General features: G+C 46.8%; 4 protein-coding genes and 1 long non-coding RNA gene across 8 annotated transcripts; 2 read left to right on the top strand and 3 right to left on the bottom strand.

Annotated features, from left to right (window-relative positions):
* Positions 1-1160: 1160 nt before the first annotated feature.
* SSTR3 (somatostatin receptor 3) lies at positions 1161-7996 on the bottom strand. The gene is made up of 2 exons (XM_015862528.2): positions 6273-7996; positions 1161-3240 (listed from the first exon to the last, which is right to left on the bottom strand). The coding sequence occupies exon 2, from the start codon at positions 3184-3186 to the stop codon at positions 1978-1980; it is 1209 nt and encodes a 402-aa protein (XP_015718014.1). The 5' UTR covers positions 3187-3240; positions 6273-7996; the 3' UTR covers positions 1161-1977.
* Positions 7997-9592: 1596 nt separating this feature from the next.
* On the bottom strand, positions 9593-17772 carry RAC2 (Rac family small GTPase 2). 2 transcript variants are annotated; one of them, XM_015862536.2, is made up of 7 exons: positions 17557-17765; positions 14972-15043; positions 14264-14381; positions 12856-12918; positions 11987-12146; positions 10629-10763; positions 9593-9849 (listed from the first exon to the last, which is right to left on the bottom strand). In XM_015862536.2, exons 1-6 carry the CDS (start codon positions 17589-17591, stop codon positions 10633-10635), a joined length of 579 nt encoding a protein of 192 aa, XP_015718022.1. In that variant the 5' UTR covers positions 17592-17765; the 3' UTR covers positions 9593-9849; positions 10629-10632. The 2 variants fall into 2 exon arrangements, with proteins under 2 accessions (XP_015718022.1, XP_015718023.1); XM_015862537.2 differs by lacking the exon at positions 9593-9849 and having other exon boundaries at positions 10703-10763; positions 11983-12146; positions 17557-17772.
* Positions 17773-26927: 9155 nt separating this feature from the next.
* Positions 26928-45132, top strand: CYTH4 (cytohesin 4). 3 transcript variants are annotated; one of them, XM_015862546.2, is made up of 13 exons: positions 26928-27248; positions 32154-32236; positions 34121-34221; positions 34466-34532; positions 38197-38315; positions 38694-38774; positions 39421-39533; positions 40111-40259; positions 41687-41798; positions 42318-42394; positions 42732-42803; positions 43592-43746; positions 44042-45132. In XM_015862546.2, exons 1-13 carry the CDS (start codon positions 27062-27064, stop codon positions 44112-44114), a joined length of 1389 nt encoding a protein of 462 aa, XP_015718032.1. In that variant the 5' UTR covers positions 26928-27061; the 3' UTR covers positions 44115-45132. The 3 variants fall into 3 exon arrangements, with proteins under 3 accessions (XP_015718032.1, XP_032300803.1, XP_032300804.1); XM_032444912.1 differs by lacking the exons at positions 41687-41798; positions 42318-42394; positions 42732-42803 and having other exon boundaries at positions 26929-27248; XM_032444913.1 differs by lacking the exons at positions 26928-27248; positions 32154-32236; positions 34121-34221; positions 34466-34532 and having other exon boundaries at positions 38207-38315; positions 39425-39533.
* An 8719-nt stretch (positions 45133-53851) lies between these two features.
* On the top strand, positions 53852-56497 carry LOC107313642. The gene is made up of 2 exons (XR_001555109.2): positions 53852-53941; positions 56226-56497. It is a non-coding gene; the product is annotated as an uncharacterized LOC107313642 (long non-coding RNA).
* Positions 56498-86493: 29996 nt separating this feature from the next.
* On the bottom strand, positions 86494-94864 carry ELFN2 (extracellular leucine rich repeat and fibronectin type III domain containing 2). Its single transcript, XM_015862555.2, has 2 exons — positions 91055-94864; positions 86494-87430 (listed from the first exon to the last, which is right to left on the bottom strand). Exon 1 carries the CDS (start codon positions 94436-94438, stop codon positions 92012-92014), a length of 2427 nt encoding a protein of 808 aa, XP_015718041.1. The 5' UTR covers positions 94439-94864; the 3' UTR covers positions 86494-87430; positions 91055-92011.
* Between the last annotated feature and the right edge of the window lie 27032 nt (positions 94865-121896).

The raw sequence follows: 121896 nt of genomic DNA, 5'->3' as shown, positions 1-121896 counted from the left end.
AAAGTAGCAGAAGATAGAAACTGGTTACCAATCTTGTTCTTGTCTGCATGAGTTGAGCCTACACTCCTCAGTATATGACTGCTCATGCTCAGGGGAGTGTGCTTTGTAAGAGGAGCTAAGCCAAAGTTTGGGACAAGCTGGGAGTTCAGCTTTGGCTCCTGAGGCTGAGCCTCCTGTCCTGCCCTGTCCATCCCTTCACATCACATGCCTTCTTTCAAATGTCCTGTGAGACACTCTATCACTCAACCAGCTCTTGTCAGTACCCCTACCTGGAGTCCATCCTCCAACAACTCCTGAGCTAAGGGAACATTATCTCTAAATTGTCTGTGGATGAAAGTGCCCACATACTGCCAAGGGCTCTGGTATGAGAATCTTCTTGGTGGCTGTAGCTTAGCAACGGCATTTATGGAGAAGCTCAAGGTGTGAGGACAGACATTGCCTGTAGGAATGAAGCCAAAGTGGTGGGAGAGACCTTCATCCTGCCCACCCTTGTGCATTGCTGATCTTCCACAGGCCCACTTACAGCTTCCTTCCAGCAACTGATGCACACTCATCCAACACTCACAGCAACACACACCCTCTCTCACTCTGACACAACTTGTCACATGCACACTCATTGCTATATATACTTGCACACTGACATTTAAACATCCCACAGTTGTATAAACATTCTTCCTCACCTGCATTTTTATACACTTATGCACACATAAACCTTTATCCGTACATATCTGTACGCACCCCACGTTCACACACAGGACAGCATCAGTGCCAAACCCCTGTGCATTCCCCTCCAACACTGACTCCTCAATCCTTGATCCTGTTCAGCCATTTTCACACATGTACAGTCCATTGATCAAATTTTTACATACAGCCACTTTCATATATTTGCAGGCACATCATTTCCTCTCCATCCAGAGCCAAATACTCCACAATTTCCCATAAGAACAGTCAGCTGCTAGTATTTCCCAGACTCCTCCAACGCACATTAGAGATCTCTCTGGCCCCCTGTTTCCTGCTCCCATTCTCTGCTGATACATACTTTGATCTCCTGCACAAGCCCAACATTCCTTTATACAGAGATCAGAGAGACTGTGTATTCCCAGGAGAGACAAATCTATAGCATCTCCCTTCTCCTAAACACACAGAATTGTTCTGCTCAGTTGGCTTTTAAGTCCAAAGGCATTTTGTTTATTTACAGCCAGGCTGAGGGAGAGAAAAAGAGAAAAGGAATTTCAGTTTATAAGAAACCCTGCCTCCAACCCATGCCTCACTGGCTTATTTTCTACTCTTGTTACACCTTCTATCAGAATGCAGTCACCAGAAAAGCTTGAAGTTTGTAGAGTTTGGGACAGACTGCCACCTAATTCTCATCATCGAGTGGTCTCCAGCCAGGACCAGTGAGGGGGTAAGTTGTCCCAAAGACTATTTGAAGAGCTAGAAAAATGTCAGCCATTCATGCAACAGGCTCCTGGTGGGTCTTAGCTGCAGTGATTTGTCTTTCCTGTTCTTCCTCCAGGGTAAACCGCTTCTCATGTCCACAAGGAAGATAACCAAGGCATTGGGATGCCTGTTCTAGATCTTCAGAGGCACATATCACATATGCCTATTTCAGAACTCCCTTGAAGTGCCAGTCACATGGTAGTTGATGCTTTTCATAGGTGGGTGATCAAAGGTTGGATCATGCTGCATAGGACAGACCTTGCTCTCTCCAAACTGCCTGTTCCCATATGCTGCTCAGTTCTCCCTAGATCCAGCCCTTCCTTTACTTCTTGCCACACAAAGCTTAGGTGTTCCTTCCAAAGCCAAGTACAGTGCTTTGCTTTTTTTCCCACAAACTCATGGAACCTCTTCATCTTTAAGCATAATCTGTAATATTGCCTTGTATCAACCTTGCCCCTAGTCTCTGAGATAGGATAGCACAGAGGGTGAAAGGAATCCCATGTCCCAGTGTCTCTTTCCTCTGCACCACCCCTTTCATCATAAATAGCTGACATGCAGTTTGCTGCTCTTCTCACAGCCCACAGGCTCCTCAGGGAGTGGTTTTTGCTCATTGCTTTCTCCTGCCGTGCTGCTTAGAGGGCGCTCCTGTCTGCCACTGCCATTCTGGGTGATCTTGCTGATCTCCTTCTCCTCTCCTCCATCATCAGACTTCTCTGGGGGACATTCTGGCACTTCCTGGCTCTGAACACGGCGGGATGGCCTGAAGATGGCCCTTCTGAAGCCCTGCTTGAAGCGGTAGGAGAGGAAGCCATAGATGATAGGGTTGGCACAGCTATTGGCATATGGCAGCACCACCACAAGGAAATAGACACCAAAGAGGGATGGCTCCTCTGGCAGTGGACAAACAACATTGATTATGTTGAGGACATAGAAGGGGAGCCAGCAGAGGACGAAGACAGCCACAACAGTCACCACCATGCGAGTCACCCTGCGCTCCGAAAGTTTATGTTTAGAGGACAGAGCCCTCACCCTTCTTCCAGAGGAACGGACCTTCACAACAATGAGAAGATAGCAGAGACAAATCACCAGTAGTGGCCCAAAGAAGCCCAAAGTGGCGGTGTAGATGATGAAACCAGCTCTCCAAACCGAGGCAGGTTCTGGCCACTGGATGTGGCATGTGCTCATACCTAAAGGGACATCTGAGAAGATCACCACGGGCAGCACTACTATGGATGACAGCATCCACACAGTGGCACTCACAGCCTTGGCCACTCGTGCCGTTCTCCATTTGGAGGACTTCCCAGGGTGGACCACAGCCAGGTAGCGGTCAACACTCATCACTGTCAGGCAGAAGATGCTGGTGAACTGGTTGATGGCATCCACAGCCATCACCAAGCGGCACATGAATGACCCAAATGGCCAGTAGGACAGAGCATTTTGTGCTGCCAGGAATGGCAGACCCAGCATGAAGAGTTCATCAGCTAGGGCCAGGTTCAAGATGTAGACATTGGTCACTGATTCACTCACAGAGTGTCGCAAGACCACATAAATGACCAGAGAATTCCCAATAAGCCCCACCACACAGACAATGAGGTAGACCACAGGGATGAGGACACCGCTGACAACCACTCCGGTGCTGGTGGTGGTGATGGAGCTGTTGGGGGTGGTGAAGCCTGCCCAGCTACCAGAGACATTCCCCTCCTCTGATACTGTCGGTGTGGGGAGGCTGAAAGCAGAAGTGTCCATAGCAGAGGCAGGAAAGAGGGTGAGGACAGTCTCCCTGCAGGATCAATTAGAAACCTGGAGGTGAGAGAAGAAGAGAGGTATTTACAGCAGCAATATGACAGCTGAACAAGCCACAGATAGAATCTTCACATTAATGGCCTGTGGGTATGAACAGGCGTGGGATATTGAAGTGGGTTAGTGGGCACTGGCAGCCACTGGATCATGCAGAACAATATTGATCACATCCAGTCCTGGAAGGTGCAGAGAGCACAGCAGGATAACCAGGGACATGACTCAGTGTGGGATGAGTGGATCTTCTCTTCTAGGAAAAGACCCTCAGGGAAGAATAGGTTAGGTACAGGGAAATTTCTTGCTTTTCTGCTAATGGTTACAGCACTAGTGGAGCAATTGCCAGAGACCTGATTCTCATTTACGAGGGGCAGGTGCCTTATGAACAAAAGAGGAGGAGATACCCAGGGATAAAGTGCCTAGGGAGTCTTTGGATCCCCCAGTCACTGAGTATTCTCTTGCTGAAGCTCATTTTGGACTTGTGAAGTCACCATGGGGTTGTTAGCCTCTCCAGCAGAAATTAAAGCATCTCCACTCTTATTTCAAGCCCTGAAGATGAGCTCAGCACCTGAGCTGAAGAGTTGCTGTTTTGTGTTGTGCTAATTTGAAAGTAAAGTAAGAGCTACATTATTTTGGGTACTTCGGGAGGGATAAGCACAGATCTCTTCCTTGTCTCTTTGGCTTGTTTTCTCTCTCTCTTTTTGCACCCTGAAAATCACTGTTAATTGAGGAGGCTCTGCCTGCCCCAGCTGTTCACAACACCAAAGTAGTGTCCCAGGCTTCCTAATCTGAGTTGCCCAATTGACCATCACATCAGGGTTTGGCATGGAAACCGCACTCTCAGCTCACTCAGAGCTTTGAACAAACACTCTACCAGCTCTCTGCTGACACTGGGCACAGAGCTGCAGGGAGACGAGAGACAGAGAAGTGGAGAAATGCCTTTTGTCCTTAGTCAGGGTTCTAGAAATACAACAGTCCAATCTAGAGACATCTTGGCAGAATTTATGCAGGGCAGATGTGTGATGTTTTTGGGGTCACTCCAGCTCTAGCAAAATTTTCTGCAGATGTGAACTGGCAGGGTCACCCTCCTTATGAATCAGCTCCTTGGAAATTATGATGGCTTGGTGGGAGAGCCAGGACCTGAGGTTACCCTTTACCCTGATCTCTCAAGGTTCTGGAACACTTTTACTCTTTAAATGAAATCTGGAGATCTCAAAGGAAAGAACTTCAAATATTAACTAATTTCAGGAGGCCAGAAGCACTCCAGAAATGTCTACAGAGGATCCCAATATTGTTCACATATGTGTTGATAGTACAACTTCTTGTCTTTTTTGTTGATGTTATTCCAGCTTTTGGAAACCTCAGGTCAGAGCTGAATTTTGGATGGATTTCAAGGGTATCAGATAGGCAAAACCCAACACACTTCACAAGTGTGCCAAATATTATGTTGCAAGAATCTCATCTGACAGGCAACAAGAAGAGGCAACTGGACAATTATTTCTTAAGCCCAATCATAGAATCATAGAATGGGTTGAAAAGGACCTGAAAGATCACCCAGTTTCAACCCCCCTGCCATGGGCAGGGTCGCCAACAAGTAGAGCAGGCTTCCCCAACAATCTCACCAGGCATCCACAACCTCTTAATTATGCAATTGGATATTGCATAAATGTTTCTTGTTATACTTAAATGAGATTTGAAGGTCTGGAATTCTTTGCATTTCTTTATGTGAAGGTGCCTTGGGCTGTGACACTGTCCTGATGGAATCCCACCTCTTGAAGTTCTGCAGTACTGAGCTGTTCCATGCCTGATGAGTAGCTACAATGAATAGACAGAGTAGGAAGCGAATTGACACTCTTGTTTCCAAGCTCTAAGATCTTTTTCCACTGCTGTTCCAGTGGCACATGTGCCCATTAGCCCTTGTTGGAGGAAAGAGAAGGACAGTGTCTACTCTGAGTAAAAAGATCCCTGTGAACACTGACAGAGAACAGAACAATGTGTACATAAAAAGATGATCCTCTAAAATGTAGGGACATTGTTAGAAATCCCTGTAGGATGTTCCTTCTGCATGCACAGGAATTTCCAAAAAGGCATTTGGAGATAAAGCCCCACAGATGATAAGTACAGATGAGGACACCTGTGATGGTATGAAAAGCATAGAGGGAAATGTCTGCGGTCCAGACTTCAAAGCTGGTTGTTCAGGTTGTTGTTTAGCAATACATTAAATCCAGCTTCAGAGGTCCAAAAACACTATAAAAATGCTAAAGCATGCAATATGAAACACTGATTCACTATAAAAAGCAGAAGATTAATTCCCTTGTTCATACAACCGTGGTGCGCAAACTTTGTCTTTAAGCAGGCGTGGTCAATCTGTGTCCTCTTAACTTTGTCAGGCACCATCTACCAGCTCAAATTCCACATCTGGCTAGTTTGACAGAACAACCATAGGACATCAGTACCTCATTTGGGCTGGATTCACACTGTCTTGGAAGCACCTGCATAGGTAGAAACTGGTCAGGAAACCTGGCTTCAGACTGAAGTGTGCTGGCATCTACTTGGGGTCTATCCCTAATGATGTGGACAGAATCAATTGCAGGAGATTTGGGGTCTCCCAACAGGTGCTGTCAGAATACATCTGGTCCATACAGCTGGAGAGCAGCTGTGGGCAGAGAGGTAGGAGGAGGCTGGAAGTTGGTGCAACCAATTTAAATCTATGTGTGTATATATATATTTGTACATTTCTGCATTGACTGGGAGGAGGAGGATGCTAAAGCCTGTCTACAAAGCAGGGCTAAAAACCAGCAGAGACCACTGAGCCCAGTAACTTCCTACCTTCTTGCCACCCTCCCCAACTTGTTTGCCATGGTCCTGTTCCAGCTCAGGACAGCACCTGCCTCTCTATGGGGTGAGCAAGGTGGCACGGAGCTGGAAGAGCTGGGGGCCAGAATGTTTCCTCTGTGGGATGGCATAGTTAACTTCTGCATGGACTCATGCCCGCGGGAAACAGCTGGGAAGAGCAGACAGAGCTGCCTGGTACTTACGTGTCGTTGGAATGCACATTTTCCTCTGCTTCACCGTGAGAATCCGTGTCATAGTTTTCCCCTTCCCCTTTTTAAAAGAAAGAAGTCCCAGAAGGGAGGGAGTCTAAAATATCCTATCAGCAGAGCCACAAGTCCTTCTTCCTTGGACCTGCCCATCGCTCCATCCCTGACTGCTGCGGGACGTCTCCTCCTCACCCCCAGGGCCCACTCGTGGCTGTGGCCATCTGGGGGTGTCAGGCCCCTCAGCCCCACGCTGGTGGCTCAGAGGACCCCGACAAGTCCCCTGGTCCACCGTCCATCTGCAGAGAGGGGGGCTTGGCGACTGGGGGCGGCAGATGGAGAGGGGTGACAGCTGGTGGGGGACGGATCCTGACAACCAATGGGCACCCGGCACAGGAGCGGCAGCAGAGAATGAGAATGAGAGGCTGAGCGATGGGAGAAGGGATGAAAGGGAGAAGAGGGAGAAAGGAGGAGAATGGAGAGAGAAGAGGGGAGAGATACAGGAGGGGAGTGAAGAGAGAGGAGGAGAGCGCAGGGGAGGGGGTGGAAGACAGCGGGTGCCGTGACGGAGGAGCAGGGTGGAAGGAGGGGGTGGAGGGGAGATGAGAGGGATGCAGAGAGCATCTGTGTGGTGAGAGATGGTGTAGCTGCCTGGTGTAGCTGCCTGGCTCTCGAGGGGGGTGGCTCAGCTCTGCCAGGTTCTGATCCATGAGATGGGGGTGGCAGTGCAAAGCACTCTGCTTTCCACCCCCTCTCCTCCCCCCCCAACTCTCCCCCCGGAGGAAAAACCTGCTGGCAGCATCTTGCAGGCAGGACCAGTGCTGCTCACTGCTGCAGGGACACAGCAAACCTTTCTGGTTGGTGAGATGCTCAGGCATAGGGATGCTGTTGAGCATGCGGATGCTTATTGCTTCTGCTCTACCCCATGAACAGGGAGGTAGATGGGCAAAGAGGGGACTGTTTGTTTTAGCTCTCTCTCCCTCCCTTGGCTCCTTGCAGAATCCCATGTATTTTACACCTTAAATGGGGAAAAAAATAACATGACAGCCTCAAATTCTCCCACTAGTTTGCATCTGTGCTGCAAGAGGCAGATCCAGAATAAAAGAAGCAGAGTAAAAAATTAAGTTCTTTTGTAACATTACTTCTCCAGGAAAGAAATTAGGATTTCCCCAACTCATTCCCTGCTCTGTGTGCTTCCCTATACTTCTCACCACTTCTCTACACTGCATCCTGCAGTTGTGACTCCTTGTACTGTGTAGTCGTCCAGCTCTTGACATTTGGCACAGGAGTTATGGGCATTTGGGCTGGTTCAAGCCTCAGCACAAACAGAGAGCATCTCTATGAGCATAACTTAGCTGTGGCCTAAAAACTGGGCTTCTGAAACTGAGCAATTTTATGTCCAGCCAGTGCTCCTCAAAGGTGAACAGGTGAAGGCAAGTTACAAAGCTGTCAGGATAACTAAGTCTTGGTAATACTGTTGTGCAGAGACACAGAGGACGTGAGACCTCACTGGGGAAGGAATGGCATGGGCAGCACCCAGTGGCTGTCTTTGTCATGGCAGGGCAGGTGGCTGCAGCACTGCACAGGCAGCTTATGAAATCGTGTCTTCTCATTAGGGCTCGTCAGCACGGAATCACAGAATCACTAAGGCTGGAAGAGACCTCTAAGATCATCCAGTCCAACCAGCAGCCCATCCCCACCATGTCCACTGACCACGTCCCTCAGTGCCACATCCACACGGTTCTGGAACACCTCCAGGGACGGTGACTGCACCACCTCCCTGGGCAGCCTGTGCCACTGCAGCACCGCTCTTACTGAGAAGAATATCCTAATATAGAATCTGAACCTCCCCTGGCACAACGTTAGGCCATTCTCTCTCATCCTATCGCAGTTACCTGGGAGTAGAGGCCAATCTCCACCTGATTACAAGCCTGGAGCCTTGTCCCATTTTCAGCAGCTCCAACGGGGGCTTTGTATGCTGCTTGGGCTGTGTCAAAAGGAGAGCTCACCTTGTACCTCTCCAGTGGCAGGCAGATATGCCAGTTTTGTTTCATGCATATAGCAAGCCTCTCCTCTCTCTGCATCGCTGCATGCAGTAGGGGACAGAGCATTCAATGCACTGTGATGGTAAAAGCTTGGAAACCAGAGAGTGAGTGGGAATTCAGTGGTTTGAGTAATGTTTACAGTGCTTAAGGGAGGCTGGGTCCCAGTCTCAAAGGCTTTCTGTCCTTTGCCTTCCCACAGGTACATGCCCAGATGCTTTTTTCTGCTTCCCTGGATTAGTGTTGACACAATTTATGTTACCTTAAATCAGGCCTGGGCAATTCATTTGACAGCTCATGTACAATCTGCAGAACTTGCTACTGCAGGATGTCCTCCAGGGCTGCTTTGCAGACACCAGTGGCTAGAGTTCTATAGAACCACAGAATCACAGAATATCCCAAGTTGGAAGGGACCCATAAAGATCACTGAGTCTAGCTCATAGCTCCGCACAGAACCATCCAAAAATATCAGACCATATAACTGAAAGCATTGTCTGGACCTTATCACTGCATTGAGTTGCTGTACCCAGACACAGCCATGCACTGAACTCACAGAAGTTTCCCTGGCAGCAGGGTACCCCAGGGGCTTTGCCATGATGTGTTGCTGCTGACACAACCCACATCACCCACTTGTGCAGGACATAGCCTTTGGAACTCAGCAGCAGATCTGCATCCAAGAGAGGCCAGCTGGATTGACTCCACAGCTCCCTGTGCCCTCCCAGGACTGCAGGATTTTGCACTGCCAATCATCTCACCCGGAGCCCTCCTCCCACCCATGAGAGGTGGTGGTGGCAGCCACCCCATAGCACTTCTGCTTCCCCGAGTCCCTGCAATGCATCAGCAAGGCAGGTGCTCACAGCTGCCAGATCCATTGTACTGCTGGGACCACTCTCTCCAGCTTAATTTTAGTGACTTGGAGGTGATTTGTCTGGGCTGGTGACTCATTCCTCTGTTGTATTTTTTATCTTTTTCTGCCCTCCCCCTTCCTGTTCTCGCTCTGCCTGTGCCTGGCAGTGTGACCGAGTGCAAGTACTGGTATGACCACCTACAACAGCCAACCAGCAGTGTTCTTGCAGACACGTTGCAGTAAAAGGGTGTCCCCAGCACCCTGCAAACTAAGAGCAGTTTGGGGCTGGGTGTCCCCTCCCAAAGCCTGCAGAGGAGGGAAAGCCATGCTAGGGGAGGAGGAAACTTTTACCTGTGAACACACTGGGCAAAAGGCAAAGTGTAACCACCTTACTGTCTCAGCTAACACAACATTCGCACCATGGGCATGGCAAGGATGTATGGACTGGTCTGTTTATTGGGTCTCACTCACTGTGTTGTGTGATCAGAGGGGTGGTGAGGATGGAGCAGCCGGGGCATGAGGGACTTGTACAAATGGACAAATCAGTGCCAAAGACCCACAACAGTCTTTAAAGCCAGCAGAAGTAGAAAGCACAGTGACCGCCAGAAGGTACTGAGCTCCGGGATGGTGGAGGCATTGCTCTCCTGCATGTGAAGCAGTGCCTGGCATCAGGATGGGGGGACGGGACCTGCAGCCAAAACAAAAAACAGTCATACTCCTGCTCTCCCTCCCTTTGCCCTAGTAGTGGGGGAAGAGGAAGGGGCCAGGTCCTGCTTAGAAAGATCTCGATCCTCTTTGTCCTCAGACTCTGGTCAGTTTTGCCTTGCATCCTTGAGTTGAAGGGGAAGGGCAAGAAGGGACAACATGAGGAGCAAAATTGTCCTGGGAGCCCAGCTGCAGTCTGCCAATGCACAGCAGTACAAAACATCCCCTGAGCTGAGCAGGGATTTATAAGAGGAAGAGCTACTTGGGCAATTTCCCATAAATAAGGAACAGCTTTTTTTCCCCCTCTTTGTAGATAAAGGCTATGGCTTTACATAGCTCACAGCAGGTCATCATTAGGGCAATGCGGATGCTGCTCCTTCTATGGCAGAAGGTGACAGTTTCTGTGAGGGCAAAGACAGGAATTTCTGGGCCTCCCTGCACCAAGAGTTGGGTGCAAACCTGCACAAGGGTAAGCAATGGACAAGGGGCCCACAGCCTCCATCCTACTGCATTCTGTCCTGCTCCTGAGCAGGATGGCTGGTTCCACTAGATACAACAGATCCTAACCACCTGTGTTCAGGAGCAGCAATCTTAGAATGGCTTATGTTGGAGTGGACCTTAAAGATCATCTAGTTCCAACCCGCTGCCTTGGGCAGAGACGCCTCCCACCAGCTCATGTGCCCTGGGTCCCATCTAACCTCACCTTGAGCCCCCAGGGATGTGGCCACTGGTGTCCGTCCCAGGGATCCCTTTCACACTTACTGTCCTAGAGGAGACTGCATGCTCGTTTCTTTGTTCGGGTGGGCTGTGGGCAGAGGACCGCTCGGATGGCCTCATCAAACACTGTCTTCAGGCCACGCTGTGTCAATGCTGAGCATTCGAGGTACTTCACAGAGTCTGTTAGGAGAAAAGCAGGTACTGTAGTGGGAAGAGAGGAAATGGGGGTAGGCAGGTTGGGTATGCAGAAGGTTGCTGTGAATGGTGCTGACTCAGAACCATGCAAGAGGAGGAGGAATAGCACAGATTGCTGTCAAGCTGAGGGAGAGGCGTGTGTCTGTGTCAGCGGTACAACTCTGGCTCCAATCACCTCATAGCCACAGCACCCTCCTCCCCCAGTGCCTGTTTTGCAGACATGTTCTGATGTGTATACCTAAGCATCACCTGAATCTCCTCTTGAGATGAGGTCTCAGCTTCCTCATGCTTCGAATGTCATTTGGACTGGTCACAAAAACCTTTGGTGGCATCTTACATCACACAGCACCTCACTTTTGGAGCTCTGCATTCCCAGTTCTCAGAAATCTTGTGCTGCAGAGCAAGGCACTTGGCTCTTGCCCAGACTGAATAAACACAACTCATGTGACCAAATCCATAAAGCACAGTCAGGGCATACTTCTCTGACTCAGGCAATCCTGACCTCAGGGCAAAGTCATTTCAGCTGTACAAGACCAGGACTTGCCTATTCCCCACTCCCATAGTCAGATGAAATGTGATGCTGGCTACACTATCCTGGCTTTTCACATTCTCTTCTGAACAGTCAGTTGAAAATTCATCCTTCAAATTGTTTTCCTCATCCTCTCTTTCACAGCTGAGACAAGGGGTAACCTGTCACAAACACTTGTGCAATGTCCCAAAACGCAGGAGGAGGCTGATGCCCAGAGAAGGGGGTGAGACACAGATATCTAAGGAAATTGTTGTTGCATCTCTTCCTGAGAGATGTTAGAAAACTCAGACTTCTGCCTATTTCCGGAAGGCCTCTGCCCACACAGCAGCTGTGGCTTTCACAGGAAAATACTGGCCCAGATAGAAGTAGCAGAGTAAAAGGGGAGCAGACTATGTGAGTGCTTATTTATGTGTGTGTTTATGATATGCTAATTTATGTGTGTGTTTATGATATGCTAATTTATGTGTGTGTTTATGATGGCATCTAGAGAGAGGCAGAAGACAGAGGCTTGAGTTGTTTATGTTCCCTCAAGGAGCACAACTCCTTCCTGAGCCTCCTGAAGTGGGTTTTGCCCCATGACCCCTGTTCTTCAGATATACTTCTAAGGAAGCCTCATAAGGTTGAGTGGAAGCCCTTATCTTCTGCCTCTCTTTTTTCAGTGATGCCTGCAAGTACCTACCGATTTCCTTGGCCAAGGCAAGACCCTGAGGATATGTAATAGGAGTCAGCTTCTTCTCCTTCAGCTTCTCAATGGTGTCTTTGTCATCACGAAGATCCAGCTTTGTGCCCACTAAAATGATGGGAGTGCTGGGGCAATGGTGCCGCACCTCGGGGAACCACTAAGGAGGGAGCAAAATTGCAGAGACAAGAGAGAACATGCATGGGTGAAATAAAGGGGCACCCTTAAAAAACGTTAACAGGACACTTTGTTCTTCCATGATGCCCTTCTGTTGAGTGTTGGGCACTACAGCCTGGCTCAGACTAGCCCCTTTTCCTGGGTCTAAAAACATGGAACTCAAAGCACAGGTTGAATTCCTCAGGAACTCAGACAACAGTGCAGGGGAATAGTGAGAAGTGAAAGGAGAGACAGTGCTAAATACAATCTACTAAGGAAAGCATAAGCAATTCTCCGTCCCTCACAGCTTTCTGAAACCCAGGGAGGAACCTGGGAGTTGTAGGAAGGAAACACTACATTTTTCTCCAACTCTCCTTCCTTCCTCACTTCCTATACAAAGGATGTGGACACCAGCTCTTCATATCCTATGGACAGTACTGGATGAAAGGTGCCATCAGAACGTAAGCCTGTGGTCTCACACAGAGTAGCCCATCAAGGAGAATAATAACTCTTCAGTGGGGTTGGCCACCTTCTTTGAGGTGACCCAGAAAAGCAGGCTGACATCCAATTTCTTCTAACATATGCAGAAAACAATATTACCCCTCTAGCTCTGGACATCCCCTTAGTAGTCTCCATCCACAGTCAACTCTTTGCAAGACCAACACCAAACTCACTCTCCTCACCCACTATTGGACAAAGATGCTCTGTCTCACCTTAGCACGGACGTTTTCATAAGATGCTGGGCTGACAAGGGAGAAGCAGATCAGGAAGACATCCTGTAGGCATGCAACCATGGTACATAGTTAGAATGAATATACGGGAGGCAGGGAGGGGTGAGCAGAACTGGGTGGGCACCAAAATGGGTCATGCTGGGGAAAGCTGTCTCTCACCATCTGACACTGTTCAGACTGCTGTTGATTGCCTCTAGGGGAGGGAAGAATATTTAGTCTCCTGACTCATGGTAACCATAGCCACCACTATCAGAAGAGACAAGCGTTTAGCTATGAGGATAGGGTTTTTGTGGTAAGCATATTCATTCGTATGGGAAACAGTCTGATAGTGTCCAGTTCATTTCTCAAAGAATACCATATAGTTGTCATTGCCTGCTGTTGAGACAAAATGACATTCAACCCCAAAAGTGTACATGTAGGAGGCAAAAGAGGCAGAGTATGGATAAGCACTTCTGGGCATGGCAGAATTTAGGCTTCAATTGAAAATAAAAAAAAGCCAAAGCAGCTTATCAGAGTTATATTTATTTCATCCAAATTCAGCTATCTCAATCAGGAGTGCCAGGCCCATTCTGCCCTCTGCCACTGTACTACAGCCACCAGAGACAAGCACCTCAGAAGAGTGTTACCCACCTAGACTTGGCACATGTCCTACGCTAGCTACCAGTATGCTGTTGAGAAATAGGCGTGCTTGCACTGTCTGCAGAAGGAGTTCAGGCAGGCAGCATACATAAAGTATCTAACTCTCATGCAGCTAAACATAGCGGGAACAAACAGTGCCTCAATTCCAGCCCTTTTGGTTGCAATGGCAACCTTCAAACCAATGCTTGAGGCAGCAGATTCTTTCGGTGCTTTCCAAGAGACTTCTAAGAAAAATACCCTCCAGGGAAGGTGGGGAGGATCACCCATTTGTTCTGCTAGAATACTGGACTTAGCTGAGGCATCAGCAGATCAAATACATGTTTATAAATCTTGACTCTTTTAAAGGTCAGAAGCCAGAATAGGAGTTTACAGGAATGTGGAAAGCTCCTGCCTCTGCTCCTAAATTCCTTCATCCACTTTAACTTCTTAAGAAGGGCTTCTGTTTCTCAGGGTTGTATAAAGCAGCTATCCCACATTAAAACCAGCGTCAGCTGGACTCATAAGTGTCTTTGAGGATCCCAGTTTCCTTGCTTCTCAGTAATGAAGTGTAGATGAGGGCTTCAAAACACCCTTTGATATCTTTAACCTTTAGGATTTCCAGGTATTGTATATCAACATAGGGATTCTCAGAAGAGGGCAAAGAAAGAAGGGAACAATCCTATCATTGCTGTCTGGCAAAAGTTGATTTTGCAGCAGGGAAAGGAAATACATCTGAAGGAGAACCAGAGTAGGAGCGTGGAGTATGACCCACCGTCTGTGGGTAAGAGAGTGGCCTCAGCCTGTCGTAATCCTCTTGTCCAGCAGTATCCCAAAGCCCCAGATTTACAGGCTTGCTGTCAACCATCACATTGGCAGAATAGTTATCAAACCTGAAATGCAGAGACATATTCTGAGGCTCAAAAAGTAGAAGAGGGATGAGGCAAAATTTTTTACTCTGCACATCTCATGACAAGAGGCAGATTCTTTTCTGTTGTTTCTGGTGTATTTTTTCATGTTTCATAAGGGAAACCAGTGACAGGAAGGAAGCAATGAAAAGACTTTTTGAACTTGCTCATGACACACGCTGCCATTGTGAGATAAGCCTTACTGCAAGGAGCACAAAATGGCCTCCTTTCATCATCTCCAACCACAAGTCTCAGGCATGAGGAGAAATGTTGTGCAGTCCACAAACACATGGCCATTTCACAGCCACTCCCAAGGAGGTGAGTAGATGGAGTAGACTCCATCTGCTACTTGTAAACTTGGCAGGCATGTAGACCCTTGGGTTAATTAATGTTTTCCAAGTGTTCCATTTATACTTTGGTTTTCTAAGTGCTTTTGGTGAAAGGTGAATGACAATCTGAAGTCATGTTGGTTTGGCTTCTCTTCCTCTACTGGTATGGGGGTTCACGACAGCATTCCTTTATAACCTGCTTTCCGTGCCTCCCACCCACCCCCAGACTGCAGATGTGTCACTCACACAGTGGGGATGTATTCTCCTGGGAAGGCATTGGTGGTGTAGCTGATGAGGAGACAGGTTTTCCCCACAGCTCTGGAAGAGAAATAAAAAACATAGCTGGGAACAATGGTAGTACAGGTAGTCTTACAGGGGTGAGATGGAGAAACCCTCCCATGACTCAAAGCTACAAGTTTGTTAGGAGAACTATGGAAGGATTATCACATTCACAAGACTAGATATCACATAGCCATAGATTTGACTGCCGGATGGAAGGAAGATATGCTGTCACCCAGAGCAGTCGGTTGTCTTTGAGCACAAAAGCTTGTTTTTATGGTCTGGTATGAAGACTGTTCAGTTAGACTACATCCAGGTGGGGATAAGAGCCCCTTTTCCAGTGTGTGCACAGTACTGCACACTCATAGCCAGGATAGCCTCACAGTGTCCTGGTGCAGAAATGTCAGAACTAAGCTTCCCAGCTGTCCGCAGCCTTGACAGTTTGCACCATCTATGAGCCACTGCAAGCTGCACTATCAACCTTACCAAGAGCTGCAAGCCACCAGTAAGGTGCCTCTCCTTGTGGCTGACTGAGGCTGCTCACACTTTTTTTGCGCATATAGCTGGTGCTTCCTCCTTCCTCAGCCTCTCCCACCCACACACCGCATCAGGGTGGAGAGAAATAAGTCAGGGTAGCAGCACAAGACAGAATGGGCAAGAGGACTGGTGGAGACACTCCATCTGGCCATGAAGCAGCCTCCAAGCTTTTCATCCATACCTGCAAAGTCTACTTTTGCAGAGCTGTGGCTCTGTGTGTTGGTGTGCCCTTGTCATGCACAGTTGGCATCTTTGCTCTGGTGGTGAGGCACTTGCCTCAGTCATCACACTGTGAAGCAGCTGAAGATGAAACAGTTCTTCAGCATGCTCTGATGCTTTTTTTTCTCTCTGCCACCTCCCATTCTTATATCCTCCTCACTGAGTTCCCTCTCTTTCCCCAGCTTCCCTCTTAGCTCTTGTTGTAGATGACCATGGAGGCTCACTCTATGCAGAACGGCTCAGAAGACCTGTGGTGCCAAGGGGGTGAGTTAGGCATGGAAAGGAGAGAAGGTTCTGAATTAGTGTGACTGAACTGAGAGGAGCACAAAGGGTCACCAAAGGGGTGAAGGTTATGGCAAAGCAGGTTCCTGTGATTGAACTCAGGGAGAGCTAAGAGGCAGGTGATATGTGATGGGGCTGGCTATGAGGCCAGAACAACTATGGGGGAACATGAGGGGTCAGTTAAGTGATGGCAGAAGGTCCTGTGGTCAGTAGGTTTGAGTTGGTGGAAAATGACAAGGCTGGTTTGGCTGAGAGGGAGATGAAGGGGGTGAAATAAAACCACAGAGCTCAGGGTGGTGACAACTAGTTGGAGGGTGGGGGAAGTGTACAGAGAAGCAGAATTATGGGGCAGACAAAAGATTTAGGAGGATTTCAGTCAGAAGGACGTGTAGTGGAGTCAGTGGTGTTATAAGGGGAATGCTGCCTTGAGGGGTGGTTACAAGAGTCAGCATAATATATGGAGGGCAACCCACAGGTTAACAGGACAACATATCAATGCCCAGTACTGTTGCTCTTCCAGCTCTAGCCTGTACCCTTTGGTGCACTTTTCCAAAATGTAACAATGTTTACACAGCACTGTCTCATTCCCTGTCTCTTCCTCCAACCCTGTTGCCCCAGCCTCTGAGAATATGTCTGACATCTATTGCTGTTTGCAAACTTCTTCCTCCATGGGGTAGATCTGAAGGAGGAAGTGACTGTGGGGAGCAGGGCTGCTGCAAATGTCTCTTCATCTGTTGCCTGATAGCTGTCCCAGATAACATTCTGGCCAGCTCCCAGCTAGGAAATGAATTAACCACCTCCATGCCTGATGACCTGCTCCCTGCTGGACTCTGCTCCCTTCATCCACTCATCCCACCCATCCACAGACCTTGTACCCCAGGTCCCCAGCACCACTGCCTTGCTTTTTGTCAGCTTAGATCGATTTCCAAAGGTCATGGGACATGGACAGTGCATGCTTCCAAGGGGTATAAACCTACACCCATCTCATTGCAATCCCTTTTTCCTTGCGCCCACAGAAGCCCATCACCAAATACTCTCCCCACACACTGAAAAATGGACAACACATTAAGAAAGGCTGAATGTGCAGATACTGGAGGATATCTCATCAGCACTATGGCTCTGCATCTTCCTTTGGCCAGCCCCAGTGAGCAGATGGCCTTCAAGGAGCCATTCCCCTGCAGCAGGGCGCTTGCACCTCTCAGATTTTCAATCTGACTCCTACCCATAGGTTGAATCTGGCAGTGATGCCACTGCCTTCTGTGTGTGAGCCAGATCTGCCAGGCCTGTGAGTGACAGTTCCACTTTTGCAAATGCCCTTCAAAGCACCCTCTTCTCCCCCCCCAGGCTCTTCAGAGCCAAGTTCCTTGCCATGGTGAAGAAAGAGGAGCAAGAAATGCAATGCAGAGCTGTAAGAGATAGGAAATGAAGCTGGGGAGGTCTCAGCAAGCAGCAACCTTCTTCCTCACCCCTCATCACCACTCCTCCCTCCCACAGAAAAAGAAGGGGATACATACCCATCTCCCACCACGACACACTTGATGGCTTGCATGTCCTTAGACCTGTGGTGGAGGACAGTGCCTGGGGCAAAGGAAAGTCAGGTCAAGGCAAACAGCCAGTAGACACGGGCAAATTTGGGTATCAGACCTTGAGCCGGAGCAAGGGGTCAGGTTGCAGGGAGGGAGGAAGTGGAAGAGGGAACTTCACTCAATCGCCCTCTGGTTCCTCCTCCCCTCCCACCGCAGCTCTGCAGTGAGGCCGTTAGCTGTAGGCGGAGCGTGCATGACTTTGTGGTTTGGGAGATTATTGCTGTAATTTTTTTCTTTTGCACCTCATGTCTCAACCCACTGCCTTCCTGCCCCATCCGAGCCAACATCTGGGGGCACCAAACTGCTTTTGCATGGGAGCTGAGGTAATGTTGGAGAAGGGTGAGAAACTGGAAGAGTGGGCTTTCCCCTCTCATCTGTAGCATACAGAGTTTGAAAGAGGTGTAAACAGGCAAGAGGACCTGCAGTGAGAGTAGCAAAGGACATGAGGCAATGAGGATTTCCCATGTCTTCCCTGTATCAAAAGGACAAGAGGTAATGGCCTCACGTTTCTCTGGGGAAAGTTCAGATTGAATATTAGGAAGAATTTCTTCTCAGGAAGAGCAGTGATGCAGTGGCACAGGCTGCCCAGGGAGGTGGTGCAGTCACCGTCCCTGGAGGTGTTCCAGAGCCGTGTGGATGTGGCACTGAGGACATGGTCGGTAGGTATGGTGGGGATGGGCTGGCAGTTTGATTGGGTGATCTTGGTCTTTCCAGCTCTAATGGGTCTATCCCTCAGTGTCAGTGGTGAAATAAGCAGTCTCTTGGAAGCAGCATCTACCCCATGGCTGCTTGTTCCACCACCCCTGGAGCAATAATGTCCTGTGCCTCCTCCTCATCTGCTCCTGAATTACTAGTACAAAGAAGCATTAGGTGTATCTATGTGTTTGTCATGAAGAGGAGTAAACATATCAGAGGATGTACTGAATTTTCTTTATCCAGCTGCTACTAGAAGAGCTAAGAATTGTGCAAGAGAGTCCCCACAAACCATTTTCTCTCTCTCCACTCTGTGCTAAAGCAGCCTATGAGAACTGCTGATAGGATATCCTTCATCTTGTCCTTGGGATTTTGAAGAGTTTTAGAGCTAAGCAACAAAGAGAGGGATGCAGTCACCTTCAGAAATAAGAGACATGGTGCTCTACTCCTTCCTTTCACTCCTCAGAATGAGAGTCTGAAGCTCCTCCTTACTTCCCCCAGCTTGCATTGCTATGCCTGGAAAAGAGCGCACATGTTCATGTCTTCAGCCTGAATTGATGGGTAGACAGATAGAGGCACACTTGAGAGAGGAAGGGATGCGGTGACGCAGAATTAATTAGAATTTCTAGGTCTGTCAGGAGGCCTGTTAGACCAAGAGCAGTGGGTGTTAAGCCAGCTTGTTCTTGAAAGAAGGAATGCCGAGGGAAACTGCTTTTCCAAAGGTTGGTGACCTTCGTGCTGCCACAGCCACAGGAGGTTTTTTGCAGTTGACCCATTCAGGTGTGTAGCACTTTCCTATCCGTCACTCAGTGTTGGCTGCAACCCAAAAACATTCAACCGTGGAAAGTTTCCAAGCCTCGCGGCTGTGTCAGAAGCATAAAACTACCAGATGTACTAGGTGTTCCCTCTGTGGGTGGTAGGGAAAGGGGGGGGGGAGGAAACCCACTGACTCCTTTGCAAGAGCAGGAATGGGATGTGGAAATGCAGAGAATATGGGTCAGGAAGGACAGAAGGGAGAGTCACAAAGGCTGCTATAGGGACAGCAGCGGTAGGAAATGGAAAGGGCAGACAGCTGCAGAAATATGGTTGAGGTAGAGACTCAGTGGGAATAGAAGGCAGCTATATGTGGTTCTAGAGAATGATACTGGTGGAAGAAAAATGCCCAACATTTACAGCTTGAATGAGGCCAGTGATATTCAAATGAAGCATTGCTGGTAGAGCTGGTAGTGTGCCACATTCGAACCCCAGATTCTATCCTAGGAAGTGTCAGAGTATATCTGCAGTCCATGCACAGATGGCTGCAGCTGCACTGCAAAGCCTCCTGTGGGCAGTTTGTTGGTAAAAGGGACACAACTACCCAAGAGAAATTCTGAGCTTGACATTAGTCCATTTGTCAGAAAGGTTTGAAAAGCTGTGTCGCATCTGTGCTTGGAAAGTTTTGGGACACTGGGACATCCAGTATTTAAAGGGAGATTATAAACTGGAGGGAAGACAACTTTTTATGTGGATAGATAGTGATAGGGAAAAAAGGGGAATGGTTTGAAACTAAAGGAGAGGAGATCTAGATGAGATATCAGAGATGTCTAGATGAGATGTCACAAGGACCACTCACCTGCTCTTGAGATAAAAGCAATTAGGAAGGAGGGACTGTAGAGAACCATGCCTGGGTGAGCTCCATTTCAAAGACACTGCAGTTTTGTATGGACAAAACTGAGCTGTAGAAGTCCTGGCAAGGTGGAATTTCTCCATCCTCCCTGTGGGCAAATTGCTTTTGGAAGATAATTGCCTGCTACTGGTATGGATAGCCATTTTTCTTCCAAGTCAGGGATCTGTGCTGTGAATTTATAAAAAATCCCTCCTCTGCCAGTCGCTCTGCGGAGGAACAGCAGGGTTCTACATGTGGAATTTTAGCAGCTTTATTTCTATCACATTTAAATTATTAAAAACAGGATATGAAATTCAAATAACACATTATAGCAGCTCTGAGAACAACTGGCGCCTGCTACAATGAAATATCTCAACTGTGTACGCTGAAGGAATGGGAAGGGAAGGAAACTGCAGGAAATTGCCTCCTAAACCACTAAGTGAGCACATACAGAGCTTTTGCTGATTTGATGTGCTCTCACACCACCAGGAGGTGCTCTTGACATTAGTTTCCTTCTTCATGTGCAGAAGGGTCAAGGAAAGGCAGTCATCTGGGTTGTTTCCTTTGTTGAGTTTGAGGAAGACACCAATGGGGAAGAATTGCCCATTCTGAATGACCCATCCACACTGGGTTTGCATAGCACCCGTGAGAGGCAGTGGACAAGGGACGGGATACATGGAATTACCAATTTTTCCTCTAAAAAATGAGCGGGAAATTGAGCTCACTCCATCTCTCCCTGTTTTTCTTTGGTATTCTGCTGTAGGGTAAGACAAGGATGAGAGGGATCTGGGTCCTGATATAATTTATGTTATGTGAGCTATTGCTCAGGCAATCCTGTGTGGCCATGAGATGTTTTCTCTGTGTGCTGGGCCTCTGCCAGGGAAGATATCTGTTCTCTGCAAACTGTCCCAGCAAACTTGATATATTACCCCTTTGCCTCTTCTCACTTCCCCTTTCACACAGCTTCATACCATCTGTCTGCTTGCTACCTTTAGTTTTTTCTTTGCTTCTAATATTCTACGAAGCATCCACCCCTCCATTTTGCTACCAAACCTCACCCCTCACTGCTGTGGTTTCTCTTCCGTGTTCAACTTAAAACCATTTCCCCTTGTCCTGCCATTATCTACCCTTGCAAAGTGTTGAGTGCCCTGCTCTTTGTAGTATCCCTTCAGGTACCAGAAGGCTTCAGCGAACTCTTCTCGCAGTCTTCTCTTCTCCAGGCTGAACAAGCCCAGCTCCTTCAGCCATCTTCGTAGTAGAGGTGCTCCAGCCCTCTGATCATCTTTGTGGCCCTCCTCTGGGCCCTCTCCAACAGCTCCCCATCTTTCTTGTATTGGAGACCCCAGACCTGGATGCTGTACTACAGATGGGGCCTCACAAGGGCAGAGTAGAGTATGCCATACTTAATTGGAAGCAATAAACTCATAGCTTAGATCATAACTGGAAGGGGTGAGGCACTTCAGGACATAATGCTCCTTCTAGTATAACTATACCAGGGGATCTCTACCTGAATTTAACCTGTCAAGCAAAAGTTGATAAAAAAATAGAAGCTTCCAATCCACTCTCACTGAACACAAGCAACCTACATTTAAAAGATAATTCAAAAGTAACTTGAATTGAAAAGCAACTCAACTTGCAGGTGGTGTTTACTTAGTTTTGGACCATATTGCTTCTAGACTTTCCTGGGGACTAGCTCTGCTGCAGCCATGGGGCAGCTGGTCCATAACATGTCAAGGAGACTGGTCTGCCTTCCAGCTGGGGCTGCTCTCAGGTTGGCTGGTTTAGTGCAAAATAGTCGCTCCACTGCCATCCTCTGTCTGGAGCACTGAGGGCAGTTCATCTCCTTCACCTCTTCTCCATGATGTGCCTGGATAAGCAGAAGATCATGTGGAGGTCCTCTGAGCACAGAGGTCCTTGTGAGGGCTGATTTACACTTGTATTTCCCTCACTTGAGAATTTGTTGGCAGATTCCTAAATCATGCTTATTTTTTTTCTTTTATTATTATTATTATTTATGGCTTGCTCTTATCTGCTTCTCTATTTCTGCAAGACCCTGGTGACTCAGATATCAGTTTCCATTCAGTTATTATGTTCTCAGCCAGTGACATCTCCCACTTCACAGACACCACTGTCTTACTTAATGCTGATAAATACAGATCGATATCTGACTGTGCATCCTTTCTCACTGGGTGCCCAAGTGGTTCAATAGTATTTTTTCATGTGCCTGTTGTGGTGGAGAGGTAAGTGCATCTGGAGATTGCATGTGTAAATTCTAATTTAGTATAAACTGCCTGACTTGACTACCTTGCATGTTAGCCGTCTTCACTGTGCTTTGTAAAGCCAGATCTAATGCATGTCTTTCTGTGCTAAGCTAAGATCTTCCAAGAAGGTTGAGGGAAGTTAAAAGAGCTGTTTAGAGTACTATAGGTGTCTATAGCTACTCTTTTACAACATCAGTATTCCCTCAAGTACCAAAAGAAAGTTTTTCTTGCCTTTGTGAAAATGTAGATGTCATAAATCTTTAAGCTTGCCACAGGTCTGAGCCCAACAAAAAATACTTCAAGCTCTTCATTTGAGTTTATCAGAGAATACCTGATCCTTCTGCAGTCTTTGTAACAGTTTGTTGTTCTTCTCCCTCTATGTCCTCTTATAATAACCATATCTTTACCTTTAGAATTTATTCTGGTTCACTGAATGAGTAAAAACTGTTAAGGATAGGCTATGTCAGATACTTTGCACTAGTATCCTTACCTACTACCTGCACATTCCTATTGCTCTGCCTGTCACAGTCTACATTGCTCCTCATGCTGGACAAAGATCATTTTGTTCCAGTTGTTAGACAAAAAATAAAATGTGTTATTGTCTTTTCTACAGTGCTGCTTTGCCACACATCAAAATTATGTATGTGCAGATCATAATCCCCACAGTAATAACTGTTATATTCTATCCTGACACGCTGCAGTTTCTCATCCCAAATCCAACTGCAATCTAAACCCCCTGATGGGGCTATTGAAGCTATCCAAACCTGTACTTTGCCCCTTTATGTGCAGTTGTTGCAATACAATCAGCATGGTCAGAACCTAGCAATATTCAGCATTAGATTCATCACTGTTCTTACTGCCTTGAAAATAATAGGAAATAATTGTGTTTCCTTTTTATTTACCTAATTATTTTAAGCCTGTATTGCTAGTCTGCTTAATGTGCTATGCTTGCTGAGATGAGAACTGCTGGCACAGCTTGGATATCCCCATTACAAACTCTCCCACTTCTTGCTTGCACAGTCCCAGCTTTATATATTTGTTTATAACCACAGCTGGGAAGGACGTACAGCGTGAGTACCAATTAATGGATCTAACCCCAGACCATTATCAAAAGTACTACTTTCCAGGGATATATCTCTTCATCTCCCTGTCCCCAGTGGCTCATGAAGGCACAAGGGAAGAACTGCTTTATATGTGGGCTGATAAATGCAAAGGCAAGTGATAGGAGGGAACAAAAAGGGCCAAATCTGACCTCAATCCAACCCAAGACATAGCTGGCCTGTCTTAGTCCCCTTCAGTTATCTTAATATTGTGCAGACTTCACAATATCCCCATTTCCTTCCAGTCTTCTCTTATTGGCAGCACTTGTCTCTCAGTTGAGTGAACTTTGTTTGCAACACTGGGTCATGAGTGACCATTCACATCTCAATTCTTTGCTATGTTAAAATAACCTCTGTCACCTGGAAAGTGTTCTTCCTCCAGTCAAATTTTCCTTGCTAAGTCTGTGTTTGAGAAAGGCTGTATCTACACTGACCTTGTTGACACCAGTGGGAGAACCCACATGCTCGGAGCCTCTTGATTTGAACTAGCTATCACCACACTGTAAAACACCTCACTCTCATTTTCCCTAGGGCACTTAAGGTGTTTCTATGACTTTGAGGTATAACTGTATTTTCTGTGTTTCATTCTTTCTTGTTTATCTGCTTCCTTCACTCAGTCTTTGTCTCTCACGCTCTTTCTGCCTTTGTTGCTTTTCCCCACTTTATCTGCTCCTTTTTTTTTGTTTCTTTTTCACTTAAAATAATGACAGAGACGTGTTATAGACCTTTCATGATAGTTTCAGGCCATGATCACAGAAGCTATGTTATGTACACTAAGGGCATTTCCAGATACGTTGCTGACTGGAATAACATTGCAATCCACCTGACTTCACCATAAATCTGTGTCGTCCATCTGGTATACTCAAGTATTTAACCTATCATCTGGGTCTCTTTCCCAAAGAGAGAAACTGGCTGTGTGCTTTAGAGTAAATCTAGAACCAAAGTGTTTTGTGTATGATGTGAATGACAGGGGAATGAAGTTATGGAGAGGGAGGCATAATTACCTGCACTTTTGAAAGAATGGAAGATGCTTTAGGCTAAGTTCAGTAGCACAGTGCTGTCTCGCTTCTTGTGCCCCTTTATGAGAAATATCTCTTGTAGGTATTTCATTATTGCATGGAATCAAATTATGTAGTTTGCTAATGGTGTATGCCTCATTCCAACTCCTTTAGCTGATATAAATGGAAGCATTTAAACTGATTTAATGCCAAGCACTGTTATAATCAATTGAAATGAATTTAGAAAGAAGGGAAGGGGAAGGAGAATGGAAAGGGGAAGGAGAAAGGGAAGAGGAAGAGGAAGGGGAAGGGAAAGGGGAAGGGGAAGGGGGAGAGAGAGAGGGAGTGGGAAGGAGAGGGGAGAGGAGGGGAGGGAGAGGGGAGGGGACGGGATGGGAGAACTACCTCCCAGAGAGCAATGAGGTTGCATCTTAGCCTAATTTTCTCCAAAATAGAGAACAAAATATTCTAAGCCTCTCCTCACAGGACATGCCTTTCAGCTTTTTTACCAGCTTTGTTGAACCCTTCCAAGTACCTTAATATCCTTTTTATACTGTGTAGCCCAGAATGAATAAGTAAGTTCCCAAAATAGGGTCAGTGATTCCGAGCAGAAGATAGGTGAAGCTGTGGGAAGAACTGAGCATCAAGGAGTTAAGATATGAAACATACATGAATTAAAGACACAGGTATAGGCTTTACATTGGTCTCTGCTGGAGAGGTGAGGAGTGTTTTTGCAGTGTATAGAGGCATCCATTTTGGTGTTTGCAAGCTGCTTGTGGTTTGACCTACCACAAACACATGCATATGAACAGATCCGACCAAATTGACTATATATGTCACATGTGTTTGAGGTAGTTAAATTAGCCCTTTCAAGACAGTGGCATAGGTTGTCTGACTGATGTCAGCTGAAATGCTGTTGAAACATTTGGTTTTTTATGTGGAAAAAAAATGATGTCAATACTGGAGGTGAAATGGTGAATCCTAACCCAGTACAGGAATTAGGACATCGGCGGTGGGACAGTGAATTCTTTTTTGATGCAGCTTGAAATCCCAAAACTGGTAAAAACTCTTAAGACTGGTCTCTTGGCAAGGTATGATCCAAAGGCAGGCTTCTCATTAGCTCTAAGAAGCTGTGCATGCTGATGGTCAAAGCAGACATGGGTATGATAACTCAAAAATAGTTTGTGTAATAAGACTTTCTTCCTTCTCCTGCATTTTCTCTCTTCCAAATAAGCTCCTAGTTTCTCCTCTTAAAATACTGACCCTGACCACAGCAAGTGAGTGGTGAATCTTTGTCACCAACTCTTCCTAACAATTAAAAATTGTTTGCAACCTTGTTTACAGCTGCCTGTGTGAACTCAGGCAGTAAAACTCAGAATTTATTTTGCCTCTTGACACGATGCCTTCAGTGTTGGGATATCTCCCATCTGTCACTGACAGTTTGTTAAAAAAACTGTTCCTCACCAATAACAACAATGAACCTATGGCACAACTATGGATAGTAAACAGCAAATAAAAAAGACTGAGAGGTAGGGAGGGCAATTTGTGGTTTTCTCTGTGAAGTTGAATGGATCTCAGCCAAGCTTTCCACAGAGCCAGTTATTCTTTACAGCAGATTTCAGACAACAATGAATTAACAGGAATATGGGAAGGTGGTAGCTATTCCTTTTCTAATGAGTCATAGATTTTTGATCTCACATAAATCCGTTCTAAATGGTGGCAAGTGCACATAGATGTCAGCTGGCAGCGTGTAACGCATCTGAAGGTCATCTCTTATTTTTCTACACATAAGAGGCTCTTGAAAACTGTACCCTGCTGTCTCGTGGAAAGATGATATGTAGAAGTCTGAACCATTTCTCTTCCCTGCTCAAAGTCTGCTGTGAGTACAGCAAGAGCTAGGAGTGCTAAGGACATAAAGTGCACCGAGAGGAGGAGTCCCTCAATATCTTCTGTCCTGATACAAGAGGCGAGACACATCAAGACACATCTAATTTAATTTTTGCTTTGACATATGTATTCACCATTTCTCTTGACTCTGACGTGGTGCACTCCTGCAGCCTTCTCTTCTTTTTTTCTTTTTGTTTTTTTTTTCCCCCACACATTACTTCTGTCAGAAATCTACCACATACAGCAAGAATGTTGGTGTACATGGTAACCAAATACAACTAACTCAAGGGGAAGTGAGAAGAACACAGCCTTCTGGGGAATACATGGAACTGATGGGGAAAGAAAGAGCATCTCTTTGCCTCTAATGGCAGCTCTTCCAACAGAAGAAGTACTGCTGAGCCTCAGAGAGGACTTCTTTTCTCCTCAGGTCACAGCTTGTTGGTGGAAGAAAGGAGGAAGACTTACAATAAGTAGTGAGGGAAGGAAAAGGAGAAAAAACACCCTTCTCCTTCAACCACCCTCTAGTTTTGGTGTGTTTGTTCATACATACCTTGCTGCAGAATAAGCACAGAAAGAATCCTTTCAAATAAAACCGTCTACTGAATCAGAAGGGTTTTCTGAATCAGGAACTTCCTTTTTTTCTCCACTCTCATAGGAATATCTCAGACAAAACACTACAGTCCTGTCTCTGCGAATGTCAGTCCCTCCAGACACAAATGTGGGTTCACACATTCCCCCTAAACCTGCTGGGATGGAAATATATTCATGGATTTGCACTTCAGAAGTAGCCAAGGAGTCTCTGTAAGGCCAAATCATCTTGCACACTGTTTCCTTCACTGATGCGAGCTCATGCAATGTGGTCGAAGGGATGAGGCGGAGCAATGGGGCAACCCGCCCCCTCATGCTTCTGTGATTTTGGTCTCTAGCTCCAAGTTGTTTCAGTTCTGTGAAGCATCTGAACAAGCAAAAGGGAAGGAGAAACACAGCCCTTGTGGAAAATACATTAGGACTTTCAGGATGGACTTTTGTCCTGCTGGTAAGACTTCAGTATCTTTTGTCTTGTTTTCTGTGGGGGCTGTGCACACCCTGAAATCTCAGTAGCTGGAGTGGATACTGCAGCCTGTGTCAGGAGGAAGATGGTGGAAGACCCCTGGTGATACAGCTAATTGCTTGTCAGCCTTAAGCTGTATATTTTTGCTTGCTCTCCTATAAGCCAACTCCATTCACGTCAGGAGGAATTCTCCCATTGAGAATGGTCTTTGTATGTCTAGAGTGTCTATTGCTGTGGTCCCTTGTGCTGGTGATCATGACCTGAGCTGCAGAACCAGCACAGGGATATCAAGGGTTTTATGTGGCACTTGGTTGAGCGCCTATAATGTTTGGCTTCCCTTCATGCTGCTCTGGCACAGCTCACAAGCTCCTCAGTGGTGGTTCCCTGAGGCATGCAGGCAGCAGTTTGCAGAACTTCTCGTGCAGTTGCATGTCCCAGTGCAACTAGTTTGCTAGGCTTTTGGCATTAGTAGCCTCCCTTGCATTTGCACTTGTTAAAGGTGATTATACTAGGGTTCCACCACCTCCAGGTGGGCCTGCAGGGTCTCAAAATAATCTCAAAGGCAGCCGTGGATGGGGAAGATAAGCCACATCTGAAGAACTGAGATCTTGGGTTTTATTTTCCTATTTTGGCAGATGGTGGATAAAGTGGTTGGTCTCCTGCAGAGAAAGGGAGACTTCTGGACAGAACTTTTTCAGCTTCCTGGCTGGGGGAGCTCGAGGTGCCTCTGAGACTAAGCAAATGCAGAAGACAGAGGGAGAGGCTAGGATATGGGCTCAGTAAGCACCAGAGAAAACAGGGATGATCTTGCAATGACTGCACTGTGACTCATCCTCTGTCCTGGCCAGCTCCTGTGTATACAATGTAGAGAGAGCTTCTAAATGGGTAAACAAGGAAAGAGCATGAAAAAACAGCATACTAGGCTTGCTTGCCAGGGAAATTGCTAAGACCTGTGGGAGCATCTGGCTATGCACATTGGTGGAGGCCGTTCTCTTGAGAGCTGATGGCCCTCACTACCTGAAGGAAATGATGGACCAGCTTACTGCAGGGCTAGCTGGGCAGGAGGAGGTAGAGTGCTTCCTACAGATGGTCTTTCACTCAAGTTATGCATTAACAAGCTATTTGTCCTAAAAGTTACACACTGTGGTAGTGCAATGGGATCCTGCTGAGGAACAATGTGCATTTGCTCAGCTCTAGCTAAGAAACAACAGAAACTCCACATCTTTCCCTCTGTAGATGGAATGTGCAAATTCTACCTGTGTGAGGACCATCTTGAATTTCTTCTAGCACAGACTGGCAGAGAGCTGAGAACTGACTGGGTGCAGGAGGGAGACGGGTTTGGTTGGAGGGAAATGGGGAACTGGAGGTCTTCTTTCTACCAGCCCGGCACTAGGAGTGGTGATAGTCTGCAGAGAAGATGACACAAAAGCCATATCATACATGGAATGGAAATTCAGGTGAAATTCCCCTATCACACAGCCTCAGCCAGGTAAAAAGTGCCCACCAGAATGCTCAGCTCATATGTTGCCATGGGTGGATGTGCCTAAACCCTTTAGCAGCCATGTGTGTTTAAAAGCAGTTTGGATGTGGTGCTCAGGGACATGATATAGAAGAGGGTTGTTAGAGTTAGGGTAGTATGGTTAGGTTGCGATTGGACTTGATCTTGAAAGTCTTTTTCCAACTTGAGCAATTCTATGATTCTCTGATTCAGAGCCCTGCATTGCCTTGCAGATGGGCCTGTGCTGTCAGATCGTGTGTGGGTAGCATATCAATGGTCAATATCCATTCTACAGACACTGCCTCCCATGACAATCTTCCTCTGCTATTTCTGCAGCCTATCCTTCAGCTCTCCTATGTACTCACATCCCACTCCAAATGTTATATGCTCATGAAGGTCTCTTTAGCATGTGGGCAGTTCTGGACAGTTCGTGTCAATGCAAAATGAACTCAGCACAGCTGAGTTCAGTACTCTTTGCTGGCCACATGAGATCTCAGACTTTGGGGTAACTCTGTCCTGCCCTCCAAATAGGGAGGCTGAGGGCATCAGTCACCACAACTGGAACTGAAATTTGAGTTTTGTTTTAAGAGACAGCACTAAAAATACAAGGCTGGGCAATTGAGAAATGGTTGGGTCTTTGTATCTGAGAATGCTCTGAGACTGGAGGAGCAACCTAAAGTGCAGGTGAGAGTCCCACCTGTGCTACACTCGTGTGCTATCCTTTCAACATCTGTTCTCTGAAAATAAGTTCCAAGCAGAAAATTTAGGTCCTTTCTGTAGAGGATGTCAGCTGGTATCGACGTAGTGAGCTGTGCATGGGCCAGCAGACTGCAGAGCAGGATTGGGTGATAGCATTTCCCTGAAACCTGTGGGTGTTTTTATTTGCACCTGCGGGTGCTCTTTATCAGCATGAAATTTCCCTTGTGCAGAGAACCCTGAAAAAGGCTATGCTTCATCTGTGCCCTGATCTAGTCCTAGAAAGAAGTGGAACTTGCTGGTACCGAGGACTTTGACAACACTGAAGCCATTCCTCAGTGTTCTGGTGCAGGGCTGACTTCCCTCTGCACTGCACAGTTTGGGAGTGATCCTGATTCACTCAGAACCTCCTCTCCTGCTAGTGTGGCTCATTCTGAAAGTGGAGAAGGAAGGAGAGGCAAAGCAGCCTGCTCCCATTCTCTGCTTCTCGTGCAGCTGCCTCTGCAGTTTTCTGTGTCTTGCTGTGGACAGTTCCCCAAACGAGCTTTTTGCATTCACTTCCCCTAATTATAGACCCCGATGCATGCAGTAATCTTGATGAAAAGCCTCAAAATAACCTTGAGCTGTGTTAGGCCTCCTGTAAGGGGGCAGAGTAGCATATAGGAACTGACCTCAGGATTATTTTCTGAAGAAATCAGAAACTTAGTTTAGGAAACTTAGAAAACCTTACAAGGATCTTTTCTGCACTTCAGTCTAAATTGCCCTGAAATTTTGCTCTATGTGTTATTTTCCCTTCTATTTCACCACCCTTTCTGATTTAACCATGACTTGATTCCCTCCCCTTCTCCATGAGTCACATGCATTTTCTCCCCCGACATATTCTTTCCCACATGTTTCTCACTCTAACATACTGGGCAGGTGAATCACTTGGGACATGGGGTTTTCAGATGTTCAGGGGGAAGGGAGACAGAGTTGTTTGCAGTGTCTGTGGGGGTCGTGTGGGTGAGATGGTGCCCTCTGGGAGCCTCAGATCTCTTTAAGATGTGTTAGGCTGCTTCTGTAGACGTGGAACAACTGAAGCAAAGCAACCAGACACCGCAGTCTCTGCACATGGGGTGGGGGAAAGGGACTTTCCTCAGGTAAGTCCTGTTGCAGTAATACAGCACAAAGGGTCTGAGTGAGAATTGGCCAAATAATCACCCCAGTGATTCCATTGCTATCAGACCGTGTGGAGGTGAGGGAGATAAAGCTGGAGAGGCTGAGTCTGGCATCATGTTGACTGGCTGCAGTGACAGTCAGCTTCTTTCAACTCTTCATGAGGGCTCTTTGCGCAGCTGGGAGGTGAAATGGGCAATTCTCATCCCTGTCTTTGAGCTGGCTCCTGGCCCAGTGCTTTCCCCTCTGAGGTGCAGTGGCCTTTCCCCGTGGCTGCAGGAGAGATGGGGCACAGCCTTGCATGACAGCACATGGAAACCCAACCAAACAAAAGGATGTTGGGAAGACTAGGTTTAGGGAAGGCAGGTTTATCTGAACCATTGCGGACATGGCAGGAAAGAACCACATGGACTCCAAGATGACTGTCTTTGTCCTCTTTTCCTTTTGCCTGTCTTGTCTTGTTCCTTCCCCTTTCTCCCCACTCATATTTATAGATTTTGTTTTGCATGTGAGTGCCACACTAAGACAATTTCCAAGACAGTTGGTGCCACTTCTCCTTTTCCCAGGAAGATGAGAGGCCCAGGGGATTTTGGCTTATGAAAAAGCAGAGCAGGGTGTTCCAATAACTTAATGTGTCTACCTGGGAAAGCTTTATCTCTCTGTGTGAGGATTCCCACTGCATGTTGTGCACTGAGCTCCCATTAGCATCATTGCCCTCAGCCTGTGTGTGTCCCTTATATTTTCCTGGGGCTTACCATCTGCTGTGCCTCTCTGTCACTGCAGTCTCCTCAGTCTCCTCGTTCTTGCTGAAGAGGCTGTGCTTCAGCTAGATTATATTTAGCAGCAGTGCAATCACCCCAATTCTTCTTGGCCTTTTATGAATCATGTTTGTGGTCTCTTTGACTCTGTTATCTGTTTGACTTCCTGTGCATTACAAGGAAGCCTGTTTGCACTTTTATATTGTCTGTAATCCACAGAGGGGGGGGGAGGAGAGCAGAATAACAGCCTCCCACAGATGCTTCTTCTTCAGCAAGTCTTTCATCCCCTAGACCCTATCCTCAGACTTGAAAGTCCTTGATGCTCTTTCTTGAACTGTTTTTGACTCTAGCTGTGGTGGGTCAATCAATGAAGCTAGTGTTTCTTTATGGGAGGTTTGGATGTAGATGGACTATTTAGGTCGCAGCTATCTTGTGCTAGAGGTCTTGTACATTGAGGCGACTGACACAAAAACCACCAAAGAGCATTTGGTAAAGCCTCTTTGTTGTGCTCACAGTGAGTAAACTGGGTTGTGTAGGCAGGTGGGTAGATCAGAGGGCTGCTAGCAGAGAGGCTGGCTATGAGGCAGGGTATAGGGGGCTGCTGCTGGCTCTGAACTGAGAATCATTTGCAAGACAAAGCTCGGGTTCAGTGGTTACAACAGCAGGGAGCATAGGTGCAGGAGCACAGATATCAAAGCTGCTGAGGCACTGAGAGATTGAGGCAGCTTTTCCTGTGATATGTTGGCATCAACTATTCTCATAGGCACCCGTTTGCTATTCCAGGGTCACCTGACCTGAGTGAGGCTGAAGAGGCTGAAATAGAGACAATAAGGCAGCACAGAGAGGAGCTCTTAGAGGACATTAAGGTAAGAACCATCCTGTTCCTTCCATCTTGCCTGGCCTTCTCAGAACTGTCTTCACCAAGCACGTAACAGTCCAAGCCATGCAGAACTGCTTCTGCACTGGGGATATTTTCTCTGCCATGATCCAACTTGAATTCGAAGCCTGTCTGCCCTGACATATTTGCCACCAGCACTCATCCAACCTGTGGTACTCTCTGCTGCGGGACTCATCATCCAACATAATGGGGTATTTGAGAAAGGGTTGGCAGTTCATTAACAGGGATGAGCTGGGATTCCATGTTCAGGGTAAAGGAAAGAAATATGACTTTACTAAGTCATACAGGCAAGGATTTGACTCAGCATTTACGGCTATTTAAAATTATCAGTCACTTTATCAGTTCTAGTTATCCCTCTGTGATTTTTAATTTTTTGCTCTTTTTGTAGACCTTGTCAAGTCACTTTTGAGTGGTGTGATGAAAGGACCTTCAACACAAAGTTCCATAGCTGAACTTGCTTTTCTTCTTTTCCTTTAGCAGACTCAAACACTACTTCATTGGCTCCTGAAGAGCCTGAAAATGACAAAGTGAAAATCAGTTAGTAATATCACATTTGCTCAGGGACATGATTTAGAGGAAGGTTGTTAATTAGGGTCATGTGGTTGGGTTGTGGTTGGACTGGACTGCTTGTGTAGAATTTTTTTTTTTCCAGGTGGATTTCTTCATTAACAATTTAGCAATATTCTTTATCAAAAAGACTTGAGGAGTGGTGCTGTTTGGGAAAGAGAGAAGGGAAGAGGCTGAATCTCATCTTACCTGTTATGGAGAGAAAAAAAACACATAATCATTTGAAATTTAGGAGATATGATCACAGCTTTGTGACATTTGTGCAGTACCTGAAGCTTGTTAAGGAACACTTTCAGCTCTGTCAGATTGATGAAGCAAAACAAAATGAAAGTAAGAGCAAAACGTTAAAGCCGTGGGATACTGGAGGACTTCACAGTTTCTGTATGATATGATATGATATGATATATATATTGTACATACACACACACACACACACACACACACATATATATATATATATATACACACACACACATATATATATATATCGTATCATACCTGCATCCTTACTCCTAGCTGAGGCTAGAGTAGTCACATAACCCTTCTTTCCCTGCCTATTCCAGTTTGCTAAAGAAATAACTTGAGAGATTCCTGGAAGAGGCATGTAACGAAGCACTCTTGCTCTGAGGGGAACCCAAACTGCAGAGGGAAAACAAGGGGATGCACAGATTTTTGTTTCCTTGGTAACACAGAACATCCTGCCAAGAAGGCTACCATTTCTCATGGACCTAAAGGAAACAATTGGCTCTTAAAATTCTTTTTGCCCTCACCTCTTCTTTCTCTATCTAAAGACAGATATCCACGCACTGGTACTGACTGACAGAAGCATTAGGAACTGTATTTCTTAGCTTGGCCACTTCAGATCCACACTGACCTCACAGTTACTGGTTCTACTTCCTCTATCCTAGATGTGTAGCCAGGCTGTGCAAAGCAAAATCTAGAAGGAAATATGTGTGATGAAAGGAGTGTCATATATGACATTGCTTGAAGAACTGAAATCAGTATTGGGGTGAGTTCTCTAACTCCTCCAGGCTGACTGAGCTTGATTTTCCAACCCTCAGTGACAAGAGATAGAAGAACATCCTCTGCCCTTCTCTCTCATTTCTTTCAGCTGAATGCCAGTTTGGATGGGCAAGGTCACCTCAGGGCCATGCATATTTCATAGACATCCTTGGCTAGTTCTGAGCAGCTGGCCTTTTCCTGTGATGGAGGGATGAAATAAGACAGGCTTTGTACATCTTTTTTTCCCTTCACAACCTTCACCCTCTTGTTATTTCTTTTGCAGAAGCTGAAAGAAGAGATTGCACAAGTGTTTGCAGAGATTGAGGGCTTCCAAAATGCAGAGGAGAGGCAAGAGGCAGACCAGAACCCTGGTGAGAGGACCAGGTAAGTGAGGCTATTAAGTATTCCTTTGTTTCCAAAACCTCCCTCTTAGTGTTAGGAAAACAGGAGCGCTAATGGAATTTGGATCACAACAAAGGCAGGAAAATGAGGCCTGGAATGTCCATCTTTCCTCTGAGATTTCTCCCTGAACAAACACCTTCCCTTGATATCTGAGTAGCCTTATGAGTGTTCTAAGTGAAACACAGCCCTGTATTCTAAGTTTGGCTTTTCTTCTTTTTGTTTGGAGCAAACTATCACAGAGGGATAAACTTCTGTCCGTGGGTCGGAAGAAATTCAACATGGATCCTGAAAAGGTAGGATCAGATCATTCCAAATTTGAGGATAAAGCTGTGAGGAAGTTTCTGTTAAGTACTGGTCCCACACATGCCAAAGGATTTATTTCTATAGACTCTGGGGCTGGTTTCCTACCTCAGTAAGGCTCTAGTCAGAAGCACCTTCTTTGCTATTTCTGAAATACACTGATATGATCAATCTGTGTTGCCTCCCCACATCATATAGGGGCCTATAGAGAATTTCATCAGATACAACCCAAAACTAAGAGAAATAAAGGAAGGATGGCTTAACACTGTGTGTCAAGAGAAGCTAAACATTCTTCAGTCCACCTCTTCTGACTGTGTGGCAGTCAGGATGAATAGAATCATAGCATCATTAAGATGTAAGATCATCTAGTCAAGCCATCCCCCTGTCACCAATTTTACCCACTAAACCATATCCCTAAGTACCATATCTACCCTTTCCTTACACACTTACAGGGACAGTGATTCCACCACCTCTCTCCCTGGGCAGCCTGTTCCAGCTGCAGCACCACTCTTGAGAATAAATTCTTCTTAATATCCAACCTAAATCTCACCTGGCACAAACTGAGGCCATTACTTCTTGTTGTATCCCTATTACCAGGAAGAAAAGGCTGACCCCCACCTCACCACAACCTCCTTCCAGGTCATTTTAGAGAGTGGTAAGATTTCCCTTGAGCCTCCTCTTCTCCAGACTGACCAACCCCATTTCCCTCAGCCGCTCCCCATCACACTTGTGCTCCAGACCCTTCACAGCTCCACTGCCCTTCTCTGGACATGCTCCAGGGCCTCCATGTCTTTCTGGTAGTGAGGGGTCCCAACTGAACACAGCACTTGAGGTTCAGCCTCACTACACCCAGTCACCTCCCTGTTCCTGCTGGCTGCACTATTGCTGATACAAGCCAGGATCTCATTGGCTTTCTTGGCCACAGGGACATGCTGCTGGTTCATGTTTGACCATCTGTTGACTAATACCCCCAGATTGTTTTCCACCACTCATCTTTCCAGCCACCCTGCTACAGGCCTATAGAACTGCAGGGGGTTGTTGTGACCAAAATGCAAGACCTGGTACTTGGTCTTGTGGAAGCTCATACAGTTGGTCTCAGCTCATCAATCTAGCCTATCCAGATCCCTCTGAAGGGCCTTCCTACTCTCAAGCAGATCAACACTTCCACCCAACTCTGTGTCATCTGCAAATTTACTCAGGGTGCCCTCAATACTCTCATCCATTCTGTCAATAAAGACATTAAATAGGACAGGCCCCAATGCTCACCCTTAGGGAACACCACTACTGACAAATCACCAGCTGGATTTTACTTCATTCACTGCCACTCCCTGGGCCCAGCCATCCATCCAGTTTTTTACCCAGTGAAGAGTACACCTGTCTAAGCCATGAGCTGCCAGCCTCTCTAGGAGAATACTGTGGGAGGCTGAGTCAAAAGCTTCACCAAAGTCTAGGCAGAATACATCCACAGCCTTTCCCTCATCCTCTGGGTGGGTCACCTGGTCATGGAAGGAGATGAGGACCTGTTTTTCACAAACTCATGCTGTCTAGTCCCGATCTCCTGAGCATCCTGCATGCGCCATATGACTGTGCTCAAGATGATATGCTCCATGACTTTTCCCCATACCAAGGTCAGGCTGACAGGCCTGTAGTTCTCTGGATCCTCCTTCCAATCCCTCCTGTAGATGAGCATCACGCTGGCAAATCTCCAGATGTCTGAGACCTCCCCAGTTGATAAGGACTGCTTAATGGTGAAAAGCAGCTTGGCAATCCCCTCCTCCACCTCCCACAATACCAAGCTACCTTGTTGTTCTGGAAGTAGTTTTGGTTTTGCAAGTGCTGGTTAGTGATTGTGTATCTTCCACTTTCTGAGGCTCTTAGCAGTGAGATCTAGACTCCATAGCCTTCCGTCCTCAGCAGAAAGCTCTAAATCAGACTAAGTAGAAAATAAATGAGAAAGACAGTTTCCTCTTCCTTCCTCCTCACTGGTGGATCATTTTTCTTTAACTCCATAAAGAAAAACTGTCTGCACTGAACAGTTGTTCATTGTAAGCTAACTGCAGCTATCATCTTGGATGGCTGCTGGTCTGTGTGACAGCTTTACATGCCTCCTTGCTGAGACCCTCAAGTTGTCTTCTACACTGCATAGGAAATGCATGCAACATCCCTCTGCTGGTGGGAGCTGCCTTTGAGCACTGATAACAGGACATCCAGATCATGTGATAGCAGATTCTCTTTTTGTCTTTATGTCTGACCTTGGTTTGAGGCCCCAGAGGCATCTCTTTCTATGGCACTTTGCCATGCCATGCAGAAATGCCTGAACTAATCCTGACACCAAACCGTTTTAGCATTATTAGTTCAGTGCTGATCAGCCCGGTCCAACTGCTGTACTATGTTCCTATATTGATTTTAGTTTAGAACAGGCACACACTGATCTCTTTTTATTGTTTCTCTTTTGATACATAACTAGAGTCTGGTAGGTCTTGCAATGCAGGGAACTTTCATTGTCCCTGCTGAGTTTATGTTTCATCTACACAATACTGATGAAATGAGTTCCCATCTCCACATGCTCAGGGTAAGTTCCTGAGGCTAGAGGAGGTAAACACTAGAAATATGGCTGAACAAAATCTTCTGGGAGAAACATTCTAGTCTGGAAAATGGAGCTCCACCATCACTGCAATAATTTGCAAAATTAAATTGATCTAACTGAAATTTCATCTGGGGAAAAAGGAAGGAAAACAGTGTGGAGAAATCTCCCAAACATTTCAATTTCTTCTTTCGAAACTGATTTTTGTTTGGGACGTTTTAGAAATAGATTCTTATATATTGCAAGGCAAAGTGAATTGATTCTGTTGAAGTAGAACATTTTGATATATCTAAAACAATATTCATTCCTTTACTGTGTTTTGTGAGGAGAATTGCAGTGTGATCTGGAGAATTGCTGTGTTTTTAGATAGTGCTCTTAAGCTGAACAAAAGCTCAGATTTCAGTGACTTTGAAAATGATGAAATTCTCTCTCTAAAATAAAATGTTGGCTGTTTGCACAACCTGATTCAGACTCTCTGTCTTCCTTAAAGATCACACACTCCATTCTTATTGGCTTGGGAGCGTGGAGTTTACCAGGTTGCTGACTTCTCTGTTCAGTGGCCTATGAAAAACTTTAAGAAAAAGATATAGTCTCAGGCCTACAATTCTGCCTGAATACCCTTTTTGATACCATCTTCTTATTTATTTCCAAACAGTTTTTTGGCTTGTTTTTTTTCCCTTTAAGTTTCTTTGGTGAAACCTGACTTTCAGGAACAGAACTCTAAGATATTTTGACCAAGAATGTTAAAATAAACCCTTTTGACTTAACTTTAAATATACGTGGCTGTTTGAACTTTAGAGCTACGCTACCCTTTCCTGTTTACTTGAGTTTCCAGTTCAGTGAAACATTCATCCAAGTTTAGGAATGAACTGAGCATGATACCAGCCCACCACAGTAGATAAAAATGGTGGGAATAAGGAGAATGTGGCTGTGGTCTCCCATAGAGAGACTGAGGAGTAACAGTAGACAATATCAGCAAAGCCAATGAAGTCTGACATTAGAATATTAAAGTTCTAATTTCACACCAAGACAAAGATCTGTCTTACTTTGCTGTCTTGCTTGCCCTCCTCCAGGGGATCCAGTACCTGATTGAGCAGCAGTTATTGTCCTCAGACCTGCAGGAGATCGCCAAATTCCTCCACAAGGGTGAAGGCTTGAACAAGACAGCCATCGGAGATTACCTGGGTGGGAGGTAAGAAACCCAAATGAGATAAGGAGGTCCTTTGGATGCCCTGTTCTGCCTAATCCCTCTCAGATGCCATTTTAGATAACCCCTGGCAGATGCTGATGCTGAACATAACCTCACCCTACAGTGGGCTGGGTGGGCAGTGTACACTGGGAGGTGTCCTTTGGAGTGTGGCTGAGGCTGGCTGCATGGGCTACCTGTCTTTCCATCTATACCAGAGTCAGTCTTCTCAGACTAGAGTGGTGCCCGTACATCTTGGTTTCTTGCTGGTTGAGGGGAAAGGGAGTCTGGGAGGGAGCAAGATGCCTGTGATCACACCAAGGAGCATCCAAACAGAGCAGGGACAAAGCTGTCTAATGACCTTTTCCCTCTCTCCTCTCCCAGAGACTCCAAAAACATTCAGATTCTCCAAGCGTTTGTGGCATGTCACCAGTTTGCCAACCTCAACCTGGTACAAGCACTAAGGTGGGTGTTCAAGAAGTAACAAATGGAGCAGGAACCTGTCCAGCCACTGGGTCTTACCACCCAGAGAGGTCATGAAAGCCCCAGTGGGACGAGATTGGGCTTCTCAAGTCTGTGCTGTGCGTATTGGCTCTGGTCTATGAATTGCAAACATACTTTTCCTTGGTGGACCTCCTTCATGGCCTTCTGAATGGACTAGCCATGTTCAGAGAAGATGGGGATAGTGAGGTGGGTGGGTTGTTCTGATTTCAGTGGGTGGTGGGGGCAGGGTAAGTTATTTTTTGTACTAGGAAATACATTAGCTCACAGTGCCCATTATGTCTGTAATGAAGTGACTCTGTCCTAGAGCATCTCATTCTCTTTAGGCAGGTCTTCTGGCAGGGCTTTCTCTCTTGAGGTCCCTGATACCTTGCAGAATGCTCGGTAGGGAAGAAGAGCCATGATTTACAGGATGCTTAGCTCTGCTTCTTCTTTTTAGAATGTGCGAGAGAAATGTTTAGAGAAAGGAGAAGATCTCCTGCTTGATGTGCTGCACTATTTTCATGCTGTGATGAGATAACATCCATTATTTCCATAGTGTCTCATGAGCTGAGGGAAAGGATTCCTTGTACACAAACTGACTAACTCTCTGGCATGCTCTTCCTGCTAGACAGTTCCTATGGAGCTTCCGGCTGCCTGGGGAAGCACAGAAAATTGACCGCATGATGGAGGCCTTTGCCAACTGGTACTGCAAGTGTAACCCAGGAGTATTCCAGTCCACAGGTATTTATAGGGAGGAGAAGGCCTATAAAACAAAGATCCACTGTGTGTTAGAGGGAGGAGCCTTCTTTTCCCAATCACAGTGCATAGAAAGCATCCTCTGAAAGTATGGATGCTGTCTTTCATGTTCCCTTACCTGAAGTTAAAGATACTTCAGTAGTACCTTTTCAGTACTTTTCAGTAGGCTGATGGTCTTCTGTCCTGTTTCTTCTACTGTGCTCCAGCCCATCCCAACAGGGAGTAGGCTTGAGAAGTGCTCCAGCCCCATGTGAAACATGTCTCATTGCTGCATGGGTACCACTTACAGGCACGGGTCTGTAGGAACTTTCCTTGCTAGCAGATCTGTTACCTGACCAGATCTGCCCAAATTGCCTATTTGGGAATTGTCTCCATCACAGGAGATCAACTCTCCCCAAGCCCCATCTACCACTCTTACACCTGGTAGAGGGGAAATCTCCTCCTAAATCTGAAAGGTTGAAGCTGCTCACAAGCAACTAGAAGCCTAGTCACCTGTTAGCATGTGGATTATCTGCTCTGTAAGAAAAATGCCATCAGTCCTGGTTTCCTTTCTCATTGACAGATACTTGTTATATACTCTCCTTCTCTATTATCATGCTTAACACCAGCCTGCACAACCCTAATGTGAAAGACAAACCCCCCTTTGAAAGGTTTGTGTCCATCAACCGAGGCATCAATGATGGAGCAGACCTGCCAGAAGAACTCTTAAAGGTAAGAAAGGTTTTGATCTCCTATTCTATCATCAGTCCCTATTTTCTCTCTGGGTCAGGCTTCACTGTGAATGTAAGGTCCATTGATCTCAGCGTAGTATAATACTGTTGACCTTCTGCCCTGTAAGGGGGAGAGCTGCTCGAGGAAAAAGGTATAAAAAAGGAAGCTGGAAAACATGAAAAATGCTTTGGAGAGTGACTGCAGACATGCTTGTTGGTGAGGACGTGTAGCAAGAGAGACATTCAGAGAATAGCAGTGAACAGTGGTAGCCTTCTACACAGGGACAAGTACAGAATCCTGCACCTGGGGAGGAATAACCACATGCATCAGTACAGGTCAGAGGCTGACCTGCTGGAAAGGAGCTCAAGGAGAAGGACCTGGGCATCCTGGTGGACAGCAGGTTGGCCACGAGCTTCTGCCCTTGTGGCCCAGAAAGCCAATGGTGCATTACAAAGAGCATAGCCAGCAGGTAGAGGGAAGTGATCGTCCACCTCTCCTCTGCCCTGCTGAGGCCACATCTGGAGTACTGTGTCCAGTTCTGGACTCCCCAGTTCAAGAAAGACAGGGAATTTCTAGAGAGTGCCCAGTGGAGGACCACCAAGATGATGAGAAGCCTAGAGCATCACCCTCATGAGGAAAGGCTAAGAGCCCTGGGACTGTTCTATCTGGGGAAGAGAGGGCTGAGGATGAATATCATCACTGTTTATAAATATCTAATGGGTGGGAATTAAGTGGATGGGGCCAGGCTTTTTTGAATAGTGGAACACAGGAAGTTCCATACAAACATGAGAAGAAGCTTTTTTACTTTGAGGGTGACACAGCACTGAAATAATCTGCCCAGAGAGTTTGTGGAGTCTCCTTCTCTGAAGATATTCAAGACTTGGCTGGACACTTTCTTGTGTAACCTACTGTAGGGAAGCTGCTTTAGCAGATAGTTGGACTGGGTGTTTCCCAGAGGTCCCTTCCAACCCCTATCATTTTGTGATTGTTATTATTATTGGACTGTTTAGTTATTGGAAGGTGCACCACCAACCCAGAGCCTAAATGGGGCTGCAGTCACTGTCAGCCCCCTCCTACCCCCTAACATCCTTAGTACTACCTTGTCATACTCAGCTGTCCCCGTATGACATACTGTGGTCAGTCACTGATGCCAGTCCTGATGAATTACATGGTTTCCAAAATGGATTTCCTTTATTTTTGACTCAGGGTGCAGAAAGAAGCTTGCAGTCACTCTTGAAGCATTTTGAGGTGTACACTGAGGGCTGTTGAGGGCTAACGCTCACTGTTACCTCCTTTCCCATTCATTCACCTGCCCCTGTGTAGAGTGATGTACCAGATGGACCTGAAATGGTTGTGTACAACTTCGTCAGAAATATGTCTTTCTTTGTATTTTCTCTTTCTCTCCTTGTTCCAATGCTCTGGGGCAGAATCTGTTTGACAGCATAAAGAACGAGCCGTTCTCTATACCAGAAGATGATGGGAATGATCTCACACATACTTTCTTCAACCCTAACCGTGAGGGCTGGCTCCTGAAACTAGGTCAGTAGGAGCCTTCCTCTAACTCCCCGGGATTCCTCACCTCCATGACTCCCTCCCATCACAAATTTCCTCCAGAGACCCACTCAGGCGTCCAAAACTCATCCAGGCACCAGCATTTCCATTGCCCCTCCCTCCTCTCTGCTGTGGTGGGCTGAGGCTGACACCTGCTGTTGAAACCAGCTGCATGCTCTCTCCTCTCCTCCCGGTCCCGTTCCTGCAGGGTGTCTCTGCTCAAAAAAAAAAAAAAAAAGAAAAAATAATAATAATAAAAAAATGATTGTATATATATATGTATCACTCCCCTCTCCCCATCCCTATCCTCATCATAGCAACATCCCTCAGCATCCGCTATATGGTGGTCAGAACCACCGGTTCATTGGTGGTAATGATGACCATGGTTTTCTCCTGGGGGCTGATGGCTACAGGGAGAGCGTGCATGTGTGTGTGTAGATTAGAGCACGGTTGGTGGAAGGATAGTTAAGAGTGAGACTAATGGATTTTGAACCTCACTGCCTTTAGGAGGACGTGTGAAAACCTGGAAACGTCGTTGGTTCATTCTGACCGATAACTGCCTATACTACTTTGAATATACCACGGTAAAGGCTGAACTCTAGATTGTGAGCTTGTTCTGGGTGGTTATAAGCCTCTGAGGGGCCAGGGAGCATAGGGGTTAAGACTGCCTTATGCTGACAGAGTTCAGGCCTCCATCCTTTCATACACAATTTCCTTGGGTCTGGTCTGGAGAAAGTCTGGGCACTGAGGCTGTTGCTGTGATCTCTTGTTATTTAAGGTCTCCATAATATAAATGTAGGGATCTCCCCAGGAACACACTGCTCTTGTCCTACAAAGGCACACGTGCTGGGGAAAGCAGAGGGGCTATGGAAAAGGTGTAGGGACGATGTTTGGTGTTGATTCCTGGTTCTTTGACTGCAGGACAAAGAGCCTCTAGGCATTATCCCCCTGGAGAACCTATCAGTCCAGAAGGTGGATGACCCCAAAAAGCCAGTAAGTCTCCATTGCTTGGTATTCTGCCAGTAGGAGGTTGGTGGGAAGAGAAGGTGCTCCCATGCTGGTGAAGGCTGAGGTGGCTCTGGGAAAAGGGAGTAATGGGGAACAGCAGTTTCCCAAGCCTGCATGTACTGTGCTTCTCAAAGGGAAGGTGCCAGACTGTCTTGGAACCCACTCTAAACACAGATGTATTTCAACAGACAACAGCTGGTCCAAGAACCATCCTTTTACTGGCTTAATTGCATGTATATATGTGTATGTTGGAAGAGATGAGTACACAGAGCTTGCTTCTACATACACTGCACCAGGACTCTCCATGATACATGATGTGTATTCCAGGCAGTGTTGTGTGGTTAGGAAACTTTATCAGGAAGTGACATTTTTCCCTGTGCATCTTCCATGGAAAACCACTTCTCTGATGTGGCACAAGTTTGGGAGAAGTGTTGTTTGTCTTGGTGGTAGCAGACAGAAGAGATGATGCTGTGTCTACCCAAAAGGGGAAGACATTCTCATGTGTGGAGCAGGATGACAGATGCTATAATGCTACTCCACCTCTCCATAAGATCTGTTTTCATGTCCAGCCCTTCACAGGGGGCATGTGCTTACCTAAGAGGGATGGCTTGAAGATCTAACTCATGGGAAAATTCTTGGGGCATTTCAAAGGCAAAAATGCTCTTGTCCCTTTTGAAATCTGTCTGAGCCTGTTATCTATGGCTGAAAGCAACATAGCTTCCTTGATCCCTCCTGTCATTTGCTGCAATTCCATTTTGTTTCCTTTCTGACAGAATTGCTTTGAGCTCTTCAATCCCAACTGCAAAGGGCAGAAGATCAAAGCCTGCAAAACAGATGGGGATGGGAAGGTGGTTGAAGGCAAGCACCAGTCCTATAAGATCTCCGCAGCTACACCAGCAGAACGTGATGAGTGGATTGAAGCAATAAGGTGAGGAGACCTTAACTGGAAGCCTGAGCCTGACAAAATGTTCACAGTTTATCTGGCTGCCAAGGAATACAGCTGAAAAGGGGGATGAAAATAACTGCTGTAACCTAACAACCGCTTGATGCCAAAGAGTTTAAAGGTCTGTTCTGGAGAACCTCTAGCCACAGTTTTGTTCTCTTCTATTTGCACATCTCCACTCCTGCTTTGAGCTGTTTCTCTGTGCAGGTTCAGTAGGTTGCTTGTGTTGTTCCCTGGCATTAAAATTCTTGCTTTTCTTCTCATTTCCACCTATTTCCAGGACCAGCATCACACAGAATCCTTTCTATGATCTCGTCTCTGCCCGAAAGAAAAAGATTGCCAACAAAAACTGAGCCCTGACGTGGTCGCTGGCAGCAGGAAGATGTAGTTGTTGGACAGCATCTCTCACATGCTGGGCACTTCTAGGGAAGAAATTTGGGAGGATTGGCTCCCTCTGCTTCCCACTTGGCACGAAGATGACTGACAGGACAACTTACCAGATTTGCTGCTTCTCCTTCGAACCCAAAGGCAGAGAAGCAATCCACTGAGGGCTGTCAGAGCTGTGGGCACAGCACTTCCCACGTCATAGCTCAGAGGCTAAATGTCAACTGGCCTTTGGGTTCCTCCATATTGCTCCAGGCATGAAGGGTAGGATTTAAGGAGAGACAAGAACGTCTCCAGAATGTTTCCAGTCTGCCAGTCTCTACAGCCATCAAGTGAAGCCTGGTTATTTTTCTATGTTGTTGCTCTCGGGACAGCAAAGCATAGTTCGGTCAGTTGTGGAGTAGATAAGCTCCCTTGTTTTTTCTTCCATGAACAGATGTGCTGTGGCTGTGTCAAGGTACCACTAATGTTTCAGGACCCCGGGATGAAATTAGAGCACAAGGGAAGAGAAGAATCCCTCTGTGCAGATCTCTTTTTTGCCTTTCCCTATAGCCACAAAGGCTGTAATTCTGGGAAGTTCCTGCTCTGCAGCTGAGTCACAAGTTTTGGGGAGTAACTGATGTTAGACATGTAGATAGGGTGTACACTGAGTGTAGAGAGGCTGCTGAGCAAAGGAAGCAGCTCTGGGCCTCTGTCTTGCTGCTCTGGGACTGACCATAGGTCTCCCTAGGGAAGAACCCCGAACACTATCTCTCCTTCTGAGCGATGGCTGTTCAGCAAGCATTGCCTCCTTCTATCACTCAAGAGGCCCAGGACATGTATCTGAAAGGTCTGTAGCCAGAAGGCATGAAAATCAGAGCTGTATTTACATACACACACAAGCATGGGCACACAGAGGCATTCCCATCTTCACAGACTAGTTTCACTCAGAACCTGCTGTTTTTGGCTCTTGTGTGAAGAAATAAAAGTGTCTGAAACAAGCGGAAACCTCAGGGAAACATGATTATTGTGGTGATAAAAGCAGAGGATGTGAGATAAGAGCGTCGTGTTCCTGTGCATAGCAAAGCAGCCTGAGCTCCAGCACAGCTCTGCAGTGCACCCAAGATGCAGGCTGAGCAGTGGCACCAGCAGTGGAGGAGGTGTAAATGAGACAGGAGAAAAGGAGCAGGGAGCGGTAACGCTGTCTGCAAGCAGGGAATGGAATGGATGTAATACCACAGAATTGCTACAGAAAATTACACCTGCAAGATGAAAGAACTTGATAAGCTATTGCTATCTGTCCCTTATACCTTTCAGGGCTCTTCTAGTAAATAATGATGCTCTGCTTCTGCCTTTTTGCTTCCTGCAGAGGGCTCTATCCACCACGAAATCTCTAGCAGGGCCTGCACCACCGATTATTCATTTCAGTTATTTTTGCCCGAGCCACAGGAATGTTGAATTAATTTCAGGAGGCAGGGAGTGTATCTTGGAGTTGAAGCACGCGCACACCCCGGAGAAGGAACGTGAAGGTTTTCTTCTGCTTGCGCTTGTGAACGTCTCCTGCATTGAATCTCTCTGTCGCTGATGTGATGCAGAGTGAGTTTTCTGCCTGCTGCTCTGCAGCACGTGCTCGCGCACGCATCAACTCTTGCTGTGGGTGCAGTGCAGGGAGGCAAGGTCATGGCCAGAGGTGGAAGGAGAAGTCAGAATCTGGTCCCTCATCCCAGAGACATCCCCACTGTATATAAGAAAAATACAAACAAGTACTTGGCTAGTAAAAGGCGCCCCAGAACCTAGTATTTGGGTGAGGAATGTATATTCTACTGCCTCTCAGGCTCTTGCTCTGTATGCCAAAAGTCATCAAAATGTAGCTCTTCTACTCACAGTCTGATAATTCAGGCTGAGCTCTGCCTGGAGCTTACCTGGATTGTTCCTATGACAGCACAGTCTGTCCAAGCTCTTCCTTGTCCCATCAAGGAAGGTGTGTAATGGCACAGGCTGCCTAGAGAGCTACGAGTGCCCCATCCCTGGTGGTTCAAGGCCAGGTTGGAGGGGGCCCTGGGCAGCTTGAGCTGGTGGGTGGCAGCCCCTGCCCCCAGCAGGGGTTAGGAAATCAATGATCTTTAAGGTCTCTTCTGACCTAAGCCATTGTATGATTGTGTGATCAAAATGACCACAAGACTGAGGTAAAGATGGACCAGATTTCCCCTCCCCTTAGAGGCTGAGGTAGGGAGAGACACAGTATGTTTCCAGACACAATTAATTCCCAGATCCCTTGCTCAGTCTCAGTGCTGTGAACTCAGTGGTGCCCAATGTTGCCCACCAGCAATGCAACACAGAAGCTCTCCAAGTGCTATGCCTGCCCCCGTGCCTGCTGAATACCAGTATATTTATACAAGAAGGGAAAAAATGATAAAAATTGGCTGGAATGTTCTGGCTTCATTTATAAAACTTGACAATCCACTTGTATTAAGTGTGCTTTGGCAGCCACGCTTGGAGCTGTCACAGACTTGTGATGGGAACGACTTGTGTAAGAGGAACGACACCACCAGGCAATGAGTTTCTGGCTACCATCACACATTCACTTTTCTGAGAGAGCTGAACAAATGCACACATACACACAGAGAGCCCTTCAGGTACCAAATCTGACAGACTGCTCTCTGGTAGGCATGTTCCTTTTTCTGCTCCTAGGCAGAGTATGTGGGTCACACAGACACACATGCAAAAAAAATGACACTCCCTGCCAGCCCAAGGATTCCAGTGCACACCCAATAATTCATTTTCATAATAAATGTATGTCTGTTTCCATAAAAGGGCTGGGAGGAGAATATAACCGAAGTGTAGGATAGAGCACATCAATGCATCTTGCCTCCTCCCTCTTCTTTCCTTCCTCCTGTCCCTGTTTATCAGCTCCTATTTGGAAGGCTAATACATTTTAAAAAGCCTTTCTAGAAATTGTTTGCAAGTGACATAGATGGAGCAGCAGAGCCAGCAGCCTCATTCAGTACTGCTTAGGTATCTAAGCAAAGAGTAGAGAAAACCTTTGGGACTTGGAGGGAAAGGGAAGTGTTGATGGTAGACTGGTCAGAATATTGGATTCAAAGCCCATCAAAAGGTAGAACGTATCATTTCCCAGGGGGTACTGGTGATGGGAGATCATCAGTAAATGGAGTGCCCATCTGACACCCTCCGTTCCTGGTTGGCCTAAAGCTGCTCAGCTCTGTGTCACGCATCCTTTAACACAAAAAGAAATTCAAGCAACTCCTTTCTGCCAGCTGAACAGGAGTTTTGGAGCAGGACTGCAGCCTTTCATCTCTCTCTGTCTCTGTGATATGCCATCCGCAGCAATGCAGAGGTTGCAGCCAAGAGAGGTTGACAGGTTTGCCAGCTCATACCATAAGCCTGGAGAAAGAAAAGGCACTTCCAAGGCCCTCAGGGGGACAAGGGCCAGACATCATACCCTTTGGAATCAGTCATTTTAATGGAAAGAAGCACAGCCTTGCCATATCTGAGATGGTTTGAGTGAAGCAGTCAGATCTGTGTGGGGCAGCAAGAGCTTCCATCCTGTCTCCCATTCCTTCTTGTCTGGAGGTGGGGGCTGGAGGAAGCCCAGTTAGATCAGGGTCCTCACCTGACCAGGCTGTCTTGAACTGTCACTGCTGTCACATACGCAGTGACTCTGCTCTAAAGTGCCTGCGACAGGGGTGTGCAGCAGTCTCATCTCACTGTGCCATTTCCAATGCTGCTACCTCCCTGAGATGAAGATGAATGTGACCTGTCCTGGGTTATCATATTCCCGTGTGTAAGCCTGTGTACATCCATCAGTTTGTGCCTGAAGGTTGATGCTGGTGGGCTAACTGCAAGAAAGCTGTGCATGGTGAGATGGAGGGGATTACAAGGAGCATGGAGGAGATTTACTGACAAATAGTGACATGAACATGTCTTTCATATCCTATCACAGAATAGCTTGGGTTGGGAAGGACCTCAAAACCCACTCAGTCCCACCCCATGGGCAGGGCTGCCACCCACCAGCTCAGGCTGCCCAGAGCCCCATCCAACCTGGCCTTGAACCTCCAGGGATGGGGCACCCACAGCTTCCCTGGACAGCCAGTGCCAGTGCCTCACTGCCCTCTGAGTAAATAATTTCTTCTTAACATATAACCTAAATATCCCTTCTCTTAGTTCAAAGCTACTCCCTCTCATCCTATCATTATCAGATTATGTAAATGTCAGTCCCCTCCTGTAAACAAGTACTGGAAGGCTGAATGAGGTCTCCCCAGAACCCTCTTTTCTCCAGGCTGAACAAGTCCAAATACCTCAACCTTTCCTCATAGGAGCAGTTTTCCAGCCCTCTGACCCTCTTCATGGCCCTCCTCTGGACCCTCTCCAAAAGCTTCACACTCCTCCTGTGCTGAGGCCCCAGACCTGGACACAGTGCTCTAGATGGGTCCACACAAGGGCAGAGAAGAGGGGGACAATCTCCTCCCTCTTCCTGCTGGTCAACCCTTTTTTGATCCAGTCCAGGATACTGTTGGCATTCTGGGCTGCAAGATCACACAGCTCTGGAGCAGGAATGATATATATGTCTAGACCAAGTAACGTATTACATCTGGGAAGAACATGCAGGGAGAGGAGCATACACCCTACTAGCACAGCATGTCTTCAGTCCTTATCTTGCTGGAAAAAATGGATTATAGGTCCCATTCTGGCTGTGTCCAAATACAGGTCCTGTTCTGCATGCTCACAGTCACACATACCCAAGCACACCTGTGCATGCACAAGTAACATGGTCAGAACTTAGGAATGGACTGTGGTGTTAAGGGGACATTGCAAGGTGAGGCTTTTAACAGTCCCTTTTTCTTTTGAGGTACTACACTCACCCGAAGGCACCTACATGGAAGAGTTGTTTTCTTCTGCTCCTTTAACCATGGCGAGTGGAAGCAAGGTTCCTGGGAATGGCTAAAGAGGTAGTGATTTGTGCAATTAATGTCTAATCAGTTCTATGAATATTTATTGCTCATCAGCAAGCTCCTGAATGAGAGCAAAGCCCCATCTGACCAGAATCACATTCACGGCTAAACCAGACTCCTGTGGGGTTTGCAGATGTGAAAATGTATAACCGTCCCATAGCTTGTGGGAGACATAGAAACCACTGGAAAATTTTACTCCAATCTTTTTTGGAGGAGAAAAAAAATGACTTTTAAAAATCGACTGGCTGAGGAGAGATGCCTTGAAATACTCTGATATATTAACAAACTTAACCCATGACTGAGTTTGAGCTTGTTCTTTGTGTGTGTGCATGTGCGCTAATTTATTTTCCATTGCAACGTGGGAGAGAAAATAAAAGGGAGAGAAATATCAATTCCTGCACCTGTTTGAAAAGTCACCTAACAGTCAGGAGCTTCTTGGAGCTTGTCACTGACCCTCCCCCAGTACGGCATAAAGTCTGCAGAAAGATACTGTTTTGCTTCTTCAATACTGTGTTCAGAACTGTCTGCCATCATCAGAATTTTGATGTTCACCCAGGAGCCGAGCTTGATAATCCTTATGGTCCCTTCCAGCTTGAGTTATTCTGTGATTCTGTGATATCTACGCTCCTTTCCAGAATTTCCTATTCTCTCCCTGCTCTGATTTTTCCACCTCATTCCTTTCTTTGTCTTTTCCTTCATATGGTGTCTCCTTCAGCTTGCTCCTCTCTATGAGGGTTCCATTGCAATCCCACCTCCATCAAATCCCAGGGAGGTGGTGCAGTCACCATCGCTGGAGGTGTTCCAGAACTGTGTGGATGTGGCAATGAGGGATGTGGTCAGTGGGCATGGTGGGTATGGGCTGGAGGTTGGACCAAGTGATCTTAGAGGACTTTTCCATCCTTAATGACTCTGTGACCGATCGACTGTAAATCTGCCTCTTTCCTCTTTTCCCTGACCAGCAATGCTGCTTCTCCATCTTTCCCTGCACCTCAGCCAGGCTCTACTTTGGAAACTCCAAGTCTGCCCTGGCAGAGATCTAGAGAACCCCCCCCTATTACCTGTGCAAAGGCTTTCTAAACCAGCGTCAAACTACTCAGCTCACCTGCATCTTGGGTTTGTGCTGAAGGCTCTGCCAAAAGCCTGTTATTACCTAAATGAAAAAGATACGCAGCCCTCCTGGAGAAGGAAGAGACACAGATAACAGTGATTTGTCTGCTTCCTGCTGCCTTATGACTGAGAAAAAAGCCCCACATTCCAGCAGGGCTTCCAGAACCAGCTTTTGGTGGAGAGAGAGGACAGTGAGGGCTACACTCGCACTTTCTGCGTAGATAAGATCCTATTATGTCAGTGGTGGAGTGGAAGAAGAGCCTCCAAATTTGCACCCAGTTATCCCCTTCCTCTCATATGGTTGTGCTTGAGCCTATACAAGACTGGAATATACAAAATGGGAGCCAGTAATAGACTCAGAATAAACAGCAAGGTTTCAGGGGAGGGCAGAAGAGAAGGCTGGCAAGACCAAAGCCATTATCATAGTGTGAAAGGGCTCTGTTCTGCACGTGTCTGGCAGTTGTTTCCCTTGCTGCAGCCCTGTGCTTCTGAGCTGTGATTTCAATATCCAGGAGTTAATGTGCTGCCTGGCCTCCTCTCCACAGGGCATTCAACAGGGAACCACGCTTTGCACACAGAGAAGGGAGAGGGACCTCAGGGGAGAGGGATCTGGCTGCTCAGGGCCATGAAGCCTCATAAATGCCCAGAAATTCAGCTGACCCCACACCCCAGTCACACACACATTCACCTCTCAGTGGCTGATGTCCATACAGCAACATCTTTACTCTGCTGCAGTGAAAACTGATGTTACGATGGGCAACACAGGTATGTAGACACACATTTCTTTTCCAGTACAGTACCTTCTTATCCCCATTCATCATTTCATCACACCTCCGTGCCAAGCTAGACCTAAATATCCCTAACTTATCCAAATGTAAAACTATTTAAAAAACCACGGTGTTTTATTTGAATATCCAGGGGACCTTTGTTTGGTTATATTTTGAGGTTATTTTCTCTCTCTGGAGAAGAGAAAGTACCTCACTTCTCTCTTTCCTTTCTTGTGTTTGATAACAAGAATTGAAATTGTCATTTGATTCCCCCAACTCCAGGTGCTGAGGCTTTAAGGAAAATGTTAAATATCATGATGTTTAGGACAAAGCAGTGAGATTTGCATCATTTCCATGCAGTTCTTTCATCAGATAACTCAACTCCTGCTGTAAAGTGTGTTCTTAGACTCCTTTCTTCTCCCAAATGCTTACCCTCCTCTGTTCCCCAGCACCTGATCAAAACACCTCTGCACCACATGCAGCCCTGCTCAGTACTTTGTAATCACACACAGAAGAATCCTTTTATTCTTTATTTTTTCTAACTTTTATTTTAGAAAATACCAATGTTTGACGTATGGCTCCATAGGGCACGATACGACGTTCCTTCCCAGCTTTGCCACAGACTACTCCATGATTCCCTGCTTTGTTACAGATTCACCTGTGATACTTCCCCATCTCCGTTTCCCAAATTCAGAAGTACGTCCTCTTTTCTTCAGAAAAATCAAATACTCAGAATGCGTCAGGAAGTGTTCGCTATGCTGCAAAGATGATCCTTAAAATCATCCATTTGGATGGGGTAACCCTTAGCAAACCCGTGGGGCTTTGCAGTGGGAGAGGAAGAGGGAAACCTCTGTCCTGCAGTCAGGTTTGGAGCTGTTGCATAATTCCTCCCCTCCTCCTGAGAGCTACTTCTGTGAGCTGAGGTTTGCTAAGAGATTGAAAACCTGTTGGTGTGAATTTCAGAGATGCCTGGCAGGGGCAGCTGGAGCAATGAAGGGTTCAGTGTATTAAACTTGCTGTAGTAAAGCCATAATAGGATTTTGCATGCTGCTGCGATCAGAATGCTCAAACCAGCTCAGCATCTTGCTTCATCAGACGTGCTTCCAGTACATATAGCAAGAAGCTCTATCACTCTCTTCCTACCTGCAGTGCTTGTCCCAGTCCTTTGAAAGGCTTTGAAAGAATTTCTTTTGCACAGGATGAAAAATGGGGGGGGGGGCTTTCCTCTTTTTACTCTTCTCCTTTTAGGAACATGACATGCAGCATATACAGGTGAGGATATGTCAGTAGTGAAGAGGAAAGGACAAAAATGCTCCTTAGGAGAAAAGGAGCAAGAAAGTGAGTTTCTGAGGAGCTGGATTAGAAGAACGCGGACAAGAAGGCTTGGGAAGAGGCAAGCCAAATGACAAGTGGAACATGATTAAAAGATTAAAAGTAGTGAAGGAAAACCAGGAGGAGATATGCTCCAGGGAAAGTTTTAGGAATGACTCAGCGGAGGGATACCTTCAGAAGAAGGAGGGTGTGGATCACTGAGTCCAACTGTCAGCCCATCCCCACCGTGCCCACTAACCATGTCCCTCAGAGCCACATCCACACGGTTCTGGAACTGTTCTGATGAGGTCTCCCCTGAACTTCTCTTCTCCAGGCTGAACAATCTCGGTTCCTTCAGCTGCTCCCCATAAGACTTGTGCTGCAGACCCTTCACAGGTTTGCTGTCCTTCTCTGGACACACTCGAGGACCTCAATTATTTTTTATATTTGAGGGGTCCAAAATAGAGGCAACAAGGCCTCTGATAATGATAAGACAAGGAGGTATGGCTAAAAGAGGGGAGATTTAGGTTAGGAGATGTTAGGAGGAAGTTCTTTATTCAGAGGGTGATGAGGTGCTGGCACAGCTGCCCAGAAAGTGGTGGGTGCCCTATCCCTGGAAGCATTCAAGGCCAGGTTGGATGGGGTCCTGGGCAGCCAGAGCTGGTGGGGGGCAGCCCTGCCCACGACAGAGATTGAGACTGGGTGGGCTTTGAGGTCCTTACCAACCCTAGCCATTCTGTGTTTCTGTGACTGTGATTGTGTGTGACTCTCCCAGCAAGCATTGCTTCCCCTCACCACCATGAGGAAGAGAGCAAGAAGAGAAAAGAGGAAAGGCATCATTCAGGTGCCACTGGGGAAACACTCTGCCATACTGGCTTGGGTAATCTGTCATCAAGATGTATGACCCAAGAGCCCACGTAACCTCATTCTAACACAGAGTCAGAAGTAGCCTCCCTGCTTCTCCAGCACTCTCAACCCAATATTTAAGCCTGAGTGGAAGTGGGAAAGATGTGGATTAAAACAAGAGAATATTTGTCAGTTAATTAGTAATTTGGAGCTTAATTTAGGGTGATCACCTCTGACACACAGGGCATTTGCACACAGAAGGTGTGAGGCATTTCTGTGCTTACTGCTCCTTTACAGCCCAGAGAAAGCCAGAAAGGTACCTGAAGGTTTGCTCTTCAGCTGTGAGTGAGTTTGCAAGAGAAACCACATTGCTTGGGTCACTGACAACTTGTATGGCCAGAGCCCCAGGGGCGGTACTCCCTAGCTGGCTGGGTAACAAGTGCATCCATCTCCAGTGCTGGTAGCATGGCACTCAGCCACCTGGCAAGAAGATGGATCAAATCATAACACAGCCAAGAAAAGCCTGGGAGGGAGACAGAGTCCAACTCTGTCAGGCCAGGCTGTGGCTGCTTAACAGTAGAAGGAAAAAACTTAGTTGGGTTTTAAGCTGGAATTCTGTAGTGCGAGGTTTGGTTATAGATAGATGGCGGTGGATTCCATGGTCACTATGAGACAGTTAGGTTGCCGTAATTACTCTGCCATTAGACTTCCTTCCCAGCAACAAAACTAGATGCCATTGCTGTGCCCAAAAGTCCCCTCCGTAGGTGTAAGGGAAGGGCAGAGCAGACTGAAGGGCATGGACTGAAGTTGCAAAAGGTATACTGTTCCACCTCTCCCTAAAAGCACATTTCTTTCACATTGTCTTTCTGGTACTCCGTGTACTGTCTTTTCCCATCTGCCCACAGAGTAGAGGCAGACCAGTCTCTTCCTTCCACCAGCTCCTCAACTAGGGTCTGTGTGGCAGAGCAGCAAAGTGGTGAGTCAAACCTGACCAAGGATGGTCTTCCACCACCAGGACACACTGGAAAGACCCAACCCACAGTGTTCCAGCCAGCAACCAGCCATTTCTGCCACATTTCTACCTCACTCCACTCCATAGGATCAACTCCATACCCAATCTTCTGCTTTTCCTTTAAGGAATGGGCCTATTTCCCTTTTTTCCCTCCTAAGGGCAAGGAACCATTCCCTTGTCCTTGAGAGGAGAGCAGGTCTGTGTAGGTGATGGCAAATGTCTTCTCAGCTAGAAACAGGCATGCTCTTAGCAAACAGCACAGCACAGGATTGTCATGGTGAGGTGCAGAATCATGGGAATAAGCTCCCTGACAAGAGGAAGGAGCAGCCCCACACTCAACGTGTACAGTCTGCGGGCCCTAATTTCTCTCCTGCTTTGGGCTCTGTGTGCCAAGATGAGATGCATCAGGAGAGGTACCATTTTGCTAAATCTTGAAGCTGACACATTTAATAACCATTAGCATTGCTACCCTGCCAGAGAGCATTAGTTGAGATACAGGGACTGCTTCCTTCCTGATACCTAGCCCCAGCCTCTATTGTCCCTTCTTGTTTCCACAGCCCAGCCTGGTTACTGTTCCAAGTACCAACATTATCAGTTACCTCAGGTATTCTTCAGCTCCTCCTTCTAAAACCTGTCATCAACATCTTTCACTAGCTCCTTCCCAAGGATTTCTGTCTCTTCAAGAAAGTGTTTCTTTACACCAAGCACACAAACCCACATCTAGATGCATGTCTAGCAAAGGACAAATGGGAAGTCTTACCTTGTTCTGCCTTCAGGGTGCATATATGAAGTGGAGATAGCGAAGGACAAAGCTAGAAACACAGGCTCTGATATTTTCCCTTAGTTGCAGGGGTCAGTGGAATCTGCTGCCAAGATCTGATTTTGTGACACAGCTCAAATTTCTTATCAAAGCCATTCCTGCCATCCCTCCACAAGTTTGGGCTACCAAGTGATCCAAAAGCAAGATGGTTGCTGCTTCTCTGCAGGGGGTGAAGAGGTGAGGAGTGTACATAGGGTTTGCTCTGGATGTCTGAGATTATGTTAGAATATGGAGCTAATTCTTTAGATGTGGGCCAAGCTGTCATGGGTTTACTGTGCTTGTTACCAAACCCAAGTGGCCTGAAAGAGCTTATGCTCAGATGGTTAAATTCTTCTTCCCTCTTCTAGAACAGATGGGCCTTATAAATGACCCTCGGCATTCATGCCTCAAACCAGGCATGAACGTCATCCAGAAGATTGTTGATCCGCGCAATCCACAGCCATGAGTGAGAGTGGGCTGACTGCTGTGGTGCAGACAATCTGAGAATGATGCTCAGACTGTCCTGTGTATGTTCAGTACTGATGTATGGCTCTGTCTATGGGCCTTTGGGATCTTCTTGGAACAGTAGTCTGGGGGAAAAGGGAAGGGAAGATATGCCCCCAGACTCTCCGAAGAAGCAAAAAATGTCATGGGGGGATGATTTTAAGTGATTCAAGCAAAGAAAAGGAGTTATTGGGGAGCAGAGCAGTTTTTTTTTTCCTGGGGTGATGATGCCAAATATCTGTGACAGAAGGAAAATTATGTCTGAATTTTATCTTGATGGCTATGAGCATCAACATAGGCGCATAGAAATTGCAAAGGCTGGGAGCAGAGATGCTGCAGACCCGTGTGTTTTCACCTATAGCATTTTTGATCTATCTATCTCCTTGTTTTCATATTAGAAACCATCTTTTTTTTTTCCCTATCAATTACAGAGCTTTGGAGAAAAGAAAAATGTTTGGGTATGTAGAAGAAGAGTGCCTGCTCCCTTAATGGTATCTGCTTCAGGACCTTTTTCAAGGCAATAGAGGATAATAAGAAAGGGAGGCAGTGATGCAACCCGAGTCTGGTCTGTCACACTAATTGGTGAGGGCATTTGAGAATGAGAGAGTGTTTATTCCCACAGGGTTTGATAACCTGGAAGGAGGATTTGGTGGGAGTACAATATTGTGTACTTATACATGTCTGCATCTCTAACACATAAATACCCACCTGTTTGCAGTAAACCAAGTACAGACATGTTTCTGATCACCCAGAAATACTGACAGATTTCTCTCCTTTTTTTACAGTCCCAATTTAAGGGGATACTACCCTCACTGGACAGCTAAGAGTGGCAAATATATTCTTATTATGGCTGGAAAGAGGTGCATACTAATTTTCAGGGAGCTTTTTGCTCCACAAACAAGGATGATTCAGAAGCTGAAGATGACTCAAGCATGGGCAGAGCAGCATCCTCACTGACCGGGGTGTAATACAGTACCACACAAACTGGACTCGTGACAACGGCAATAAGATCCATTAACAATCTCAGTTAAATAAAGGTGGTGAATCAGCTCTTGGACCCACACAGGTATGCTTAAAAGACCCCTATCTGGAAGATGCCTCAAAGATTGTTCAAGAGTCTGGAGATATGGTAGAAACAGGGTAAAAAAAAAAAACCTGCTTGAGTTATTTAGAAGGAGGGGAGACACTTCCCGCTGGGTCCAATAGCAATAGGATATAGTAAGGAAAGTGTTACTTGAAGTGGCATAAAAGGAAAAATAAGTTCTCTCCTTGCAAAGTGATATTATCACATTGTCCCTACGCTGAGCAAAGGTAAAAGATGGAAGCTGAAAGGAAGGACAGAAATCAACAAGTGTTAATGAAAAAAGCACACCAAGAGCAGTGAAAACAGTGCTGCTGCAGGAAAGGGAAGAATTGACCGAAAGCTTGAATTATAAACATCAGGATTCATAACAGTACATAAACAGAAAAAGTCCTTTAAGAAGGTGTTACTGTGTAAGTACATATCCAAAGGAAGTGTAAGAAAAGTCGTTATCTCACAAAGACATCCCAATTGTGCACACACAGCGCTTTGATAGGCCCATTACAGAACCAATTCAATGGCACATCCAGCTTCTCTCCCGCGATCAAAAGTAGTGACTTTAGAAAATGGGCTGAGAAAAAGAACACCTACTGTGAGCAAGACCACAGAACTGCTCTCAGCTCAGATCTCTTGGCTGCCCTCACTTCTCTTTGGACGCACAGTATCAGCCCCACAACAACACCTCTTGCCTGCGTCTCCTCTGAAACCTTAACTCTGCTTCTCATTTCTGGTTCAGTTTTGAGATCGGAGTTTTGTCTGTGGGGTGAGAGATGTCTGGTTACAAAAACGTGAAGAGTGCAAGCAGATGACACAAGGATGGAGTAGGCGGGAAGTGCTGTGCTGTCAAATTCCTGTGATTGCACTGGATGAGTTTAGGTGGTTCACAATGAAGTCATAAGAAAATAATGCGAGGGGGGATCGAGGCCTTTATCTAAGAAAAAAAAAAAAAAGTAGAACAGCAATACACACCAGCCTGCAGGACCTTTTCAGTGAGCATGCCAGGGAAATCATGTTCCAAGGCTGATCTCCAGATCCAAACGTATCAGATTTCTAATTGCCAGATTTCTATTTACTCATCTAAATGCCCATTGATTGTATTGGGCTTCAAGCATGAATGCTGGAGTCACTGTTTTTATTTCCCCACTGTGGTTTATTAACAAAGAGACAAACAATGAATGAATGAATTATTCAGCACCAAATTAATCTCCACTTTAGCAATGTATTCCTTTTATCATTGGGGAGGATTAGACAGTCTGCACTTCCATGCTGACCGGCAAGCTCCAGCTACTGCTGCTACTCCTGGCAACTCATGGTTGATTTACCTTGGATTTGAAGCAACTGTTGTCAAGAACTTAAACCTCAAGAGGTGAATGGCAGGCCTCCTTCAGGTATCTTCCCTTTTCCCAGCCACCCTGCCTCTTCCTGCTTCTTTAAACCCAACCGAGAAATGAATATTATTTTCTAATGACTGAAAGAAGGCAGATAAGAGGCAGGTCTTCAGATTAAGAATCCAAGACTTGATTGCAGCTCTTATCATACTTCTTTTCCATTTTTCCCCTCTTCTTCTCACCAGAAAATAAATTGCTTCAATAAATTATGTCTTTAATCTGCATAGGGGACCAGGAGCCTGGGCTCTCATTTTAATACGTTCTATATCAAGATAATCAACACTTTCTTTTCACTGCGTGGAGCAAACTAATAGATTTTAAACAATTCTATTATTTGATGACTTCTCCTGTTATTAATACAAATTGTCTCTACTCGCTTTCAATTAGAGCATTTTTATTTTCTAATAAATCCCTAACAGGTTCTCTCAAACACCTCCTAGACATGGGGAGATTACACACCTTCCATTTAAACAGAGTACATATCACATGCAGTGCCTTACCTCCCTCTGTTTCTTACGACTTTCCTTCTCCTGGGTTCTTCCTCTTTCACTTCTCCTTCCTCCCTCTTTCTCAGCAGAACCCACTTATTTTCTTCCCCCACTGCTTTCTCCTAAATCCATTTTTATGTGGCTATCTCAGGTGGTGAAGTCAATAAGGCTCCCCATTAACAGTATTGATTTGTGCAGACTCCTATTATTCTGCCTGCGTTCCCAAGAGTGACACAGCTCACACCAAGTGCAAATGCCCTGTCCAGAGCCCCCTTTTGCTGTCCTGATACATGGAAAGGAAAAACTCTGCTAACCTTCTAGTGCAAGTGTCCTATCATGTGCTCTGTTTGCAACACAGGCTGCCCAGGAATAGGTCAGGTTGGATATCAGGAAAAGGTTCTTCACCAGAGAGTGGTCAGGCATGGAATGGGCTCCCCAAGGCAGTGTTCACAGCACTGGGCCTGCTGGAGTTCAGGGGGCATTGGGGCACCGTCCTCAGACATATGGACTGATTTTTGAGTTGTCCTGTGTGGAGCCACAAGCTGGACTCAATGGTCCTTATGGGTCCCTTCCAACTCAGAGTATCCTGTGATTTTGTGTTTCTGTGTTTGTGATGCAACTGTCCAAAAGTATGAAAGCAGAACTTATGTGGTCATTCATAGCTGGGGGAGTATTTACTTCTAGGACAGATGTAAAAAGGAGTGGTAGGATTTCCTGCTGCAATTCTTAGCCTGGCTGCTTTTGATGGTACCCAGTTGTATGTTATCCTACAGGGCCAACAATTGCATCTTGTCCTCTTGGTCAAATACCTTGTCTCTTAAAGTTTTTGCTTACCTTCTTGGATCTCTGGTCACTGAGGGTGATTAAAATGAATGGCCGTCCAGAGTTGATTTATTTTAAAGCTGAATGAAAACAAGTGAAATATTCTCCGCAAGTCTATGGAAAAGCTAAGATCTCCAAAATCCCACAGGGCTGTCATGGCAGCTAGGAGCAATCTAGGGTCCCCCTCTCAAATCTCAGCCCTACCCATTATTTAATGCTATCACAGCAGTGCTCAGATTTCAAGAGGCACCATTAAATCTAATCCAGCAGCTGAGCAGTGCTGAGTGTGGGTAAGGAGCACCATGCGTGCCCAATACAGGTCAGCTCTCCCTCAGTGCAGTACCTGGGTGCTCTGAGCTCTGAGAGGTAGGACAGGGGAAGCTACAGCTGCTGTGGCAATCTGTCTTGCTTTGCAAGGAGCAGGATAGGATGAAATCAGGACAGGAAAGATGTGGGAATGGATCACAGCCTGGTTTGGGGAAATCATAGAATCACAGAATCATTAAGGCTGGAAAAGACCCCTAAGATCACCCAGTCCCATCCCCACCATGCCCACTGACCACGTCCCTCAGTGCCACATCCACACGGTTCTGGAACACCTCCAGGGACAGTGACTGCACCACCTCCCTGGGCAGCCTGTGCCACTGCAGCATTGCTATTTCTGAGAAGACTTTCCTAATATTCAAACTGAAAATAAATATGCAGAGATCATTAGCCTGCACCATCCTTCATCATTACAGCACAGTTAAAGCTGTAGAGGCTGCACAACTGAATATGAAGAGGATGATACTGCTCTGTTCACATCACCCACAGTGTGTGCCATGCACCCCCCCCACCTCCCCCCTACAAGCTCACAACTCCACCTCACCTCTCTCAGCCCAGAGGGTGGCATGTGCGTGATATCCACCCACATGCTTTCTCCACCAGTGCTTTAGCAGTGCCGCTCCTTGACATGAACATCCATCTCTGCCCCCACCTGCAGGCAGCTTTGCCAATGCACTGACCAGCCCTGCAGCTGCAGATGTGGCCCTCTGTATTGATGTAACCCTGTGCCTACAATCCTTGCTCCCAGAATTCATGCACCACCCTTTCCAGCCACACAGAAAAGCACAGCCCCCCTGCACACACACTCCCTGGATTGCCCTCTGGCACTCCTGTTTGCATACATTGCCACAGCCAACTTTCCTCCTCCCCTCCTGAGCAAATTTGCTGAAAACAACTGACTTCCCCCAGCACATATACATCCTCCCCTCCGCCCCAAGACTCTCTCTTGCCACGCCAGCTAGCGCCAGCCACCCACACACAAACACAGGCAGGCAGACACAGAGTGATGGCAGAGCCCTCCGTGAGCTGCTGGAGCAGAACAGATGGCTTAGCAACCAAAAAAACAGTCACTCGCTCCACAAGTTTCCTCCTCGATGTTCTGTTTGTTTTCAGAACACGTTCATCGCCAGAATAAAATCCAGGCAAGGCGAGCTGATATAAACAGCCCAGCCTTGATCCTATGAGGTGTGAAGTCCCACCTGCTTTTTGCACAGATCCCAAATAATTCTTCCTGTGGCATCCCCTTCTTCCCCCACAAATCCCTCTCCTTTGGCTTACAGCTTAAATTCATGCTCTCTGGAATGCTGTACCCCACATCTCATCTTCTTCTTTTCCCCAGAGGTCAAACACTCTCCACTCTTTGCAGTGGTGATTTCAGGCCTGCATCTGACCCACAGGAGCACAGGGTCTCCTGTTTTATGTTGTAGATACCTGCCTGGAAAACATTTGGTAAACATTTGAGGAAGCTTTGTGGTGCATCTGGCAGCAACTGCCTGATCTGTGGCCATGGGCACAGTACCCATCAGGTGTCATGTGCTGTTAAAAGAAAGGTTTGGGGAACTGAGGGTAAGTTGTAGCTTCTTATCATAGAATCATAGAATCATCTGAATTGGAAGGGACCCTGAAAGGTCATCTGATAAAGAGTCTGTCCTCTTCTTTCTTACAGACCTCCTTTGGATACTGAAATTTAGATATTGCAATTGTATTACCCCATACAGTGATTTCCTGGCTGGAATTTGGGATGGAAAATGAGACCCATATGAGCTAGGGGTAACTGGCTCTTACAGGCAGAAAGGAAGCTCATAGGGCCTCACAGACCCACTGCCTCCCACATCTTCCCCAAAACCCAGTGCTGGGTGCTCAAGATGCGCTGCCCAACCAATTTGCCAGCTCAAATGGAGCTGTTTATACAAGCAAGCCAATTAACAGCTCTGTCTTCATTCCCACATTGGCATTTAATGATGATGCCTCATGGGAGAGTTCACTGAATGCACAGGGTGGGAGGAGGAAAGCCCGAGGAAGGCTAACAGCTGGCTCCAGTGCAGCAGGAGGGGAGAACAAGTTTGGTTGGGGTCACCCCGGGCAAGTTGTCTCCCACCTTGCCTCCTCCCTTAAGCAGGAATCTCTTCTCTTGTAATATTTTCTACTGTGATGGAACTGCACATTTCTGTTTCATCAGTAAGGATGGGCTGAAATGCCAGAATGCAGGCAATTAAGAGCTGAGCAGTGCACAAGCTGCCTTTGTCTGTCTAGCAGCAGCTGGGGTAGTGCCCTCTCTGCGTGCCACCCCTTCATACTCCCCTCCCTGGGAAGATAAGAAAAAAGAAAAAGCATCTGAGAGATGAAAAAGAATTTTTGAAAAGGAAAGCCAGATTGAAGAGGTGATTGACAAACACAGACTGCATGAGGAGAGGAGGGAGAGGGATGGGGTGGATGGGGATGGAACAGCAAAGGGTTGTGTCAATATTTCATGAGGAGGAAGTACTCCCATGCTCTGGAGACTCATATCCTCAGCCAGTAATGAATGGCTGTCCAGGCCAGGGCAGCAGGGAGGGTAGGGTGCCAGAACACAGTTTGTTCCATGTCAGAAATGTGGTCCAAGTAGGAAGAGTTGAAAGAGACAGGGGGCTGGGCAAGGATGTAATGGAAAGTTTGAAAAGATAAGTGGTCCCTTCTGGTAAATGAACAGGGGCTAAACAGTGTGAAGGACACAAAGGAGGATCACAAAGACACAGAGAAAAGTTGAGCTCCCACATAATTTTGCTAGGACATGCCCAGCTCCAAATAAGACATCTTTGTTAGACTTAGGGAATCCAACTTATAGCCCCATTTGCACTACATGAAGTCATCCACAGCATGTCCAAATTTCAGGACACAAAACTTTAGTACTAAGGCAGTAAGTGGACCCTTTCTGCCTGCAAACATGCTCTGTGAGTTTGTGCATCCCTGTTCCATCACATCAGATGATGTGGTCTAAGCACACATTGGCTCAGTAGAGGATGAGGTTGCATTGCAGAACAGAGGCCACAGCTGAGAAGTGCTCTGGAGTGCTAACACTCAAATTCAGCCTAAAAGATCTTTTCCTTTGTCTCCAGGGGCCCTTCCAAGGGAAGAGGACATGAGTGCCAGCCTTGTCACCACCGTGAAATTGTGTGAGCAGTTGTGCTACGCAGAACAGCAACAACTGTGAAATCCCAGAAGGGTCACAGATTCGTTATACTGTAATGTATCTGCGTCGAAACAGGGCAGGCAAGGAGAACTGACAGGAGAAGGAGAGCTGAAAGCCTTCCTTATGGACTGCCTCTGCTGCAAGCAGAGAAAGCAGCCAGTGACCAAACACTGTGATAGCTCTGCCTGTCCTCTCTTTGGGTTGCAGCAGCTTTTGGAAACCTGCAGCTGAAGGCAGGATAGGGAGGGAAGACCACAGCCCAGGGAGTCCTGCATGAATCACTTCCAGCTCTGATGGGTGGCTTGAGGGGATTTATGGGCAGGATTGGAACCACCTAAAAGAAAGCCATACCTACTGCACAGAATCATAAAATAAGCCCCTGTCTGCCCACTCAGCTTCCTCTACTAGATATGAAGTTTGTGGTGTGGAAGATGAGGGATCTGAAAAGAGGGAATCCAAGAGGCATCACTGCAAGTTCTTTCTACAAGGTTACATCAACCAATTCCTTGTAGCAAGTGCAGAATTTCCTAGAGGTGTTCAGGAAAAAGACAGATGTAGCATCAAGTGACATGGTTTAATGGGCATGGCAGTGATGGGTTAATGGTTAGACTGGATTGTCTTAGAGGTCTTTTCCAACCTCAGTGATTGAATTCTATGATTCAGTGATATAAACTGGAACTACAAAGAAGCAATGCTGAGTTGCAGTCCTAGGTGACTCCCTCCACAAGGAAAAGAAAAAATTCTTTACTTTCAGGATAGTTAAAGAATAGAACAGGTTTCCTAGAGAGGTGATTTACTCCTCAGGTCATTGTTCAAGATGCATTTGGATTAAGATGCTTTAACTTTTGGTTAGCCCTGAAGTGGTCAGGCAGTTGGACTTGATGATCTTTGTAGGTTCCTTCCAGCTGAACTATTCTATTCTATTCTGTTCCATTCTAATTACATTACATTACATTACATTACACATTTCCAGGAGATGATTATTTCCTCTTTTTCTCATCTTCTTTCTCTCAGAGCACCAACAGTGCTGCTTAACCATACTGGATGATCCTCTGGTATTGGTCTTACATCATTTGCATCTGCGGTCCCCAGACACTAGCCACAGTGTCAACCTGCTGTTGCCTATCTCCACCAGCTGCCAAGCTGAAAGACCATGGAAGAGTAGGATATCACTCACAAAGTTAGTGGGTGCCTGAGACACCAGAAAAGGCTTCTGATCCTTTCTTGTCTCATTCCATATGCAGCTTGCCATATGCCCCTCTCATCTAGATACTATGAGAATTTCCTCTGTTCCTGCTCACACTGGGAGTGTTCTCACCCTTCAGCAGAGTACGGTGACCCCTCTTTTCTTACATTGTGGAAGATTACAATGGTCTGGAAAGAGAGAGTGAGGAAAGAAGGCTGGATTATCTAGAAAAGGAAGTCAAGAATTGACAGGTAGTGCCTTGGCAGGACATCAGCAGAATGGCAGTCAGGAAAGAAGAAGAGAAGGTAGAGAAATAAGTGGAAGAAGGGGAAAAGGCAGGAAAAAGAGTCAGGGAAGGAAGGCAGGGCTGTAAGGGTATCTCCATCACCCTAGGGGGGCTGCATCTTCTCCAGTTTTTCTGAATCCCTAATTACAGTGACCTATTCTTTCATAGAATCACATAATGGCCTAGGCTGGAAGGAACTTTAAAGATCATCTAGTTCCAACCCCACCGGACTCCACCTGAACACAGAGTCATTGACTACAACCCTCTGGCTGTGACCATCCAACCAATTCTTTATCTACCAAATAGCCAACTTTCAAATCCATATTTCTCCAATTTAGTGATAAGGATGTGGTGTGGGACTATGTCAAAGGCCTTGAAGTTGTCTAAAGAGTTGACATCAACTGCCCTTCCTTGATCTACCAATGCCATCATTCCATCACAGAAGGACACCAGACTTGTCAGACACAGTAGGTGAAGCCATAATGGTAGTCTTGGATCACTTCCTTGTCTCAAATGATCCTTAACATCTCTTCCAGGAGGAAGAAGTTTTTTTATCTTGTTTGTGTGAAAGACAGCCTACTTTGTAATGTTAATGATGCCTTCAATAAAAACAGAGGCAGGGGCACTGAGAGATGCAGAGTCATTAGAGACAAGGAGTGGAGAGGGGCACACAGGCTTTCATTTGACACACATCAAACAATTTAATTGCAGGTCTTGGCACTCATGGATTTACACCAGGCTGATGGCAAGAGGACAGGGGTAAAGCATCACAGAATGCAGATGGAGCCACGTGTGTGGGCATATGCAGCTGGTGGGAGGTTTTCATGTGAGAAGACCAAATCAGAACATACAGATCACACTGTCCACGTGTTCGGGCTGCATGCATGTGTGTGTGTGTATTTACCCACCCTGTGTACCCAGTTGCTCAGTGTAAATCTGTTGAAGCCTAAGTGGCAGCCTGGATTTATGCCTGCCAGGCTGCCATTGCACACTTGTGCAGCTACATGTGTGTGTGTATGTGCAAATATATGTTGCTTTTCTTCTGTACCAGCTGAGTGCCCATGGAGCTGCAGGGCATATGATGTCCGGACAGCAGCTCTGTGCTCATGGATGCTGTGAATGATACAGGCGAGCTGTGGCAGTCCTCAGCAGCTCAGGAGAAGGCTCTTAACTTACACAGACAGCCGGTGCTGGGGGCAGCTGGCAAGGGGCTGGAAGCCAATGCACTGTGACAGCTGCTCTGCCAGAGGAAGCTCAGGGCTTCTCTCTTATTTTCACCACAAACTGGTTACCTAGCATGAGGCTAAGAGGGACACTGCTAAATCCAACAGAAGTGGGATCTAAGGGGACAACCACAGAGTGAGTTAAGCAGAAGAGCATTGGGAAAGCAAAGCACTCAAGAAGTGCACATTTCCTACTGCATGAGCTACTGACAGACACTGCTCTGCTCTCATGCTTGCTTCTTTTCCCAAGATCCTTTGTCTCCTCTGTCTTCTACTGTTCCTACTCTTCCTCCCCACCTCCACCACATTCATCTTGCCTTTTTCCACCTACCATGGCCTCACTGAGCACTCAGCCAGGATACTGTCACAGCTAGAGCCTCCAGTGTGGCTCAGACTGGTCCTTTGGCTACCATTTGGCAGAGATGTCTAAGAGGGGACTACAGCGATTCCCTTGCTGTTGCCTCACTTTGTTCAGCATCCCTGTCCTAGCCTCTCTGAGAGCCCTCAAGCTGGGCAATGCACCAGCTACCACAAATAGCTGCTTGGTCCTTGCTTCCCACCGGGCTCCTGACAGCACTGATGAGCCTCATGCTATGAATAAGGGAGAAAACAATAATAGCCCTGAGACTACTGAGGAGATCCAAAGGGGCCGTGATATCTGAGCATAAAGTCCATCCTTGTCGATAGGTATAGATACCATGGAGGAAGGCTTGAGAGCAAGCATAGAAATTCTAATGTCCTGGATTACTCCTGAAAACCATCCTGAATCTGCTCCAAGACTCTCTGTCCCCCTTATGCCTCATACAGATCCTTTATATGCAGTCTCCCACTTTACTTCAGTACAGTGCAGGAATTATTGTCTTTTCTCCTATTTTAGAAATCAGCTCGAGGAGACAGTGAGGCCCCAGCTTGCTATATCCACAAAGGCTGTGAAAGAAAGAAAGAAAGAGAAAGAACACAATGAGTGAGTTGGCAGTGAAAGCAGATTTGTTGCACATCGCCCCATAAATCTCATGCCTGTCAGAGTCTCTTCTGCTGGAGTCACTTAAAACCATGGTATATTATTGGGTTATATTGATGAATGGCACAAAAAATGGGGACAGCCTAAAGCACTGACTGGAGACTCTGCTGACGGCAGGCTCCCTCTCTCGTTCACATTCGGCTCCTTCTCTCCTATAATAGAGCCTCTCTCTTAATCAAAAAGTAACTGTTCTCTGTGTTACTGCCTGGAACATTTAGAGATGCTCTTCAGGGAGACCTGGAAACAGCAATGCTCAGGCCTTCAAGAGAAGGACAGAAGAAGGGAAAGCACCAGCCACCACTGGATGTCATATTGCTGGGATCAGGCTAACACTTTCCCAGAGCCTTTCTTTGACTCGTGTTTTCAGCTCTTCTCAGCCTAGTGTGCTGACCTCGGGGAGAAAGGGTTTCTGAAGGTACCTGCCTAACTTGGTGTTGTTTCCTATCCCAATGTGATCTAAGTGCACAGTGATGACTGAACATGACTCAATCCTGTATAAATCCATTTTTCACTTTCATTCTGGGATCACACACTCTGGCAATAAACACTCTATCCTGTTTTCTCTGCACAGCACTAAGCATGAAGTTTCTGAGTTGCCTCAGTCCCTCTATTGTTTTCACCCTTTCCCTTCCACTCCCCCTTGCCTCGTACTCTTCTTTCACGCCCAGAACCCCATCCACCTCTGTCACTGCTCCTCAATGACTGCCTTTCCCCTTCACCTTAATTTTCACCCTTCTTGAATTCCTCTGCTATATTTTCTAGTTTGCTCCTGCTGCATTTTTTCCTCTTGATACTCTCAAAGGAAATCTCAGTTGTTTGCATCATTGTTTTTGCAGGTGCAGGACTCATTAAGCACCAAGAGCATTAAGTATGCTTCCCTCTCCTTCTGTTCCTGCAGTGATTTGAGATAGAAGGTTTGGGGAATAAGGTCAGCATGGTTTTTCTGTCCAAATCTTAGTCCAGGAAGGCATTTTTGGCACCTCTGGCATTTTCAAACACACTCTTTGCTCAAGTATCAGGGAGTTGAGATGAGGTCACAGGATGACATGTGAACTCTATGGGAGTTTAATGGGAGTTAATGCCATGAAAAATCTTTGGAAATGATGGATCATGGAGTAGTCTGTAAACTAAATCATAGAATGATAGAATCATTAAGGCCAGAAAAGACCCCTAAGATCACTTGGTCCAACCATCAGCCCATCCCCACCATGCCCACTGACCACATCCCTCAGTGCCACATCCACACGGCTCTGGAACACCTCCAGGGACGGTGACTGCAACACCTCCCTGTGCAGCCTGTGCCACTGCAGCACTGCTCTTTCCAAGAAGAAACTTCTGAGTAGTCATTCTTCCTCCTCCTTTTGCTCTCTGGGAACAAACTGGAATCAGAGCTCACCATCTTTAACATGGTGTTCTCATAACTACTGCCCTGCACAGTTCCTGGGAAACAACCATGGAAGTATCCTGGAGAGGGAGTGAAGCAATGGAATTAACAGGCACTGCAGATGCTTCAAGGGACAGCTGGTGGAACAACAGCAACAGGGGACAAAACTCCTAGAGAGCTCACAGCAGGTAGGTTAAGCAGAGCAAGGACGTGCTCTAGATATGGAGGGACTTGAAGACTGTGTGCATCCTACTGTAGGGATCCTGCTTTAGCAGGTGGTTGGACTTGATGACCTTTAGAGGTCCCTTCCAACCCCTACAATTCCGTGATTCTATGTGATTCTGTGATGAGGAGGGCTGCTGAACTGATCTTGCACATGGGAGAGGGAGGGAGAACCATAGTTTGGGAAAGGAGGAAGAAAGAGACTGAGAAATGTTGCAACTTTCAGTCTCTTCTGCTTTGATAAATACTTTGGAGGATGGGGCAACAGGTAGAGGCAGAGCCAGAAAGAGGACACTGAGGACACCAACACACGTGGTCATTGCAGGTGGTGAGGTTCTCCTAAGGTCTTGGACTACAGTGTCATCCCTTTTGCTGTATTTTCACTGGAGACTCTCCCTCCCTTATACCAAGAGCCCCATCTGTTCTTTAAGCAGCAAGGGACTCCTCCAGTCTCCTGACACATCATCTGCTTTGCCCAGGGGCTCCTCAGATGGTTCATGAGACCTGAGGGGCAGAGAGGGGTGGGAGCACTGACTCAGTGTGGGTAAAGGACAGGGCAGGACAACTCAGTGCATTGTGGGGTGGTATGGGAATGCTACCAGGCATGGCCAGGAGAGATGGCACTTCTCAGAAGTGCTGCTGCCTTTGCTCCTCATGTATCACAGCATGCAGGACTTCCACATCCTTCCAAGTCAGTGTCTCCCCTTCCCCTTTGGAAATGTGTAATCAGCCCCGTGCTCAGATGGCACAGCTTGATTCACTCTTCTTTATCTTACAGCTCTGCTTGCTTGCTCCATTCACAGCTCTAATCCTCATGAGGCAGGATGCAAAGATCCCGCTCCTTTCCAAAATCAAGATCGCTTTCTCTGTCAACAGCAAGAACATTTGGCTTCCATCTCCCTTCTCCTTTCATCTCATATCTTTCTCTGCGTACTGTATTTCCTCGTTTAATGAGGGCAACACCTGCTTCCCAGACTTATTTGATTCCCCTAGGAACCTTCCCCAGCAAGTTTAGCAGGAGTTCAGAGAAGGAGTAGAAGGATGGGCAGACACCACTGGAGGACAGTTCACCTCTCCAAATGTTGGGTACAGAAGGTGAATCACTGCAATAGGATGTTGCATAAACTGCTAATTGTGCAAGAGGCTTGTAAAGCTCAAACATCCTTCTGGCTGCCAATCTCTGGGTGTTCAGGATGTAATAGGTCACCCAATTAACCCTTCCCAGGTCATTTCAGAGCTTGTGCTCTAGGAGCGACACTCAGCATGTCATCTTGTGGCTCAGTAGGACAAGACTTTGGGGAGGAGATGTGAACAGAGAGTTGGGGTCACTGCTTATTGCCATTTCCTGTTCCATGGCTTGTTCATTGAGAGAGAGGAACAAACTCTGTGTGTTTGTGAAAGAGCGTTCCAAGGTACCAATGAGCCAGCATGCAGCTCTGCTCTGAAGCAACAATCCCTACCTATCTTTTCACTGTGCAGACACGGATGAGCCAGCTGCCCAGCCAAACCTGGTGACTGTGCTAATTGGGAGCAGAGGGAGAGAGGCTGAGACTTGTCAGGGGAAGATGGAATGACTGAGTGAGCAGACGGCAGACGGCGGCACGGGGAGACAGTCAGGGGGAGAGGGGAGGATTGTGTGAGCGGGGAGGGGGGGCAGAGGAAAGGCAAAGAGGCTGAGAAGGAGGGGCTGAGCAATGCCAAGTGTTGGAGAGAGCAGGCAAGAACACGTCAGGGCTGCAGGCAGTTGGGGAAGGTGTTGCAGGCAAAGCTGAAATATAAATGGAAATTCTCACTGAGCCGGATCAATGCCATATTGGGGAGTGAAAAAGGGGGGCTGAAGAAGTGAAGGAAAGCAGTACAATCAGGGCAGCCCATTTGACATCTTGCCAGGCACCTTCAGAAGCCTGTAACAGAGGCTGTTGAATTGAGTGTTGAATAGGCAGCCAAGGAGCAGAGGAGGAAAAGGGGGCACTAAGCCATTTGTGTGTCACTAATACACCAGAAAGGAGAATGCACAAACACACACACACTTCAGTTCCCTTCTTGCCTTTTACCCCCTCCCAGTCTCTCTCTTTCTCATGGTAACCAGGTAGCCCTTCTTTGCCCACCAACCCCTATACCCTGCCTCTGTCTCCCAGAGGGTCTGTTTTGTGTATTGCCACTTCTCCCTAGGGCTCCAGAAACCCATCAAACATGGGGCTCTGATAGCACCAGGTGCACATAGTTATGTATTCCACCCGACTGGTCCAAGATGGACTGAAGAGTCCTGGTCAAGAAGTTTTAACCAGAAAGATGAGGATGAGAGGAAGGTAGGGAATACAAAGACATGATTTCTTAAGCCAAGGGTGCTGTGTTTTCCCTTGCAGGATGGTGCAGTTTGCAATTCCCCTGGCTTTTGTCTTTGAGTCCTACTCATTGTTATGTTTCATTTAATTATGTTTTCTGCTTTTCCAAGTGCCCTGGCCACACACAGCTCCACACATCTGCCAACCCAAGCCCAAGAGTAACTTCTAGCCCGTGTCAGACTTCATCTACCTCCCTTAACTATATGGTCTTCTCCTCCAAAATTCTTCTTTCTCATTATCTAACACCTTTCTTCTCCCACCTCTCTAGACACTGACTTTCATGGGACTGGAGAGAAGACAGAGAAAATCAATGTGAAACAGTGCAAATTAGTCCTGAGATCTGCCATTCCTTACCATCTGTCTTTACCCACTGCACATTCCCTTGTGTTGCAAGAAGAAAGCTTCCTTCATAGCACTGGGAAATGTATTCTCAGGCAGTAATATTGGTAATGAGAGGATAGGTGTTGCCACGGCACTGGGATCTGCAAGTTGGAGAGCCAAAGGACAGAGCTGTGATGAGCAAAAAGACAGACTGGTGAATCAGCAGCTTCTCTTGGTCTGGATCACCCATGGTATCCTAATGCCACAGCCCTGGCCACTCCTGCTCACAAACAAGATGGTGAACCTCTGACTCTGAAAGTCTCTGAGCCTTAAAGCAAAACGTAGGCCACTGTGAGAGAAACAAGAGCACTTTACTGCAGCATGTTCTTAGACTCAAAGAATAGTTAAGGTTGTAAATAGCACTGTAATTATCTAGTCCAACCATCAACCCACATCTGTGAGTACTCTAGGCCGTGTCACTCAGTGCAACATCTACCCTTCAGAGATATGGGGATGGGACCATGAGATGGGACCTTCATGGTGACCCCTTAACCAGCTCATGGTCACACAGTTTGAAGGGAGTGGGATCTGTCCAAATGTTTACTTTAACATGGTATACCAGCAGCACCTAGAGTTGGGTTCTTCTCCCTAAGGACTTTGTGTGCTTATTAAGTCAAGACAGAGCCAGCAGTACAGATATGCATCTCACAGTGTGGTCAGACTTGTACATGGTATTCATGATAAATATGGCATACTTGTCTCCCAGTTTGAAGATGGAAACACAGTTTTCCTGTGGGAAGGCAGAGCTTGGGGAACATATTCCATTCTGCTCACTTAGGTCAAAATTGCCCAAGGAAGATATTTCCTATTTGCCCCAAGTCTGATCATCATCCTTGTACCTCACCCCCATCTACCATCCTGATAACTGAAACAAGGTCTCGCCAGCATGCCTAACACCCTCCCATCCCTCACCCTGCTGGCTCTACTTCTCATGCACATCACAGCTGGTTTCTGTGCCTTTGGAGATGTTTGTTTCTCTTTTGATTTTTCACGAGTGATTATCGAAGTCAGAATTTGTCACCCGCAGAATGAAAGGAAAATGAACTTTCAATCACAGATGCAGATCTACCTGCTGAGAAAGATAGAGAGGCAAGAGAGAGGAGAAGCAAAGAGAAGAAGGATATGTGAATCATTGTGAAGAGATCATGAACAAAGTGAGCAAGAGTGAAGACAGGACACACAGGGAGGGGTGGGCAATGGAATGAAGAGTCTGAGATGGGAGACTAAATGAAGCAGAACATAAGAGAGATCACTATATCTGGAGACAGAAGAAGTAAATTTCCTCATTGCCGTTTCCATTCCATCTCCTGCCTTATCCAAACCCACTACTCTTACCTTCTTTTGCTCCCAGAACTACTGGTTCCTTATTGAAGCTGTGAGGTGATTTTATCCACATTGACCTGTGCAGGAGCAAAGTAACCACTGAAGCCTGGCTCCTTATCAACACCCCATCCTTGCTGCTGCCCTAAAACGTACCCTTACACACACACTTGCACATGATTATTCACAACTCTCAGATGGGAAGATGGTTATCATACGTCCTCTTAGTCATCACTTAGCAGAGCTAAACATATTTAGTGTTTAATCTTTCCTTATCAGTCAGGCTTTCCTTTGCCCCTCTATTTGCAGCTCTGTCCTGAATATTCCTTCTTTTCTCTCCATCTCAGTTAATAAGCTGCCCAGCCAAGCAGAGCCCTCCAGAGAGGGGCAGGAGCTCTCTGCATAAAGGACAACCATTTTCCTCTCCCTCTTTTCTCCTGCTCTGCTCCACCTCCTCCAAACAACAGCTATGGATATCATTTTGTAATCTTCTCTGCTCTTCCTTCTTTACTGCTGTACAGTTTGCATCCAGGTCTCTCAATGGCTCTTCTCCTTTAAAGAACAAATTACTTGTGTCAGATGAAGAGAAGACAATGTTGAGCTCTTGAGATATACATTTAAAAGTATATGTGCTTCTCTAAATTAAAAGGAACATTGTGTCTGTGAAGAGCTTGATACTAAGAAGCCCATATAGAAAAAAAAAGAAAAGAAAAGAAAAAAAAAAAGAAAAAAAAAAAAGCTCAAAGACAAAAAGCACCAAGTAATTCTATTAGCAATTTAAATTTATTTTGATATAGCGTATCTCAGTTGCATGAGCCTGAGGACCATTTGTCACACAGAGATGCTGGACTGTGCAGCCAGAGGAGCATCCTCACTGGGAAGGCAAGGTGGAATCCTGCACAGGCCTGTGCTTGTTCAGCAGGGATGAATAAAGGGTGCTGCAGGTTTAATGATTTCTAGGGAGCCTATATTTGCTTATGGTAAAGGATGGAGGACCTGACTGGATTTTAAATAAGTGCTGCTACAAGTTGATCGAATGTCCTATAATTAGGTAGATGTAGATGCTGCCATTCTTTTAGATAGCTCCAGGACACTATTAACCTTCTGTATGAACCAATAGTGGTCATCACCTACATGCAAGCATACATCACTGCCCAAAACAAAGATGTATGTGAAAGAGTATGAGAGAGGATTAAACAAAGCAGTGGAAATGCAGCCTTATAAAAGAAGGAGATGAAAGGCATGTGAAGAAGCACTGAAGAAAGTCTTCTAGGCATCACTGTCGATAACAAGGGCTTGCAGCTCTATGCAAAGAAATAGCCACCCCGATTTTGCCCTATCAAAGCAGCAGATTGTGTTTCCTTTAGAAAGAGAGGTTATCCCTAGAGAACTTTCTAGATCCATCATTTGTTTGTCTCCTTAATGAAAAACAATAGAAAGGAGACTGAACTTCAGCCAACAGCTTGCCTGTACAGGATGCAACACAGTCTCTTGGCATAAGCCTAGGGTAGGGATCCTGTAATGTACATCTTCTCACCTTACCTCCTACCAGTGGGATTCCAGATACATTCAAAAGGTCTGTGCTCAGTGAAGAGCTGTGAGCTTCTGGTGCCAGTGATGACACCTGCCATCATGGAATCGTAGAGTCATTAAAGTTGGAAAAGACCTCTAAGATCACCTGGTCCAACCACCAGCCCATCCCCACCATGCCCACTGACCACGTCCCTCAGTGCCACATCCACACGGTTCTGGAACACCTCCAGGGACGGTGACTGCACCACCTCCCTGGGCAGCCTGTGCCTCTGCAGCACCATTTTTTCTAAGGTTTTTTTTCCCCCTAATATGCAACCAGAAACCATCAAATGAGTACTACTTGTATCTTTCATCATGTCAATCCTAACATAAAATTTGGGGCCCCTGATTTATGTTGACCTCCTGCATATCTCAAATCATTTGTATTTTCCCATATTTGTTAATAACAGTAAAAGATTTCAGTTGAAACTGGAAAGTCGCTGTTTGTTTACCAATTAAAAGTATGTGTTGCTAGCAGGGACTGAGAGCTATCAAAGTGTGAGCTCGCTCAAGGGTTTCTAAAGACGGGGACATGACTCCTTTCTGGAGCACAGAGAGTATCTTCATGCTTGTTTTTCTCCTCCATCTGTCTCTGCTCTCCTTCATCACTCCATCCCATTCTGCTTATCTGTCCCAGACTTTCACCTTTTCACCAGCCCCAAGTCAGTGGTGTGCGGGTACCTCTTCTCTCTCTCTCTCACTCTTGGCCATGTGTAAGCACAACAGGTCCACAGGGATCATAGAGTTACCTATGTATCTATCCTGTATTTTGGATTAGCAGAGAGAGAAAAAGAAGAGAACTGTTTAAAATCAATTTAGAGGGAATTGATAAGAGCTCAGCCAGACCCTTTCCATTTCTCTGTACACAGACTTCTCCATCCACCACCTCCTGCTCCACTGAAGCCAGAGAGATGTTTTCCCTGTTGACTTCAGTGGCAGCAGGAGCCAGCCACTAATTAGGAGCCAGGATGACAAAGCACGGAGCAGCCCGACACTGCTAGACCACAGGTGCCTAAAGGCAGAAGAGGCAGCTCCTGTCCAAGGATCAGTTTCATTAAGACAAAGAACATGAAACAGCTCTCCCTGAACTGACATCCGTCTGTCAAAGGAGTCTGCAAAGAAAGGCAGAGCTGACAGAGGCCCCAAGGAGAATCTTATTAGCATGGTTTTAGTGAGGCCTCTTGGTGAGGGAGCAGTGGAGACTATCTTCTCCCTCCCATCAGAGCTGGTCTGTGCCTGTCAGCTTGTTGTGTCAGTTCTCAGAAGCTGATGGGGACAGACAGGTAACACTGATGGAGGTCACGGGCATAGGAATGTGACCTAGGAGGAGGCACTGGGCTGACAGCAAAGCAGTGGAGCAGGGCACCAGAAAGTGAGTGCAGAGCAGCAGCATGCAGTGCCATGACTCACTTTTTGGCTCCTAGGAGAGGAGCTGCTGTAAAGAGCAGCTCCTACAGCAGACACCCCAGGGTGAGTGCTGGGGTTGGAAGGGCATCACCTCACCTGTTTGTGCACATATGCAAGCTACGCAGGGTTGAATACAGATACATTACATTTAGGCACAGTTTGCACTCCAGGGACACAGCTGCACACCCCTCAAAGTTCATAAAAATCTCAGCCCAGCTCAGTTAACCCACGGCTCAACCTGGCAGACAGGGGCACCATTCCTCCCTCGTGGGAACATTGATGAGGAAAGGCTCCTTCTCTGTGAAAAGCAGCAACATGCATGTTTGTATGGGAGAGGTATAACCCAGGGACATCTGGCTCTCCCGGTGTGAGGTACAGATCCATGAATGTAACATAGATCAGTGATTTCTGCAAAGCTTAGAACTAGGCATTTCTCTAACACCATGTCTCTCCTGAGGCACTCTTGCTGGTAACTGCATTCAGACACTTGCCCTGAAGTACAGTGGAAAGGCATGAGCTCAAATTCCCCAGCTAGCTCTGATTCAGTAATCATAACAAGTGTTCATTAGTGCCTGTAGGGATAGCCTACTTATTCGCAGTGGTCAGCTGGGCATTACAGTGTGCTCAAGTGGTTCACCAGTCTTTAGTTTCTGGGTCAGACCTTGCAATTGACTGCTGCACAAGTCAGTGACATTATTCTGTGTCTCTGGAGGCTTGCATGGGTGACATCATCACCTTTTATTAAAAGTTGCTTCTTGCCATCTCTTTATGGAGATTCAAAGCATTATATCTTTCTGTTCCTTAGATAGCTCATTCTAATAACCTGTCTTTCAGTCACCCTTAGGGCTGCCACATGACCTCATTTTGTTTTTTCTGTTGGGAGACCTAAAGCCCATGGGCGAGATGTGGTCTGCAAGTGCTCATGCGCCTGGGACATATGGTATTCACAAGTCCTGCACATGGGCAACACAGGAGATGCCCCTGGCACAGGCCAAGTCCTTTGCATGTGTCATCACAGACTCAAATCAAAGATACAGCTCACAGACCATATTTCCAACCAGTCCTGATAGCCACATCATGTTGTCACCTTATATTATTGCTGTACAATGACAAATGTGAATTTAGGACCAGCTAAAAAGCGTTGGGAAGACTTGTTCTGTCCCCAGGAAAGAACAGACTCATCAGCTCTGCACCAGGACTTTGCAGTGATGACATCATCCAGGCTTTAAACAGCTTTTCTGGATGATGTCACATGATACCTCTGAAAATCTGCAATGCTGATGCTGTCCTGTGCCTGGTTTAGAGGGCTCACATTAATGATGTTAGTCAAGGAGTGAGTCAGAGGCCCAAAAAATGGTGTGCAGTGCAAAGTCACCTACCTGTCTTTAGGTTCTCCTCTGGTCTTGTATGGCATTTGCCAGACCTGAGCAGATATTTCAGGGTACCAGAAAGGGACCTGGGAACCATAATCTCACCGTTTATATCCCTGACATCTTACTGCAAAGATGCTGTCTGCCATCTACATAGCTTTGCTGAGATACCTTGACTCTAGATTTTCCTCTCTTCTGAGGACAGCCATTCCATCATGGAGGGTTGTTGCCACTGCCTGGCTCATGCTGCTGTTCCTCCAGCTGTCTGAGGATTTAAGCTGCATTTTGCAGTGCGTGAGTGCTGCAGAAGCCAATGTTGTGTCACCATGCTGAAGATTCCCTTGCCCTTGCAGTGTTTGGAAAGGATCCGTCGCTGTACCCTGACCAACATAAACAAGTCCCTGAGCACCAGGCTTGAATTTTTAAACCTCCAGGAGCTGTCAGCACTGGCAGAGAAAGAGGGACCAGAGCTGTGCCCTGAGTGTGACCTCTGTCCATCATCTTCCCTCTCACTTTTGCTTCTTAGTCCTTGAGAGCTGCTATCTTTGCATCATATACACCAGGGAGGAACTGGGTGGGAAGGTGAATACAGCAGCCAGCACACCACTAACACATTACACAGGCTGCATCAAATGGCTGCCATTCTTCTCCCTCCACATCGATGAGTGGTCCAAGGAAGACAGCTACACTCGGAGGCTCAAGAGCAAGTGTCTGGATGCAAGAGTGCCTGAAGAGAGAAACACAGTGCTAAATAAATGCCTGATTCTAAGACTTCAGAAATCACTGATCTATGTTAGATACTTCCTTTTATCATCTCTTTCTTCCCTGCTTTCTGCCTGTCCCCAAGACATATCATATCATAAGACAGAGAATGTAAGAGTCATTTTTCTGCTAGGTGTTACAATAAACAAGTTCAGGTAGGATTTATTTCTGGGATTAGCACTGAAAGAGTAGCTCTAGTGAGCTACCATAGCATGTGAGTACCATGTGCAATAATTCCCAACCTCATCTTTGTCAGCAATGCCATTTGGCTCTTAGTATCTCCATCTGAAATGCAATTTCCCACAGCAGCTCCTTGCCCCCAGAGTGGCCTTCTAGGCAGAGGTGTTCAATAGGCTCCACTTCAGCTCACCTCTCTCCTTCTGTCTGCCTCTTGTTTTCCCTCTCTCATGTTTGCTGTCGCTGTCTCGGGCTTTCTCACACAGTCTGTCTCTCACACATATATCTCTGACACAAACACAAAGAATACAGGATATATGTCTCTCACACATTGTATAGGATCCTTCTTCCTCACAGAGTGTCTCACATACACTGTCTATCTCTCACACCCATACTTGCATAAATGTCTTCCTTACTGCTTCATTCTCCTTCTGGCATTGGTGGGAGTTTTGTTGGGGTGCTAAGTTGTCTTTGCAAGGATTTATGAGTGCATACAGTAGTTCTGAGTAGATGGAGTGTTCTAGAATAGCTGTTAGGCCTGTAGGTTAAGAGTTAGTGGGCAGGGGGTTTAGGTAGGTGTGTGTACAGGTTCTCTCATGTGCATTGGGTTTTGCGTAGCAGGTGTATGCGTCTGCGCGGGATTTAGGATGGTATATAAGGAGTGTGACGCAGCAATAAATTGAGAGAAGACATCATGGCATCCATGTTTGTGTCTCTCCCCCAGACAGTCGAGGTCCTGGGATAAGTTGGGCTAATTGGCAAATACGTCAGAGTTTCAGGGAGCAAGGCTCTGCCTTATTCCCTCTGTTCACAGTCTCTCACTCCCTGCTAATGTGTATGGAATCCTAGAATCATAGAATCATTAAGGTTGGAAAAGACCACTAAGATGATCTAGTCCAACTGTCAGCCTATCATTTGTTTTGTTTTATTACTAGTATTTTCCTCATTTAGCAGTCAGTTCTCTGCCCTCAAGAAGCAACACAAACTCTTATATCTTAGCAAGAAACATATTCTAGTTCCTAGGATTCACTAGACATGCCTTCACTTGCACAAGGATTTTGCTTTGCAGCTGGTCCGTTTGGCTGTATTATCTATCAGAAAGTGATGCTCACAGCATATGGCAAGTTCACATGATTCAGCTTGAATGCCAGATTAACCTAATGCAAAAACAAACTGCACACAGCAAAGATCAACTCCGAAAGACTGTTGAACTGCAGCTCAACTGTCTGGTAGAAGAGAGAATCCTCTTCCTCATTCCTGGTGTTGATTATAACTTTGAGTACCCATATTCAAATGGATCATCAAAACAATTCCTTAATCTTCTGCTTTCTCTTCTTTCCAGCTCACTAATCAGTGTAGGATATGTTATTGTTATTACAGGCTGCTCTCTGTGAAAATAATATAGTTTAACAGTAAAGCTGTTCTGAGTGTAATATTTGAAAACTGTAAGACTGGCAAGGTCTGTAGAGAAGGAATAGCTATGGTATAGTTAGAAAGACATGGGCAGTATGTCATGCACACAAACAAGTCTGGAGGAGATAAATGCACCAGGCCCAAGGAAGAGCTTGACCATTTTTACATTTAGTTTGGCTTGTCCAGGAAAAACAACAAACATTTATCTCCATCTACAAGCTATGCACTACCAACAAATCATTGTTCCAACTTGACAGGAATCAGAAATGCATGGATTCCTTAAAACAGCATCATCCCTTTTAAAGGTGCACGTTTCTACAAAGACAGAGAAATTTCAGTTCAAATCTTCCCAGCTGGCATGAACCTCCTCATGACTTCATGTAGACTTATACTTTCCGTAACATCAGAAGTATCACCCAGACAATGTTATGATAGTTTCACTACTGGAGATACAGATGACATTTGAGTATATATTATCTCTTATTTTCACAGATTGGTTGAGGTTGGAAGGGACCTCTGGAGGTCATTGTGTCTGAGCGCACAGCTAAAGCAGGGTCACCAAGAGCAGGCTACCCAGAACCACATCCAGGTCATTTTTTAGTATCTCCAACATGTCTGAGCAACTGTTGCAGTGCTCAGTCACTCTCACAGCATTTCCCAATGTTCAGACAGAACATCTTGTGCTCCAGTTTGTGTCAGCGGGCCTCTTGACCTGCAGTGTGGCACCGCTGCGTAGAGAGAACCTGGCTCCTGATTCTTGCACCCTTGAAGTACCTTCAGGTACTTCAGGTACAAATTAGAACATGCCCTGAGTCTGATCTCTGGGCTGAGCAGTCGTAGGAGAGGTGCTCCAGTTCCTTCATTATCTTTGTGGCCTATTTTTGTCCTTCATGTACTTGGAAATGCTCCCCAGAACTACCTGCTCCATCATCTTCACAGGGTTTGAGGTTAGGATGAGTGACCTGCAGTTCCCAGGGATATCCTTCTTCCCTTTCTTGAAGAAAGGAGTACTGTTTGTTTTTCTCTGGTCCTCAAGCATTTCTCCTAATCACTGTGATTGTTTAAAGATTATTTAGCATCCCTGGGTGCCTCCTATCAAGGCCCATGGACTTATGCACATTTAGTTTGCTTAAATATCCTCTTACACCAAAGTTATATCTTCCATGCACCATTTTTCTACCTGGAATCCAGGACCTGGAATTTCTGAAGACCAGTCTTTCTAGTAAAGACTGAGATGGAATGGGTATTCGGTACCTTAGCCTTTTCCGTGTCTGCTGTCAAAAGAGTATCTTCTACATTCAGCAGTGGGCCCATAAAATACTAAGTCTTCCTTTTGCCACTTAAATGCTTTTGCACAATTTTGCTTGTAATGTTCCAAACAGTAATAGAGAACACACCTGGTGGCTTACTCAGAGAAATTCAGATCTGTGTCCCATGTGCAAATAATGTGGAGCATACCGACCATCTGCTCAAAGGGGAATGTGAAGCTGACTGCAAATAAGGTCATTAGCACATCTATCGTAGATCTTCATCTCCTAGGATCAATTCCACAGAACCCTTCTTGGCTTAAAACCAAGGTGCTTTAAGTCATGGAGACGTATGTTTCAGCTTCTTTGTCTATTTTCACTAGTTATTTTTTTGTGTTTTACTCCACCCGCGCACGCCAGTGTCTCATTGTTAGCAATTGCTGACATCAGCATTCCTATCATGAGGGAAATTTTACTACTAGGAGGATTCCATTGCCCCAGTGGAATGGCATCCCCTCTCTCACATGCTCTGACATACCTGGCTTTGGACGCAATACCTGTCATGGAGCTGGGAGAGGTAAGTGTGAAAAATGGTGCATAAGACAACCAGTTCTCTGGAGCTGTTTTGACTTTATTTGATGAGAAGCCCAAGCTTCATGCAGTTCTGTCTCCCATTCATTTGATTGCTGCTGTGTATATTTAAGTTTGCTTTCTACCTGAGCATCCCACTTGCCCTTTCAGTCCATGCCAAATAGTTGCAAGCCTTAGTTTTATTCAGGTACTCCCTGTGTCCTGGGAGAACAGTCAACAGCAGCTGCAGAAGCCTTGTTCTGAAACCATGAGTCTCACTGCTGCAATGCTGGGAAGCTTCAGATGCAGCTGTTTCCCCATCAGGTCTGTCAAATAATCTTAACATCAGGCTACAAGTTATCTGGCATTTCAGACTGCTGCTGCAGCCTCTTTGGATAGACCTGGATAGACCTGGGTAGCACAAAGCTGTCCAATGTAGAATAAGGTATGCGAAAATGTAGAATGGATATGTAGGATCACCATGAAGGTACATCTGTCCTAATGTTATTGTCTTTGATGATGTCCAGGGAAGGATGGCTGGGCAAGGAAAAGGCATGAGCCTTCCTTGCTTTATTTTCCCCCAGTCTGGCCTTTCAGTAGTTTAAAGACTCCCAGACATCTCATTACAACACCAACTGGACAGATTCAGAGAAAGAAAAGAAAAAAAATAGACATTACACATTCAAATATGTGATATCTCTGACTTGAGTGTGACTAACTGGACAGCTTATTAAGAAAGTGTAACCACATATTTTCCCTGTTCTTTAATAACCTAAGCCTCAGTTCCTCAGACAAGATAATGGACTAGTTATACTTTCGTGCTGGCCTAATTCAGCCTTTGGAATAGTACATTAGGTTACATTCATGCCATCCTACTTAGTGGTCACTGCTGGAAACTTGGAGTCTGGCTTCAGGGCTCCTGCAAATGAAGCAAGAAAGAGCCCTGCTTAGCCTATCCACAAACAAGCTGCTAAAAATACTAGAGTCACGTGGGATTAAGCTTGTGCTTGCTCTATGCAGATATTATTTGTTTAATAGAGCACTGCTACTCAAGAGCCTGAGGAAGACACTGAGATTTTCTTTCTCTGCCCTCTGAAGCTATTCTCTGAGCTATTATGTGTTGAGTCAAATTCTTTTCCCTTTTCTATAGTCAATAGATGCTGAGCCTGACTCCTAGTTGCAAGAATAGCATGGTATTTTCTCTGCTTCAGTCATTTCTGAGGTGATGCCTCTGCCCACATCTATTGGATTTCCTCCACATTGTGCTCACTGTAAAGAAATTCTAGCCTGTGAGTGGTGCCCAGACACTGCAGTAAGTTGTCTTTTTGATCAAAGCATGGAAGAAATTGATTACAGGTGAAAGCATTCAATGAGAAGCCAAGAGAGACCTGGTGACTCTCCGAGGAGAGAAATGCCTGATCCCTCCAAGAAGTACTTCCCAGGGAAGTCTGGAGGATTGCCACTTTCCTGATTCTGATGGTATGGCAATAGGGTAGAAGTGGCCCACTCATGCCTTCCCTGCTGTACAACCAAGGCCATTACCAGAAGTGTCACAACACGGATAGCCTGGGCAGCAGTGTAGTGATCCGCTGTCACAGGTAGCCAGGTCTTCTCAGAGGAGCAGAAAGAGCCCCTGACCCTTTCTTACAGAAGGAGAACATTCATGACAGTGCAGGGTTATCACCTGGCAGTTGTGGATATTCAAGTACCATTCAGAGTTTTTTGGAAGTCATTCAAATCTCAGTTTCTACAGATGTTGCTCAGTCCATATCCATCTTCCAACTCAGTTCCCTGCAACTTGCTCCGCTCCTATATCTCCAGTCACTTAGAAGCAGGACTGCCCTTTTCTTGGTTGCCACCATCAGTTCCCGACTTCTTTCCTTGCCCCAGTGGCAACATTCATTGCCATGGCCCTGAAAGGAGTGCACCATCCTCATGGAGTACGGTAACATAGTCCTGGAAAGCCTTTCATTAACCTTAATTATCTAATTTGCCACTTCATCCCAGCAGTTCCTGCCACAAAGTACTCAACAAACACTGTCAAAAATACCAATTATCTCCCTGGCTGCCACTTGAGAAGTAGAGAGAAGGAGAAACAGGTGTCACAGGCAGGAAGCTTGGTGAATGACGCTGACAAAAGACAGTGATAAAATGTTCTATAAGGAAAATGAGGCAATAGGTCTTTGCCCACCTTACTGGGAGCTGATGGTAAGCTGGGATCTCATGTATTTTCTGAATAAAAGTCTGATCTGAGCAGAGCCCTGAATGCAGTCCTTCTTCTTCAGATAGGATATCATAGGAATAAACAGACATTTCACTTCAACTGTAGGTAATCGTGTGTATCAGGTACAGCCTCTTCAGCCTTTATAGCTTTAACCTGATAGGTTTAGCAGCTCCTTGCCTTGAGGAATTCACTTCATGACATTGTTTTGCTTAGTTTGCCTATTTTCATTGGGCAGCTTTATCACTGTCTTGCAGCTCAAGATCTTGGTCAGCCAGAGCATGGACCATTCCAAGCTGCTGGGAAGCCCCAGTCATGCCCTCAAAGTCACCTCTGGATAAACTCCAGACATTCAGGCAGGGAAAGAACAAAGTCTGAGGAAATGTCCCAGTTTGTGTGAGCAGGAGACAGTCAGCAGCATGGGTTTGTCTTTGTCTATTTGCTCACAGGCCTGTGGGCAACTCTGTCTCTTCCTCATGGTCCTTGAAGGGATGTGCTTCTCCCTCTTTCAGTCACTTCACATCAGAGGTCCTCAGCATCCCCCTGCCCTTTCTTCTAGCTCCATCTTGTTATTCAGGTCCTGTTTGTCCCTTGATACTCATGGCAGCGCACTCACCATCTTTGGAGCTGGAGCAAGACAAGCAGGACAAGGCACTAGGCTGGAAAATTGGGTGCAGAAGTTGCAATGAATTCTTAATGATGCCCTTTCTGGTGACATATAAAGAGAGATGGAGCTGAACGCTTTTCTTTATTTAAGTGTTTCTTATTTAAAAAGTGATGAGGCTTTTTTCCACAGTAATGTTGGCTGGGCCCCTGCTTACTTCTGCCTTGCTTAGCAAGAGTCACCAGTCCAGCTCCTTAGACTCACTTTCTGTGACATGACTTCTCCCTTTGAAGACTTGTGTTAAATACCAGGCCCTGACCAGCATGGCAATCCCCATTGCAAGAGACATCATGTAATCATGATGTGAGAGACAGACTGTCCTAAGGAGCTCAGAGAGGGAAAGGATGACACAGACCCTTGTTTTATAGTTGGGAAGTTAAGGAACGGAGCATTGTCATAAATATGTAAGTGAGCTTTGTGTATGCAAGTGCTCCTTCTATCCTCCTTAACCCTTCACTCCTGCATCCTTTGCTGAGATCTCAGCTGTCCTGAATGATTTCCAGCAAAAGACTCTTGTCACTAAGTTAATCTTTCTTCTGCTGTAGTCAGTGATTTCTTGGGTAAGCAGGGATGATGAAGAACCAAGACAGCATGGATGAAGCATGAGACACCAAATCGTTTTGAACCAATAAAAACAGCCCTGTGCAGAGCAGAAGAATCCCAGGGTATGACTGGAATCAGCTGAAGGCTGCTTAAGTACCTTAAGAACTGCTTACCTCTTTCCTTAAGGCGCAGAGGGACGTGGTTTAGTGGGTGTGCTGGTAATGGGCTGATGGTTGAACTGGATGATCTTAGTGGTCTTTTCCAACCTTATTGATTCTATGATGCTACGATTCTATGTGCCCCCAGTCCAATAGTCCCCACCTGGCTTCAGGACCTTTGTGACTACCCAAGCCATGACAGTCTTTCCTTCCCAAAGCTTTCTGTTTTCCCTAGACAGCATCTACAAATACATCTTGTCCTTCCTTCTCCCTGTGGCAGAACAACCAGTTGAAATGCAGGACTGTGGAGACAAAATTGAATTTAGCAACAAAATAAACAGCATGGGGGCACTCTACTGATAAAATTATACCTGTTTAAAATTTCTGCATTAATTCCTCTCAAGGTTTAAGATTCCCCGTCTCTGACAGCCCATATCCCTGCACTGCAGAGATGCAGATGCCAAGAATACCACTTTGACCCATTGATCCAGCTTTCCACAAAGTACACAGAGCTCTGATAAACCCCATCAGAGCTCCTCTTTGTTATGCACCATTTTCCATCCCCCAGAAGTGCACAGCCCAATGCCATTCCTTCCCACGCTCAGTCATTCTTCCCAGGACCAAGGAAGAACATATCAGACTGTGAAGCATCTGCATGTAGTAGAAGCTGCCCTAGGCTGCTCTAAAATCAATTCAAGCATTAATAAGAGTTGCCAACTACTGTGGCATATATATCCAGGAGCTGAAAGTCACTGCTGCGTTCTTATTCACCCCCCGCCCCCTAAGTCCTCTTATTCCTGCCAATTTCTGCTCTAGGAAGAGAGGCTGTAACAGCAAGTCCCAGCAGCTGCCTCCATGAAGGAACCCCAGAAGCCACTGTTAGACTTTTATGATCAAAGAAGGATGTGCAGTGGCAAAAGATGATAACTTCTGCACCAAGCAGCAGTACCACTCTTGGAGAAAAAATCAGGAGGTAAGGAAGAGATAAGATATTTATGAGAATGGCTGCTATGTCACCATGCACAAATTGGCCTAATTATCTGTATAAATGCACCAATACACACAGATCTGCTGGCTGCATTCTTGCCTTGAAAAATTGATGCTTAGGAAGAGCTGAGATCAGTGTATGTGGTGGTAGATTAGTCTACAGATTGCTCAGTCACTACCAACAGACAAATTACCTGGTTTCAGGGGCCTTTATCCTGACAGCTCTGGGGCTTGGGTGGAGAATACCTCTTGCCACCAGCCAAAGTTCTGTTGTGTAGACAGTGGGTGAAGAAGTGCTGTCCTACACACAGGCAGTGGTTTATGCATGCCTGGGATGAGACACAGCTCCAGGGAGACCTGTAGACATGGGAGTGGCCTTTCAGTACTGAAAAGGGGGGCAATAAGAAAGAAGGGGGCAGACTCTTCAGCGGGGTCTGTTAGGACAGGACAAGGGGAAATGGTTTCAAACTAAAAGAGCAGAGATTTAGATTGGATATAAAGATGTTTCTTACAGAAAGGGTGGTGAGGTACTGGCACAGGTTGCCCAGTTACCCCAACCCTGGAGACACCCAAGGTCAGGCTGGAGGGGCTCTGAACACCCTGATCTACCTGTAGGTGCCCCTGTTCATTGAAGGGGAGTTGGACCAGATGACTTTTAAGAATGGTTTCAAACTCAAATGATTCAATGATTCTATGAACGAGGCAACATCTAAGGGCAGAGAAACAGTGTTAGTGAGGAGCAGATGGCCACTGAGTCCCTAGGAGAATTCAGACTCCTTCTCCCACTATCTAACCCAGCTTTTCTGGTTTCCCCCCATCCCCTCCCATTCCATATCACCTCCGGTTCAAAACAAAGCTGAGACAAACAGACTCAGAAGCAGCTTTTCACTTTTTTGTTTGTTGGTTTTTTTTGGGACTTTTTTTGTTTGTTTTTTATTTTTTAATTTTTTTTAAATTTTTTTTTTAAATAAGAAATTTATTGCAAATATAGAAATTGATTTTCTACATACAGGAATCTCCGAGTTGAGGAAAAATGATTTCGTGCCATTTGTTTTCAAAACAGGAAAATTAAAAAAAAAAAAAAAAAGAAAGAAAAAAATAGGAGAAAGAGAGAAAGAGAGAAAGAAAGAAGGAAGGAAAGAAAGAAAGAAAGAGAGAGAGATAAAAAGAGAAATCCAAAAGTTAAGGAAAAACAGGGGGAAAAAAAAAAAAGGAGAAAAAAAGAAAAATAAAAAAGGAAAGATAGAACAGAAGAAAATAACATAACTCCAACTCAAATGTGTCCATACACAACCAGGGGGGTCACAGGGCTGTTGTGGAAAGAGGAACACCAAAGAGGACACAAGGAGCCAGTCCCATCAGCTGCCTCCGAGGCCCTTCTTTACATTCAAGGGGAAACCTCCCCAGCTCTTCTCCTGGCAGCCACCCACCCCTTCCCATCCCCTCGCCCCAAGTGCTGTGCTTGTGGATGGACCAGTGGTACCAGCTCTGATGGACCTCGCCCTGACCCAGCCAGCCCCTTCTCCCCGCGGACAGGGGACAACGGGTGGTGGGAGCGGGCCACCAAAGAGCAAGGCCTCACAGTGGCGGTGGTGGTAACGGAGAGGCAAAGGCCAAGCCAAACGCATGGGGATGGGGCAGACAGAGGGGGACCTGTGAGATGGGGAGAGAGAGGAACGTTGGTTGAAGGTTGAAGAGGAGTGTTTTGAGAGCTGCCTTTGTGGGGAGAGGTATAGAGACAACTCCCTGTGGCTCGAGGCAGGGGAAGAAAAGGGGAGGCAGACCAAGAGAGCCCCTCATAGTACAAGGCCAAAGCGGCTGGAGGGACAGTGTGGGAGGGAAGGGGGTGGACAACAAACACCCCCTCTGCCCTTTGGGGACACCCCAAAACATCTGCCTTCAGGGGGCAGATGAAGTGGGACAGGCTCCTCCAGCCCTACGGGAGAGCCCCATGGCCCAGTGAAGGGTGGCATTCAGTGTCCTTCCCACTCAAAGCCACCCTGAGGCTGCACAGGTGCTGGGATGTTCAACAGGCTGGCTCCAGCGAGAGGATGTGGCTCCATGAAGCTCTTCTTGCATGCAGCTGAAGGAGGCGGTGGCGGTGGAAGAGGACTTTTTTCCAGGTTCCCAGTGGCCGAGTGTGCTTCCAGATGCAGTCGAGCTTTCTGGTGATCAAGAAGCATGGCAAATGTGCTTTCAGGGCCCTGGCTCCAGCTCCTGCCCACGTGGCAGCTGTCCAGCCTGTAATGCTGAGATGCCCTACGGAGAGGGGCCACAGCTCATCATGAAGCCCATCCAGCTTTTCTCTTCAGGCACTGCTGACTATTCTCCACTTCTTCTCAGAGAGTCTCCACCCCTGCACTCAGCCTCTTTCACCCTCCATTCTTTCATGTACAGCCATCTTTTCCCCTCTTCCTTCCAGCCTGTCCCTCTTCATCTCCTTCTACCTGTTTCCTACTTTCTCCCCACCCCATCCCTCCATCTCTCCAGTATAGACTGTCCTCATCCCTGCCCCTCCTCTCCCTTCCTCAGCTCCCTTTCCTGCTTTTCTCCTGCATATCTCCCCTTCCTTCCCCCAAGCCTACCTGGCAGAACCTCCTCCAGGAAGGCAGGCTGATTAACATTGCAAACACACAGAGGCCTCCTCAGCCTGACATAAATCTTCATTTGTCAGTCATGAATATTTCACACCTGCCTCAGGAGGGATTTATTCAGCATGGAAGAGTGAGGAGTGGGAATGTGGCACTGGAGCATAATCTAGGGTCAGCCATCACCTACAGGTGTGGGGAAGGGCTCTGACCCACAGGAAAACCAACACCACACCTAGAGTCTTGCTTTCACTCTTCTGGATGCAGGAATCCAACCCAGCTCCCCATCAGCCTATTGTTGAGGAAGGGGCAGGTCAGAACTCCCCCTCATATTGGACTCTCCACCCTTTCCAATGAGGTGAACTAAAACTGCATTAATTCCTGTCATTAGTCACCAACACAGAAATAATGTGTGAAGGGGGGTAGTCCTTGTTCTGCCCCATGGATCTACTTTGCCTTGGGAGAAGGGCAAGGATGAGGAGTTGTCACCAAAACCAAGCCATAGAGGGCTTAGAAGTTTGGCGAATTCTCCTGGGGCCTTTTTCCACCATGAAGGTCTCATAGGTGTCATTGTGCCCTGCTCTCCGCTGGGACCACCCACAGGAAAGGGGTAGGATAGACCTAATGTGAAGCCATCTGCAGTCAGTGAGAGGAAGATGGCAGGAGGTCTTATAGTGACTGCAACCAGCTCCAAATCAGGTTCTTCCTGTATCAGATTTCCTTGCAGGTGAGGCATTCCTGGCTCCCCCAGGAATGGCCTTGCCTGTAGATCTGGGGAAGGTGAAACCAGGGCAGGGGAGTAGTAGTTACTATTTCTCTTATGAGATATATCCTGATGGGTCTCTCTCCTATTTCTAAATAATCAGGAGAAATGATGAGCACTCGGAAGAGCAGGACTTTGGCATATAACACAGTTCCCTTCATACACACAACCCTGAAAAGCAGCTAAGAGACCACATTTGGGACAAGGAGAGTGGACACTGGAAAGAAGTGAAAGATTTTTGTTGGGTTGATTAGGTTAGGCTCTCTTTGGGGCGCATTCCCTCTCAAACTTGTAGGAGTCTCATAAAATTATATCAGGGATGATGGAAAGGAGCAGGAAAAACAGGGATGAGGATGGGAAAGATTTTGGGGAGGAGGTTAAATTCCAACAAATTGGCACATACACAACAGATGTTTCCTCAGAAAAATACAGTAAAATCATCATGCAAATAGAACGTTAAATCTGTCTTCCTCCAAAAGGGCTGGCATCACTTTGCAAGCCCCTCATCCCTGGGAAGGGAGCAGGACAAGGAAGAAGGGAGGAGGAAGGAAGGTGGGACACTTTGTTCCCCTTCCTTGCCCTCTTTCTCCCTCAGAACAGTCCATCTTGTGCAAACTTCATCCACTGGCTTGGAGTGGGGGCTACAGTGGGGAGAGAAATGCCTTCCGCCCCCCCACTATGCAGCCTTACCCCCACCACGGGCAAAAGAAGGGCCTGGTGATAGTTGTATTCCTGACCTTTCTTTTCTACCTTGCTGGGGTGATGTGGGGAAAGAGCAGAAACCATTGCAGTTTAAGGCTTCCCCCTAAAACTATAGACTGAGCAGAACTTATTACAAGACCATACAGGAGAGAAGCACAGGGAGGGAAGAGGTGGGGAAAGGAACAGGACTCTATCCCCCTGTGTCTGTCATCCTCCTTTCCCTGTCCAATTCTGTGTCCCAGTCATTAGCCTTTCCTGCTTGGATAATTGCCATGCTGGAAGACTGCTGGGCCTGCTCTGTGTGATATCTGGAGAGGTCTCTGCTGTACCTGTGCACCTCTCACAGCACTGACCTGTTTTGGTTTGCTGCATTGCCCCAGCATGGAGGGACACTTGGCAGCAGAGATGTATTTCAGCATTCTGAACACATACAAACACACATACCCCTTCTGAGTTTCTCTGGCTCTTACACAGTGGAGTCAACTCCATGAATACTTCTGGACTTGAGGCAAAATGATGCTCTGAGAGGAGGTGTGGCTGACAGTGAAGGAGGCTGAGGCAACAGGATCCAGAGCTGTCTTAGAATTGTTGCTGGCAACATCCCTACAAGGAAGGGTCCCCAAGGATTTTCACAGGCTTAAACCTTGGGGATCTCCAATGATTTTTGCACACCAGTCTCTTGTCTACTGCTGCTCCTCACTTTCAGAAGATGAAGCTATGTCACCTGTAGCGCTGAAATCAGCTGCTGCAGATGGCAGTGCAACTATCTGACAGATAATGGGCTGGTTGTCTGCAGGCAGCACATAAGTACCTCCCAGAGAAGCTCCTAAAGCCTCCTCCTTCTCCCAGGGCCCCCAGACATATTGAGGGTTCTGAAGAGTGCCTCAGAAATGAAATAGGCACTTGGAAAAGACTAACATGAAACAGGCCCTCGCTCTCATCCTGAAAATAGTGAACAATTGTCAAGAACAGCTGGGATGTGCAGCTCACAGAGGGGAGGCCCAATGTGCTGTATAAAGGTGCACTATGCAGTCATCTACCCCTGCCTGACAAGGAAAATGTAGAGGAAGGAGTGCCAAGACTGTGCTTTGTTGGGCTGCTCATGAAGAGGATGAATTAGGCAGGGCAACAGGCTCATTCCTAACTCTGTGGCAGATCTTCTATCCAAGGATCAGAGACTGGGACCTAGTAAAAGAAGATTGGTTTTTTTTGCCAGGAAATTGAGGAATTCCTATGAGAAGTCTGTCACAGCTACCTGTGAGGAGGTGGAGGGCTTAGGAGGTGGTAAGTTGCTCTGACTCTCATGACGACCTCTAGATATTCAGAGGAACATTGCTGTCCAGAGGCTTGTGCCTTCCCTATCCCAGCACATGAGACGCACACAAAGGGAGCTTCTTCTGAATCTATCCTTACTGGACTAGTCCCAGACCCATTCTCACATTTATTCTGTGCTCCTTCCTGCACTCTAGGTTGTCTCCTATCCATGCTGTGTCCATGGGCTATTCAAGTGGAAGAAACATTGTGGCTTTTCTGTCAGCTCAGTGAGGGGTGTTACACCTACTCTACCCCTCATGAATTAAGAAAGGAGAATGGCTGATGCTCTTCTACCCCACTCCCAACATGATGCAGGTCACTTAAGAAGAGCTACAGAAGCTTTGTGAAGAAGTTGTTCTGCTTAGCTCCTCTCCAGGTCCCTTATTCATAGTAAGAAGGGCAGAAGAGCATACCAAACCTGCTGACCAGGTCATGGGGTTGTGTGATGAAAAGGACCTCTGACACTTATGGGGAGATGAAAACCCTTTACACCTCTGAAAGTCTGGACCTTCTTACCTCCTTGTCCACCATTCCTCGAGGGACTGACTTGATGTGCGGAAGAACACAGCCATACTCCCTCAGTGGTAGGCATATAACTGGCTCTGAGCAGGCCTGTCACTCCAGAATCGCTGGTGTTCATCACCAACATGGTGGGAGGAGGGAAGCAGGGAGAGCTGCACGGGCACAGAGCCTGTTGTGTGTCAGGTCTTCCTCCTTTTGTCTTTCACACTCTCCTTCTTCCAAGGAGGATGGAAGTTCATGCAGTATTTATTTAAAAAGTGCAAAAGACCCCTAACAGAGATGGATAGGGAAGAGGAAAAGGAAAAGGAGAGAGATTCTTCCAACAAATCCTACCTGTCAAGGAAGGTGAGGGGTGAGAGAGAAACGCTTCCACTGCCAAAGGAAGTGGGGGAAAACTAGAGTGATGAAAGATTTGGAAAAGTAGGTGTATCAAGTGGGCAGAGAAGCTTTCTAAACCAAAGTCCTCCCCCCTCCCACTGAAAAGAAAAATCAGCTTTCAATCAGCAAGAGAAACAGAAAGAGAAGTAATTCATAGCTCAGTTCCATTCCCAGTGAGTGTCCATCCCCGCCGCCGCCTCCTCCCAGGCCAGTCCCACCCGCACACACTCCAGTGTTGTTACCACAGTGTCAGAGCAGGACTCTCCTCCCAACCATCTGCAGGCAGAACAATGGTCCCCGTAACACAGTAGAGACAATTCGGCTTGTGTGTGTGTGTGTGTGTGTGTGTGTGTGTGTGTGTGTTTGTGTGTGTGTGTGTAAGAGAGTTTTCTGTTGTTGTTGTAAACTTTAAGAAACGATTCTGTCAGTTTTGTATTTGTCGGAGTATTTTGTTGTTGGTTTATTTTTCACAGTCAAGTGGCAATTTTTTTTTTGTTTGTTTGTTTTCTTTCTGGTTGTTGGGGAGGGGGGGGTCTTGTTTTGTATTGTTTTCTTGGAAAGAGTAGGGAAGAGTCACAGCTTCTGCTGAGCAGAGACTCCTTTCCAGTAATCCAGGATGTCATGCAGATCCTCATCCTTGGCAAACTGAACTTTCTTCCGCAGGGCATGTCCAGCCGCCATGTAAACCTCCTCCCTATGGTGCTTCTTGTAAGGCCGGAATCGCTCCCAAATCTTGTGGGTGCTCTCTGATGAGTACTCAGGGCTGGAGGAGTAACCCGAGAAGTAGTGTCTGGGAGAGAGCTGGGAGTATGTGGAGTCTCGCTTCGAGCGGGAGAGAGGCTTGAGGAATGACACCCTCTGGCTCAAGGTGTCTGCACTTTCCTCATAGTACAGGGCCGGGAAGGAGTGTCGGTGCTCACTGCAGTGGTAGGAGGGCTTGACCTCCAAGTGGTGGATGGCGCCCGGGGACACCAAGGGAAGACGATCCAAAGGGCTGTTGAGTGGGCTGCCCTTCTCAATGTATTTGGAGTCAGATTTGCTCAGCGGTGGGTGGTCAGGCACGTCCAAGCTGAAAACCTTGGCGCTCTTGATGGAGCCACTAGAGGAAACGCTGCAGGTCTTTCTGGCCACAGCAGCATCAGCACTGAGCTGGCGCTGCAAAGGGTGGTGGGAGCTTTCCTTGTAGGGTGGGGAAAGAAAGCTGGGCCGCTCCAGCCCACCCGAGGAACTGGCAGGTATGGACTGGCACTCAAAGGCCATGTCTGAGTCAACGCCAGTCCCGCCACCCAGGAAAGAGGCTGTGTCCAGCTTGAGGGCATCAATGCAGTTGTTGATGATCTGGTTGACTTTGTCTACCTCCTTGGCAATAGTAGAGATCTCAGCAGCTGAGCCTTGCCCATTGTCAAGCTCCCTCAGGTCCTCATCCCGTGGGGTTCGTTCCAGCCCATCCCCACCACCAGTCCGCACCTCAATGTAATTGCCTTTTGTGGTCACTTTGGGGGTCTCCATCCCAGTCTCCATTGACTTTGGTGGGGGCAACTTCTCCCCAATCATGGAAGGGATAGAGGACATGCGTGAGACAGGGATGACTGGTGGCTCACCCAGTTTCTGGGAAGGATGGACCATGGTACTAGTATCAATGTCTGATCCATAACGCATTTCTAGGATTGTCTTTTTTACATTGAGGGACTTCTGTTTCTCTTCCTGCATCCTTCGCTTTCGCAGGCAGTAGTATACCACCCCCAGGACAATGACCATCCCAAAGAGACAACCCAGGGTGGTCATGATGTAGTGCGTGGTGGTGGAAGTACTGGAAATAGGGTCCTCCCTGCCTTTGCTCCTGGTTGCAAAGGTCAAGCAAGTGTGGTTATAGCGTCTGTTGTTGCGGATGGAGGCCACACAGAAAGTGTAATCAGTGTGGGCCTTCAGTTTATTGACAGTGACGTATTCCTTCTTGCTCTTCAGTGTTGCAATGTCAGAAACATAGCTGTTGTTGTACTGAACCAGCACATACATCTTACTGTAGGGCATGGGGATGGTTACCATCAGGATGGCTGAAGTGATGGTGACATCATGGAGCTTGATGCTGGGACTGAAGGAGGAGTCAGTGGTGGAAGAAGCTGGAGGCTTGACAGAGAGGAAGTCTCCAGGACTGATGGCTGAGCCCTCATCCAGGTCTCGCTGGGAGTCAGGGGTATAAGGAGTGGGGTTGACCCTGGAGAGAGAGGGGATGGTGCCTCCTCTGCACATAGACTGGAAGATGGTGATGGCATTGCGGTTGTGGTGAGGCCGAGGTACCAGGAGCGGGTACCCAGCAAACTCACGTGGAGTTTCACACTGGAGCCGGTCGTAGTTCTTGGTTACATTGTTGAAGAGCGCCAACCAGTTGAGAAAGCTGTAGAGGCTACAGTCACAGTTGAAGGGGTTACCTGCCAGCTCACACACCATAAGATTGCTCAAGCTGGTGAAAGTGTTCCCTTCCAGACGGCTGAGACGGTTTGAGGACAGGTCAATGCTGATCAGGCTGGGACACTCAGAGAAGGCAGTAGGGGTGACCAGCTCAATCAGGTTGTGCTGCACAAATAGAAACTGGAGCCGGGCCATGCCCCTCAACATGCCCTCTGTCAGGTTCGTAAGTTTGTTGTAGCCCAGCTGTAAGACCTGGAGGTTTGTCTGGCCCATGAAAGCCCCATCCTCAATATAAGAGATCTCGTTCTTGGTCAGGTTCAGATCAGTCAAGTTGCCGAAGCGGTTGAGGGAGGAGTACAGCACCACTTTGAGCTTATTCTCGTTCAAACGCAAGTCATGCACCGTGCTGTTGATGTGCTGGGGGATGGTTTCATATGGGGGCTGGTTCTGGCTGCAGATGGCCAGCCACACATAGCCTTTGTCCCCCTCAATCAGCCAGCAGTCACCTCGCACGGTGCCAGGGGAAAACAAGCAGAGCAGGGCAGCTGCCCAAAACCCCAGGCACATCATGGTCTTCAGTGGTGCCTTCATCAGATCAAAAAAGGTAAAAAGTTTTTTAAAAAAAGAAAAAGGAAGAGAAAAAAGAAGGAGAAACAAAAAATTCAAATTCCAGGATCACAGCAAAAGGAAAGTAAGAGGCACAGGAAAGTGAAAGGAGCAGTAACTAGGGGCTTAGTAATGGAAGTGCATGAGCACCCCAGTCCTATTGGGTGCCATCAACATCATTTCTTTTTGCCCTCTGGGTCAAGCCAGGAGCATGGAGCAGGGAGAATGCATGCAATTTGCTTCCAGCACACCCACCAACTGTGACCAAGGATGAATGGTATGGGAGAGAACTACCTTGTGCTTCTTTTCTAAACAAAAGTTCAGACAGAGGAAAACAAATCTTCTTCGATGTTCATGAGCAACTTTCTCACCTTTTCCAATGTCTTCCCACCCACCTGCCCCCCACAATGAACCCACCCCAAAATAAACCCAAACCCTCCCCCCTCGGGTCTTCCCCCGCCCCTCCACGGTGTGATTTGGAAGAATAAGGCAAGGCTGCCTCTTCTGTCGCTCACGCTCCCTTCAGTTCCTCCTCTTTTTCTCCCGGGTTCCTTCTGAGAAGCTTCAGAGCTTCAGATCAAACATGTTGAAAACAAAAATACAGAGAGGGAAAGAGCAAGTGCACATGAGAGAGATCCATCTGTCACTGGAATCTGGAAAAGAAAGCACACGGGAGACAAGAAGAGGCATCAGTTGCGGGGGGGTAGGGGAGGTGTTTGCAATAATAATGTAGACGATGTGGTTTCATGAGAAGAGGGAGATGGGGAAAAGATAGAATTGTAGGGGGTGCTCACAAGGGGGGAATGAGACCTCCTGCCACACTAATAAATCTTTGAGAAGGAGACCCCCACAACATATAGTCTTATATTGGGGGTATGCTGAAGGGTACCCAGGCTCTTTTATGCAACGTAATCACAGCCAGGGAGGTTGGGGAAGGCAGCTGAGTGTAGGCAGAAGGGGAAGGAGAGGGAGGCTGGGAAACATGCAGCTGCTATTGCGATTGGCTTAGAACTCCTAGTGTAAACAAAGGCAAGCCCCAAGCACAGCTAAAGCCAACGATTTTCAGCTGCCTGGAAATCGTGTACACAGAATGCATGAAGCAATGAAAATGGATACAAGCCCCATTACAAAATTAAAGAAAGGAAAAAAAAAAAAAAAAAAGCAACACTTTTTTAATTTGTTTCCTCCCTTCCTTGCTGCAGGACGGATAAATAATTCAAGCCACGTGTAACCACTTGTGCTCTAAAATTTTTTCCTGCCTCTCGATGCAGGGACAAGGCTGTTGAGGTGAGCCAGCCTGGCTGGAGCATGCAGAGGGGTTGGATGTAGGCAGCATGTCAAGTACCAGCCTCCAGCCTCCCACCAACAATGCCAGCAGTACTGAGTTAAACTACATCATTCATCCACCCCACCCACCAAAGAGGGGTATACAGCCTCCCCCCTCCTGATGAGCCCACTCTGTCTGGGGGCTATGAATGCTGTTCCTCTGTGGGAACAGACACCTTCCAGGAATCAGGGGCAAAGTGATGTTTGCCCTAATGTGTCTGTGGGATCTGGGCAATCTCCTCATCCTGACTAGGAAGGGCGGCCTGGAATCATAGAATCATTTGAGTTGGAAGGGACACTCAAAGGCCACCTAGTTCAATACCACTGCAATGAACGGGCACACCTACAGATCAGGGTGCTTAGAATGCTTCCAGCCTGACCTTAGATGTTTCTAGGGACTGGGGATCTACCACCTCTCTGAGTAAAACTTTCTCTCCAGTCGTGGTTTCAGCCTTTCTCCCACTGTGCTGAAAAAGGAGCCCGGAAGGAGTGCCCTTAGGCAGTGCAGAGGAAATGATTTCATACAGCAGAGAAAATGTGAGCACTGGGCTTTAGTTTTAATTGCAGGGGGAGAGGAGAGCAGGGATAAGACAATAGAGAAAAGAAAGGAAAAAAAAGATTCTTAGTGAAGAATAAAGATTCCCTCTCGACCCTTTTATTTTGAGGGAAGGCTGCTCACTTAAAATACTGTAGGTTTTGTAGCAAAAGCTGAACCAATTTCTAGCACAGAACCACAAAGGGCAGAAGTAAAATGAAGGAAGATAAATGAAGAAGGAGGGAATCCTTAAGGAACAAGGCTTACGTCTGTGGAGAAATCTGAGCTGATTTGGGTCTGTGGAATTACCAGGCCAGCTGGATTAAGAGATCAGAGATAGTGTCACAGAGAAACACTTAAATATTCAATAATCCAAAAAGGAAAGCCAAGATGGAGAGGGGGAGGGGGAAGGAGAGCTAGACCAAAAGAAAAGATAAAGTCACAGCTGAGACCGCCAGACTTGAGTCATTTGTGGTTGTCATGTGATGGCCTCCAGCTGCTCTCTCACGTCCAGCTTTGCATCAGCCAGCACTAATGCAGAAGGTGGGGGTTTTTGCAGTCTGTTGCTTTGTTTCTCAGCCTTATAATCCAATCATTTCCTGATACTGCTGCCCCAGATGCATCAGAGAGGAGGCACATCTGGCTCTCCATAGGTTGGTGCCCACAAACCTCGGATATTCCACAGCTCCGGTCCCCTGTCTTGTTCCCTCAGCCCCTTTGCTTTGTTCCATTCTGAAACAGCGCAGACTGTTCCAAATGCTGTGCTGAAGTTGTCACTGCCTGCTGTGGCTTCTCCATGGTTCACAGATAGCAACACTGGGACCATGAATTCACTACCCTGTAGCAGCCCCATCAATTGCTGAGACCCATCCTCATTCCACTCAGGCAACACAAAAAGGGCTTGGAGGGGAAGATGTTCTAGCAGCCTGGAAAGGAAAGAGGTGGCTGGCTTAGGTAGTGGAAGGAAATAAAGATGGTACTTATCCCTGGTATGTGCCAAAAACACAGGGGCCATGCAGAGAAGACCTAATTCCCATCTACCTCAAAACTCTGCAACCTTGCCTCATCTACAGGCCAAAGAAGGGCCCAAATCATTCCTTAAGCCAGATTTATTGGTTTCCTTGGGTCCCCACAATAGCTGTAATACAAAAAGTATGCAAACATCTTCTACTCATTCCCCAATAACTCCTTTATCCCCACTGTCTCACTGATCTCAAGGGACCTGAGGGCAGCCCAAACTGCAGCCTTACCACCCCTGCTCATGGCTGAGAACCCTATTTCATCTCAGACTGGGGCCATCAGTCCCCATCTCAGCAAAGCCATGGGTGTGCCAGTCTCCAACTCAACTGTAGCCCTGCTTTGCCTTTCATGAAGCCTTCAGTGCTCCCTGACATAGACAAAGGGAAACCAGGGATAGAAGATCAGCATCATACTGTTCAGAGCCTCAACTGTTAAGATACCTCAACAGTTCAGAGCCAAATGAACATCAGTCAGACAGTGTCAGAGTCCAGCATTACAAGGAAGCAACACTATGTCCTTACTGCTGGCCCAAAAGGTGCTGACAGCAGTGTTGGCTATTTCTCTCCTTTGCTTCCCAGGCAACACAGCAAGATAGCACTGGGATGAGTAGAGGTAACACACTCTCTCTCACGGGGAGAGTAGAAGTAAGCAACTACAGCTTAGATAAAAGTTGAAGGGGGAGGCATGAGTTGAGAAGAGCCTTGCTTGGAGGGAGGCTGTGTACACAGGATCTGTTTTATAAGGCAGATGCAAGGATACCACTACTATTTATTGGGTTCACCTGGCTGTCAGTTTCCAGAGCTTTTCATTGTAACACTAGATAGCTCCTACAGCTTGCCTTAGCTCCTACAAATCCTCACATATGTGGGAACATCAAGGAATAGAGATGGCATTATGCCCATGATTAGCTGTACCCTCCCTTGGCTGGCAAAAAGTCAACCCATCAGTTCCAGACTCCCAGTGATTCATCTCCGATTTATGCTCTGTCAATGGATGCCTCAATGTTATTGGTGTTCCAATGCTCTGGAGTGTTAGGAGAACAGCTGAAGGCCACAAGAATGTTTCACCTGTTCAGAAGAGAAGAGAGCATGAGGTTTAGGGAAAGATGGAGTAGGGGAAGCCCTGAATTTGAATCAGGAGGTAGGTATCCTGATAGCCATGAAAAAGCCCTTCGATTCAGAGAACAAAGTGGCACAGCAGGTCATGTAAGAGTACAGTCATTAGTTAGATAGCCAGGTATGAGGATGGATTCAAATACAAATACTGAAATTATGGACAGGAATGATGGAGACCTGACCTTGAATGCCTCCAGGAATGGGGCACTCACAACTTCTCTTGGCAGGCTGTTTCAGCGCCTCACCACCCTGGCACAGGCTGCCTAGAGAAGCTGTGGGTGCCTCATCCCTGCTGGTGCTCAAGGCCAGGTTGGCTGGAGCCATAGGCAGCCTGAGCTGGTAGTTGGCAGCTCTGCCCACAGCAGGGGGTTGGGGCTCAGTGATCTTTAAGGTCCCTTCCAACCTAAGCCATTATATAATTATATAGTTCTGCATGGGGAGTGAAGGCCACTCGAGTGCTTGGGTGGTAGATGGACCATGGCTGAGGGAGGATACAAGGTCTAGGGGGCATGGCATGAAAACACAACCAGAAAAACCACATACAGCAGCAGTTTGGGCCTGCAATCTTGACCTTGTCAGCTTTGTCCTCCTGGGGCCCAATGCACTGAAAAAGCCAGCACTTAGTTCTACCATTCCTTAAACGGTGCTAAGAGCCTTACATTAGAAATGCATGCATTAAAAACCTGCCAAACACTCTTGGCTCCTCTGGGGACACCCCGAAACCAGGCCAAGGCTCCTGCTGCTTTCTTCTACTTTGTGCTGAGGCTGGGAATCAGCACTCCTCCCAGCTCAGCACACTGCCAGAAGGCCTCAGGGTGCAATGCCACCTTTAAAATGCTCTGCCATATTGGCTTCAAAGTCCTTCTAAGATTTCTGTAGCAGCTTTCCAGAAAAAGGGGAGCTGTGTTTCCCAGTGGGGCTTGGAACAGGGAGTTGGTACTATCCATGAAAGCTTGATTATTTCTGTGATACACTATGCTCTGTTGGCATCTCCAGCTGCTTCAAATGTCTGTGCTTCCATCTTTCCACCAGGATGGCCAGAGATGGTCCTCGCTTTTGCCCTTGGCTCTGGTGAAAGCACAGTGCCATGAAAGAAACAAGCAGCATGGGTGTGCCACTACCCAACAGCAGCCCCTTCCCTATCGCCCCACTGTCTCTGGGGATGTTCCCATTTAACATCGTGTTAACATCATGTTGTACAGTACAGAAGCTGTGGCTGTGTACCCAGTGGCATCTGAGAAACCCCAAGATGATCGAGACAAAGAGAAGTGATAATGGGAAACCTGATGACCTGAGGATTTGTGATGTGGAAGCACTTGCACAAGAGAGAGAGAGAGAGAACATGTCCTCCACTCTTGCTTTTCTGATGCCCACTAAGGGTTGAGCTCATGCAGAACTCTTTTTTTTAATTGGGCTCTTTGAAGGTTTCTTTATTACTTTATACAATCATAGCATGGTATGGCTTGGAGGTCTCAATAAAGATCATCCAGTCCCAGCCCCCTGCTGTGGGCAGGAACACCTTCCACTAGACCAGGTTGCCCAAAGCCCAATCTGACATGGCCTATGAAGAGAAAAGAAGAAAAGCTTTCTCTCTTATCTATTTTATCCCACTATTTCCACAAAATAATAAAAAATAAAAATGCATAATAACAAACAAAGACTTCTCAGCATCTCTGAGATCGTCATCACATTTGTTTGAAATTTGCCCCCGAGGCTCAAAAAGTCTAGAGGACAGAAAAACTGGTTTAGGCAAAAGAATAAAAAGAAAACAAACAAACAAACAAACAATCAAAAAACAATCTACAGAACCACCATGGAAACTTATATAGTAAAAGCTGTTTACATGTCACTGAGCAGTCAAAGCCTTCATCCTTTACACAGTCTGGATTGCTATCAGTGGGTCCTGCTGAATGTTGGTCACCCAGTGCCAGAGGCTCTGTGAGTTTTGGCAGAGCTCTGCTGCAATAGAAATCCTGTGCTTCAGTTCTGGGCTGGTTCATTCCACCATAAAGATCCACAGCTCCTGCTGCTCTGAAAGCCATGTAGGCTCTGCCATGAGCAGAGAGCAAGCTCCCAGACTCCAGCTGTCCTCATGATGTGAGGAAGCCTAAAGCTCTGGCACACCAGAAGGATGCTGTGGTGAGGATCCCATGAAACCAACACACCATCTCAGCTGCTTCTCACAGAGAAATGCTGCAAGGGAGATCACAGAGCTCAAACTCCAGCTGGGGCCAACAGTGCCTTGAATAAGGGATCATAGATTTGAGTTGGAAATCTAGTCCAACCCTATTGCAATAAACAGGGACACTTATGGCTAGATCAGGATGCTCAAAGCCCCTCTAGCCTGACCTTGGATGTCAACAGGGATGCATCAGAAACCACCTTTCTGGGCAGTCTGTGCCAGTGCTTCACCACTGTAAAAATATTTTCCTTATATTCAATCAAAATCTCACGTTCTAGTTTGAAACTGATTCCACTAGTCCTATCACAAAACATGGGCACAGGACTGCCCAGGCTGTGCTGCTTATCCCTGCCGATCCTTGGCCAGTCTGGGACATGGGAAATGTTCAGTTGACCTAAAGCTACATTCATCATACACATGCACCCAAGCTCAAGCAAATCCACAGACACATAATCCAAGTCTTTGCAAGGCTGAACAGCTCAAAGTCTAACCAGGAACAAAACAGCACAGTGCTGTAGATACCCTCCCAACCCCTCCACTTCCCCCCGCCCTCCCATCGTGCCTCCCCAACTGCGATTAGATGCCTAATTTGTTAGGCAGCAAGAAAGAGAGAATGGGAAAGCTCAGGGGAGTAAAATGAAGCAGCTCAGAAGCATGAAAGAAAAGAGAGAGCTTTAGAAGCGTAAATCATTTTAAAGTGATAAACACTGGCAGAAAGGTCTTTCATAAGCCATTGCTTCCCTGGCAGGCCAGAGAGCCACTTTTGTTTTTCCAAAGTGAGATGGTTACCTTTTATATTAATATGATTATTGAAGATTAAGGGGTATTTGCATCGAGCCAGCACCACCCAGACAGCTAGCAGCAGCAACTTATGGGAGTGTGTGCAGGGGGGTTAGGCTTGGGGAACAGCATTCTCCAAGAAAAGGGTGTCAGGAGATTACAGGACCCATAAAAATATTAGCAATGATAAAACTGCCTTCATCGCTCTTGCCTCAGGGGAAAGAGGGGCCTGGGAAACATCACTCTCCTTGTTGTCACCCAATGAGCTCAGACATTTGCAGTGGAAGGGCGGAGAAATAATTCCTTCTGACTATAGGGGGGAAGCGTGGGCTTCATGTGTCTGTCCATGGAGGCCCACCGTGGGGAGGGCAGCAGCGGGGTGGGCTCTGCATGTGCATCTGCATGTGTGTGCATGTGCATCCATGTGTGTGTGCATGAGTCACTGCATAGGATGGGGTAGAAGTGTTGGCTCCGAGCTGCAAGTGGAGGTGGTCTGGATGTGGAAGAGTTGCTGTAGGTGCTCAGGTGGGTGTGCAAGCCAGGAGATAGGAGGGAGGGGCAGTCACACTATGAAGCAGAGTGAATGTTGACTCCTGGAGGGAGGAATTGCTATAGGGAACTGGAGAAAGCGCTGCTCAGGAGTGCCTGTGCATGTGTTTGCATGAATCAAAAAATGGGGTGGGAGTGCTGGCTGCGTGTGAAACACTGCAGGGAGTGGGGCAGGAGTGTGGGATGTCTGTGGGTGTGTGTGGATAACAGGAGATGGCCATGGTTGTGAGTGTGCGTGGATGCAAGAAGTGCTGTAGGAAATGAGGGAAGCACAGATCTCATATTTGTGTCCTGATGTGCATCCCTGCAGGGAGCAGGGTGCTGTGCCTGTGTACATGAGAGGCTGCCTGCTGTAGGGAGCAGGCTATGAGCATGGGCATGTACCAGGCATGGCTGCGGGGGAGGGCAGCATGTCCTGCATGAAGCCAGGAGAAATTCACAGCTGCATGTCATGTCCTTGTGAAGACCTCCCACACCCTCAGGGTTCCCGTGGCTCCTCTGCTGCCCTGTACTGACTTTTCTGCCCTGTATCACACAATAGCAGCTCTTGGTTTTCACTGGGCTGGCTGAGAATGGTTTGCCCACAAGTAATTTGAGAGATGCTCTCACTCAAGTCAAACAGCCCTCTGGTATTTCTGGATACTAAATATGTCCTCAGCAAACCTGGAAGTTAGGAAGGGGCTCAGAGCCTAAGGAATCACAAAGGTCCTCGGCTGGCTGAGGACTGAAATCACTTCACAGGTTGCAGTAGCAGCCAGTCATCCAGTGGAGAATACCTCCACACCAGCAGATTCTTGCTGGTCATTGACATTCCAGCATCCTTCAACATGCTTTCAGCATCCAGCCACCCTTCCCCTGAACAAGGATCTGAGAGAAGTTCCCTCACCAGCAGTGACACCTCGTTCCTCACTTTCTGACATAAGGCAGAAGCAGAGGAAAAGGTGTGGGAGGACATGGAGAATCTCTTTCTGATAACATAAGAGTGATAAGCCATGGCAGCACATGCTAACAGACTCCACAGGACCTCTGAGCTCTTCCTTTGGTCAGTGCATGCCTAAAGCTAGTAGCACCACACTAGACAGGATGTTACATTTCCACATGGCTGCTTCCATCTCCCCCCCGTCCTCAGCCCCACTGAGACAGACCCTCTTTCTGGCCAGCTCACCCACCTATATTTCAAGCTAACATCTGACACGCATTTTGACACAGCCACGCCTTCCCTCTCTATTCTTCACTACCTTGCCTTGTTTAGAACAGTTTTTTTTTTCTTCCATTGCCAAAACACAATGACTGTTATAATTAACAGATTATCTCAGTGCGACAGCTGCAGTCCTTTGAAAATTAGGTTGAATAACAGGATCCTGCCGTATGGTAATTTCTTTTCATCTCTCAAATATTTTCTCTCTCTCACTCTCGTTTCTACCTCATTTCTTTTTCCTTTCTTTCTTTTCTCTCTCCCTCCTCCCACCTTTCACCAACTTCCTGCCTACACGAATGATTTCTTTGGGGTGAGGCAGGCTGAAGGGCTCCCTCTACCTCCATCAACTGTTTTTATTCTTCCCCTCTTACAATAACCCCTTGTAAAGATCCATCATTGGCAAACAAATGCATCAGGAAAAAAATGTTCTTTGCTTTATCCCACCAGAAACCATGGCAAGAGGCCCTCTCCAAAGCCCCAGCCACTGGAATTTCACAGGCAGGGGACAAATAGAGATGTGGGAGCACCCTTCCCATGGGGAGCTGAATGCAGCAGCATGGCCGAGCAGTGTGCGCCGAGACGGCCAGGGTACTCTAGCCACCCACCCAGCCCGCCACCTTCTTGCTGAGTCAGTATCTGCCCCTGACTCACCACTTGCTCACTGAATGGGAACTGGCAGTACTTATATGGCATCTTTCCCTCTCGCTAAGGCAGTAGCTATGCCACTCACCACCCCCTCTCCCCATTATCCACCTACATCTGTCTCTCTGCAGACTCCATCAACCCAATCCAGCCAGAAAAGCAGATCTCTGGAAATATGGGGTTTAACAACCAATAACACAATTAGTTCTGCTCCCAGCTGGACTCAAACCTCTCAAGACCTCCTCCTCCAGGACCACCATTCTCTTTGCCTCTGCTGCAAACCACATAGATCCATCCAACGAAATGGCTGCACTTCTCAGGCTTTGCTTGGGTGGACATGCTAGCAGGCAGGATCTATCTATCAGTAATCTATATAAAGCTGGTTGTTACAATTAAACACTCTTGAAAAGATGTGTGCTTGGGGTGGTATTCCTCCACACCATTCATCGATCCCAGCTTTCTGACCTCACCCACCTCTGCAGGGGCCAGCTTCTGCTGACTCCTGGGCCTCCTCCTGCCTCCTCAGCACAGCCACTTCCTCTCCCCTCATCAAGTTCCACCTCATTTATTTCCTTAATCCCCAACTCAGTAGAACAGAAACATTTTGTCACCATTATTCTGCCAAAAGCCCAGTTAGTCTTTAACAAACACTCATCTGTTCCATTGTACTTCAGCAGTCTTACAACACTCCTCCTCATCTTCCATGATAGCTCTCTTTTCATCCTTCACAACTCTCACCCTGTATTCTCCCTTTGCTTTCACTCTAGGCCCTGTGTTGGCTCCTGTTGCATCTCCTCATTCATTCACTGTCACTTATCTAAATGCTACCTATACTTATTAATTCTCCTTTTTTTTTCTAGTAGCATCTCTTAGTGCTTTGTACAGTCCTACTTACGTATCCAATAATAGTATTTTCCCAATGAGTGAGTCATATACCCCCTTACTGACATTTAGAATTCTCCTTGTTCTTTGAAACACGTTTATTCAACCCCCCTCTCTACAATTATATATGCCAGCTCTTGGTGTTGCATTTCCTACGGCAGCCATGCAACAAACGGATGATCCATGCAAATAACCCAAAAAATACCTGTCTCTGCTGGCACCTTGTCATTCTCCATTTTAGTTATGTAGGCCAAAGCTAAAACAAGGTATGAAGCAATCAAAAATAGGGGACAACTTGATTTTTAAAACATCCCACCCTTTCCTTTGTTCTTCCTGAGTCCAGATTTCAATCTTTTTTCACCTCATCCACTGCTCTGCCTCTTTCAGTGCTGTTCAGTAGTAGGGTGTATGGAGTCTGCAATTGGTACTGGGCATCTGGTTTGCTAGATGCCATCAGTGTGCTCAGTGAGAAACAAACTCTGCTCCAGACTGTATCCAAGCTGGAAGGGCAGAATAAATAGATAGATAGATAGATAGATAGATAGATAGATAGATAGATAGATAGATAGAGCACTATCACTCACTTACCATGGACATGGGAATGTCTTGTCCTTTATCCCAGTTAATGCACGCTCTGTGACCAGGGCATCAAGCCATATCCCCCTAAATGTCTCTCAAGGGGATTCATCAGACTGCCCTAGTAAGCAAGTCATCCGGAGCCCCTCCTCACCATTCACCATAGCCATTTTTCCTTCCCCCATGCTGTTCTTTGCTTCTCTTCCAGCCCTTAGTCACCCTTGAGTATGCCATGTTTTATTTATTCCTTACTACAACTCTTAATCTGCATAGGCCAAACTCTAAGATCTGAAGTTACCCTGACTCATTTCCTACCCAGGAAAAGCGGTGATTTCATTCAGTGGAAAAGCCTGTGATGTCAGTCTGGACAGAAACTGATGCTGCCTGGGGATCCCGCATGGATATCTTTCTCTCCCACATCCATATTTCCATCTAGTGATGTCCTTAAGCATGTACCCAGTGGTGAACCTCTGCAAGTCCCATTCAGCTTCTCAATCGCTTTCTTCTGCAACATCTGTGTTGATGATTCCCACATCTTCCAAACATAACAGATTCTCCTTCTGTTCTTCCTCTCCCTCGCCTCTTTGTTATCCACCCACCAACATCCTTCCTCTCACTTTGAGAAACTGAGATTTTGTTCCTTTTTTTCTTTTTTTTTTCTTTCCTTGCTTGTGTGGATTTTCTCGCTTTCACTGCTGCCCAGAGACTCCAGCTTGTAATTTCATCTCCCTTTTCCCAAGACTGCTGAATAAAAGGCTGACATCCTCATCTGCTCTCCTGTATTCCAAAACGCCGAATGGGCCATTGAGGAGAACAGCGATTGGCCATGGCTGCTGTCTGTGGTACTGACATAGAGCCGGCAGCAGTGTTCACAGGCTACTTTGAAAGCTCCAGGGATGGCTTGTGGCCAAAAGAGATGATATCCACCCCCCTCTTTTTCTTTTTTTTTCTCTTTATTTTTTGTAATGATGTCTTCCTATGACTCAGTCTGGACCATAAGTCAAAATGAGATTTATTTATTTTTTTAACCAGCAAATAAAAAAGAACCTCCCTTCAAGCAACGAAAACAAAGAGCCTGAGAACAGAGTGGTGTTGCATCGTAGACAGGACAAGTTACGTCACGGATCATGCATCTTGGGGTGTCCTTGGTTTTAAAAGATACAGAACAAAAGGCACACGTCCTCTTTCCAGAGAAACGGGTTTAAGCAAAGCTAAACAGGCAGTGGCCCAGGTTTCTGAAACTTGGTTTTATCTGTAAGCAAAGTGGGACGCAGAGACACCGTGACCTCGGGGGCTCGTGACTTCCTGTGCTCAGCAAGGAGCAGCCATGCCCTTTGTTATCCACAAAGGGGACGGTGCAGGGGGAGCAGTGACTGCTGTTTCAAAGAGGGACCGCGGCGTTCTGACACAGCCTGCCCACGCACCCTCACCTATGTCGATTGGTCCCCAGCCCGCAGCAGCGAGCAGCCATTCGGGTGGCTGATAAACGAGCAGTTCAACCGGAGACCGCTTAATTTGCTCCTTGCCTGCTTTTGTCTGCCAGAGGCAGGGAACAATAGATGTTTGGAAATTGGTGGTGCTGTATGTATCGTTACCGGGCTGGAGTTATACTGACTGCTACAGGAAAAAAATACAAATAGGAGAAAAGGGGAGAAGGCTGTGAGCAGGGGAGAAGGGGGGGGGGAGGGTGAGACAGGAAAGAAAAAAGGAAGAGAAATGAGAGGGTATTGTATCCAAGGCTAGATACTATGATGATGGGGACATTAAGAATATGATAGATAGGCAGGAAAGGAAGGCAAACAGACGGAGGCAGACACTGAGAGAGAGACAGAGATGAAGGAGGGAGGGAGGGAGAAGGAAGAGAGAGAGCCAGAATTAATTTAGGAGGAATATACTGAAAACATAATCTTCTCAACGGGGAAAAAAAAGAGAGAGAGAGAGAGAGAGAGAGAGAATTAAACAAACAGCGACAGGAAACTGGGAAAGAATAACTTTTTTTTTTTTTTATGAGCTTGTTAACATTTGTGAAGTTAAGTAACCTTAAATTTATGCCATTAATTTGCATGTATTACATTTTTTTTCTCCACTGCCAGTTTATAGTCTCTGTGAAACCTTTAAAAAGTGGCTTTTTTTCCTCCTTTTCCCTTTGCTTGTGTTAATTAAAGCTTGTGATATATGTATATTTTTACACTGCTGTTGCGCTCCGGCATTTAATCATCAAATGGCCCTTTTTGCCTACTCCAGGGCCACTCTTCTCCTCCCCTCCGCAGAAAAAAAGGAGGGGACCTCTGGTTCCATGCATTCACTCAGGGCTGTAAGCTCCCACCAGCCGCCTCCTTGTGCAAGACAGTGGTTATCACAACAGAGAGAGGTGGGGAGGCCCTTTAGGTGCTGAAGAGTTAACAGCTCCAATCCACTCGGGCAATCACATCGCCATGCTGAAGCACACTGTATTTACACATTAGCAATCACTGGGGAGCCTTAAAATCGGATTCTCAGGGGGAATCCAGCCAAAGAACACACTGAGATTCCTAATGAAGCTGCTGGCGGCCAGAGCTGGGGGAGGCAGAAGTGATGGATCCGGCATAATCGCCTGCTGGCAGAAAAGGGGATGCAGGTCATCCTCCAGAGCTGTAATAGCATCCTGATCTAGGCTGTCCATAAGCAATGCTGCTGCAGTAAATGCAAGTCTGGCTTCTCCCTGCTTCCAGGAGGCTTCCCCACACCCATCCCAGGGACAGCAGACCTTCCTCGCTTCGCAAAGACTCTTCTTTCCAGCCAGACAGATCTCTCTCCTAAGCACATCACTAACTTTGGAATTGCCCAAGGCCAACACAAAGCATAGCTGGTGGAACCCTTTTGGCACTTGTCCCAGGGAGCATATTTCTGAGCTCAGCTGGACAGGAGTCCTGGTCCTAAATGTGCTTTGATTGCCTTGCTCCTCTCTAAAGGATCTGTCTCTCCCAGCTGTAAGCAGAGTTTGCTGAAGCAAGAAGGTTGCTAAGCCCAGTTTGGATGCTGCTCTGTCTCTGGTGGAGCTGAGAGGACTCGTTTTGTTAAAAGCCAGCTGAGCTGAGACCACAAATGCTGATCAGTCCTAAACAACCCCTGTGAGAGACACTACAGCCAGAGCAGGGAATAAGGGTAAATACTGGTCACAGGAGAGGTGGTGTTAACTCATTCCCTATAGAGGAGGCTTATCATCTCCTTGAGGCTCTGCTATGGGTCTCTGGAGGGCCTTGGCTGTACTGAGGTTGGGCAGAAGAGGCAAGGGAAACAGAACAGGCTTTCCACACTATTATTTTGCCATATGGGGGTGTTGAGCACCAAAGAGGATATTTTGATTTACTCCTTGGCTTACCGTTGCTGTGGCAACAGGAGAAATACAGGCCAAACTAGGCTGCATCTGCAATGTGGTGGTAATAGGGAGTTTGGGTTCCCATGTGTTTATTTGTTTGTTTGGCTGCTTGCAGGAACCACATGGCAAAAAAGCACCATCAAATTGGAAAGGGAATTGGGCCCGAATTGTACTCAGATGAAAACGTCCTCCCCTTGTGTAGCACCAGAACAGTCATGCATGCACTCATACCCATGGCACACAGGCCAAGGAATGTGAGCACATTCCCATGTGCTCTCCTTCCCCCACACATACATGGGGTCTTCTGGCTGCTGTACCGAGAAGTCAGATTTCTTGTTTTGTAGTTACAAAGCCCCCATGCGTCACACACTTTCTAGTAGGGCTCCGAAACACAACAAAGAGGCCTACCAACTTGCACCAATAAGAGGCTTTCCTCTGCTTTTTGATCACTTCAGTTAGCTGTGATGCAAGGGGTCACAAGCAGCATTGGCTGCTGAGCAAGTATTCCTCACTGCAAAAGCAAACTCAACCTTGTCTCATCAGTGATGCCTCTAGCAAGGAGAGATGAACTCCGCTCCCAGCATCAGAGCAAGGCTTTGGGTCACATATATGGGCCTACTGCAGGTAGCACCAACCAGATGACACCATCTCATGGGCAAGACAGCACATTTACCACCCCAGAAAGGAAGCTGTGGAGCTGTATTAAGTATTGCTTCCTTCCTTCTCTTCCCTCCAGCCTGCTGGAACCTGAGTGTTCCTAACCTAAACCCATGGCCTCTGGAGAAAGGCTCAGTGTCTGGTGCATCACAAAACACTGGCCCTAGAGATTCCTCCTTCTCTCACCACCTCTGAGCTGGTCAGTGGAGAGCTGGAAGCACAGAAGAGCTTTATATGAGATCCTCTGAGTTAGAATGCCTCATTGAAGCGAATAAATAAATAAATGAAAATAAAAAATCCAGAAAGAAACAAAGGAGTTATGGGTGAGCTTGGAGAGCGAGGAGGATCTCCTCAGTCCCAAAGAGGATCAGACAGCTACAGGGCATGTGTAGTGTTGGTATATGTGCTACAGGAGGGCTGTGAGCTTGCAGAACAACTGGGTACCCAAAGCCCTTGTATGAAGGGGTGAAGTGGGTGTCAGCTGCCCTCCGCTGACTCCTGGCTGCCTTTTTCCCCCATCATTCCTGAGGCTCCATCTGGTTCCATTATTTTTTTTGCACGCATACATCAAAAACAAACAAAACAAAACAAAACAAAAAAAAAGAGAGAGAGAGAGAGAGAGAGAATAAGCACTTAATTTCTAACCTAATCAGCCCTTCTCTCACTAATTAGCACCCTTGGAGCACATCCACAGGCTGTGAGAGATACTCTGGGGCTGATAATGACCCCCAACCTGCAGTTGCATATGCTAGAGGGTCAGGAGAGCCAAGAGCAAGCCAAGAAGAGGCAGGGGAGTGTTGACCTTTTCCATTTGTTTTTGTTCTTTTTCCCCACAAATCTGGGATGCTGGAAAGGGAGGTTGTCTCTTTCTGGCATCTTTGGCATGTATATATGCTTTTTTTTCTGTGAGAGTGTGTGTATGTGCGTGTGTGTGTGTCAAAGGGGGGGGGGGGAGCTGGAGGGGTTTTGAGGGAGGGGAGTGGAACAAAATACTGGCGCTGAGCCCAAACCTGAAACACATGCCAATTTATGCCTCGTGCTAGTGGTAATGAAGGGCTCCGTTCAGGACACGCGGGACACTAATTAAGGGGCTTCAAAGGCAGCTTTCTGCAGAGCGCTCTCTGAAGGGGGGCTGGGGGAGGAAGGAACACAAGAAGGGGGTGTTCTTCACTCAATGGAAGGCTTCTAGCTGGGGAAGGCACTTTTCTTTTTTCACTGTCTCCCATGGCAACTTCTGCCCAGGAGAGCTGAGGAGGTGCAAGCATCTGGCACCTCCAGGCCAGCCCTCCACAGCCAGCAAGCAAAGCAGTCCCTGGTGTTGTGTTCCCAGAGGGAATGGGGCACAGCATGCTGAAAAAAATGAAATGCAAAAAAAGACATAGATGGAACTGAAAAGGGAGAAAAAAAGGAACTGGAAGGGAGTAGATTTGGTGTCTCTGGTTGGCGGTGGTAGCATCCATAGGAACAAGAGTTGTCTTTATTCTCCAGGGATGCTCAGGGACCTGGATCACCGCAGGACACACCATGGCTGAGTCATGTCAGCCATTTTCCCTGTGGTTACTTCTCATCACAAGCAGGATGGTGCAAAATGTTTAAATAGGACAATGGGAAGGGCAGAAAATGGCCCTTCAGTGTGTCAGTCTGGGCACAGGTCTCTGGGCTTAGCTGGGCACCAAAGACAAACCAGCTTTATACTCAAAGAGCTCTAGCTCACTTTCAGAAGCTTCACGGACCTCTGTCCTACAATCTCTAGGTACCATAGACTCACTTATAGCTTCTATGTTACTGTGTTGGAAAGAGGGAGACAAACCAGGGACTAAGCAACATGACTCAGCCATGCCCACCACCAAGAAGTCTTGGCCTAGCTCTCCACTCCCTACCTGGAGCCTTAACCACAAGCCTGCCCACCCTCCCTCCATGAGAGTAAGCATGAAACAGCAACTCTGGTGGAAAACAGGCCTGTGCTAAGATTGATTAAACGGGGACAGAGTGTGGGAGGAAAGAGAAGAATAAATTGGCAGAGAGAGCAACAGAGAGCTGGTGAGAGACGGCAAGAAAGAATGAGTGAGAAGGAGAAAAGAGAATGGAGGGCTATGTATGGATTATATTCACTGAGCTGTGTATCAAGCATGGAATGTGAGGGAAAGAAAAGAGAGGTGATATTAGCACATGAGAAAGAGTAAGAACTGAGAAGAGACGCACAGAGAACAGCAGAAGAACTCAGCTTGAGAGATGAACAGCATTTCGTTGGTCTTGCACAGCACCATGCTTTGATCATCACTCATTCCCTTAGGGAGTAGCACAAGTACTGCCTTGACCTGATCCACTGGGAGCTGCCTCCTCTGTGCTGAGCTGTCTCAGCACGTAAGGGCTCACCTGGACACAGCTGTTTGGGACTCAGGACCAGTCTTGCCCCAGCGAGCCATGGGTACATGATATTTAGCTGAGATGTAGCAGAAGGCTAGTCCTTCAGTGCTCCTCCACAACTGTCCAGACCTGTAGTTTATCTGACCTTCCTGTCTTCTCCTGTTCACTATCCTCCCATGCACCAACCAACACTTAAGTGCTTATTCCAAATGACCTGCTCCATGTCTACAGTGTTCAGTGTCACCCAGCCAAAAGCACAGCTGCCAGCAGCCTGGAGCAGAAGAGCAGAGCTGTGCCAACCCCTGGAGACAAGAAAGGAGGAGGCTCCAGAGAAATACCTGTGTTGCGGCTGGCAGTGATGTGACTCTGGCCAGCAAATGCCCATAGCAAAAGCAGCAGTGTGGAATGGATCTGAATATCAGTTCTTGGGCAGAAGAGTTTGTATGAATATCCAGTTCCCTCTACTTGCCTCATGTGGCCCAGCTGTGAGTCTTACTGCCCAGCCCAAGAGACTTCTGAGACTCTCAGATTTCTAAGCATACAAAGTCAAAAGTGTTTGGATGCAGAAAAAGATGTGGTGGTGGAATTGGCCCAAGGACAGGTCTTTGCAGCTGCCTGAGTTGGAGAACATCCCGGGGTCTGCTGAGATCTGCTAAGGGATCAGCCTTCTGGAGGTACAGACATAGTCTCAGGTGAAATTGACAGATACAGCTTAAGAGGGGCTTAGCCCCATCACTGCCTTGTCTCGTGTGAATGCAACAGTCATGGCATAGTTCAGAAAGGTCCTGGGAACTCATGTGCCTGGCCTCCTTCCATCCCGCAGACCATCAAACGCTTTCTATCAGGTACCAACATCTGCTGAACCTTTAGTAAGAAAGCCTCAAAAAGACTAATTCAAACAGGGAGACAGGGCTGATCACCAACCTCTTCTGACCATGGGTTGAAATAACAGCAAGAATTTTCAGGTTCACAGGAAGACAGCAGCCTTAGTTTCCATGGAGAGCGGAAACAAGGACACCCTCCGGGCTCCCCTTTCCTCTCCCATTTCTTCCTTCTCCCCAACCCCCCAACCCTTCCTCCCCTGTACATTCCAAATTGGATGCCACACCGAGAGAAGATAAACACGCAACTAGTGAATCACTCTTATTAAGTTTAAACTTATTACTATTAAAAAAAAGAGAGAGAGAGAGAGAGAGAGAAATCGAAAGGGTGGGAGAGAGAATCAAAGCTGGGATTACAGGCTTAGCAAGCATGAGTGCATATTCAGCCTACACTGTTCTCTTTGTGGCTCTGTCACACCGGTAGACTGCTAAGAGAGTTATACCATTACTAACATGACAGCATTGTCCTACCCAGCCTGGATTAGAAATCCCAGTGGCTGCATGGAGGGGAAAAGTCCCTTGGCAGTGGAAGGCACTTGGCCTTACAATGCCTTCCACTCACAGCATGCCGGCCAGGCAGGAGAGATTTTCAATTATCAGCCATGCTCTACCTTTTCCTAGGCCAGCTTTCTCCTTTTGTCTGATGGCTTTCTCCCTGGCCAGTGATGCTTGATAAGTCTGTCACGCAAGAGGAACTCAAGATGGTCCAGGCAATTCCTGAATCAGGCAGGCTTCTCATGGCTGCCCCCCTCCTCCTTCTTCTCAGCAGTACACGATCTTCTCCAAGTGCCGGCAGGATGCTCAGTCAGCAGGCGGTGAATATCTCCTGCATGAACACAGGATCTCTAACAACTGCCTGGAAAACAGGATAACCTCCTTCCCTGCTGGGCTGGGAGCATTGGCCAGTTGTGATTCTCTCATGCTTCTCTGGTCTAAAATCATCCTACCGCCACATAGAATCATAGAATCATTAAAGTTGGAAAAGACCACCAAGATGATCCAGTCCAACCATCCACCTACCACCAATGCTGCCCAATAACCATGGCCCTCAGTGCCACATCTATGCAGTTCTGGAACAACTCCAAGGGCAGTGTCTCCACCACCTCCCTGTGCCAGTGCCTCATGATCAAGACTGATTGCTTTCACTTCTTAATCAGGACTTCACCAGTTTTTAAACTCATTAAGGGTGTGTGTTACTCTAATGCAGTTCCCAAACATCTCCTCTGCTTCAGTTAGCCCCACTATAAGCACCACCCAAACCATCAGGTCACCAGCCACACTCTCATCCACTGATCATACTCCACAAGATGCCTCTGTGACCCATCACTGGGACAGTGTCGTTATGGTGTGTCTCTGAGCTGGCCCAGGCTGACAACAAAAGGCAGGTCACAGCAATAAAGGATGCAGAAAGAGGAAAGTTGTCTGGGGAACGTGTTTTCTCATGGCCCTGACAGCATCTTTGCTATGTGGCCACTGAGCACTTGGGAGACCAGCTTGGTAGCACAGAGAGAAAATGAAATGGATGCTGTGCAAATTGGCTGTGTCAGCCTCTGGATCTCCAGAGAGGGAGGGAGGAGCAGGACTTGGAGCTGGAAAAGCAGTGAGCTGAGAGGAGGAGAGAATTGGGTATGCAGTGCCTGGAGGGTGAGGGTCAGGACCAAGAGTAGCAGAAGGAGCTGCCTAGGACAGCTGCTCTCCCAGATGGTTTCCAGTCTGCAGCCTTCAGATCTTGCCTCAGCTCCAGCCCTGTGGCTGGTGCTCATGGTCACATCTCCCCACAACCCTGTTCCGAAGCCAGTAAAGGCACTGGTGGGGCTGGCTCTGTACCATTGTGTTTCACTGTACCCCAGTGTTAGTTCTGTCCCAACCCAGAGAATTGAGGGAATAAGCACATTTTTCATTCCCAAAGCTGCCCCAGGGCTAGGCTACAACATTTTATGGCCCAATTCTTAGCCTATTTGCATTTTATATTTTTATTTCAACTGCTGTTTGTTTCCAGGCATTTGGGATGCCTAATGATTTTCAAAGCACTGTTTATTTTAATCCCTCTAATTTATTAATACATTGGTTGGCCTCGAAGTGCTTGTGAAAGAAGACTAAGGAAGTTGTACCCAGTGCTTTAAATAAAGCATCGAACTGTCATATGATCACTTCAAAGCAACAACAAGCAGCTCACTTTGTTGGTTACATTATGATACAGCCTCATGGGTCCTCTAGCACAGCGGTTGTTTTCCTCATGCATGTCACCCTGCAACAAAACCAAACTCACCAACTCCAAGGACAAAGCAAAAATAGTAGTGTCCAAAGGCATCTCCCCATAAAAATCTGCCCCTGCTCATCCTTTCATGTGTTGTTAGGACATAACGTGCCACCATGGTGCAGATCCTACAAATCATGCTGGCATCCACATGGATTTGCAGGCAACATCATAATCATAGAATCATAGAATCACTTGAGTTGGAAGGGACCCTAAAAGAACATCTGGTCCAACTCCCCTGCAATGAACAGGACACCCACAGCTCTATCAGGGTGCTTGGAGCCCCTCCAGGCTGACCTTGGATGTTTCCAGGGACGGGGCAGCCACCACCTCTCTGGGCAATCTGTTCCAGTGCCTCACCACCCCTACAATAAAAAATTTCTTCCTTATAACCAATTTAAATCTCCCCTCTTTTGCTGAAGATGCTTTTGGCCTCAGCCCTCCACTCAGCTCTCTTCAACTGAAGGTATAGTTCCACACACAGGATGTACCCTGGAACACTAGGAACACTGTTACTAGGAACACTGCTAATCATGTGAGCAAGAGGACTTTGAATCTCTGCTAGTCAGTCTCAATAGGAAGATGGGAGGTCTACTCAATTGAAAGCCCTCAGGTAACTTTTCCTGCGGTGGCAGAGCTTACTGCATTTGTACATCTTGTGCTGAAGGGCTGGGGTGATTCTACAAACAGCTCTGTGAATGCTGCAATGAAGTTGCTTCTGGTTGTCACGATGAGTTAGTTGTGCTAGATGTCCTCCAGAAGCAGTGTTCTGCCTGGGAATATAAAGGGCCTGCTGTTTATGGGGCAGGGAGGGAGGAGGACAAAGACTGCCTTCCTGTTACAGCAGCCGGGAATGAAGGCACCTGCACTCACATTCTCCTTGTGCTGGTGGAAGACAGACAGAAAGTGAGGTGCCTCAAGAAGGACAGAGATGGCATAGAAACTCTCTTACCCCAGGTGCAGGAAGGACAAAAAGGGTTTTATAGTGCTGGTTGTAGAGTCATTTCTGGAGCATCTCCCTTATGTCACTGCCAATACATGCTGCACAGAAGTGTGTCTCAAGCTGGCTGTGTACCCATCCAGAGGTAGGAGCCTGTGAGCCCAGCAACTCAGATGCGGTGTGTCTACAGGACAAATACACCTGTGGCAGGGCCAGGTCAGGTACCTTCCTGGGACTGGCTAACAGACTTACTTGCTTCCCCGCTAAAGAAGATGCCAGTAATTCCAGGGATAGCTCTAGTTCTTGCCCTGACATCACTGATGATATATCACTGCTCATTGCTTTGTCCCTGATCACTATACATTAACATTTTTCCTTCTAAATCATAGAATCATAGAATCTTTAAGTTTCGAAAAGGCCTCTAAGGTCATCTGGTCCAACCATTCACCTACCACCAATATTGTACACTAAACCATGTCCGTAAGTACCACATCTACATGTTTCTTGGACACAAATCCTGCTCTATATTTCAAAGAATCCTTATTCTTTCCACGCTTCACCTCCCAGCTGACAAATGGGAGCTCCCATGCCCAGCAAAAGGGCTGTCTGTCACAATGCCCACTGCTGCCTTGCAGGGTGCCAGCCTGTCAGCAGAGCATGCCTGCCCTCTCTGACTCTTGTGCTCACACCACATGCTGACATACAGCAGGGACCCCTGGGAGGCACCAACACTGCTCACCCTTCTTCTGTCCCTCCTTTGTTTCTCTTACCTCCTCCTCCTCTGAGGACTCCCTGTAGGCATCAACCCACACACTAAGAGGGACAACACTGACATCCAGCCTGCCCTGTCAGTGGCACAAAATGTGTGGCACCAGTGTTCTGAGGGCACTGTCAACCACTTTGGCAGTCCTTCCTTCCCTCCCCAGAGCCCTGAAGCCATCCAGCAGCCACCCGTGCTGTGTAGGAAGAGGAAGGATGGCATGAACCCTAGCTCTGTGCTGTGTGCTGTGGACAGTATGTCAACTTCACCTTGCTAAGCCAGGGTAACTCTGCCTTTGGCGTGCTGGGAGAGGTGGTGCTTGCAGATGCTTAGGTGATGAAGTCCAAAAGAGAGAGGATGTCCTGCTGCCTGCAATGTCAAAGGACATCTCACTGTCAGGGCTTGTGTCCTTTCTTTCCATCCATGCCTGCTCCTGCTCAGCTCCCTACCCTGGTGAGGCACCTGGTCTTTCTCCTGCCTATCTCCCTAGGGGCAAAGAGCACTCTACTTTAGCAAATCCTCAACTCCCAGCTCCCCTGGGCTTGGAGGAGATAAAGATCTTTGAATCAGGATTTGAACTGACTCCTCAGCTTGAAGATGTCTCACTTAAGGAGAAAGTCAGTGTAAATTAACCCTGATCTCTGCTCTCAACAAAATGCACAAAGTGATGAGAAATAACAAGAGGGGCAGCAGACAAACCATCTCTCAGAACTGCCCTGAGAAGAGCACAACAAGCTCATGTTCTTAAGACCAAAACCTTTCTCATTCTCCCTGTTGATCTCTTTGCATCTTCTATTGCCTCTACAGTCCCTCAGCAAAAAGTACAGCCTTGGCAAACTAGCCTCAGAAGGAAGCCCAAGAAAGTCCAGGCCCTTGAAGATCCCACCTTTCTTACCTAAGTGCACAGACAGGAGCCATCTGGCCCCAGGAGTCTCTCTCCACCAATGACATACATCGAGGTCTTGGTAAAAAGAGCAGAACCTGAAAAACATATGGTGATGCCTTCCCATGTTACTCTCCCAGCCTGTGACAAGTTGAAGCCTGAGGATTTCCTGAGCTGGATGTGGTCTGAATTTACTAAGCCTCAACATTCTTTTTTTCTGCATTCTTGCTTAGCTTCTACTCTAACCGCACTCTGGTTGTGCATTTTAGCTTCATACTGAGGTGCATTTCTGATGGAAAGAAATGGGATAGAGAAAAACCAAAACAGTCCTTGCTGTGTAGTGGGTCTGTGTATGCAGGGAGGAGGCTGCGTGATCCTCATCCACACTCCTCCACACAAACGAAAGGTGATGAACACACTGGGAAAGGCAGTAGCACTTGGGTTGGACATATGTGTCCAACCAAAATGGGGAGTCCATCACTGCATTCACTCGCATTCAATGTGTCTGTACAGGACAGCTGGTGCAAACATCCCGCTGTGAGAGTTTATGTGAGAAGTGACTCATAGGACATGTCCCAAGCTGTGAGCATGTGAGCCAACACCACAGGTTGTACACCGTGTGCTGTATGATGGCCAGTGGGACCGTCCTCTAGGGAACCTTCCATCCAAACCAGTTGACAGCTGCTCTCCTGAGTTTCCTGGACACCAATAATGTTTTCCCTTTTCTAATCTCCCTGATGTAAATCCATTCACAATGAGTGCCTAGAGACTTTTAATTCCATCGGCATTAAACTCACTAAAACCTCTATTACCAAAAGCTTTTAGGATTTTCCCCAGAATCTACAAGTCAGGTTTGTAACATGACAGAACTCCACATCTCTGGGGTGTCTGAGAAATTAATTTGTTCTTTCTAAATGCCAGGATCGCTGACCAGACATTCAAGGCATTCCCATTCCCGTTGGTAAGCTCCAGTTGCTGATCTGACATGGCCATTCCCAGGTGCTCAGCTGTCTTCTGAAGCATCAGTAACAGTGTGAGATGAGCTCCCGCCTTGTAAGAGTAAAGAGGAGATCATCTGCCATAGCAGAGCAGCACCAGCGTTTCACAGATGTTGTATTAAGAGCAGAGACGTCTCCTGCGGTGGTCCCTCGCTGCACTCGCAGAGCAAAAGGACAGTGAATGCATCACAGCACGGATGTTCACCAGTGCTGTAACAAGTGAGGAGGTAATGGGGTTTCATCTCAGAGCTGCACGCTGCTCGGTACTGTAAAAGCACAAGGATTATCCAGCTACACCTCAGCAGAGAATATGGCTGGGTGCCAGGGTGAGTGGAAGGTGGTGGAGTGGGGCAGACAGCTGTGAGTCAGTGAGTGAGGTTTCTAAGTGCTATAATACTCTGGAGATGATGTGTTTATCGCTTGGCCCTGGAGGTTCATCGGTTGAAGTAACAGAGCAGAGAGATGCAATCATCTCCTGATCCCAGAGGTCTTCTTAGGTGCTGTAATAGGGTCATGGTGATCAAGCAGTCTCTCAAGCCTTGGGGTTGCTGGCACGCAGTAGAGGTGACGTCAGCGTCTCTCAGCCCCCGCAGCCCTGAGCTCCCGGATTCCAGAAGTGCTGAAGATGTTGCTTCGACCCCAGAGGTTCACCCGGGCTGGGATGATGTCAGCATTTAAATGCTGCCAAAGTTCCCTCTGGCAGTGCAAAAGATTTTATCCCTATGGAAAGGTGTGACAGTGACCCCAGATTTCTCAGCACGGGGATGTGTGCCTGGCTGCCCTCACTCTATTCGCATCAGCTGCAGTGGGTGTAGCTCTGAGCTATCCACCAAAAAAAAATTCACAGCTCTAAGAATACAAGAGAGCTCAGGGATCCAGCCAAGAGTGGCACACAAAGATGATCCTCAGTGTTTATTTTCCTGGCTTAAAAACATTTCCCTGTGCAAGGAGTCACTCTGCTCACATCTCGTGGGCTGCCCAGGAAGGAAACGTAGTAATGAGGAGCCTGCTACGCACATAGAACTAGAAATCAAACTGCATAGGCTCAAGCTAGCCGAGCAGTGAGTGGCTTATCCTGTCACTGCACTTAGATTCATAGAAACATTAAGGTTGGAAAAGATCTCTAAGATCACCCGGTCCAACCAGCAGCCCATCTCCACCATGCCCACTGACCACGTCCCTCAGTGCCACATCCACACGGTTCTGGAACACCTCCAGGGACGGTGACTGCACCACCTCCCTGGGCAGCCTGTTCTCTTCTAGAGAATAAATTTTCCTTGATATCTGACCTGAACCTCCCCTGGTGCTCGGCTCAGGCAGGATGTGAAAGCACAGGCAGTTTCCCAGTAATGACTGGGAACTTTCCAGCTGAGGTCTGTGACCTCGGGCCTCTACAAGGACTGATGTAGTTGCTGAATTTTGTGTGTGCATGTTGTTTGGTTTTCAACTGAGTTTAAGTTCATAGGATGAAAACTCCGCTTTACTACTGACTTTGACAGGATTATACCAGTTTAGGTGAGAAAATAATGTGACTCCATTCTTCCCTGACCTTGTGAATGATCCCAAACACAAGTGATGCTTGGAAGAGTGAGAACACGAGAAGAAGACCTCTCCTCTCATTCTGAGGGAAACCATACCAGAACGGAGACATCTATACTGAGTTTTGTGGATGTCATCACTAGATTTTTTGGTCAAAAAGGTGGAAAAACTCAGAGCAGACAAGTGTAAGACAATGCGCTCCTATCTTCATTTTCCCATTGGCTGCTAGGAATTACAAAATAATATAGGCTCTGAAGGCTCAGGCTGCAAAATTGGGCTTGTCCTTTATTAAAGCCCATTTGTGTATTCTTGCTCTCTTCAAAAATACACCCAAAAGAACACTATGAACCTTGCTAAATTCCTGTCTCTGACATTGTCTCATGACATAGTGCTCCAAAGACTAACTATATGAATCACAACCCTATGCATTTTGATTTCACTGTGCCCTCCCTCACTCCTGTGTGATCAGGATACGCACAATTCTCAATTTTATTTTGCCAACAAAGACTTCCACTCTGCTACCTAAATCTTTGCCTTCTCCATCTCTTCACTTGGGAATCTCCGTAGACTTTCTATGAGAAATCCTGAACTACTTAACTCTTCAGCATCTCCTCAGAAGCAGGCTGACCCCAGCTCAGCATACCGCAGGTGTACCAAGAGTCTCATAACTCTTCCAGAGCACTTTCTACCCACCACCTCCATAGCCAACAGCTGCCTTGCTTGTTCAAGGATGAGAGAACACAGAGCAGAGCATCTACCCATGCTGGTATGCTTCATTCAGGACCTTTCAGCATGTCTAAAGGACTGCGAGGCTGCCCTGCAATGCCCGTTGCTTTTAATGTATCAACACTGTGTTTTGATCACCAGAGAGCAGAACGTTTGTTTTAACAGAGTCCTCTTTCTTCAGTGTTATCCACAACCCCTTCTGGCCTCATCTAATGTAATGATTTTGTCTTGTGTGCAAATTTTTGTACAGCGTCTCTTTCCTCCCACCTTTCCACATCATTAAGCAATACATTAAATCACACGGGATTTGGAAGAAAACCTGGAGGCCACATTAACCTCTTGCCATGGTGAAACTTGGCTTTTTAATCCCCTCATTCTTCCAGTCTCTTACTCACTTTTTTTGATCTATGTCAATATTTTGTCTCTCACTGACTACTTAGCTTCTTTAGTAGCTCTTGTGTAGGATCTTTCAAAAGCCTTTTGGAAGTCTAAATACATTATATCAATTGGTTCTCCTTTATCCACTGCTTTATTGACACATTCAAAGAGTTGTAAGAGATTAGCAAGATGCGGTTTTCCTCTGCTGAACCCGCGCTGGTTAGGCCCTATCAGACCGCAATCTTCCAGATGTCTTCAGCGTTGCTTTTTAATTATAATTCCCACCAGTTTCCCAGATACAGATGCAAAGCTTACTGATCTTTAATTCCCCAGATCATTGCTGGAGCCTTTTTTTAAATATAGGTACAACATTTGGTCTTTTGCAATTCCCCGAATCAGTAGCTTTTTCTTCTTTTTTTTTCCACAAGAGATTGCATATTTTTGTTAGCAGCTCAATCACTTAAGCTCCTTCCAAACTCTCAGATTTAACCATCTGGACTTGATAACTTATTGTTCAGGGAAGGGGAGGGGGGAGGTTTTGTGGGAGGTTTTTTTTTGTTGTTGTTATTTTTTTTCTTTTAGGATTGGCTTTGTCCCAGCACCCATTATTCTGCCAGCATAGTTTCCAGCAGCTCCTTATCTAAGCAGATACGGAAGAATCTCACAAACACTGCTGGTAGGGACGACTGATATAAGAGAAATCATAAGAGAATTCAGCTACCCAGCAACATCCTAAAAATGGAGATACTGAGTCACTTTAAACACAGAAGGTGACTGGAATTGATCACTGTGAGTTTTCTTGGATAACTTCCACCCTGTTCTGACCGACCAGGCTAGTTTTGCTCATTTGTTTGGGTCTCTTGCTAAATAGTGATTTCCACCTTGACCCCAGAA

The sequence above is a fragment of the Coturnix japonica genome, chromosome 1 (genome assembly GCF_001577835.2).
Source record: "Coturnix japonica isolate 7356 chromosome 1, Coturnix japonica 2.1, whole genome shotgun sequence".
Classification (NCBI taxonomy): domain Eukaryota; kingdom Metazoa; phylum Chordata; class Aves; order Galliformes; family Phasianidae; genus Coturnix; species Coturnix japonica.
Note: the sequence above shows the minus strand (reverse complement) of the source record. Positions and strands in the feature narration are given on the sequence as shown.

Bases quoted from the DNA above. Each gene is read 5' to 3' on its own strand.
- SSTR3 (XM_015862528.2), bottom strand. From the start codon at position 3,186: ATGGACACTTCTGCTTTCAGCCTCCCCACACCGACAGTATCAGAGGAG.
- RAC2 (XM_015862536.2), bottom strand. From the start codon at position 17,591: ATGCAAGCCATCAAGTGTGTCGTGGTGGGAGATGG. The intron at 14,382-14,971 runs GTGAGTGACACA...TCTGCATTTCAG, and splicing joins GGAGAATACATCCCCACTGT to GTTTGATAACTATTCTGCCA. The intron at 12,919-14,263 runs GTGGGTCATACT...GCATGCCTACAG, and splicing joins CACTCTCTTACCCACAGACG to GATGTCTTCCTGATCTGCTT.
- CYTH4 (XM_015862546.2), top strand. From the start codon at position 27,062: ATGCAATGTGGTCGAAGGGATGAGGCGGAGCAATGGGGCAACCCGCCC. The intron at 27,249-32,153 runs GTAAGACTTCAG...TTGCTATTCCAG, and splicing joins GATGGACTTTTGTCCTGCTG to GGTCACCTGACCTGAGTGAG. The intron at 34,533-38,196 runs GTAGGATCAGAT...GCCCTCCTCCAG, and splicing joins TCAACATGGATCCTGAAAAG to GGGATCCAGTACCTGATTGA.
- ELFN2 (XM_015862555.2), bottom strand. From the start codon at position 94,438: ATGAAGGCACCACTGAAGACCATGATGTGCCTGGGGTTTTGGGCAGCT.